The 127,017-nt window shown below is 45.2% G+C and overlaps 3 protein-coding genes across 11 annotated transcripts; all 3 read left to right on the plus strand.

Annotated features, from left to right (window-relative positions):
• The first annotated feature begins 12,658 nt into the window (after positions 1-12,658).
• Positions 12,659-83,315, plus strand: tncb (tenascin Cb). Of its 7 annotated transcripts, XM_040195584.2 has the most exons (24): positions 12,680-12,819; positions 42,449-42,643; positions 53,300-53,851; positions 54,718-55,938; positions 56,903-57,166; positions 57,251-57,366; positions 57,872-58,025; positions 61,172-61,441; positions 61,713-61,898; positions 63,811-63,900; positions 64,409-64,672; positions 68,920-69,195; positions 72,425-72,697; positions 73,717-73,839; positions 74,681-74,824; positions 75,359-75,478; positions 75,753-75,896; positions 77,385-77,515; positions 77,611-77,743; positions 78,984-79,135; positions 79,319-79,415; positions 80,082-80,243; positions 80,690-80,853; positions 81,920-83,315. In XM_040195584.2, the coding sequence occupies exons 3-24, from the start codon at positions 53,365-53,367 to the stop codon at positions 82,028-82,030; spliced, it is 5,082 nt and encodes a 1,693-aa protein (XP_040051518.2). In that variant the 5' UTR covers positions 12,680-12,819; positions 42,449-42,643; positions 53,300-53,364; the 3' UTR covers positions 82,031-83,315. The 7 variants fall into 7 exon arrangements, with proteins under 7 accessions (XP_077943196.1, XP_077943198.1, XP_040051518.2 ...); XM_078087070.1 differs by lacking the exon at positions 42,449-42,643 and having other exon boundaries at positions 12,659-12,819; XM_040195583.2 differs by lacking the exon at positions 12,680-12,819 and having other exon boundaries at positions 42,071-42,643.
• Positions 83,316-84,872: 1,557 nt separating this feature from the next.
• On the plus strand, positions 84,873-87,304 carry b3galt8 (beta-1,3-galactosyltransferase 8). The gene has a single exon (XM_040196553.2). The coding sequence runs from the start codon at positions 85,119-85,121 to the stop codon at positions 86,088-86,090; it is 972 nt and encodes a 323-aa protein (XP_040052487.2). The 5' UTR covers positions 84,873-85,118; the 3' UTR covers positions 86,091-87,304.
• Positions 87,305-89,006: 1,702 nt separating this feature from the next.
• Positions 89,007-107,060, plus strand: LOC120830890 (dual specificity testis-specific protein kinase 1). 3 transcript variants are annotated; one of them, XM_040195875.2, is made up of 10 exons: positions 89,479-89,622; positions 90,176-90,248; positions 96,930-97,123; positions 97,557-97,678; positions 99,084-99,132; positions 99,410-99,559; positions 103,736-103,909; positions 104,225-104,308; positions 105,064-105,150; positions 105,442-107,060. In XM_040195875.2, the coding sequence occupies exons 2-10, from the start codon at positions 90,218-90,220 to the stop codon at positions 105,544-105,546; spliced, it is 996 nt and encodes a 331-aa protein (XP_040051809.1). In that variant the 5' UTR covers positions 89,479-89,622; positions 90,176-90,217; the 3' UTR covers positions 105,547-107,060. The 3 variants fall into 3 exon arrangements, with proteins under 3 accessions (XP_040051811.1, XP_040051810.1, XP_040051809.1); XM_040195877.2 differs by lacking the exons at positions 89,479-89,622; positions 90,176-90,248 and adding an exon at positions 89,007-89,306; XM_040195876.2 differs by lacking the exon at positions 90,176-90,248 and having other exon boundaries at positions 89,283-89,622.
• The last annotated feature ends 19,957 nt before the right edge of the window (positions 107,061-127,017 follow it).

Genomic DNA, 127,017 nt, shown 5'->3' on the forward strand with positions numbered 1-127,017 from the left:
CGAGGATGGTTGTAGCTCGAAGATCAGGGAACACTTGGAGAGGAATGAACGACAGGTTCTCGGGTCTCCAGAATAGCGCTCAGGAGGTGGTAAGTTGGGTTCCCGAGGGGCCGTGTTGGTTACCGGCAAGGCCGCACTTGCTGCGAGGCCACCTTGGTCTGGGGCAGGTGTCAGCCCCGCTGTAGTTGACTGTCCCATAGACATCCCACGAAACTGCTCCATCAGGGATTGATATGTCCGATCGTGGTGGTCAGAGAGGCTTTGAAGTCCCTCCATGACCCGTTGTAGGATGTCTTCGTGCCTTCCTATAGCAACTCCCTGAAGAGCGACGGCATTCCGGAGGGAGTCAGGTTCTGCTGGGTCTGTCATGGCCAGTTCGTACTATCACAACTCAGACAGAGACCCAAACGCAGATATGGGGAATAAGGGTTTTAATGAAGAGGAATTCGGGCAGGCAGTGTCGTTGTCGGAGGCAGGCAGGAGTTCGGTGCACGGGAGATCAGGGGTTCAGAGGTGGCAGGCAGTGTCGTTGTCGGAGGCAGGCCGGAGTTCGGTACACAGGACGTCGGAGGTACAGAGGTGGCAGGCCGTGTCGTTGTCGGAGGCAGGCAGGGGTCAGTACACGGGGGATCTCAAGAATTGACTGGAAACTACTGGAAACTACTGGGATATAACGCTGGTAAGACCTGGTGAAACACACAAGACGAACTGGCAACAAGAACAGGGAGAAGACACAGGTTATATGCCCAAGGGATAATTGACAAACAGGGAACACCTGGTGTGGGAGGAGACAGGGGAAAAACAGGTGAAAACGGGTGAACACAATTAGGGCGTGACACTGTTTGTGCAATTATTAGAAAATGTTCAAGATGACGATGCATATCCCTCGGTGTGGGGCTCCATGCAAGATCTCACCTCGTGGGGCATCAATGATCCTGAGGAAGGTGAGGGATCAGCCCAGAACTACACGGCAGGACCTGGTCAAATGACAGCTGGGACCACAGTCTCAAAGAAAACCATCTGAACCCAATAGAAATAGACCTGAACCCAATAGAACATCTTTGGAGGGAGCTGGAAGTCCAGAAACCTGACGGTTGTGGAGAAGGAGCCCAAATCTCTGCTGCACTGTGTGCAAACCTGGTCAAGAACCACAGGAAACGTATGATGCCTGTAATTGCAAACAAAGGTTTCTGTACCATATATTAAGTTTGGCTTTTCTGATGTATCAAATACTTATGTCATGCAATAAACTGCAAAATATATATATTTTTAAATTTTAATGTGGTTTACTGGATTCTGTCACAGTTGAAGAGTACCTATGATAGAAATTACAGAATCCAACATGCTTTGTAAGTGGGAAAACCTGCAATATCGTCAGTGTATCAAATACTTGTTCTCCCCACTGTATGCTAATGTGTCGTGGGCACAGGAAGTAAAAGGCGATAATGAATAAATTACCCCTCAATGTTGCTTTAGTTTAGGAAACCTCATCAACATCTATCACGCTCTCTCGGCCGCTCCCCCTCCCCCACAACGCTTCCTCCCACAACGCCCCACCCACCCCAGTATGAAATCTATACTTCTTCATGTGTACACTGTCCTAAATTGCTCAAATTTACCCAATTTGAATTACTGGACAGCATATATTGAATACTGCATAAAATAAAAAATGAGAAATCTGTCTTGAATTTGTGGTATTAACATGTATCATATCATCCTCAAGACTCTTCTAGGCATGTGAATAATGTTTCACCCAACACGTTCATGCCTGTAAAGGGGTTTTACCCTGTGACACAATAAGTGCTTGGAACATTTCTAATAACAGGAAAGTCCTTTTTGTGCACTCTCCCCTAAATGAAAACTTACCCAGAGTGTCTGAAATGAAGTGTAGCCAGACTGTGTAGCCGATTAAAACTAACATGATTTGCAGCTACAACTTGACCCGCCGCCTCCAGGTCTCCCCCGGCTCCTTGTCCTGACGCCAGATGTTAAACACATTCACACTTTTCCACTGGTAACCCTGGTAGGACTGATGTAGGCGGCAGGCCTTCATGTTACAGCATGGTATTAATTAGTGCTGGAAGCTGAAGTACTCTGACTAAAGGACAGTTGATGCCACTTACTCCACTACACTCCAAGGAAAACATTTTTACTACAAACTTTTTACATTTATTTTGAATGAGTAAGAGAAAGCCAATAGATTGTTCTATATATAGTATATTCAAAATGAATAAATGAGCCTGATTGCAGCCAGCTACAACATCAACATGCATCTTCCATGTACTGTATATAGTAACAACTGTGATTGACAGCTCGCTGACACTATCATAGCTATACAAAGCGTCTCTATATGTCTCCACTGATTTCCAGATATGGTGCGTTACTATATATGCCATATATATGTATGCAAATAAAAACAACATAGCGACTCATGGCGAAGGGGGAAAAAAATGTAACTCGATGCTTCGTAACGGGAGACCAAAAAAGTCCACGTCTTCAATACAGTCACAACATGGACGGCGTGGACGTCATACGGGCGCATAGAGCGGCCAGAAAAAGCATCCGTATGTTTCTGCTCCACTTGCATAAAGCACCACAGCGGAAGCTCGACCCTGCCAACGCACTAGCATCGGCTCATAACTCGCTTGTCAAATTTCGCTTGTGACAATGAATAGACAGTGCCCGAAAGAACTCCCACTCCGTTTGCCTCACAACGGGGAAAGACTTGTCTCTACGAGGCTCGAGTTACTCCTCCACATCCTCTGTGAAATGAGTTACAGGCGCACATGTTAAGAGCAACAGCTACGGCAGGTGAGAGACGAGTGGTAAAAACGCGTCTCTAAGGATTTAGACTGAGTGATTGATACACAATCTGCGCCCTCCTGCCTCTTTCCCAGACTTGTTCTATCTGATTCCAACACCCCCCGGTCCAAACTGAGAGTTTTGGTCAGCTCGGTAACGTGAGGATGGAGACCTCTCCTGGGCCTCGGCCCTCCTTCCGCAGAGCTTTTCCCCCCTCTCAGGTTTGTTGGGTTGAGTCTTCTTCTCTGACAGGTGGGGCGCAGGAAAGGAGAAAACCATCTGACATGGAGACAGAGATTAGGTTTGGCAGGAAAGCGCCGACATGGGCTTTAAACGGAGTGGAGGAGAGTCTCAGGGCTTCTCTGGTAGTACATGACAAATCTGAGGTGAAAGCTCATGCTGTGACATCAAAGATTGAGCAATAAGTAATGGCAACCTTTATAAAAAATAGAATAAAGAGTTACGTTATTGGATGCGAGAAATGACATGACTGAAGCAGATGTTGCGTAAGTAGCCATCAACATGTTTAATTTGAGGTTCATATCTAAACTCTAGAAGAAGTCTCGTTTCCATTCCTGTTCAAAGCAATTTATCTCTTTGTTGGTAGACAGACTTTTGTTGACATTTAGTGTGTTAGAAATGTATTTAGACAGGAAGGAACCTTTAATTGTGCATTCTCATGGTTTGGTACTTACAAAGTAACACGTATGGAGCCCTCTTGGGTGGTGAACAAAGCTGCAGGAGCAAATGTTGTAGTAGTCAGCTGGTGGACAAGCAGCTGAAGAATAAGCCAGTTATTGTGGAGTGTGAACGAAGCAGCTGATGCTAATCCGCTAATGCAAGGCCACCTCACTGCGCCGCCCGACACTATTTGGTTCAAATGCTATTTTCCAAATAATTACACTTTCCAATATCCCTTATTTCGAACATAATCCAGTTATTGTCTTTCCTCTGTCCGTGCGAATGAGCCCAAGAAAAAAGGCTAGTGTCCGTCCCGGTACTGAAGAGCAACCCCCCCCTCCACCCCCCAACCCCCCCCCCCCCCCGAGGCCGGACCGAGACGCAGAACGGGGATGTAGATTTCAAAGGGAAAACTTTACTCACTGAAACGCTTTAACAGTATTCTGAAACAAGAACACAACACGTAGACAGAGCTCAGGCAAAGTGGGTTTACTGGGCAGTGAGGTGGGGTCAAAACCAGAGATCAGTCAGACAGGCAAACAAATCCAAAAGGGGGCAGGCAGAGAAACCAGGCAGGTCAGATACAGAGCACATGAATACGCTGGAGAGCCTGGCAGTGACACACAAGGTTTGAATACTCTGGGGAGGTGCGAGTGATTGGACACAGAAGGAAACAATCACAAGGGCGGAAAACACACCAGGGCAGGAAGTGAAGTAAACTAAGCAGCTTGTGAGGCAGGAAATACAAAATGAAACAGGAACACACAAACACCTTGACAAGTATCTATGGGTCTCATGATGCTGCTAGATGCTGTAAGAACCTGGTAGCTCTTAAGTTTTACTTTTTTATCAGCCACTGAGCAACTGTCGTGGAAGGGAACAACCGCCACCTATTTACTCCAGTGAAATGTACTGTTTCTTTATTTCTAGTGGGAACCATTGTTTCAAGAACCTACTTTCCAATTTAGCGTTGCGCCTTTTTTACAATGATTTGGATAACCATGTATCCTATCGAAAAGTGTTTTTGTTGGTTTATGAGACAGTAACATACTGTTAAAAAATATATTCACATGTAATGCTGGTAAAAGTTGGGACATATGTTGGGATCAGAGTTGTATCATTGTACTGGCTAATTTCATATCTGTCACACAGGTCATTTTCTGTAAGGCTTGGAGATGCCTCCTCCTCATTGGCTTCTCTGTTCTGTGGTGTTCCTCAGGGGTCTATATTGGTTCCTCTTCTATTTACCATATACATACTACCCTTAGGCCCCGTAATTCGACAACATAAAGCAGAGTTTCATTGGTATGCATATGATACACAACTTTACATCCCTATTAAGCCTGGTACCTCTACAACCTCCTGCATCATGTCCTGCCTTGCTGATATTAGGTGTCAAAGAATTATTTGGAGTCAAATTGCAATGTTGTTATTATTACACCTGCCTCCCCAAACACAAGCTGCGTTGCTGATCTGTGCTCAGGACTGGGCACGTTATCAACAAATGTTCAGCATGAAGCACGCAACCTGGGCATTCTTTTTGACTCTGCAGAATGGTGCTGCCAGGCTTTTAACCTTTACAAAGGGAAGCGACCACATCACACCAGTCCTGCTCTGCACTGTCCTGCTCTGCACTACCTGTGAGCTTTAGAATTGATTTTAAGATTTTACTGCTTGTTTTTAAGGCTTTGAACAATCTTGCTCCTGCCTACATCAGTGAACCTTTGCGCCCGCATGGGCCTGAGTGCTGCCTGAGATCTTCAGGCAGGGCCTTTTAACTGTCCCAAGCTCTTAATTGGTCACTAAAGGTGATCAGGGACCCTCAACTGTGGAACAGGGAAATTCAGTGTACTCTTTTAAATCCCTGCTAAAGACTCGCTTTTACCAGCTGGCTTATTTATATATTTGATGGATTTTATTATTATTATTATTAAAAAATTATTATAATTATTGTTATTATTTATTATAAATGCTTGATTGTATTTTGGAAAACTTGTGTACGTACTGTTAAGCACTTTGTTTTGAAAGGTGCTATATAAATAAAAGTTATTATTATTATCATATAAATTCCGTTGGTTGAACGTCAGGAAGAAACGTGCCACTCAAATTCCTAAAAGCCAATGGTGCATGTATCTCATGAGTTTCAATGTGCATGGTCTCTGTTGGAAAAAGAGCATTAATGATTTTAAACTGTAAGTTGGACTGTCAGACTGTGAAGTCATCCTACATCAACACCGTCTAACATCTGGATTACAGCAGAGCTGGTGTGTGTCTCGGCCGGTGGAGGAGTCCGGCGTCATGTTACCCCTTCAAAGATTTTATAGAGGAAACGAAGCCCACATGAATAATCATTTCAAAAGTTTGACCTAATTCCACTGCTTCTCACCGTCGCCATGACCATGCCCCTTGTTTTTTCTTTCTGCCGTTAGATATACTTTGCTGGAGGTCTGCCTGTGAGACCTATGATTGGGAGTTGTACTGTTCATAAAGAATCGCACATGCTATCTGATATCGATCCCTTTGTCGTGGTAGAATAAAACGTGTTAAACTGTACTTCTCTCTAGAGCGACATAAAACCCTTTTCTTCAGTTCAGAAGCACTAAACTCAGGGATACTGAAATGTATGTAGTTATAAATGTATTTGCTCCTGTGGGCATGCTAGAAAAAAACATGTATTACATATTATTTTGGGGGGGGAAATAATTTCATAGTCAAACTAGTAGTCAAATAGTCAAAGTCCGTCAATAATTTTAATTTTGCAGTCTACCCGAAGCTTTTTGAAGCAATCTCAGCTTCCTACACTATATACCAGGGGTGTCAAACATACGGCCAGGGGATCCAGTGTGGCCCGCCAGATGACCGTAAAAATGACAGAAAGACATAAATTGCCTTTCTATAAAAGTAGCTACTATTCCTAAAAAATCCACTGGGGTCGCACTCTGTGAGTGAGCGCATACGTTAGACCCCCTCCTGCCTCCCCTGTCTACCGTAGCATCGCCGATGATTTGACTGGTCCGGCCCGCGTGGCAGTATGGCCCCCTACCTAAAATGAGGTTTTGGCTGCTGTGATCATCACCCCTTTCCGCGCTGGCCCTGACATGTCTCCTTGTCAGGGCCAACATTATCACTAGCCTTAAAAAAGATAACACCCTAAAAGACAACATATCTAGAATTTGGGGGTTTACCTCCTCTGCCTTGAAGATGGTCGCCAATTCTGGGAATTAGGGGAATTAGTTGTGATAAATCAAAAAAAGGATTTCCAACATAACTTTAACCTATAAGGTAGAATCTAGCAAGAGTCCCTGCCTGATTATCCTTTAAAATAATATAGGCCTAAATAATAGTACATGACAAATTATATGCGATGTAAATCACATTTTGATGAATGGCACAAGATGCACCCCATGCTTCCAAACATGATGCCTAGACTTAAGCCATACAACAGCTACAGCCTGAAAGCAACCACCCACCAGAAGGTGTTTTGTTTCTTTGGTCCCACAGGAAGTGCACCATAAGTTACCCGCAAGGTCAGGAGGTTGCTTGCTAATGCTAAAGTCCAGTTTTGTTATTTTAGTTTTTTAATATTCAGTATTTCAGTAAAAGCTTAAATGTGCTTATGATACACAACGGTTTGCAACTCAGTTATAGGCTATAGCATTATATGAATGGTTATATCATAGAACAATCCCCCAGGACACTGCTGGAGTGGAGATACTTCAGTCAAATTTTGCTCCATTTTTTTCAGTCAAAGAGAGAGTGGGGGTAAATGAGAACGATGACAGTATTATAACAACCAAACATTCGGGGCTTTTGAGCAAGCTTTCTGGGCTGGAGCCCAAGAAGACCACCGCCCACACACTCACTCTCACCCCCTTCTCTAACCAATCCTTTAGCGCATCTTTTGGAATTATGTAGTGTTAACGTGACTAATGGCTACTTTCTAAATTTGTCTGCTGGATGGTAAACTTGACAAAGCAGAGTGTGTGTTTAGGAAAAGTGTGCGTATTCTTCTGTCGCTGCAGTGCTTTGATGCTCAGAATACAAACCCTGAGGGGCCGCAGCTAAAGACGAGACCGCTTTCTGTGTCCCAGTAACCTGAATTTGGAAGAAGAAAGATCGCACTATATTTAGACGATGTTCACATTAATTTACAATCTTAATGAGACAATCAACACCCCCACATCACAACCAGTCTTTTTAGGGCTGTTTTATTTGTTTGACTACGGTGCATGTTTGTATTCTAACTACGCAGCTTCATAGTAAATCTGAGAAGCAGAATTTAACATTATGCTCCATGTTCGTAAACCCCATCATTGAGTGTGATTAACAGCAGAGAATAAGGGATACGATTAGCTTTGATGTCTCTTGTTCAGGACTTAGTAGTCGTCATATTTGATAGAAGTGATTGTAAGCAGCTATACATCTTACGGGGCTGTGAGTTGTAGAAGCTGTGGTCTAACACGAGTCAACAATGACGCAAAAGGACGAACCCAACAGGGATGAACTGAGGGAAACAAACTATCCTGGTCCAAGTTTTATAAATTATCTCTATTGTCTTTTAGAACAACTTCTACAAATCCTTGTTTTTCGGTGGATTAAATTATCATTGACCTCTTACATTTAACTTAAAGGAAAATCAGCAAAGGGCTTACAATTTGATTGTGGAGTCAAATGAAATCAGCCAAGCGAGTAGTGAGGTGTCCATCAAAGACATAAATTTCAATAATTTTCATTTGAACCTAATTTGAACCCCTTCTTTGAGCATTTTCAATCCATTTCAAATTCCCATTGGTCACTGATAAAAAATACAGACCTCACCTACAGTTCCTCATTCATTTTAATGAGTTTGTGAAAGGATACTCTTCTGTGAGCATCTTTCACCTTGTTTGACGACAGGCTTTTTTTTCAATACAATTCCATTTCATGTGGAAGGCAGTAAGCAAAATAAATCACATTCATTGGGGTTTTGTTCTGCAGTATATTCATTTCAGTGTCTGATGGCTCCATTACTATGGGGAGCACCCCGCAACCTCTGACCTTGACTTTTACAGCATGCAGCTGTGTGTTGGGAGTCTGCAACCCAATGTTTTATGTTATGATGGCTATCAAGCATATTCACTTTGCAATAGATGGGTTCCTTTTTGAGAAGTCCCAGATGCTAATGTGTGTTTGAGAGATATTCTACCTGCTGACCACCAAACAACAGACCGATTAAATTACAAAATTTCTTACAAATTTATGCAAAGCTATGGTATCATTGGCTGTGTCTGTGTTTTAGGGCGGGATTTAGCAGATTTTACTAGAGGGGGACAATCCCAAATTTTGCCCCAAAGTGGAAAAAACAACGTTTTATTGCAGTTTTAAAAATCAAAACTACTTTGTGATAAGCCTTCGAGCATTGAATCAATGCTCTACTCAAGGCGTGCCCAATAGCTCGACCGTGATCAACCGGTCGGTCGCCAAGGGGGTGCCGGTAGATCGCCTGCCGTTGGGAAACGTCCCGTCACGCATGCGCGGTCGACCGCTGGAGCTAACGGAACGCTAATGCTAACTAGCGATCTTTGCTTGACAGACTTCATTTCATTCAAAAGCAACGCTGGCTGACTCCAAGCAGTGCAAGTCCCCCGAGTAATGACTAAGAATATGTGGAATGGTTACAGACGAAAGGCTTGTTGTTTTTTTAATATTGATTCGTTAAGCGCTTACGGTATGCAATGTGAGAGTATTCATACATGTTTCTGACAATCCAGTTCCCAATTATGGCAGCAGAGGTAAGGTTTACAACTAAGTAAGAATCACTTATTTCAGACAAAATCTGTCTTAATAGTAAATCATATTTTAAAATGATGGGGCTTATGTAAGGAATACTGTCGTAAACTGCTGCCACAAAATGTCAGTTATCCGCAGTCTGAATCCAGCCTGGTATGAGAGTCTTTAAAGTCCCTTATAGCCTGAACTGTAGGCTGCTGATAGTAAAAGGCTTTTATGGTGGTTTCATGTAGCTTCTTTGAAGTTTTATATTTGAGCCATAAGTGTTCACACACACACACGGTATTGGTATACAGTGGCTTTGTTCACGTTACATACACCCCAGTGCATATGGTGTGAATGCAGGTGCGAAGGCGCCCATTAAACCTTAAAACCCATTTGGATCCAATCATGCAGGTATTATTCACAGTATGCAATTAAATTGAAAGGCAAATGTGCTCTCGAGTCTAGAGTAACGTTTTTAAAAACAGATAAAGAAGTGCTTTCAAAAAGGAATACGGCATCCAAGCTCTGGTGTGAAATATTCAGACGTGTATACAGGAAACAAAATGATAGACCGAATGAACCTAACCTGACGCTAGCCTCTGTTAAGACAGACCCTAAAACAATCCATGCCTGCTTTTTATGCCAGATACATTTTCACTACAATAAAACCAATAAACTCACAGCTGGTTCAAAATGATGTGCGGTACTTAAAAACAGTGAACATTCATATGAATCACAACCTCTTAACACGAGCTGTGATATGTGTGAGTAGTGGGATTATTCCCTTTCATTCAGATTTTATTTTGAGGCAAACTGTCTCAGTGTTGCAAAATGCTAGACCACCGTCTAAGCTCACTTCATCCCCGCTCACATACTGAGTGAGTCACATACTGAGTAGCCAGCTTGCCAACTAATAAAAGCAAATAGAAAGCTGACGTGTCCTCTGATGATATCGACGCCTCTAATGTTGCAGTGTGACCCTTTGTGCTCCACAGCGACTGTTTACCTGAACTAGACTGGTCGACATGAGGGAACCAAAATGCTTGCGATTAGAAAGGGTCCTATTCATCCAGCTTGTGCTTTAATTAAAGATCACAATCAATGAATCACATTCTTTTTCCAATTTTCCCTACGGTTACATGCTGTATTCTGTAATCGGCAAATAGCTCAACAATTCAAGTGAATCTGCATTTTAATCAAGTCGCTTTGGAATTTAATCAGAATGTGAGATGGAAAATGAAATAAGTACAACGCACCCATATATGGGACCAGGTCTTGACATTTGTCTTTGATTGCTCTAAAACTGGTCTATGACTGGGGACTCTGGATTAGTGAAGGATTAGGTTTAAACAAATGGCACCTCTGCAGCTTATTTTCTGCCCTTGGTCTCCTGCAGTGGGTCGTGTGCAGAAAGAGTCTTGAAATACCAGTGACTTGTAGCCGGCAGTGTGTGTGTGTGTGTGTGTGTGTGTGGGTGTGGGTGAAATCTGACCTTGCCTTCATGGTGAAGAACAACAGCACAGGTGTGTAATGTGATAGATGGGATTCCCTTACCAGCACGCCCACAGATCAGCCGGGCCTTTTGCACAGCCAGATTTCACTTGTAATGAGTGTGAAGATGAATGAACATTTGTCACATCAAAGACAAAAAAAGAGCTGATCTTCGGCTGGAAGAAAAGGGGCAACAGAAGCTTAACCAAATCAAAGCCAAAGTCAGACATATTGTCTTACGACTTTGTGATTCTCTAACTTTGTTAGCAGCTCTACCTTTTCTCTTTGTAGTTTTAAAAGACGCTTTTAAAAGGTATACTTTTCTATTAAAGAAAAAACTCCCACTGCTCAAGGACACAGAAAATAAGTCATTTGTTAAGGGATTGAATAGACAATGTATCAGGTTTCTTAAGGGAAAATACAGTATTCTGGTTAAAGCAATTGATTGTTTTTTGTTAACTTGACTGCAACGCAATATGCAAGCATCGTACATACTGAAATAATAAAAGCCATAAGGGTCTATTTTTTTTAGTAAGTAGGTAACGTAAATATTGCTTATCATTTTAGTTGATAATGGGTTCCACTGATGCACGTATGGCTGCAAAGATTAATATATATATATATATATATATAAATAAAAAAGTTATAAAAAATTATACACCGGCCTCTAGGTTGTCATATTCACATGTTTGGCCTGCAAAGGTACTTTGTACAGAAAACAAACAAATCCACACTTTTGAAAAACTAACTGGAAGTAGGAATTTGTTTATTAAATTCGTTGCTATACATTTTTTTGATTGAACAACAAAATTCATTATTTACCATTATGTTTTGGGCTAATTTGGGAATAACATGGAAATTTGTCTACCTGGTTTCCCCAAATAATTAAAACGTTAATTTAAACAAACGACGAGACGACAAGATGCAGTTCAAAGCTTTGAAAAAAAGCCAGAAAAGGTTTCCAACCTCAGATAAGACATTTTTCCAAACCTGGACCCCATGGCCCCCAAAGGGGGTCCGTTGACCACCTGGTCCAGTTGGTGCTTTAGTGCTACAAAATAGATATGAGAGGCTGCAACCCTTCCTTGTGGTTAATGCTGTGGTGACAGGCTCATCGCTGCTTGTGTGCGGTGAGATCAACTGGGCCCACAGCAGCATCACATCGGATGTGTAATGACACAGATCACACAGCTCTTAACTGCTGCAGAAGCCGTGAACGCCTGAGCCGCGTGGCGTGCGCTAGTAATCACCAAAGAATGAGCACATACCACGACTCTGCAGCAAAGACACCGGGGACATCTGTCATTCAGATGAGGACGAATGTAGGTCACTGTTCCTTGCGTCTTCGCTGATTAAAGCAGCGACCCCGTGGCCTAAGATCTCTGCCCACAGTTACACAACATTTCGCTTTTTTCCTTTTTTTTTCAGTTTCGCAAAGTCTGCGTGATACGATATCTTCCTTTGTGGAGATTCCTCGCCCCCGACTCCCACTCAGAAGAGCAGAGATTGGATTATCCAACTGTCAATCAATCAAACGGCTGCTCATGCAAGCCCACCATGAAGCATCACAAACAGATGGCCAGCCGCCACCACACGCCTGCACCCCCACCCAACACTAGTCCCTTGGTAAGAGACTGTAAGCTCCTTAGAATTCATTTTACATGCTTACCACTAATTTAGGTATTCTCATCGAGGCCATCACGCTATCATATTCCTGCACCGATAACGTCGGCTTTGACGTCAGGCTAACAGCCATCAGTCCCTTCATGCACAACGTTGAACGCTCGTGCAACAGCTGAAGAATGTGCAGAAAATGCCCTAATGAGTCGATAAATCCGCCGCCGTGCTTAAGACAATAGCATGCAAGGGGGCTGAGCGATGGGTGTATTTTGGGGCAAGGGCAGGCGACCCCCCGACACCCGGGGCCGGCAGGCGGCGGAGGAGGAGGAGGAGGAGGAGGAGGCTGAGCCAGAGCAGGTGTCTCTGCTGACATCTGCTTCAGTTCACTGGGGGAACACAAGCACCCTGCAAGCACCCTGCAGCTCCAGCACTGACAATGCCACTGAGGTGCCCCGGCTCCGAGTAAACAAGGTAGACTGTTCTCTTCTTCTGGCTCTGGATCTATCAGGTTGAGAGGCTAAGCCTTTTTTACTTTGCAGGATGGGCGTTTCGGGTTCGCTTTTTCTTTTAAAAAACAAGGTTTTATAAGTAGAAATTGTGTGTGAAGTAATAGAACATTACTTTTGACTGGAAAACTTTACGGTGGTTATTTAGTTTTCTTCCTTTTTAGTATTTCTATGTTCATTTTGAATGTGGTAGATTAATCTGCACCCAAAAAAAATGTCAGGATGTTTTAAGAGGAATCGACCCAGATCTCTTACCGACATTAAAGAAAAATAGATCGTTGGATGTTTGGCTCTGCCTCATGCAGTATTGATGCTGTCATGTTTACTCATCAACCCACTTTGCCCCTGAGTCTATTTAGGGGGTGACAGGAAAACCATTTTTGAAGACTTTTTCATTAAAAAAGTTTGCCAATGAAGGCTATGTTACACATACTGTATATATATATATATATATATATATATATATATATATATATATATATATATAATGTTGTCCCCCTCGTATACAGCTCTGACAGCTTCCACATCACAGCGCCGCCTTCACTCCGTGCGTTTGTTATGATCGCACATCGATCGTCAAACAATGGATTATAATAGAACAACGACATTATGGAGGTGGCCGGCGGGAGGATGATGTGTTGAGACGTATTGATCTGAGGAACGTGGTCGGGGTGGAGGGTGGAGGGTAGGGGGGGGGGCTTCTGATGTGAGTACCTGATCCAAATTCTGAGCATGCACTGGGATGGCGTGACTCCCTTCCCATATATGTCCGCCAAATGAAAGAAGCAGTTGCATTATCACTGCTACCTGACCTATTTTAGTGTAGAAGGCCTGATTGTTGTGGGAGAATTAGATATCAGATATACTTTAGGAGCCTAGAGGTTTTAATGAGCCACGTGCACGATAACAACTGACCAGTTTGCCCTTTCTCATTCCAATGGCTCGTTGTTTTTTTGTTGCACTCGTGTTAAACACATCATTTTATTCTGCTCACACACTCTGTCTTCCTGACCAACAAAGGGCCTCTGCTTATCTCGTAGCGGCCAATAAGCTGCCTTGAAATCCAAATGTCAGGAGGTGAAATTGATCCCGGGGCTGCAGGGGTTCGTGTACTTGGAAGCATTCAGGCTTCTTACAGGTGTTCAAGTTCAGCGTGTTATCAGGAGCAAAGGGGCGGAGCCTGCAAATGAAGGAAGCAGGTTTAGTTTGTGGAAGGATTGGGTATTTGAAAGTGAATCAGCCTATTAATCCTTAAATAGGGGAAAAGGTGGTGTGTGAAAGTGGAGGAAGCATGGTGTAGGCGATGCTGTGAACTGGGTGACAATGCTGAGACCAGTTGAACCATCGTACTGACTGCTGCAGCTCGCTAATATGCTCGGTAAAAGCTTTGCAAGCTACACAGCTCATTGTAATTCTTCGGGACAGGATGGACTTTACGAAGGTCGCTAATAAATAGTTCTAGCTTCTCCATCCTATTGTTCCTTCAGTTGGAAGGCTAACGGTAAACCCTTCAATGTTGTGTGTCGCGGTTGACCAAAGTTGAACTGCGGACTTGGTCCGTGGAGATTCACTCCATCCTTGCCATTATGATGAATTGCTTTTTAAATGGGCAGAATGTTGCTGGAAAATAATTTTGATCCACTTACAAAGAGATTTATTATCACTCAATGCATTGACACACTATGTTATTATTCCATGGCTTCCTAGTTTGTTTTCCTGAACTGTCATTGCAGTTAAAGAGAAGATTCAACACAATAAAACCATACATCACTGTATGGTTGAAATCCTTGTTCAAAGGAATGGTTTAAAATGGTTATAAATACCTGACATTACAGGGTCAAATTGCATTTTTTGAAAGGATATCCTGCCTGGCACGTACGACTGAAAAAGAATAAGCTTGACGGTGCACAAAGCAGGTAATGTAGTTTGATGGCTTTCAGGCGTCTCGCCCACACCTTGACACATAAACATTAGAGGGATGACTAATGGAGGCTGATCCTCAGGCCCGTGGGCTTATTTGTGGAGACGGGGACCCTCCAGCCTGAAGTCACTGCTGATCTGGCATCAGCCTGTCTGGGGACAGGATTAGTGGGGGAGTGTGGAGGTGAGGACTCGCAGATAGATCAACGGCCGCAGACCAAAGCCACAAATACAAACAAGCGCATTACCAGCACGACTGATTTACCTCACATTGGCGGACACATGGATCGATCTGCTGCTTAATCCCCTGCGTGATATGATGTGTGAGAATATGAAATATGTGAGCTGTTGGTTGTGCTGAAGTAGGCCGATGAGCTCTGTCTTTGGAGTTGGTGTAATCCGCTTGATCTCTTTAACCAGATTTGGTTTATTCTGTAGGGAATACAATCCAATACAAGTTATTTTCTGTTTAACCAAACAGATGTTGTGATTTTATAGTATTATTATTGTTCCCGACAGCCACTTATTGCATTTTAGACTTTTTTTGTTAGAAAATCCATATAAGCCTTTATCCTGTTGATGAGGAACCAAAAAAAAAGAAAACTGGGATATAATGTAATTAGGCTGGATACTTAGCAAGTACACTCCTTATCCGATCTTTGTTAATTGAATTTCTGTGTTCATAGCCAGGAAATCTCTAAAGCTTGTTTTATAACTAATTAACTAAAATAAGTATAAGTAATGGGTTGCAGCCAGGATCACTCTGTGCAGGCTAAGCAAAGCATCAGTAACAGTATGTTATCAGGGCTGTAATGTTTCAACAACATGTAATGTCAATACACTCCAACATCTTTGTTCATTTTGTTACACAAACTCAGCTTCTTTTAGCATCTTCCTTAGTCAATTCCAGGGGGGGATACCTGTCTCTTCACATGCTATAATTTCCCGAATTCCCCCGAAGATGAATAAAGTATAGATCTATAGATCTATCTGAACTCTTCACTATGTCCAGCAGCTGGTCTCTGAGGAGCCAGTAAAGCACGCTGTGCTGATATGCGTTTCCATCACCAGCTACAGCGCTGCACCACTTACGCCTTGAGCCGCTACTCAGCGAGCCACAGTGTGCCCAACATCTCCCCAAGCAAGTCGTGATCATTTCTCTCCGTCCAACGCCGACCCATCACGACCTCCAGCCTCCCGCTCACATAAACACGTGTTGCGAGCCAGCGGCAGCCTCCTGGAGCTGCCAAAATCAGCTGTTCAAATCTTTTTTGTTAGAGTTAATCTCCACAGATCCCCATTTCACAAAACAGAAAAAAACCTGTTCACAGCTCGGTACAAAAACTATTTTTTATCTCTACAGCCAATATCCCTTTTCATCACGACTGTCCTGGGGGAATATTTGTATCCATTTAAATGATTCTAGCGTTTAAAGTTAGTCATAACTGAGGGCGTTGCTGCTTTCAGTGGCTCTCATTGTCGTGGTCGGGCTGTGTGCCAAGATGGCGAGGGACGGAGCTTCACATGTTTATGTTCATGTTCTGAAGGAGACTGTGTGTGTGTGTGTGTGTGTGTTCCAACTGAATCTACGTGGTTTGAAGTTCAGTTTCTCTCCTTCATTCTTGTTTGTCCGAGATCTGCTTTGTTTTACTGTTTGACTTTCAGCTGGATGAAAAGTACAAGCAGCAGAAGAACAGGGTGGACTTTTATTGTGAATAGTTATGGAGACTAAATGTGTCTATCCACCTTTTTAAAGCCACTTCTAGCCCTGTTGTAAGGAACAAATCCCTGACATGTCAAGCCATATCCCAGTTATATATTTCGCTGGTCCGATTGGGAGCTTTCCAGCTGATAACATCTTATCAGAGAGGAACAGCGGAGCTGAGGGGTAGTGCCTCGTTGTGTGATGACACACGCAACCCTCCCACCATCCGATCCATTGTAGAATAAAAATATTGATTATCGCAGCTTCAATTCAAGATTTTAGGTAGAGGTTGGTCCATTTGACCTTTCACCCCCTGGAGGATCAGTAATCTAACCCTCCGATAGTGCCGTGTCTTTGGGGAACACAAAGGAGCCTTGGTGAGAGCCTTGTCCTTGTGTGACACAACACACACACACACACATCTATCCATCTCTCGCTCTCCACACCGCTTTAGGTGTGTGCCAACAGCCACTTGGTTTTATCTCATCCACAAAGAATCCACAATGTAAAGTTTTGAGTCCAACTGATTCCCCAAGTCTTTATGCTTTAGTGGATGTGAACAAGGGGAAGGATGAAAGGGGAAGGTTAAATGAGAAGGGGGAATGCTGCTAGCAAAGCCTCTTTGAGGATGGAGGAGGAGGCTAACGCACACACACACACACACACACACACACACACGCGCACATATGCACGTGCCCCTCCAGCAAGCAGATATGCCAGGAGATTTAGTCCCCTTTTGAATATGTAATGAGTTTAACATGCACGATGAGCCGGTGGTTGATTCCCTGGCGAAGCAGCTGTGATCCACGCAAGCACATTCAGGATTATCTGCCGCCGAAGATAACGGGCGGAACAAAGCTGGGGAGGGCGCCGCCGGCAGAGGAAGCCCTCACCGCTCGCCAGCCCTAGCCCCTCACACCCGTGCACACACATTAGCTCTGCATGCCTGCGGGCCGCGCTCCTCTCACGGGGCTGGGCAGCCGTGGAGGGGGCGGGGGGCTCTGGAGGCGACAAAGCACGAGCAAACGATGTGTTCAGAGTCTCTCTGAGCGTTGGTTATAAGTTCCCTTAAAGCTGTGATGAACAGTATCACTATGGACACCATATGGTGAGAGACACTTGACATGTATGATCCGTGATAGAAGAGGGACTCTTCTGCATTGTAGCATTTTACTCCAGTAAATGCTCATTAGTTGTGACACCAGTCTGAGAACTAGATGTGATTCCTCAGTAAATCTCTCCATTTGTTAAAAGGGTTCAAAATCAAAAGTGACCAAAGAGATGAAGTTTGAATACAGTAAACAATAAAAGGATGAAAACAGAGTCGTTGTATTTAGTGCAAATAGGTTTATGATTCTAATATGAATGTATCATATTTTATGATGGAGTTTAAGACTAAATAACACATTCCTCCTACAAGTTCACGGTCCTTAATGTTTGCTAATGTAACCTTAACTAACCTCACCTAGATTACGGCCATTAACTGGTGGGGTTTTTGCAATCCAATTTCAATTTGATTTAAAAATATGCGTAAAAATGAAAGTACAATGAAAAACAAAACCCCATTTATGTATACGCACACACACACACACACACACACACACACACACACACACACACACACACACACACACATAGTTCCTTTACCTACATACATATACAAACAAGCACACTGACATATTCATGCCCCTCCCCCGTCCCCGTCCCCGTCCCCACCCCCGTCCACAGTTGGCGACACCCACCGCATCTCCTTTTAATATATTTGGAATCTATTTTAATTGAAACAATTACATAAATTCTTAAACTTGGATGAGATATTTCCTCCTTCTTTCCACTGAGGGTTCCATGATTATTAAATCCCATTACTGGGCCCATTACATTAAATCTAGATAGCGAGCTACCCACTGGGATTCTGTGCAGGGACTTTGGCACAATATAATGGGACCAGTATGGATAGAAGATTTAGATTGATCTGTTGTTTTCTTCCAATTATTATCACAGTGGATTCGGTCAATCAATGACAAGTGTTCAAGGTCTTCAGTCCAAACACGTTCAATGTACAGAGGTTTGAAAAGAGTAACTACAGTTTGGATACTGATATTATATGTCGTTTATATATATTTTGGCCTTGTATGTTGCTGGTTATTGATCTAATTAGTCTCTTTGAATACGAACAAAGATCAGGAGTTATGAAGTTAATAAACGGACCCAGTTACAAAGCATCAGCTAACGAGCAGAAGGTTGCTAACCGTAGCTCACATAAGCCTAGTGAAGGTAATGCGGAATTGTCTTAATTGCATTATCTTTAATGACCAGCAGGGGCCGACTCCTCTGGTTGCAAAAGGAAAGTCTGATTATATAGAGGAAAGGACTTTATTTCTGATTGCATTTATTACTCAGTAAACATTGTAAACATGAGTTTGTGGTCTCAATATATAGTTTCAAGTCTTCTTCAATGATTTTCATTTAGTAAATGATGGCGCGTTTTGAGTCAAATAGACCAGAAAGAGCATAATGCTTCAGGGCGGGCTTACTGTGATTGACAGGTCGCCTCCAGAGACATATACGGCGTCTCTACGCCACCCCTTTGTTCCAAACATGGCAGGTTCCGTTCATGACACGCAAGAAAACTGTAGAACAAACCCATCAAGCTGACGTGTTGTGTAAGCACATACATGTGGACTAAGTTTTCCAGCTTTATGAAAAAAAAGACAATCAAACAGAGTGTAAAGACAATAAAACATTCTATACCACACATGGCGAATCTCTTACACCGTTATGTACAAAAACATGACAAAGAAAGTGAAGTTTGACACGTATGGAACCATTTCCTCTGTAACCAGGCCATGCGTGTTAATATTTCATATGGACAATTGAACTTCTGAGTGAGGAAAACTGCAGACTCCATGTTGTTGAATGCACGGGCAGCAGTGAAGAGGAGAAGAAATGAAAGGTAGGTACATGAAGCCCTCACAGAGGTAACAAACAGCCTTTTCACCTCACCGCTCTTGTGCTTCTCACCAGAATCATTTATTTAAAGTTTAATGAGCCCCATCTTCATGTTCACCTCCAGCCGCCGTGGAGCAAGACGATCGCTGCATCGAGACTCCCGCAATCTAACTTAAGAGGCACCTTATTACGGGCTATTTGGCGCTTCCTTTCAGAGAACACCGGCTCCCTGAGCGCCAGCCGCAGGCTGAGGCTTTATAAGTCAAATCGGCTGTTTCATCAAGCTGCTCTGTGTCGGAGACGTTTCAAAAGAAAACCAGTCGAGGGCTCATGACCGCTAAGGGTGACGATTTGGCTTTTGCCTCCCGGCGCCACGTGAGACTCTCGGCGGCGGGGCATCCACTTCTTCCGTTAAATGATCCTCAGGTTGACGACGCGCGTCAAGAGAGCGCTAACCTTAAAAAAGCCTCCAAGAGCCGGAGCAGCAACAGTTCAAATAATTGTATAACGGTGAAATTGACGGTTGCTGTTGTCCCTGCTATCCATACTGGGCCCATTACAGAACACCAGCAGATGGATGCTCCGATTAAATGGGAAAAGTGCCAAATCAGCCAAGCTTTATTGTGCGTTACGCTCGCTTGTTCTAGAAATGAAATTAGATTCGCCCCGTTTTTCCTCTCTTCCTTTTCTCTGCCATCTCCAGATCTCCAGCGATGAGGGGGAGTTTAAAACTTCCAGTCTCCTGCTGGACTTGAATAACACAGTGACCTAGTTAAGGAGGAAGCTGATGATGCCTCCCTCTCCCCCCCACACACACACACCTTATCAATGGTGCCAACGAGACTGGCGGATGAAATAATTTCCTCCCGTACAAAAGGCAAAGAAAGAGTCGTGCCAGGCGGAGCCCCGGGGGGCTTCTGTGACTCGTAACGGCTCTCTAATCACGTCGAACGCGAACCACCCGGCTCCCCAGTGGCTTTGGCGCTTGGAGGGACACTCTGCAGGTTCTGCCCCCCCCCCCCCCCACCCCGGGTCACTCTGGGCCGAGCCTGCCGAGAGGGAGGCTTCAACTCGCTACAGTCAAGTGCTGTTGGCAAGCAATTAATGTTGTCAAAAAAAGGGGATGAGAAGGGTAAGAAAAAGCACCTTGCACAAGGCTTTTCTCAGGCTCCTGTTTCCATGGGCACAAGCTCGGTTGTGAGGGGGCCGGAGGGGAAGGGGGCGGGGCGGGGGGGGGCTGATGTCTATTCGTAACAGGTAGTTACGCTGCGCTGCACCCTTCCCAGAGCTCAATTACCTCTTTGTCGGATTTTTTTTTTTTTTTTTTTGAGCTGAGACATTTGCGACCGGAACACTTCTGGAATGTGTGATGAGGCGAAGGTGCACTGGGTTTGAGGACTCTATTTCTTTCCCCCATATCCTTAGAAAAGGAGTGGGGGGAACCCTGCCACCGGATCATGTGCCAGCAGAACCTTCCCCCGGCGCCAACTCCTTTTCATTCAAACAGAACAAGCGGCTGCATTATTCAGGCTGCCATCTTCCGCGGGACGGATCGCCTGTCGCTCTGCCAGGCCGCCGGGCTGCACACTTACCAGCAGAAATGTCCACTGGTCCAGTTGGGGGACGCGTCCTTTCACCAAGGGACGCGTCAGAGAGCATGCTGGGAGATTGCACTGCCTCGGGGAAAAAAGAAAACCTCAGCAGTGCTGGGTGTTTTTCTGCTGATGTAGTGGACGGCGGTGAGCCGGAGCGATATCCGAGCCGCGGCTGTGAGGCGTTGAGGCACTTTACCGCCGACAGCAGAGGAGAGTAAAGCAAACCCACACAGAACAAGTGTGTTTAAATACACACTCTCGCTAAGTGGCTGCACAGCCATTCCCCCCTTCCGCCTGCTTAATGGCGTAACGATGACGCTCGGGCGCCGCCGCCCCACCGGGCCCGGTGTTTCGGCGCGTGGAGGGACCTCTGTTGCACCGCTAGAAGCGCTAATGCTGATGGAGTGCCGCACTCCGGCATGTGACCAGATAATCCGGTAGTTGCTGGCAAACCGCGCCAATGAGGTCAACGCGCCCCCGAGCTGCTTCCAACTGTGGGGCCGGGACGGGTCCCGCGATAATTACCATCATAGACTACCAACTACTCGATTTAGACATGGTTCCTTTTAAAAGTGAGTATTCTATTAATCACACTTGGTGAGTGAGCTCAAAGCTGGCGAGGAAGAGGACAGCGCCGCGGTCTCGCCAGACTGCACGCAGACGTTTCTGGGTCTGCTGCTGCGTGACATCATCTCCTTGAGTCCAACTCTCAAGGCCGCTATTAAATTCTCTGATGTCGTCATTAAGTAAGGAGAGATTCTCCGCGGCGGACGGCGCGGCTGCCACATGTTTCTAAAGTTAGAGTCACGTAATGTAATAAATGTGACAAGTGGCAGGAAGTGGTTCCGCGTACGCTTAGTGTTGTTGTAACAGTGATTTACAGCCCCCCCCGGCACGCAGACCTCTTTAGAAGCAAAACCAGGAAGTTCAAAGACTGTCAGTGTGTCAAAATGCTTTAGCATACTTTTATTCCTTTAGAGATGTGGCTTCTTCTCGACAAGCGAACCAGACTTTTTCAAAAAGCCGAGCGTGGTTGAATCTGCTCACAGACTGAGCTTTGATTCTCTGCCGGATGCTGGGTTTCCTCCGGACTTGAATCGTGTTCCAACTGCCATTTCATTAATTGGGAGAAACATCCACGTCTTAATTTGTGCCGTCCGTTCACTGGGCCCGTTATTTTCAGTTGAGCAGTTTCATACTGCTATCAAACTTTGTATTCCGTGTCTGGGCGGTCTTATTTTTGTGGGGTGGTTTAGCACTCCACATATCCGATAAGAAGTGTGAGTTCATCATATGTGCCCTTTGGATGAAATACCAATCATTTTTAACCTTTTAACCAAAGTGCTGTTTTTTTTTCCATAACCTGCAGTAACCACAGGCAGAATCTGGATTTTGTCTGTACTTTTCACAGCCACCATCAAACCGGAGTGACTTTGCTTCACTCAATAAATGTAGCACACAAAGGGTCAAAGTGTCTGCTGGGGAAATGGAATCGAAATGCACTGAACGTGAGAGCATTACTCATTATTTTTCATAGCGTGAAAGAAAAAAAATCACACTGCAGTGGAAAAAAAATGTGCTACACACCTTTAGGAATAAGACGAAGAGGAGGACGTACGATCTTACAATGAGCATTCGTTCCCTCCTGACATCGCCCTCTGTTAATGTTCCCCCAGTTGCTGACACATTTGAACGAAGCTGTCGTAGAGCAAGACAAAGGAATCACAGCCATACATAATATGTGATGGATATCTGGTTTTCACCTCCTTTTCTACCCGGAGGTAGATATGTACACATATATGAGCATCAAACATATACAAAAGTAGTCGGTTCAGGTCTCAGCGAGGATGTAGTCAGGCACCGTGTTTGATTTGACTCAGAGAAGCTCTGATACAATAATAGCTTCAGGGATCCGACGGCTTCGTGGGGGCCCACAAATGCCCCAGACAGGCGGTATATTACCAGAGTCCAGAGGGACTTCCTTTGGCAGAAATATGTCTGAGAGTGAGGAAGTTCTTCCCTCACTTCTATTCTTCTCTGCATGACGAAGGAGAAGGCGAGTGGGTATGTAAAGACGTAGGAAACACGCAGCGCCATATTTCAGCCCCTGATGACCGATCGGATTGCCAACTCTTAGAAATGCATTCACTCCACTTGTTTGATGTCATGGGTTCAATTAGTTGATGGATGGCCTTTTCCTACATGTCATCACAGGGAAAAGGTCCTTCGCTCAGTGGGTGAAGAGCCCCTCGATCAGCCAATCTGCCTGGAGACCAGCTGCAGTGGAGTCCCGCTGGTAGAGACCTACCTGGGACTCTACCAGCGGGCAGGTTACATACCTAGGGACTAAAACCCAGATCACAATCTGTTCATGAACCCAACCAAGTTGTCCCCCAACTGATGCCAGAGAGGTGTTCAGAGCGCTGCGCTATCAGACGGGTTGGGGGTGGGTCACAGTCAGTGGGTCAGAGCTCCAACGCTACAGCCGCTGTGCTTCTTTCAGATCTGTAACCATAACCATGTGTTACAATTCAGGTCCCCTTCCTAATCCAGCTGATACCATCTATTTAGTTCAAACACGTTGGTTTGTCTCTCAAGTTGTCTCTCAAGTTGTCTTGCTGTCTCTATCTGCAGCGCAAACCGCTGGCAACCAACCGCTGGCAACCAACCGCTGGCAACCAACCACTGGCAACCAACCGCTGGCAACCAACCCAAACCCCGGTTTGTTTTGGGTTGGTTGAGGGTCAAGAGATTTGAAGGTTGCGAGGGTCAGAACGCAGATAGTTATGTAACCTTCAAGTTTAACTAATCATTTTCGAGCCTTTGCGTGTGTGTGCTCCCTCCAATCCTGCAACACGAGCAAAAAAATCTCGGTACCGGTCTCTCTGAAAAAAGAAAGAAAGAAAAATCCAGCGATTGGCTGGAGGGTGTGTAGGACTGCTACGTCTCTTCCCCTCCTGTTCAGGCATGTGTCCTCGTGTTCAGAGTGCCTCGATCAGAAATCATCCCCGTCTCTCTCTTTGCCACCGAGACAGTCACACACTTCACACACCGTCTTTGGACACGCCGTACTGGCCATTGAGCCCTGTGCTCTCCTAGCGCGTCAATGCGAAGGCCTTGTTCTGTTTGACTCCAGCGATCGCGCTAGCCGGCCGCGCAATGACATTACACAGGCGGCGAGGCTCGTCAATCACGCAGCAGGAGCCGCGGTGATACCCAACCCTCCTGGGCTCTCAGCGATGATGAGGCCAAAAAAAACGCAGACTGGCACATTGGTGTAGAACGGCGTGAATATGATTTGAGATTAAGGTCCATGCGTTGCGCTTCAGTCTTTACTGCTCTGAGGTTGAGGTAAAAGTCGAGTGCCTCTGTGCAGGGTTGATTATTTTTATTAAGGCTGAGATCACGCTGCAGGCCGCCAAAGCCCGACCAACGCCGCTTCACTGGATTGAACTCACGAAAAATGTTTGGATTGAACAAATCCCTGCTGGTTGCACGCTAGCTCCAATTTATGCTGCAATGTTCTGGTTTTCAAGCCGTGTCCATAGTCCCGCCGCTAGCGGTAGTCATAGCGATTGACGGATCGTTACAGAGGTTCAGCGAAGAGGAAGAAGCCAGATCTATCATAAAGAAACAGATCACTGTTGCCGCTTCTGATACAGGAAGTGGGTGAGTCAGGGAACGGCTCTGTAGTCGAGCTCGAGCACAGAACAAATAAAAATGCTGCTGAAAGCTGAGACAGAGCTTTACAATCACACCCCCGTAAATCCCTTAAACAAGCGCCGATGCCGATCTCTTTCATCCTCCTGCAGGCTTTAACCTGTGGATTCTAATGTACAAGCCGTTTGGTGCTGGGTTGGTTTATACACAGTAGATACCTTTAAGGGTAAACACTTTGGAATGGCATTCTATTAATTAATAAATCAATGGCTAAATATGATTATATTGATGATAAATCTATTAAGTAATACATATGTAAATATACTAAATATATGTCTATAAGGGTTGAAATTACTTTGCTTTACTTTAATTGTATTTTTATGTCACAATTGGTTTCAAAGTCATATTTATTCATATATTGATATAGGCTTATTTAGGTTTTAATATAATAATAATATCACATATGTACTGCCTCAATTTAATTTATTTTATAAGCATACTTATTTTTTTTTAATTTAACAAAATGGTATTCCATAGCATCCACCACTTTCCACATTTTGAAGTGTAGAGACGTTGAATTAACTCTCTCCCAATGGTCCTGCCAGCTCCTTGCATGGTAGCTTTCTGTGTGTGTGTGTGTGTGTGTGTGTGTGTGTGTGTGTGTGTGTGTGTGTGTGTGTGTGTGTGTGTGTGTGTGTGTGTGTGTGTGTGTGTGTGTGTGTGTGTGGGTAAATGAGAGGCACAATGTAAAGTGCTAAATGGATAAAAGGCTGTGTAAATGAAGTTCATTAATGGTGGCTGCCGAGTCCGAGGAAATAACCCTGATGATGTCATTGGTCCTGGAGGCGACAATGTTTTAACAAGAGGCCTGTGTTACAAACAGAGGGTTTGAAAGACGCGGCTGCTCACCAGGCAGGAAGACTGTGTGTGGGAGGAAGTATTCACATCTACTTCTTTTACCAATTCAACAGCACACAAGTATATTTGATCTGGGAACTATACCTGAAATGTAAAAGTGGTGCAACTTCCAGAAAACGTGCACCTGTGTCTGACGCGTATTATGCTAGCACATTATAACAATGTTCACACTGCAGAAGTAGGGTTTAACAGCAGCAACTGGAACTAGTCCTAAGCTTAGTTTCGGTCCAATGGTTCCTGTCCGACCTCAGCGTCGGCCCCTCCAAAGCACCAAAACCTGGAGATGATTGAAAAACACATTCATTTGGCCTCCTGGAAGAACATTTGTGTTTCCTCTGAATCTTGTGTGTTTGGATTCCCCAAACCATCTTTGTACAACTTGCTCTTTGAATATCAGCCAATGAAATCTAAAAAGAAAACTCAGGAACTGGTAAGCCATGACAGTGGTGATAATATGGCCCCACAATATGCATTTTGCATCTAGCTTGTTTTATATATGTATAACTTGTAGTTAATATCCTATACATATTTTCAGTTAAAACATGCACCGCCATGTTTACACATATTATGTTGTAAGACGACGGAATCTGTGAATGCGTTTTGTTCACATTTGTGGCACTAAATAGTATGTTTTCAATAACAGTCCCATATGTCTTGCAGAATTTGTCAAAACAGTACGGCATGCACAGATTAGCAATTTATTACCAATAAGACTCCAAGTCGTTTCAGCCAACAAGCTATTGCAACTGCGTTTTTCCCAGCCCACTTTTGAGAGGGAGATATAATAACTACTTTTGGGTCGGCCCTTTCTTTAGGTGTGTCTCTTTCCGCCTGTTACACAGTGTCTTTTAATAGAAAACTTTCAACGTTTATTTAATCATGTGCTTTACTTACAACCAAATCCACTTGAATAGAGCTGTTGTATAACTTGTGTTACTAAAGTACTGTGAGATCTCAAGTTGACGTGGCTTCACTGAGGCCAGTGACAGCTGTCTCCTGGGTGAAGGTCATTCGTTTGACCCAACAATCCCCTCAACCTCTTATTGTTTAGCTGTTTCTACCACGCCAGTTGATGCCGTTATGCTGGTTTCCGATTGCTAAAGGGTGACGAGTCGGGCGTGAAATATGGCCTATACGTATATTTCCAGCATATAGTACATGCGTTACTCATTTCCTAGTTATTCTATAAGAGTACTTTGAGTTGTACAGAAGTATTCCTGAGAGCAAAGATTCATATCAGAGGAAGCAACATGACCTATTTCAGCTGGATGCTCGATATCAGTTAGAGATTCCATCTTGCTTTATAAATAATACCCCAGCTAACAGAGTACAGATGGCCGTGTTTCTGCCTTACGACCAGCTCCGCTCTGATGGATCCTCAGCTGTCGGCCGTTTCAGCTCGTTGTACATTTGAGCAAGCAGACCGTGCTTGCAGTAAATTGTCAGGTCCCCGAGACAATGGACCCTTGGGGATGTGTCTTTTACCGGCTCGCCGTGGCACGCGCATGTACGTGTGTGTGTGTGTTTGTGTCTATACTCATTGGTCGCGTGCTGTAATTAGCTTTCCTGGAGGCTTCGAAGGGGGAGGCCACATCAGACGGATTTGAGACCACATCGGGGAGTCAAACAATAGTTTGACCACTTTTCATCCTTGTTTAAGTTCCATTTAAACCACTATTTTTTGCCATTAGTGTTTCCTGAGGCAAAGTGTCTGTTTCCTCCAGTTTTATGGATAAGCAGGTCTACTGGACTTAATATTATTATACATCTCACTTGAGCACCAAATATTGGATACATACCCTCATATGCCTGCACATCCAGCTGCAGTCTATTAAGTATTCATTGTGTTCGTATAGAGGAAACTGCTGCTGACTTTCTTCCACGCAATCAGCCTCCGATGTGTCATTTTTTATTTATTCTCTTTTCTCAGCCCTTGTCAATTTGCTCTGGCTCCGTTTGATCCATTCCAATAAGTGCTGGATGTAAAGGAGCCTTACTTCCCCCGGTGCTCTTAGTGGCAATTACCCAGCGGGCTTCTCTCAACTCACACTGGAGCTGCCGCTGTAATTACAGGCTGCCGGTACCGCGGCTGCAGCTTCAGCCCCTCGCAACAGACCAGATTTGTGCGAACAACATGGACGGGAGCGTATACATGCACACACACACACACACACACACACACAGCTGAGGAATGTGAAGGAAAAGTGTGAACATAAAGGAGGAGGAAAACATTGCTGAGGCTCAGGAGTGTTTAGTGTGTTCAGGCAGCATCAAAGGCGCAGGCACATGTTAAACACCATCGTGGAAGCCGTTACAGTCTCCGGCTACTGTTCCAAAGTCTGCACCTCAACAGTGAGCGAGCCACTAAAACCTTCAGCCGTTCACTCTGCTTGTCTCTGTGTTCCAGGCATACAGATGTGCAGCAGAGCTGCTGAGATGTGGGTCAGACAGGGGTGAGACGTGAGAGCACACGACCTATTGGAGAGTATTTTCTCGGAGCATCGACAAGTGAAACATGAGCTACACGAAGCACATGAGGTGGATTCAAACAGATAGAGGAATCTTTGATGAAGGGAATGCGAGCATGATGGTTGTATCTAAATTGGCAATTCAATTGGCCCCGTTATTGCTGGTGAAAACGTTTAGTCATAGGTCAAGTAGGCTGCCTAAGCTTTATTCACACGTTTTGCATACTGTTGATGCCAAATAATACATTTTCGGTTAAGACATTTTAAATTGGGCATTGTTTCTATCTATGTTTGCAAGCTTGCAGTTTTTTGGTGGGGGGGGCGTAATAATGCACTTCAATTTGTCAGGTGTCAGAACTAAAACTCCAGTTACATGGATGACAAAGCATTCTCCAAAACCTGTGATAGTAGTTGATAAACATGATAAAGATGTAATGTAATTGGTTGATGTAATTAGTAGAGAATCCGGTCTTTTTTCAAAATAAAATATTTTCCAGATAAAAAAGTCAAATGAAAGAAATGTTCTCTGGTGGATGCGGTGGTTGGGGACCACGGCTCTAAAAGGTCAGCGTCATTACTCAGCATCAGTTAGCTTCAGCCTCCTGCTGCTTCATTAGATGCATGTAATCAAGGGTCGATTCGTGCTTGGGATGCAATTAATAACCTGTTGGGACAGAAAATCAGAGCCGGGCTTCTGTGGATGATGCATTTAATCCACTGAGAACACCTGACTGTAGGTATTCACCTCACCAACAGGCTTCTTTCCCAGAGATATGGTTTATTTCTGCTACCTCACTATTATAACGGGGAGCCTGCATCTTCTTCCTCTCCCTTTCTCTGTGTTTCCAGGCATAATTGGAATCCATTAGAATTCAAACAGACCTGAAAACATTAAGGAATAGCTCTGGGGTAAATTTGGATGTAATTCATGTGTGCGAGACATTTGCAAGGCTCCGTAAGTGAGCGCAGTAGGGCTCCAGATATATTTTCCCTTTGTTTAAATAGAATGAATAGAGCAGCCTCTGCGCCTCAGGAGATCACCGAGCTCTCTGGAGTCTCAGGAGCTTGTTTATCATTAATAAACACTTAGTAGCTCCCATTTCCCTCCATCCTTCCCTCCCGCCTCTGTACCTCCGTCTCTCCATCCTGCACAGGAGAAGATAAATCATTAACAACATTTGTTTGTTTTTGCAGAGGCGTTAAAGCTGAGAGAAAAAACGAGAAGCTCTTCTACTTCTACAATGCAAGAAATCATTTGTTTGACGCATTGACTAGGAACCATAGTGATTGTGTCTTCAAAAAAGTATTTTTACACATTTCATATACAAATACAATTCAGTATTTAACATGATGTTATGAACAACTAAATTACAAAATTACAAATGGAAAGGAAATGACATGCAAACATGTGTGCCATATGTTCACAATGTCTCAATTCTTAGGTAAGATTTTTTCACGGGACTTCATTTACTTTGCCAAAGTATCATATATTTGTTTCTAACAAGACAAGAATTCCTCCTGAAAGCCTCAATTGCGAAACGATAAAACAATTACTTGGAACCCATTATTATCAAAAATAATAATTTGAAGTAAAAACAGAATACTAACAAACTAAAAATCACTTTAAATGTCTTGTTTGAGGTGACAAAAGTATAACAAATAGACATTAAACACTCAGTTCTTAACATTAGTTCTACTAGTGTGACTGGGATACCAACATGTTCAGATGAACAAAGATAAGGCAGAACTTGTCATTTAGAGGCTCATGAGAGGCAAATTACCGCCATGTTCCTCCTGAGGAGCACAATGGTGACGTGAGGAACGGCGCCCTAATGGCTCGCCCTCTAAGCTGATTGAGAACACGTATAATGGAAGCGGGGAGCCGAGCGCCACTCCAACCTCTCCACAGCTGCTCAGCGTGATACGTGGAGAGCTGCCTACAGTAACCCTGACCCAACCCCTCCTGCAGGCCGAGCTCTATTGTCGGCCGGACCTTCTGCTCTCGGCTGACCCGCCTGCCCTCCACGCGTCACAGCTGCTGCCCCGCCTTGACGGACGGGTGTTTTCCTCTCCGGAGGTGCGGGCTGCCTCGCCAATGCTCGCAGGTAATTCTTCTGAGCTCGATAGTGGTAAATGACGGGGCTTTGAAGAGCACAAAAGTCTGGCTTGTGGTGCGTTTCCGATAGCTTGACGAGAGAGAAAAGATTATAACAAGGTGATACGAACCTTGGAGATGAGCTATAAAAGCTAACATCCATGTGCCTCAGTTTGTAACTGAAACAACTCTGTCCTCGTGTTTGTAAAAGAATAGTTCTCATTAAAACTCATGGCGCCACACTCTGACAGACATCCCCGCAATAGATTTATAAAACATGGCATTTCTTTTTCTAATGGTTTGGCAAACGGCAGCAAATGAAGGTATAGCGGGCGGCGTGACACGGCTGAAACAAGAGATCCATTTTGTTCCCATTCGGGGACCACCAACAGCCAATGGGAGCGCGGTCCCGAGGTGGGTATCAATCACGGGAGTAGCTGCGCTGCCTCGTGCAAAGCAGAGTGAAAAAGGCTTTGACAAGGACCCATTATTCATCAGCTCATCTCCTGCCGCTTCACACGTCAGCTGTCAGCCCGTCGGCCGGCCTCGTACGCAGGGGTCGCCGCCGGTCATCAGTCACATCACCGATTCTGTGTTCATCCGCTTAACCAGGTGCTGGTAGATGTCAGTCAGGACAGTAAGAGAGAATCAATCAACACAAGGGACTTTTAAAGGGCTTAAAGACTCTTAAATGGAATAGCTCAATTCTCAGTTTTATCAAGATTTATGCTAAATGTTCAAAAGGCTCTGCACATTCAAAACATTCCTCACCTACTGTATCTGTGTCCTGTAGATGTTGAGAATAAAGTTGGAGGATTAAGATAATTTAGTGATGAAAAGATTTTTTGAGGAGAAGATACGTTTTAAATAATGAATCATTTATATGAATAGTAGTGTTGACAACGTTAGGTTGCAGGTTTTGCATCATACAAATCTATTGGTTCCAAATATTAAGAGGGTGGGGGGGCTGATGTGTGTGTTCACTGTTCAACAAATAGCCATTTTTTGTTGCCTAAAGTTAATTGAGGCAATTTAACCGATGGCCAATATCTCAACAGCCTGACTTCTCATTATCAAATTGTGTGTTGCACGAGAGCCTATTTAACATCTGCGTAGGTCAAAGGTCGCCTCTTGAGAAGGCTGTGTCATGTCGATCAATTCAGCCCCAGATGTGTGATCAATCAAACCACGCCGTCGCCACTTCATCATGGACCACATTAACGTCCCAATAGCTGAACGCAGCGACGTATCGGGGCTCCGGGTGTGCAGACGCAGTAAAGTAACCATGTCTCCTGAACACAAGCAACGTGCCTGCAGAGTAACCCGTCTGCAGGGTGAGTAAGCAACAGCGGCAGACCACAAGGGAGTTCATGGGGGGGGAAGCATCGCAGGCGAGTGGAATCCAAATGGCATTTGTGAGAAGGTGACATTTAGAGAAATCTCAACTCCATCTCTATTAAAAGCAAAGGTGTTATCTTGATCCCAGAATAAAAGGCCTGGCTGCTGCTCACAAGTCCCTAAAGGAATATACATTTCTATCATATCTATATGGATATAGATATATACTAATGGCAAAAGAAGTGATTTTATTAAAAAAAGAATTGTAGGGCTTTTATGCAGTTTTTTCATCACTGTTTTTTTGTTGACCAAACTCTTCTAATGCTGAATGGGGGAGTTCAATGTCATATAACATTGGAGTGTATAAAAGGCAGAAATACATAATAGATAGTGGGATGATCACCAGCCAGAGGTCATAGTTCACCCTCCTTTTTATTTGGACGACATCACCGATCGAAGCTCAGTTACCATGGAGAAACAGGCAATCAGCTGGTGACCCTCCCCCCTTTTCACCAGCCCTAGACGGCCCCGTTGTTGTTGTTGTTGTTGTCCGATAGTGACGGGGCATGTGCATTGTGGGAAGTAGGATCTCAGCTGTTGGCGGTGGAGAACTCATGTCCCCTCCCGTTCCGGTCCTAGGTGAGCCACAATACTTCCCCAGACCGCCCTTTCCTTTTGGCTGCCATTACCCAAACTAAGCTCATTTGTCCCCCCCATAGACCCATGATCTGGCTTTTGTTCGGGCCCCAAACTCCCATTCACGTCCCCCAGGAGAGCAGACAAAGGGGGTAAAAGACACAAGCCTGAACCCTTTGCCCAGACAGGCTGTGGTAAAGCGACCATAAAGAGATGCTGGGCTTGAATGGAGCTGCGCCGCTTTAACTATGGGCCCTGTCTGTGAGGATGTCCCGAGTCCATGTCTTCAGTTAGTGCAGCTTTATATTGCTTAACTTATAGGAACACAGAAATGTGACACAATTACACACAGCACAATTGTGACATTTTTTTTCCCAGAATCAAAATCCAATGTTTGTTAAGCAGTAAGGACGAGTTACGTTGGGAAAGTTGATGTAAATAACTCGTGCACGTGCGTGGAGTCGGTCAGGGGGCTCATTTCGACCGGGTGACCTGGACGAGGACTGTACTGCTCATGGTCCAACAACATTAATGCTGCATATCTGTACAATGAGCAACTTTGATAGGAGTAAAAGCAGCGCCATATTTTACTACGGTACCAACAACATCATGTTGTTTATATTTATCAGAATGTGAAAACTGGAATAACTGTGTTTTTAAACTTGAGCAGTTTCTGTTTTGTGTTAGTATTTGGTTGTGCGTTCTACACGTAGTTGCATCCTCTGTATTCGGTTGTTGTGCCTGTTCCAAATGATGTGTATTTGGTTGTAGTTCCTTAATTTGGTTGCATTTCATGTTTTGAGTTGAATTGTGTGTATTTAGTTGTGTTTGCTGTGTTTGGTTGTGTTTCCTTTTTGTAGTTTTTTATTTGGTTGAATTATCTGTATCTGAATGTCCATCCTTTATTTACATTTTATTTCCCATAATCCACTGTTTTGTCAGTATTTGGTTGTATCAACTGTCTCTGGTTGTGTTTCCTGTAATTTGTTGTATTATCCGTCTCTGGTTGTACTTTCTGTGTTTGGTTGTGTATCTTGTTGCCTTGTGTTATACTTCTGTTCTGTTCTTTTAATTACATATAATTTGTCTATTAACTACATTTAAACCCCCGAGCAGAAACGACTGAGGGAGCTCTGTGTTTTGTATGCTGAGGAAGCAGGACACAGTAGACGAATTTAAACTCTTCTTGACACAGCGCAGCGTTCCTCCGATAGTAAAATATCAGCTCTGGATCCTTCTTGTCAGATTGAATCCTGCAGCTTACGCTTCTGTTGTGGTTTGCGGCACAAATCGCATCATATTTAAACCATAAGCTATGTTCCTGCAGCTCAGGCTTTATGGGCTTGTAGGAATAGTCTGAGCTCCCCGACTTGCTAATCTGCAAAGCAATAAAGTCTGACATATGCTGTAGCTGCGTGTCTGTCTCCACCTGTGTGATGTTAAATATGAGGTTGGGTTCAGCCAGGAAACGGCGGGTGGGATGTGCCATACTGTTCTATAGGGGCTGCACAGCTTAAAATAGAAGAGATAAGTACCAAGTCTGCAGAGGCATCCGTTCTGTTACATGCTATCACAGAAAAAATGTGCTGTTTGCTGAAATGTGCCGCACGTAGAAATGAGGAGATTTAAGATTTATTTTATTATGTTGGCATTGAAAACCAACAACAGGTAAACAAGACCTCGCTGAGGCCCTTTCATGATACACAATGTCCGATTTTACAGCAAGATAATGTGAAAGAAGAAGTACCAATTAGCAGCGTGTGAAGTGTACTCCCAGTGGGGTCGGCCATGACGGGGGGGTGAACGCCTCGTGAGTGAGACAGAAAGCTGGTTCATAAACTGCAGTGAAGGAACACAAAACATTGGCTCATTTTTACTCATCGCCATTCTCACTTCATCTGCTTTTCTAAAGAGATCTCCTTACGTTGGTGCACTCGCTGCTTGTGGAACTGGAGGCATCCACAGCAAAAAATTCCTTACATGTTCCCTGCATGGAATGCCACGGGGAGTTTTTCAACCGGCCTACGGTGACGTGCGATGAATAAGTCATATACTACTTGCTCGTCTATTCAAAGTAACTGCGAGGAGCATTTCGCTGTTTACGGAACCGTCACATTGTTGCATCCATGTCTCTGTCTGCAGTCGGAGCTCTGAAGGTCGAAGCTCTGAAGGTTGGGACCTCCGTTGCAGACTGGCCTCCTTTCTAAGGCCAGCATACTCTTGAAAGGAATTAGTTTGACGAACTGTTGACAGTTGTCTGAAGGCAAAAGTGTTTATGGGCATTTTAAACAGCGACACTCAAAGTCATTGAAAGGCCAACCACTGCATAATGTGGGAACCGGTTGGGTCGTTTGCATTAGAATGGAAAAAAAATGGTCAACTCAGTCTTAGGGTCCTCCAGAGCGGTTTAAAATACATGCATGGTGTAGTGCAGGTACCTATCTATTCCTAGTCTACGGCTAAACTACTTTCCCTTCCAACTATTCCGCAGTCTTGCATACTTTTCAAGGGAAATATTTCCTTGCTTTAAAAAACGATGTTATTGACATAAAATAAAACATACCACAATTACTACCGTAAGTCCCAGACTATAGAGCGCACCTGAATATATGCCGCACCACCTACATTTAGAACGAAAAAAAGATGTGTACATATATAAGCCGCACCGGCTTATTGTGACCATGTGTCACCAGTGTAATGTTTGTACACAGTTTTATCACATGTCCTCACTCCCCATAGTCTGGCTCCTGTATTTCACGTATGTTAGTCTTGCTAATCTGACATAACGGCACAGTTAAAAAGCAGTAAGGAGGCAGCTGGACTGGAGCCTCCTTCCTGCTTGTCACTGGTGCGGAGGCGGAGTCAGTACCTCCGCCCGCCTGAAGGGGGCGTGCGTGAGCACGCGGGCTCGTTCCGCTGTTGTTTTTCTTCACGTAGTACAGACCGATAGCATAGTTAGCATGTGCTAGCTAAAACAGTCCAGTAGCGAACGTCAAGTGCACATTATCAGTCCTTGAAAACTGAAAACATACAGTCTGAATCGGACCAAAGACGACTTTCACCCCGAGCAATGATGTCTATTGAGACAGAGAGACTGTTGAAACTAAAAGAAGATAAAGAGGACGTTCACACCAAAGTCATAGAGATGTTTTTGCAGAAGGAGAGGCGAATGGACGTAACGATTTACGTAAAGTAAAGGTAAGAGCATGCACACACTGCTGTACACGGCAAAAATAAAAGACCAGCCTTATTTGTAATAATATTTTAAAAATGTAAAAGAACGTTTAAACAGAATAGTTAAGCAATAAGGTGCGAGGGGCTGTACCTTATCACCAATAATGTACTGTTTAAGGGTGTTGTCGGCCAACCGTATCGCTTTATGTTGTTCGCGACATTATTAGTAAGTAAATAGCCTTTCAGTACAAAACAAATTATAGCCACCAAACTTTGTGTATCGCATTTCAGCAGCCTATGGTACTGCTGGCAGACAAACAGCATTGGGACGTTTGTTAGCTTAGCACCAGAAGTTAGTTGATGATTAGCAAAATCTAACCGTTATTTTGATCACCGCACTGATATGAACGCTCGGGTCAATTTAAACAGGTAACGTTACATTACGGCTCAATTCAGTACACCCCGTGACTCACTCCCAACCAATCAGAACGCTTGATTTCATCTGCCCCGTATTATAAAAGAATAAAGGATACGGGACATGAAACATAACCAGTAGTCGAAGTGCGAGCAGCCAGTTGAATGGTGAATTTATGCTACTTTGTTGAATTCATATATTTGTGAATGTGACTTTGAAAGCGTCAGTGCCTCCCAGCCATGAACCTCACCGCACGTCACCGGTCCACGCGGCCGAAAAACGGCCGTGCCGGAGTTCTTCACATTGCGTCTCCACGTCTCACAATTAATTCATTAATGGTTTACGTGCAGCCGCTCTGTTTCCTTCTCCGACAGACAGACTGGTTGCCCGTAACTTGCACCTGTCTGTCTCGCTCTCGAGAGTTAACCCGTAAAAATGATTAGCCGCAGCGTTGTATCAACCGCAGGGTTTAACGCGCGGGGGAAAAAAGTAGCGGCTTATAGTCCGGAATTTACGGTATTGAATGTTTTTGGCAACAAAACCTCTTGGTTGTGTTCGGTAAAACTTGTAAACATTTAAATTAAAACAGTAGGTCCATGTTGTCTATTACCAGGACACAGGCAGCAAGTTTCACTGTGCATCAGGACGTCAGAGACGTATTCGTGATACGTCAAAACAAATATATTTTCAATAGAACCTGAGTCGACGATACATTTTGGTAGTTCTGGCGGCTTAAGAAGACCAGTCAGCGCCGACAGGAGGACGGAGGAGTTGAAAGATGATAGTCTTGTAACCTGGTCTCACTTGGGTGTCCCAGTGAGGCTTTGCTCTCTCGCTGGGTGAGGTCAGGTCTCAGAGGGTCAATTCACCCAGGAGGTCCCCGGGTCTCACTAATACATTCTGCTCCGTGCTGCCTGGGAATGAACAGGACACCAAATTCCACTTTCCAAACCGATCGTGGAGCTTCTCTCTTAAATCGGCTACTGAGTTGAAGTTGTAATTTCATTTTTTATTGCTGGTTGAACAGCTAACCGTTTGGATAATTTAACATCAGTGAAATCAGGTCGCTGGTAATTCTCATTTGAGCTGAAACTGGCTTGTCTCGACACAATCTGTCAGAGCTTTGTTTATAGAATGATGTTGTTGTTCAGTGGTTAAGGGATCCATTTTTCATAAAAAAAGACAAATATACATAATTGTGCGAGAGCGCAGGGTTGGCGTTTATTGGCTAACATGTGGCATTTCAATCAGACGCTTGCTTATATTCTCGCATTTCTTGTGAATCAAACAAACCCAGAGAGTAAACGTACGTGCGTGCTGTCGGCGTGGGGGACTCCAGCAGTTGTCACATGCAGGCGGCAGTCAGAGGGAAACAGGGCGCCAACTGTAGCAACACAAAAGCTGAATTGCTGTAAGGTCAAAGGTCAGGGACCACACCGCAGATACTCCTGACACCGTGTGGTGGACATTTATTGGCCATTTCTACAAACGGGTGCAGCAGTCGTGACTGTGTGTGGCCTATTGAGAACTCCTTTGCTTTGGCTTACGGTTTGGACAAAGAGCCGAGTGCGCAACAGCGTGCAGGGGATCTCACACCTACACGCTTTATCTCCAACACTGTTAAACCTTTAAGGAGGGGGGTTTAATACACCTAGTTCGATGTTTAACCAGTCAGTCCATCCACAGCATGTCTCTGCAGCATTTTAGGACGGAAAGTCCGAAGTGTTTCCATCCCGGCTCGGCAATACTGACGCTTGGTTGTGGTTCTTGGCGTCACTTTTGAACGCCCCGGGTCTCCCAGACCTCAAACTGTGACGCCCTACTACAGTTCCAGTAAGCACAGTTGGCCTTGGAGAATGCAAAGAAAAACCCATTGTAGGGTTGTGCAAAACCCAAAGTGGTTTTGTATAATGTAATATTAATATTACATTAAAAAAACCACTTGGTTATTATATGTATAAATGCTTTGATCTTTTCATTTCTTAAAGGACGGTACCCAATATAAAAGTAATTAAACCACAGCCATCTAGAAGTTGTATTCATCTTGTTCCTCCTGCCAGCAATCAAACTGGAAGCATTTGAACCTCAACTCACAGGTTCGCTTGTTTTAGAGTCCAGATGGTCACTGGCTGACACAGGGATTCCCCTCAGGGCAAACCATAGCTGTATGTTGCTCACTGCTCATTCAGTGTCGCACACCGCTACGCTGCACTCGATCGGGCTCCATTACTGCCGATAAGGCCTCTCGTACACTTTGCTACGACGCGGACAGCATGGCGTGCCGAGCGCTGGGCTTGGCGAGGTGTGGATGCTCACTGAAGGTATCGCTAACCTGACATGTTCAGGTCCTGTGGTTCATCCTGACATATAACCACTCAAGGTCAATGCCCTGCCTCAACCAATCGCCTCTGCCTCAGCATCCTAGGCAGGGCTGGTCCGGTTCCACTTCCTCCAGTTCTTTGCTAAACCTGACTCCAGCCATGTAAAGACACCTACTGATCTCAATTTGATTTGTGTCGAATGTGTGTGCCCATTTAGTGGTAGGATTCTGCAGTCAGAGATTCCAACCGGTGACCTTTGGTCTTTTTCTCTGATCTGTAAACTACATTCCCTCCTTATTTGAGAAGTCATTTTATTGACAAATACAATGGAAGTGGCCATGCAAACAGCCGCAGGAAAGCCCAAACACAAGCGTTTGGTTTCCCTGGTGTCTGCCTGTATCTTGAAAGCCATCCAATGGGCCCATCTTTCCTGCCGGTGTTATGAATTATGGATAACCACTAATAGGCTGTTTTTCCCTCGTTTAACTTATTGTAGCCACAGGCCGGCCGCCGATAGCAGGCTCCACTTGGACTCCCCACCTCGGTGCTCATCACCTACATTACGCCTCCCACCCCGTTATTGTCTCATTATTACTCAGGCAAGGGCCTCGGCCGCTCGGGGACGAGGAGGCGGGCCGGGTCCTGGTCCGAGTGACCCTCCCCGAGGACACCGTCCCACCTCGCTGCTGCATAATGGATGAAGGACAGACATTGGGCGGGCTGGGGAGGAGTGGGAGCGGGGGCCCTTATTACCTTCTGATTCATTTTTAATGAGGTATACAGGTCTTTCCAGGTCACCTGCGAGCTCACACACACCCATTGGCGGGTGGTGTGTCCTCCCGCCTTGAGATCCTCCAAGGCTCCGTAGCATAATTAGGTCTCACTGTCATTGACAGAACGTGTCTCACTTCCCACAGAATCCGTCTCCTTCCCTTCAAGTTTGATGCCACCAATTATACGACGGCTAGAAGACCTTATATAAGTGCTCCAGGCACCTTTTACCTCCCTTCTCTTATTGCTGCCACCCGATTAGGTTTCCAAGCAGTGAGATATATGGCGCCCTGATGAAGTTTAAATATATTCTGTTATAATTGATTCCATTGCACCCTGCAGCTCATAAATTGAATTTGAAATAGGTTGCGTAGGAAAATACCCTGTCCTTTTGTAGTCAACGGGCAATATCCACGCTGTAACCTGCTACCTCGCTTTCCTCGCCACATCATCGTAGTATTTCTGTGTGTGTGTGTCAAATGACAGCCGATGAAACAAACATCGTTGTGCTCTGATGGAGGTAAAACTGGCTCCTTTATGCAGACGCCCGGGCTTTCAGGAGCGGCAGGAATCGCATGACAGGCGAGGATGCACGTATACGAGGCGTCACCAAGGGAAATCAAACCCCTGCTCAGTTCACTTGCTCTGAAAGTCGGTGAACAGGTACGCCTTCGCAAACAGGGAGGCAGAGAACTCCCACAGCAATTCTCTGCGAAAAGCCTGGCGAGGCTGTGAAGGAGGAAGGAAGGGAGAGTGAGAGGGAGCAACAGGAAGGTGAGAACAGGAACAGATGGAGAGGCGCGGGGGATCTACATGAACTGTCATTTAAAACAGGTGCTATACATAGCCGAGCTTTCAGTCCACCATCTCATCTAAATGATGATCATTACAGCCAGAAGTCATTAAATGCCCCCAGACTTATAGATTTCCTCCCTCCCTCTTGGGAGCGGGAGATGAAAATGAATTTAGGGCCCCTGGAGTCATTGAATTTTCTTTTTATCACCCGATAGCCGGGGTACATATGTGCCATTGTGCTGTATATGGGATTAGAGAGGATCTTTTCTGCCTGACTGGCTACCGGCTCTCAGCAGCAAGACGAGGATCATTTCCCCTGCTAGGAAAAAAGCTCCACTCACCACCGCCATTCGGTATGAATCTCCTCCTCACAGAACCCAGATCTTCATCAACACGCGGGGCGTTTGATAAAGAATATTTCCCCAAAGGCCTTTTCAAAAGTTATGAAAACATACATTTATTTGGCCTCCAAATGACCTGTTTCCCTTGGATCCACATCATTAGCACTTAGAAAGTTTTCTCAGGAAGTGATACGTGAAGCAAAAAGACTTGTGAAGATTTGTGGAGGTCTTTATGATTCAACACCATCATCAGCGCCAGCAGCAAAGCCCGGTGCGATCATATTCTGACTTCACGAGAGTCACGCCGCCCTCCGCTGGCTCCAATGGAACATCTTTTGATGTGGATTTCTCCGCTCTTTGATGAGCACGTTTTCTTCGTTGGAACGAGCGGTCGATAGGACCTGTGTGGCGCAGGATCTGCCCGAGCTCTTTGTTCTGGTGTTTATTCAAGGCGGTTCTGACTGTTTACATCACGATCTCGAGGGCAGAACGGCTGGTAATTACAACCAGCCAACAGTCGGGACCCCGAGCGAAGTCCAATCAAGAGACGGTTGCTGACGCGGCTTTTTGGATCCCGTGTCTCAGGTTGGTGGTCGCCGCCTGAGCAGACGAATGGATGAGTCGGTGGCGAAGGCGCCACCAGTCGGGCCAGTGACAGCCAAACAAGAATGCAATTTCCACAGTACATCTCGACCTCCAATGCTAATCCACAAGCTTTCTATCATAGCAAATTCCATTTTTGAATTGCATTTATTGTCGACATTTTGTCAGCGACATGCTGTTGCTTTCTGTGATTGTTCTTCAGTGCACTCGTTGTCATAACTGGTATATTGCACCTTCTCTTACATTGCGCACGCATGCACAAGGGATTCTTGGCTGGTGCCGGATGTTAGACAAAGAGACAAGATGGGAGCCAACAACCATAACTAAAATTGCTTTTTTTTTATTGTGTCATATTGGTGGATTCACCCAATAAAAAAAGTCAAACACGTTTTGGCCTGTTGCATCTTGTCTCTTGGCCAAGTCAAGGCCAGATTTTGGAAATACACGATGAGCTTGACAGTCTTGGGATATTCGCCAACACTTGAAGATTTTTCTTCAGTTGTCTTTCCCACGTTTGGTAGTCGTACCATTAGGGACAAAATTGTCCTTGAGGTTTTCAGAGTGCATCCAGTTCACAGTAATGACGTACTGTAGGGGGAACCACATTTTTATATTTTTATATCTAATGCTATTCAAAACACCAAAGTTCAAAAAAGCAAATGTGTATCTATGAAAAGGTGCAGTCACTGAGCTGTTAGTGGGGTTGAAACATCAGCACAGTGTGGATCTTTTAGGGAACGGAAAGTTCTAAACATCTTTTGGTCCAGTGGGGTATTTAGCATCTCACTAGCTCGCCTGCCATAGCTCACCAAACAGGCTTCTTGAAAAACATTAAAGTGATAACTGTACCAATAAGCCTTTCACTCAATATCTTTCTTTCTTTTGATCCCCATTTGGTGAATGAACGTGAACCTCTGCAGCCATTATGCTACAGAGCCATCCTTCACGCAGCGGCCGGCGTGGAAGCTTCATGCCCAACGGGACTGTGTGTGGGGGTCCAGCCCGCCTTGTGGCACTCCCCTTAAGTTTAACACCGCTTGCTCTGTGAGCAGTGTCGACGTTGTTAACACTGTTCGAGCTGATAGCTCAGCCACCTCTGAGAGCCGCGAACGGGCAGGCAGCAGCTTCTGGATGTGTTGTTGTTGAGCAAAACCTCACAAATACAAATTCAGTAACACACAGCGTTTGGTAGCAGGTATTGTTTGACTGGAGACCTTTACCATTTACCCGGTGCTGCGTTTCTTCTGTTAATAACAATAATGGAGTACAAACACCCAGCCTGACCGCAGAGTAGTCAATATGTCTAAAGGCGTTAGGACCAAATATTTGCTGTAGACAGATTTGGTTGAACCGCCATACTTGGTGTGACCTCGCCTTCTATACAGAACAACAACAAATGGCAGCATTGATCATTTTCTTAAACATTCAGTGTCCGTCTGCATCCTCATCAGTCTCCCCCTCCACTCGCTGCTTTCAAGTTCTTAAACGCTGTGTTAATGCCGGCCCTGCTTTCAGTCATATCGGGCCTGCTATTGGCTTGCCTGCCTCAATTTGCTGCTAATGGTCTAACCAACCCCCCCCACCCGGCACCCTTCCCAACCCCCCTTTCCTTTACTAACTCTCTTTCTCTCAGTCACTCTCTCCCCTTCCAGCCTTGAGGCGTCCCGTTTCAGCTCCTTCGCTTTCAGTCACAATGCTGTGGAGAGGGTGAATGGGTGGGGGGCATTTAGGAGAGCAGTAGGTGGGAGTGGAGTCTGACCGCAGAGGGTCTCCTGTTTAAGAGAAAGGGAACTCACTCTCTCTCACTCTCACTCTCTCTCTCTCTCTCTCTCTCTCTTCCTCACTCTGCCGCTCTCCGTCTCTCTCTTCTCACTGGCTGCACAACATCAGCCGGCTCTCTAGGTAGACTCCAGTAAACACTGTGAGAGGACAGAGGGAAGATGACAGAGCTGTCAGCGCTCTGAGAGACACACACACACACCGGTGAGAGCGTCTGTCGGGGCTGGCTGATAAGGAACTCTTCAACGCCCGCTTCTGCCTGCATTTTCTAGTCAGCGGAGGAGCCGTGACCATTGTGCTCGTGAGGTAGGTCACCTTCTTTACCTGCACGGAGACGGTGTGCTTGAATGGGAGCAGAATGAATGGGATGAATGGGCTTTAGTTGAGGAAAAAAGAAATGCAAAGCTGAACATCTTCAGAACTTCAACCATGTTCACTGTGCATGTTTCCTCTTTTATTTAAGTTAATATCAAAACTTTCTGGAGATTTTTTTCAGTTTTCATGAATTTGATTGTAGGGATTTAAGGCAGGACAATAGTCACTTTCCTGTTGATTATAATTGTTCATAAAAAAAAAAAGCTATTCACAGCGAGTGACATGAAATCACGTATTCTCTCCAACAGCATCAAATATATGGTTTCTTTTATAAAAATTAATTTTGTGAATTACATTTCAGTTAACTTATAACGTAATTATTTGTGTCTATTATGGAGACCCACCTCTCGTGAAATCATCAGAGCAGATTCTGATTATCTACCTGATGTTTTACAAGGAAGGGCTTCAGAGACCGGCTGAATTTCTGCACTTCACTGAATTCCACCCTGAGGCAATTATGTTTTACTGTAAAAGTTTGTATTCTCTCTGGCTGGCTATTTCCCATTTATTACTAAAGCAGGTAACAAAAAAAGGGTAATCCCTTCAGGGACGGAAATCTGTGACGATCTACTGAATGGTTCTGCTTGCGGTGAAGCTGGTGCTGATCGGAAAGATGGGTATGGTCAGTGTGTGCGCGCGCGGGTGTGTGTGTGCGCGCGTGTGTGTCCGTATGCGCCTCTTGCCGGAATAGCTCCAGCTGTACACTTCATGGCTGCCAGCAGACAGTAGGCTTGTGTAACCCTGGAGACAGACAGCTGCTATGTATTAGATGCTGCTGGTTGGTTCCTCTCCCAGATCTCCAGCATTCACACTGCCGGCTGTAAACTGGCAGCCTTACTGAGACACACACACACACACACACACACACACACACACACACACACACACACACACAGACGTAGGCATGGCTGTCCCCCTCTATGTGCTCCCCAGTCTTCTATCTTGAGGTCAGCTACATTTGTTTGTCCCACACAGACACGGGAGAGAGAGAGAACGCTTGACGGCTCAGTAAATGAGATGGTGTTCGCTGATGTGGGGGTTTGACAGCAGAAATGTTCCTTCTATCCATCGGATTTGTCAAACAAATTGTAAAAAAATAAAAGTGAGGTGGTGTGACTCTCACTGGACGGCAGCCTCTGTCGTCACAAATGTAGATAACGGGGTAATGGTGAACTGCATATAATATATAGCAACAGTAGCAAAGGACATTTCTGCTACTGAGGCAGCAACCTGACACACGGCTCTGTATGAAGTTTCCTAACATCACCCTCCACGAGGTCCTGGTTGTGCCAAAACACGTAAGTATGTTGAATTGAGAAAGGGTGTGTTCAATAATGCATTGGATTAAATGCACTGCATTAAAAGTTCTCAATTAGGAGTTTGCAGCATCAGATATTTTCCTTGCCAGAGTGAGCAAGCCTCCAGCCTGAAGTTCCTTCGGTAGGTTAAAGGTTCTTTAAGGAAGGATTCATTGCAGAGCTCAACGATTCACACTGAATACCCCTGAAGTTGTATGCAGAAAAATCACACGCTCGCGGTGTAAGTCTTAGCGAGGGAGGGTTAGAGGGTCAGCGGGTGAGTCGGCGGAGAGCGAGAAGTGGGCGTGTGCTAAGATATAAGGTGGGCCGTGATGGAGGAGACCCACAGGATACCAGGGCAGCGTCTGCCGGATGGTAATTGTGTGCGATGAGGAAATGCGGACAAAATGAAGCAGCTGCGACTTAAGGTTTGCCTATTCAGCTCTGTCCGTCTTTCATACTTTGCCTTTTGGCTCCTTTCTACTTATTTCAGATATCACACACGGACCTTTTTCTCATCTACCGGCCGATTGTCGGCGGCAGCGAAGGCTCCATTGCATTAATGTTTCATGATGCTTTGGCTGGCCATACGACTGACAGTGACGGTCTGCATAACGATGAGTGTGAAACGGGCCTTTGTTTGGACAGCTGTTCCCCTCCGACGCTCCATTCCCCACAAAGGTCCGAGAGGGTGACTGTCTTTAACCCCACTTAGCTCCTTGGCTGGTGATTGAAAGCAAATAGTAATGGTGACTTTTTTCGGATGACCCACGCTGGGCGAGGCTCAGGAGAGATGCAGCGTAGTTTAGGGTTGGATTAAATTAACATCATCTTTAATTCAGGGAGATCCAGACTCTCAATGTCGCCTCTTCTCTTGCCCTTCCCTTTGTCTCTTTTTTTTCTTCTACTGTGTCCCTGGTTTCTGCTGAGACAACATGGTGTTTCATGAAATTGTTTTAACCTGCGCTAAACTGCCTGGTTTGTATGACCACCTGTGGTCCAGATGACTCTAAATACCTTGAATCTAGTAAAGAGACACATTGAGCACAATGAAACGGAAGGTATAATGTTAAGAGATGAGCGTCAGGCAGTAAAACAGAAATTTAGTTTGCAGCGATTCAGGCTTTGTGCGAACCTCAGGCTTGAACTCATCATCAGCATCACCAGCTTAAAAATTAGTTTCACAGACGAAGAATCCGTGAACGGAATAGGAATGCATGAAAAGGTAGTCTACCTTTTGTTGTACAATTAAATGTTTGTAAGGCACCAATGGTCCCCATAAAAGTCACCACAGTTTTCCTGCGCTCCACTCGGGCCCATTACGATTAGTCATCACCACAACACAAAGGAACCCCTCAAAGAATCTCAGTTTTTAAATCATTACAGATGGTTTTAGATGTTCCTCAGAGGCCAATATGCGACGGGAATAGAGTGAAAGTCTTCGAGCTGTGGAGTGCAGGATTTGTATCGGCCATACCCTTCATTGGAGGCATCCAATAGATAATCAAATGTGATTATCTTCGCACTGACACTTTGCCTTCACCAGTGACATCACACATTGGAATGCATGAGCCCATAATGTTCTTGGAACGAGATGGGGGTCCTTTAGAGAGGGGCAGACAATTTAAATTGGGGAAAATGGTTAAAAAGCGGGGAAGCCAATGAAGAGCCGACCCCGGGGGACAGGGGTCATTAGGCTCATGCAAGTGGCTGAATGGAAGGCACTCCCAATTTGGACACGCAACACGATTCAGGCTTTCATCACAGACAAGGACAAACAGATGTCCGGGTATCAGAGCCAACACGCTCGCTTCCATTTAGAGTAGAGAGAGAGAAACCTTTCCATCCTGTGTAAATGGAAGTAACCAATAAACACCCCGTGTAAAGTTCTTTGAAAAGCCTGTTTACTCAGCAATCTTTGGAGTTTATCAAAAAAAACGTTCAATGCCTGCACCATTTTAGTCACTGTCCGACTCAAACGTCAAAGATACAGGCATAGAAACGTGTGATTGTCTGCTTTCTAGAATGAAAATAGTTTTTCTTGCAAAAGAAGAAAGCAAACAACGTTGGTTGGTAGTATCCATTAGTTTGTACGTCTTGGGATTCACGCATCGTCAATTTCCGTACTTATCTACGATACCTGTCCTGCTGGGGCCCCTTGAGAATACCCAATTCCGAGTAGTCACAAGCCAAACGCTCCCTTGAGATCGCAGATTCAGGCTTTCGCCACGCAGCTGTTTACCTGAGAGGGAAGATATTAGTTACATGGTAAGTTTAGACGAGTCCCAGAAGTCGACATCAATACCTCTACACAGGCAGCAGCCGGACACAAGCCAGATTTTCATAGTGATTGCGGCGCAGTGTGAAAGCCGAGGGGTGAAGTAGGTAGAGCGGGTGGGCTACTCGATTGTCTGGAATAAACAGCAGGTGGACGTGCTGTAAAGGCTGCACATGGGGCTGCCAAGTCTGCACACCATAAGGGGGTTAGGCTAATAAACAGTAGGTCGCCAGCACCACGGCATGTTAAAAAGCTCATGAACAATGAACAAGCCTCCGACCTCTCCATCTGGACCCAACGAGACCAGCAGCGCAAGACGGAGGCGCCGCGGGGGGAAGGAGCCATAAAGGATATCGACGGGCCTGAGGGCGAGACGCGAGTAAAATCACAATGCAGTAAAAAGTAAATTGAGATTTGACTGTGTGCTGCGCAATTGACCCACTGAGCGCACCCTTTCGCTCAGTGTCCATTTTCTCAGTATCTCGGTGTCAAAGTCGGAAATTGGTTTTGGTTGAAGGAAATGGACTTTTTGGGGGGGTGGTATCAGTCAGGCTGATGAGCAGACATGTGTGCTCTGGCTCCAAAGCACTCTGGCTGTTCTGTGAGCACGATAGGGCTCAGCCTTGGCACAGCGCTCTCTTTGAGTACCCAGATAAGTGTTTTCTGCTTGTATCACAGACCCAGCCTCCCCGTCTGCCTTATCAGCCGTGAACACACTAACCCCCACCAGTGCCCCGCTATCTGTGTCATCAAACCCAATGGGGTCACAGCGCAGAGCCAATGAGCACAGCCTTTGGGTTGATGGAACCAACCTTCCTTACATCCATCAACAAAAAGTGTATTCCCCCATTACATATCTGTTTAGCAAGTCAAATCGTTATAAGTTGTTTACTGTCTGTAAATAGGGTTGTCGTGGAGATATTCAGATGCGTTATTGATTTTCGTGTCAGGCGTGAGAGGGGATAGAAATATGTTATACTTTTATGTGTTAAATTTGATGTTATACTGTTAAAGGCAAAGGACCTTTGTGAGAAGTTAAATATAATTATGTTAACTACATATACATTCACATTCAACCGTGCAACAACATTGAGCAGAACATTTGTGTCATCTAGACGTTAGTGAAAATAATCCTCTAAATCTATTTGGATCATAGATTGTAACGACACTAAAGAAACGCTAGTACATTTTAAAGTTGTCAAAGGAATTCACTCTTCATTTTTAAGAAAAGTTTTTTTAAACTTTGAACCTAGTTTTCATATAATTGCTAATGGGAACATTTATTTTTAATTTATTTTAGCCGCTTCAATGGTCAAATTTCAAATAGTCTGTGTTCTGTCATCTTAGATCAGCGGACCACAAACACTGAACCATAACAATGAGTTAAAGAGAGATGGGTTAGTTACTATTAATAACTGCTTTTATATTAGGGTTAGTAATTTGATCTATTACTATTATGACAGCAGCTTATATTTTTAATAACCGATCGTATTGGCACCTAACCTGCTTTTGAAATATGCATCCGTCCAAAAGACATAGCAGCAGACCGAGAGGAGGCTTGTCTTTACCCAATTAGCTGTGTGCTGATGTCCTGCCCCGACCACATCGCCGCCACATTGGGACCAAACCCTGCTGCATCTCTCCAGACTCTTCTCAGCAGTCTGCTTCCTTCCTTACTGCCTTGTGGGGTTGAGTTTAGTTCAGCTCAGCAGCGACAGACGCATTTGTCTTAGAGTGCAGGAGAAGAAACACAGTATGTGTCTCGCAGAGCACGAGGTGATCACAATATGAAAAACCTTTTCTGCCATGCAACAACGGCACCATCGATTGCGCGTCGGGCAGTCAGCTCAGGCCGTGCCTCTTCCTGGAAATACATTTCTGTGTCTGATGATTATAACTCACCATCATAGTGCTGTCCTCAGCAACCCCCTATCTCTCTGGCTCTGACCTTGGTAGAGACACAGGATCTAAATCACTATTCAACTGTAAGGCAAGTTGAGTGTGATAAACATGTTCATCAGCAGATGTGCTTCTTTGGCAGATGAGCTCTTTAAATGTGCAATGCAAAGAAGGTGAAGAGGTCACAGTGCTGAGATTATGTCAAAGACGCCTATGTATTTCTTTACAAGCATGCTAACCGGCCCATCTGGTCTTTTAACATCCCCCATACCCCGAGGTGAGTGAGTCATCGGAGGCTCCTGGCTATCCTCTTGTGGAAGGCACACGGTCTGTGTATGTTCATAGTCTGGGTGTTTGGCACCAGAGGGCCTCTTTACCAGGAGCAGTAGATCTGGAAGACCAACCTTCGTTTGGCAGTTAACAATTTGTACTTGCTGGGAGTGCAAACGCCAGGGGTCTGATTCCGATCCGTCCTGCCTTATCAGCAAACTTTCTGTTGGTCCCGTTTACACAGGTCAGACCCAGCGCACTGTACCTGCTGGGGTTGAGGTCTGCACTGGCTTCCACAGCTGGGAGGACAACAAGTAAACAAATGTTGTGCTTTTCTTATTTCTGCCACTTTGGATTTAGTCAAACAAAAAATCTTATGAAAACGTACACTGGCCAGCTAACGTATTCTTCAGCTGCTGGTAAATTGGGGTTCAGACTTCCTCTTTTTAACCTAATTATTATAAATCTAGATTGAGGGGAGAAGCTGCGCCGGCTTGGAGCGTGTGGCTTTCTGTCACAGGAAGTGTTACACATGGCAACTCTAAAGTGGGCTTCCGTGGTTCTTGACATGGCAGTAGGTGTCAGTGACAGAGGCCCATTTCCTGGTCACTTTTCCTCTACTGTGTCACGGTGTCTCAACGGAAAAACAGCTCCAGACAGTAATGCATTCAGTCTTTTTTATCGACCCAGATTTGGATACGGTACCAAAGCAGGCGAGCTGAGTTTCTGTCATGGGTGACCCACAAAACTAGGCAAGCCTGATAAATTGTTCAGAAATCAAAAGAAAGCGTGCGGATCCTATTAGACCTGGTTAGTATACAGTCCTGGGACTTGAGTTGTAGTTGAAGTCGATGAATATTTACAGCTTTGTACGCACCAACGGGGGCACGCTGCTTCATTATCTAGATTGTTTGTTTTCGAGCTGTGAGTCGACTGCTGCGTTGTCTGTTCACGTTCACGGCTGCCATTATCCAGTGATAGTTGGCAAATCTTTCTTTTCTTTTAATTGACGTGGTTTTTAGTTTAGAAATCCCCCCACATCCCATTGCGGTTGGAACACTCTTTCTTTTCTTTTCTTTTGTATTTTAAATAGCACTTTCATGTCTACAATGCCATTGACAAGCATAGTACTTCATTTGCTTAGAGCACTATGTTTATATCCACATCCATAACCCTTTACAACCATAATGACACACATCATACAGCATTTAAAATGACTTAAAAGGGTTTTTTGCAAGAAATATATTATTATAATTCCTATAGTTGTTTTATATTATAATGTTAGGACATAATATGTTTTTTTCCAGCACAGTAAAAGCGCAGATGATAGATGCTGCTGCCAGAGAAGCGATTGCCTTAAATAGTCTGAAAAGTCCGTAGCTATTAACATTCTGTCTTTACGTTGGCACACATCTCTAACGTGCATCCCTTGTGTATTTCTTTTTTTATTTGTATCCTATTTTTGAGGACGCCCTGCTGAATGAAGGCACTGACACCGAGAGGATTTAAAGATGTGATAAAGAACAAAAAGAAGGAGGTGTTTTACGTTGAGACACAGAAAACACAGTTATGTCGGTCGATCGGGAAAATGCTCGGCCCGCCAGATTGTTAGTCCATCCGTGCTTTCATTTCCGTTCATTAAAAGCATTGAGAGCCCGTATAGGTTTCCTTTTAAACGACAGGCCCCACATTGCTACGGATAACACTCGCCTTTCTTTACTGCCAAAACAAACTGCATTTTCTTTTCCGAACGGCTGAACGGATAAACACAGATTTCCCCGCAATGGGAAAGCTGCCAATTAGTAATCTCAGCAAAGGTGAACCGCGGTAACGACTGCGTTTAGCAGCATGGGGCCAAGGCTGAGTCGGAAAGATTTATGTATAAAAGCATCCCCAGGCACAAAGTCTGACCGTCAATCTCTCAACGAACTGAACGTAAAACCTCAGGATCTTAGGATGAAAAGAAAGGATCACGCTGCTAAAGTAATCATCCAACAGGGGCTGATTTATTTCCATTGAAATGGAGCTGGTCAATGTCAATGAGCAATGCTGAGTGACCATACAATATTTGCGATGCGACAGTAACTCATGGGGATTTGTGCTGACTGGACTGCGCTTATTTTACTTTGTCCGTTGATGCCCTGTCTGTCTTTGTGTGAAATGACTGTGTTCACTTGATATATCGCAAGGTTTAAGGTTCTTTACTTGCACAACATGCAGGATAACACAACAAGGCAGGAGTAAGTTACTGCTACTGTTTTCTACATTACATCAATTTAATATCCGCATGCATGAGAAGACTTGTGTACCGAGGCGACTCTCTGTGGATGTCGACCCGGAGCTCTTTGGAGGGGACTGTTTCCAACACACATTAAAGAATTTCAACTTATGTTGGTGCGGTTGATTCAGAGTAGTTTTACTAATACAAAGACGGTATTTCATTAATTAATTCTTGTGAATTTAGCATCAAAATAGTTTTTTAGGTTGGGAAGGGTTACATTTACATTTAGAGTCAGGTCACGGTTCCCGTTTGGCTGTTTGATTGACGGGTTTAATCCCAAGACAACAACAACACCATAAAATCAATTTAACATTCCTGACAGCATTGAGACCTAATCACTTTAGAAGTTAACACCAAGTGGATCTTTCCAGCTCTCCACTGTGTGAGGTGGAAAACTTAAGAGTGTTTTGCTGATTCACAACAGGGTCATTTAGATCGGTTGCACCGATTGTGTGTGTGCGTGCCAGCAGGGTTTTTTTTCGGGGGAAAAAACGCGCCAAACATTTTACCACAAGACGGGCAACAACTTTTGTTGCTTTTCGAGAAGCTAACTATACAGCAAAACCAAATGAGGCAATAACAAAGCAGCGACAGTCAGATTGTATCAAGTCTGTGTCTGCACTGCCAACAACCAGCAGCATTCGCACAGTGCCAGGGCCACATGGTGCTCATGAAGGAAGTCCAAACAGGGGGATCAGCTCTCTGTTTCAGATTCTCTTTTTGTCATTGTACTGATTCATATTAAAGAGCGGTAAAGTGCATCCAAGAGGAGAAAGAGTCAAATCAGATTTCATCTCGTAGTCCGTGGGGCTCTCTCGTCCCCATCCGTTTGTGGATAAAGCGGAGTTTTGCCAGCCACACATACTCAAACAAAGCGCGCTTTGGTCTCTCAGGGTTGCCTCGCTCAGACGTCCATGTGGAGAGCAGCCAGCCTTCAAAGTGAGAAAGCCAACCACCCGCCCAGAACTAAAACCTTCGCAGCAACTCAAAGCAATTTTCTGGCCATTTTGTTGATTTAATCCCTAGTTTGTGACGCTTGGGCACAGTGGTGTGGCTGCTTCGGTGTGCGCGTGGGTGTGTGTGTGTGACATGAGACACACGGGGTGGCGGAGGTGGGATGGACCCCTGAGGTCGCGGATCCTCAGCGCCCCCCATCAGCCAGCCACGTTAGCACTTTTACAGTCTACCCATCATGCAGGCGCTCATCCCTGCCTGTCTAATCAGGGGGCCGGGGGGATGCAGCATGCGTGTGTGTGTGTGTGTGTGTGTGTGTGCGTTGACGCGGTGGGACCCCTCCAAGCTGAGCTCCTCTGTCAGCTTGTCTAATCACACGTCAGGTCGCGATGAGGAGACCGAGCGCCACTTTCTGGAATATTACCTGCTGACTGTCAGCCTCCGTGGTCCCACACACAGGAAGATGGCCAGCAAAGACCATACGTGTTTTCCTTTACTGCATCCACATCAGCGCCACGAAGAAAGGTGTAGCAAAGGGAGAATGAAACCCATTCATACATATTCCACCGCAGAGTTTGGAACATGCAACGTGTGCTTATTCAGATATTTTCATGTTGGCTGCTAACCGCTGTTATTAAGCTTCAGAGCAGCCAAAGCCTACATTGCTTTTATTATAGGCAGGATATGATTGACGTCAGCACCTCTGACAAGGTGGGCTAAAAAGGGCATCGTATGAATTGAGGCGAAGCCAGAACCTTTGCATGTATACTTTTGTTTACTGAAAGGCAGAGAATTTAAACTTTATATATCTCATTGGACATTAAAGAACAAACTGGATTACTGAAGAGAACTAAACGCTTTGAGATTCAGTCGTCTTTTTCATAAATAACACCTTACGTAACAGCAACAAACCTGTAGCCAACCCGTATATTTGATTTATCAAAGAAAAAGAAAAACCACAAGGTCTTAAGGGTGGCTTTTATTCCACAACCTGCTTTTTCAAAGTGACCATTAAAGAAAAGCCCAGTGGCTGTTAGGAGAGTCTGGGAATGCTGACCTGGCTGTTTGCAGGTAGCAGGGAAGCTTGTGCAGACCTCTATGCTTCCCAGGAGGCCCACAGATGGTCTAACCATACACCGGGATTACTTTGTCAGCTTAGGTTTTGGCCTTGACTACAGATAAAAAAGAGGACTCCCCCCACCATGCGGGTCGTGACAACCTTTCTCAACGTGGCTGGAAAAAAGAAAGTCTTAGATTGTCACGGTCACACGCCACAAGGGGTGGCTACTGCTCCCCGGTCCTCGGAAGAATTGTGGGAACAATGTCAGCTGCTAAGTGTCTGTCTCCTCCTCTAAAGAAGAGAGGGGACTAAACGGGTCAGGGACAGCAACAGGGCTGGAAGTGTTCTTTTGTTGGGGGCAACAGTAGAAGGCTAATTGCTTTTCAGTGGGACACTTTAATGTTTCAAAGTAAATATTCACCAGAAATTCTCCTACGTGATTTACATGTAAAAGACATAAAGACAATGCATGTGAGATTTGGATACACGTGGAAAATAAATGCTTGTCTTCATGTTTCCCTTCTGTCTGTACTTTCTTTTACTCTAGGACAACAACACCTATTTGAACCCTGAACAGTCTGCACTGAGCTGCTACTCCGTCAGGCTCTTGTCATGGGGGTGAAAGGCTTGCTCTTTGGCTGCGTGACGGTGGCCCTGCTCCTCGAGCTTTCCACCGCCGGCCTCCTCAAGACGGTCATCCGCCACCGCAGGGATGCTCTGGCACCTACGAAAACCCAGGAGAACCTCACCCTGCCTCACCCGGACCAGCCGGTGGTGTTCAACCACGTCTACAACATCAACGTCCCCACCACCTCCCTCTGCTCCGTGGACCTCGACTCCCCCGGCGACGGCGACCTCAAACACAAGAGCGCGCCGCTGGAAATGCAGAACGCCGAGCACATGGAGCATACGGTGGACGGGGACAATCAGATTGTCTTCACCCACCGCATCAACATCCCCAAGCAGGCGTGCGGTTGCGACAACCAGCTGCCGGACATCAAGGATATCCTGAACAGGCTGGAGATGCTGGAGTCGGAGCTGTCCAGTCTGAGGGACCAGTGCAGCAGCGGGACGGTCTGCTGTGGAGCTCAGGTTACAGGTGCGTCTCTTACCTTTCACGCTACCTTCTGTTTTACCCCAATGAAAAGCAAGCGAAGGCAGGTTGTATCTAGTTTACAGTACATCAAGTCAACTTCAATGAACCTTTTATCGATGTATGAATATTGGTAATGTCTGCAGGCGGGCGGTTCAGTTTGGTCAAACAGACACTATACTTTCCCCCTGAGGGACACATGTCCCATGGGAGACCTATTATATTACTTTTGATACATTACATTAGTTTATTTCCAGGGACGGTTATTTTGAAAACAGAGCTGCAGAGATGACATATTTTTGTGTTACCTCTACAAGAAGCCAGTGTGATTTTTCCATTGGCTTTTTGAATATTGCAGAAATTCTGTGGCCAACAAGGTTTATGATACTTAAGCTTTACGCAGGAGGTTAATCTTCACAAATAAATGAAGCACTTTTTGAAGGTGGGATGCAATCAGCAGAAGTGAGAATCCATAAAAACAAACTACATCCTATTCGCTTGAGTACACACATGCAGGCGATAAGGGGTACTAGTTGCCGTGATAAAGTTTTACAGTATCATTAAGTCACTATTTAGCCTTTTTTTAAAGATACTTAAAGCTTCAAAATGCCCAAGAGGGTTATTTCCAGACGCATTTCATATTTTAAAGCACACAAATCTCCGATCTCTGATGCAAATCTTCTTTCAGGCGTTTAACCGAAAACCCATTAAAAAAAACATTCATTTTGAGAGTCATTTTGTTCTTTTTTTCAGTACTCCTGCAACACAGAAGTTGTCTTAGATATGCAGCTGTAACCGCGTCATGTTGTCATGATTTGTGATCACGTACACTTATAATACTTTGATACCTTTTTCCTCTTTCCCTCCCCCAGGTGAAGTGTCCACAAAGCCCTTCTGTAATGGCCATGGCAATTGGAGCACCGACACCTGCAGCTGCCTATGTGAACCCGGATGGAAGGGGTACAACTGCACTGAACCGGAATGCCCCAACGACTGCCAGGACCAGGGCCGCTGTGTGGACGGCAAGTGCGAGTGCTTCGAGGGCTTCGGTGGCGACGACTGCAGCATCGAGCTCTGCCTGCTGGACTGCGGCGACTACGGCCACTGCGTCGACGGCTCCTGCCTCTGCGAGGACGGCTTCATCGGCGAAGCCTGCGACCAGACCAACTGCCTCAACAACTGCCTGGGACGCGGGCGGTGCGTCGACGACGAGTGCGTTTGCGACGAGCCGTGGACCGGCTTCGACTGCTCGGAACTCATCTGTCCGAACGACTGTTATGACCGCGGGCGCTGCGTCAACGGCACCTGCTACTGTGACGAGGGTTACGCCGGAGAGGACTGCGGCGAGCTCACCTGCCCTGGCAACTGCAACAACCGTGGCATGTGTGTGAATGGCCAGTGCGAGTGCCAGACCGGCTACAGTGGGGAGGACTGCTCCAAGCTCACCTGTCCGAAGAACTGCAACGAGAGGGGCCATTGCTTCAACGGGAAGTGCATCTGCGATCCAGGGTTTGAGGGTGAAGATTGCTCCGTCCTTTCGTGCCCCGACAACTGCAGCAACAGGGGCCAGTGCATCGACGGAGAATGCGTATGTGACGTGGGATACCAAGGCGAGGACTGTGGCGAGCTCTCTTGCCCCAACAATTGCCAAGACCGCGGCCGCTGCGTGAACGGACAGTGCGCGTGCGACGCCGGCTTCGCCGGGGAGGACTGCAGCGTCAAGACCTGCCCAAAGGCCTGCATGGGTCACGGAGAGTGCGTGGACGGCAACTGCGTGTGCTTCGTGGGCTTCGCCGGCGAAGACTGCGGCGAGCTGACCTGCCCCAATGACTGCCTGGACCGCGGCGACTGCGTGAGCGGACAATGCGTCTGTCACAAGGGTTTCACCGGGGAGGACTGCGGTGAGAAGACGTGTCCCAAGAACTGTCTGGATAGAGGTTACTGCGTCGATGGCGACTGCGTGTGTTACGAAGGTTTCACCGGGCCGGACTGCTCAATAAAGACCTGCCCTAATGACTGCCAGGACCAAGGACGCTGCGAGAGCGGCGTATGTGTTTGCAACGAGGGCTTCATTGGAGAGGACTGCTCCGTAGGTAAGCGACACGATGCGAACGATGCTGTCCTGCTTTCAACAGTTGGACATTTAGAACAGAAATCCTCAGACCGACCTTTTCTCCCCGAGCATCTACGGATTGGGTCCGGAACCGAGCCAAAAACAAGGCAGAACCAACTTCCATGAGGAATTTCGTGTACTCGTATATGAATGCTTCACAGCGTTTGAAACATTAGAGTCTTGGCTACAATCTGCACTCATCGGTGCTATAACGCTACTCCGGCAAGTTAGTAAATATTTTATGAAAATTATTCCAGATAATTTGCACACGGCAGCGTTATGTGCATATTCCTCATCGAAGCTGGAAGCTAACAAAGAAAAGAAGATACCGAATCGCTAGCTGAGACGGTGCGGAAGACGTTAATATCCGTATCATTTAAGACAAACCTGCTGAAGTCAGAGAAAAATAACCACAATGCATCCAAGCATATGAACCATAAATGCAACTTTTTGGAACAAAATTAGGAAATTAATCAGTTTTTTTTGGAGATACGCGCCATTGTATCACAAGCAATCCGAAACATGGTTCCTATTGAATTTGTATAATAAATCTATTGAAATTGAAATTGAAATCTGAAAATGAACGGTTGATTGTCTGCTGTTCTTTCCTCTTTTACAAAAACACTTCAATCATGTATGAACAATTTAACTTGATGCTACAATCACGGCAAGTCTTTATTTCTCTAACAATGGCTCCTTTTTCCGTTTCAACTGACACGAGTGGTTTGGTTGTAAATGTTCTTTAGCAATGCAAAAGTTCTGGTTTTAAAAAGCTTCCCCTGGGAGTTAAAGCTGGAATAAAGTAGCTGGAACATCTGGGTCCACCTGTGGGGCATAAGCGTCCAACAATGCAGAGGCCTAATCACCACGTTGAGAAAACACCAATGACTTTTACTAAGATAACCATTTTTTTATAAACACTGATTTTGGGCGTCTCTCCGCAGTCTCGCCACCCAAGGATCTGACGGTGGCGGAGGTCACCCCAGAGGTGGTGGACCTGAGCTGGGAGAATGAGATGCGTGTGACCGAGTACCTGATAACCTACGTGCCAACGGCTCAGGGGGGTCTTGAGCTTGACGCCCGGGTGCCCGGGGACCAGAAGATGACCACCATTCGGGAGCTCGAGCCTGGGGTGGAGTACCTGATCAGCGTCTATGCTCTGCTCAACAACAAGAAGAGTCTTCCTGTCAGCGCTCGGGTGTCTACACGTATGTCAGTCTTCGTAATAGCACTCAGAACAGAGAGTAAAAAGAAATGTAGGTGAGGGAAATTTTTTGTTCCATGCGTCCCAGATCTACCTGAGCCTGAGGGGCTCAAGTTCAAGTCAGTGCGGGAGACGTCGGTGCAGGTGCAGTGGGACCCGTTGGACATTAAATTTGATGGATGGAACCTCATCTTCAGAAACACAGTGAGTCCTGCTTCCCAATGTGGATAATCTGTATTCCAGGAGGGGGTTGAACTCGAGAGCCTACCTCAGCCTCCACCATTATGCCAATTTCCCCTCCGATAGAAACCATACACGACACACGGCAGACCGCCTACTTCAAATTCAGTAATTGCCTAATGTGCATACATGAGTATGATGGCGGGTTTCCTGTGAAAAACAGTTCCGCCGGTCCAGCATGCCAATACGGAGCAGTTAGCATGTCTTGACAGCTCCGATTGCCACACATTTTCTCCGTGTACCTCTTTATTTTCCCATTGGAGTGCTCATGGAAACGTTTCCTAGTAGTGGTACTGGGATGTACTCAAAGCCACACTCTATTAAACTGAGTCCCCTGTCAATGCTTAAGCCCAAACGCCACCCAGAGCGCCATTATGTATGATTTAGCAGTTTTTACCGCCCTCCCACTCCACACATCATGCCAGTACTAGTCTTTGTGGTGGTTGATGGTTTTTCTCGGTACTGGCAGAAAGAGGAAGACGGTGAGATTCTTAACTCCCTCGGCCGTCCAGAGACCACCTTTGAGCAGTCGGGCCTGGGCCCCGGCCAGGAGTACGAGGTCAAGCTGGAGGTGGTGAAGAACAACAAGCGTGGACCGCCTGCCTCCCAGAATGTCGTCACAAGTGAGTGTACACATTCACACTGCTAACCGGCTTATCGGCCTTTTGTTTTAGACTCACTGGAAGGGTTTCACTTCAGCAGGATGCACATCTTTCTTGATGGTGTTCCACTGCTCGTCTGGGTTGGCTTGTTAGTGATGCAAGCTTTGTCCCTCATGACATGTACACAGAAGCCTATTCAGTCTACGAAGGGATGGATTCTAGAAAGGCAGATACAAATGTAATACCAATATTAAAGAATACATCTGTTATTAATCCCCTATTTAAGGTATGGGCCACTAAAATAAGATGCTAAAACACATAGTCACCTTCATACCTGTATACCATATGTCTGTGTTATCCATCTTGCAACCCCCGATGGGGAAACCAGGCCTACATGTCAACCCTGAGTGATTAGCTCATTAGGTTTCATTGCATTGTTATGATTTAGGCAAGGTAGTAAAAACAGATATGGATTTTCCGCCCTGTTGGCAAGCTGTGGGATGGTTCCATCGCTGCATTGGGGCCATAAAGCCCAATGGCGTGTAACACTCTAAGGAACTTGGCGCTGGGGATGAATATAAAGGGAGAAACCAGTGTTCGATTCCCACCAACAACACCAACAACCTGAATGTTTTTAGGCGTCTTTTAGGTATTGAATGAAGAGGTCAAAACACTTCTCCATTTCTGGATGGAGTTGTTAAATGTGTTTTCTGTATAAGTATAATCTTGGTGTCAGGAATCACCGGCACATTTCTGTTTCGATGGGGCACAGGGGTAGAGAGGGTGTGCCGGGAACCGCAAGGTTGGCAGTTCAAGCCCCGGCTGCTCCATGTCAAAGTCTCCCTGAGCAAGACAGGGGTATTGCTCCCCGGGGCAAAAATGTAAAGAAAGGCATGTGTTCAAAATGCAATGTAAGTTGCTTTGGATAAATGACCTGAAATGTAATGTACATTTCCATGTCTGGATCCCTTATTCGTATGAGAAGGACACACTGTTCTGCACACTAAATCCTCAGTATATTGTGTAATTCTTCCTTAGAAGAACAGTCAGATTGAAGGTACAACTGTACAGCTGCATATTGCTTCCACAACGATAGCAATGAAATAGTTTCAACTTAATCCCTTTCATGTTATCACGAAATAGCCTCAATACAAAGCCTCAGTAAAGAACAACATGTTGAAAGTAAAGCTATTTGTACTGCAGTACTGCAGATAAAGGTGGATACTGGGTTTGACTGCTAAAATGCTTCTACATTTAAATAGGTTGTCATTGTGGGAAAGAATCTCCCTGCACCACCAAATTAGTTGAGATGATGATGTGATCCAAATTTGTCCTTCGTCGTGTAAAAGTTTATTTTTGTGTCTACATACCAAATTGTTGATGTTTGTTTTATTGGTGGGAAGATTAAGGCAGGTGGTATAACAAGAAATGTGTACGTAATAACAACAACATCACTGTCTTTATGACATGAACGTGTAAAAGGGAATCTACTTTTTGCCACGATTGCAGCATGAACGGCCTAAACATGTCTTGGTGGAGGGGAAATGAGCTATTTAGAACCTCTACATTCATGGATAAATTGCCGAAGTTATCTTCGTTAGAAATATTAAAAAGGACGGCCTTTTGTCATGTCCATGCTTTACACGCACACGTATGCCCACGCGTGTGCACTGCTTGGATCATGAGGTTCAGAGTTCTCCGTGTCACTCAGGCTCTCTAAACGTCGCCCATTACACCGGCTTGTGAGCTCGTACTGTGGGTTTTGCATGCTGAGGGGCTAATTGTGTGCAGCGTGGATCTCGGCTCTTCCCTCTCTCCTCCCCCTCCACCCAACCCACCATGTGTGGGAGGCACCAGTCAGTCAAGCCGGCAGGCTCTGGGGGGGTTGCGGGGGGGGGGGGGGGGGCTGCGGCGGCCTCCCTGGAGAATGGTATCGTGACACCCGAACGACACCCTCGCAGCATCCTCGTAACACAAAGCCGTGTTAAGCTCAAATGCAGATTCTTTACTTTATCAGCCCCACGCAGAAGGTTGACTTTCCTAAAGTTGCTTACGTGTGACAAATCAATTTCAGCGGCGATGAAAAGGCGCCCTTCAATGCATGGGGATTTGAACTGTAAATGGGCTGAATAGCTTCATAAGTGCAATGGGCTTTCACATTTTCTGCACCTGCACTGCTGAAATATCTGTATTCATGCATATAACACTCCTCCCCACACCAACCCCCCGTGTTGTCCTCCATCATCCTTCAATCCATCATCAGTCATCAGTGGTAAAAATAACAACGTCAATTAGCAATGCAAAAATAACAATTTAGCATAACGTAAAGTAGATGCAACATAACAGCCCAATTTAACCCAACAACGTAATACAACAACGCAACATAACGTAAGGACAAAGTCCCCCCCTGCCGCCCGCTCTTGGGCTCTCTCGCCTGTTGTCATCTGGTACCAATGGTTTGCAGACACGTAAAATGACAACATTTCATTCCAAAAATGTCTACTTTGGCTGATGAATCCAGCTGGAAATGAATGCAGTTGAGACACCAGGCTGCGAGTCCTGCAGTAACGTCTGCTAGACTCTTTTTTTTTTAGCACCACAGTATGTACGTACCGATTGATCCTGCTGAAGGTTAGACACAGAACACTGACACCGGTGACCTGTGATGTGTGTTCAACACCGCGTGTTCATTGGGGGCAGTAAGCCAAAGCAGGAGAGAGAACTAAACAATGAAGAGGAAGAGCGAAGAGAGTGTCGTTAGACCAAAGCACCCACACAATGGTTAAGTTCCTCTGGGACTCATCCAGCCACACTTATAACTCTGAGATATGAAGAACAATGTTTGCTGCCATCTAGGAACACAACCTCGGTATGTATTTAGAAAAAGTATTCTCTCAGACTGAACAGATGCAAGAAGCCAGATATTCTTTTATACTAGTAATAGTATATAATAATAGTAATACTTTTTTATGCACTGTTCAATAATGAAATTTGGCGTTAATTTGATTCAATAAAAATATATTGTCATATATATATTTTATATATCATATAAAACATTGCTGTAATAAGACCTTGACCTTCACAGGAACACACGATGAGACGTGTATTAGAAGGCATTGGAATTAACAGGCGTCTCTGTGTCCGCCCCCCACCCCCTCCCCCTCCAGTGATCGATGCCCCCAGCCAGGTGGACGTGCGCGACGTGACGGACACCACGGCGCTGGCGACCTGGTCCCAGCCCGTGGCCGAGGTGGACGGGGTCAGCGTCTCCTACGGGCCCAGCTCCAACCCCGCTGACCGCACCGTGGTTAAGCTGTCCTCCACCGAGACCCAGTACCACCTGGGGGGGCTCACCCCCGACACCCAGTACGAGGTGTCCTTGTTGGCTCGGAGGGGCGAGCGGACCAGCATTCCTGTGTACGAGTCCTTCCTCACGGGTGAGACTCAAACTATTCAAATTTGTGAATAGATCTGTAGAAGCTCACCTGTGTACCTTCGAGATGAAACCGGCAGACGTTAACTGTTTAATTAGGTGTGTGTCAGGGACCTCGCTTACTTTACGTATGGCTGTAGGGTAATGAGGGAGGATATCCTGCTGGTTTGTGTCCCTCAAGGGACCAAATGTTGGCCCAATGACCCGAGTCTAGCGGGAAGAGGAAAATCCACCCCAGCGACAGTCTCACGGGTCGGCCTGTCTCTGTGTTGCAGACCTGGACGCCCCCAGGGACCTACAGACCGTGGAGCTGACCGACGAGACCATCACTCTGGAGTGGAAGAACAGCCGGGCGCCGGTGGAAAACTACCGTATCAAGTACGGCCCTCTGTCTGGAGGCGAGCACGGAGAGCTGCTCTTCCCCCCAGGACCCAAGGACACCACCCAGGCCAAGATCACCGGTACCGCATCCCACAGCCACACACGATAACCACTCGGTTAATATGACTGTTTTTAACCACGGTACACTTACCAGTTTTCCCACGTCTTGTTATTGTGGACGTTCATTCATCTATTTATATATCTATTCACAGCTACATACACATTCTGCTTTATGTGGCCCACTACAGGGGGGTGTGGCTGCAAATGTAAAGTAAGTCATCCATTAATCATAGAATAATCTTCAATGTGGGCCCCTAATTAAATAATCTATAGTGCAGGGGCATTTAGGGCGTCTCCAACTCCCCCGCTCGTTGTCCAAAGGCGTATAATCTGGGCGTCGGGAAAGGCGCAAGAGACCCTCAGGCTTTATTTAGTCCCTTGGTCAATAGGTGTGTTTTTAGACGCAGCACAAATCAAACCAATCAGAGAGTCATCTCATCCCCATCCCCTTTAGGAGCCAGGTGGGCCCTTCGTCTGCCTCCTTCGGTTCCTGTAACAACTCAATTCAAATGCACCGATGACCCATTTAACTGAAGAGGGACCGTTTTGAGCACAAGAGGACAACAGCGTGAAAACCACAAATGACATGTTGGTGGACTAATGGCGTTGTGCGGCCCGCCGCACGGCATTGACGCATTAATCAGAATAACTTGTGGGTTGCGACGATGCTGATAGCTAAGATGTAGACCAAGAAATCTGATCTCTATTCAGGCGACATTTGTGATCATCTAACCACATTTCATCAACAGACCAGAGGCCGTTTGTTTCAAGGTCGAAGGGATTTTGCCGAATTGAATTTAGTACCTTTTCATTGTTGTAATTATTTTGTCTGTTAGCCCTTGACCACTTGGTATCAAAATGACACAGCGGAAAAGCGTCTGTGGGAGAAAGAAAAATGAATACAGTGTTTATTCTCCTAATTGTTTCGGCCAAGTGTTTTGTGGTGCACCCCGTTAAACGGTCAGCGTTATATCCAGCCTGCGCGTTTCCAGAACGGGCCGCCTTTGTTTTGTGTCGTGAAATGTTTGCCCGTCTACAAAAGGCTCACTTTATGAGAAACCCCCCGCCGGGGGGTCTGGCATTCAGGCTCTAAATGGAATAACACTGCCGCTTGTTTCACTGTGAGATCTACTCCCAGACGTTTTCATCTAGCTGCACCGCTCACATTATAAAGGCGCGCTTTGAGGCGGATGTGTGCGTGTTTTTTTTCTTTCCCCTGTTTGTTTCTACGCGGTGTGCTGCAGCACGGCAGGATTAGACACCATGAGAAACAGAAAAAAAAAAAAAAAGCTTCCAAAAAACGGGCTAATGGTGTCTTTGTCTGGCCCAAGTCTTTGTCCTTGGGAGGCCCGTCCCGTGGAAATAAAAGCACTGTGTCCATTCAGCCGACGTCCCACACACTCACACATCAGCACTTCTTTCACACAGTTATTATCTGTAATTGCCTTCACGCTCGTGATTTTATTGATAATGAGTTTCCTGGGCATTAGGTGTAATTTCATGCTGCAAGTATGTGCGTGTGATGACCTCTGTGGGAGTTAATAAAGGAATTAGGGGCGATCGGGCCGAGGGAGGGCTTAATTGTAGAGACCAAAGGGCCTCCTGTATCATAGCAAGTAGTGTTCCTGCTCCGCCACAAGGGCCCTATAGATCCATCAATGCAAATACAGCGCTGATGTTCCGCAGCGAGCCCAGGCGTACCGTGAAACGCAATTAGTCTGCAATCCATTGTGCAGCCAAGCAACATGAGGGTGGTTTTCTTTTTTTTCTTTTTGGTGTGTCGGCACTGGAGGCACCGGAGCCAAAACAGCCGGTCACTTGACTGTAGAGCCTCCCCGTCGCCCACTAGGGGAACAAGCAAAGGAGCACATGACGTTGCTTTTTATTTCCGTAACAGTGTTATTTATTTTTCCTTTCGCCATTGGTGTGTAGGCCTGAGGCCTGGTACAGAGTACGGGATGGGTGTCACCGCGGTGACAGACGAGCGCGAGAGTCTGCCGGCGACCACCAACGCAGAGACCGGTGAGATACAATCCCGTTTTACTCTTGTCTTTTTCTTCATCCGCTCAGTGGCGTCTTTGCATTGACTGCTGCTTGGAGTAATGCCTGAAAAAAAGCAGTCGCGGTAACAAAACAATGAAACAGCAACTCAAAGTGTCACTAGGGCTTTAACCATCACATATCCCGATCCAGTCATTCCTTTGGTGCTTTACTTTGGACAGTTTTTTATTTCATCAGAATTTTCTGTCAACCAAAAAGGTTTTTCTAGTATTTTGCTGCCGTATCTGTAGTGAATCACTACGAAAAAGTACAGTAATGCCGTCTTCAACTGTGATAACGTTTGCTGCTCCAGCTGCAGAACTGCTCAGTTTTCTTAAAGTCTTTGATTTGTTTTAAAACACATCAAACAAACTACTGCGTCAGAAGACGCATGAGCGTTTTCCATTTTTATAATCAATATATTGATTCAAAAGATTTGTAGTATCAAATCTTAAACCCTCTAATCACAACCACCCCTCTCCCTAAAAAGCGCTGGACGCCCCCAAGGACCTGGCCGTTGCAGAAGTGACGGAGACCACCATGATGCTGGAGTGGAAACGCCCGCTGGCCAAACTGGACTTCTTTAAACTGGTTTATGTGTCTGCTGAGGGCCACAAGGCTGAGGACGTGGTCCCGAGCAGCTCCGAGTCATACGTCCTGAGGGGCCTCGCACCCGGCACGCTGTACACCGTCAGCATCACCGCCGAGAGGGGCCGCAGGACCAGCGCACCCACCACCATCTCAGCCCCCACAGGTCAGCATCCCAAAAAGTAAAAGGCCCCTGACTGAGAGCTAGTTAGGTGTAGTTAGTGTTTGACATTATTTACTGTCGGAAAAGTCTAGGAGGAAACAGTGGAAACCGTTTCTGGCACAAATGTCTGCAGGTTTATCCAATGAACACACTGACATTTCAGGTTGTGTTCCGTAAATTCCTAGTTTTCCGTCAGCGATTCGCCTAAAACCCAAAAGCCTTATTTTTTCTTTCCAGGATCACTGTCCTGGTTATTATGCCCTCGGACAATTAGAGGTTTAATCTGTGGATCATCCGGAGTAACCTCTCAGGCCGGACTAATGTCCCGTACCCCTCCGTACGCCGAGGGCACGGCCGTGAGGAGCAGGTGGGGTCAAGGGTCGTTGGGTTCACAAACGTAGACATTAAATGTATTCAGCTTTTTTCAGAACCGGACAATGCCAAGATTTATTTCTGCCACCTGGTTTGCTACAAAGTCTTTTTATAGCTTTCACCCAGAGTTGTTTCAGTTTTAAAGCCCACAACTCGTCTCGTTTCAACCGCAGCAGATTCAGCAAAAAATCTCAGACCGACTGAAATTCAAGCTACGGAGCAAACCAGCTGGGAAACAAAGTGGAGCATTTAGCAGCTGAGCCAGGTGGTTGACCAAAAAGGGCCACAAGGAAAATAAATAGTGACCGTTGTCATGTTTTCAGAAGTCATTGTAATGCTGCTTTGTGCTCATACGTTAGCGTATCAAATTCATACTGCAAAAAAACATCAAACGCATGTTATAATTCTATCTTAATGTGTAAAATTTAATTTAACTTAAACTCTGCACCAAATACTCCCCCCTGAGGTCCTGGACAGCTTCCATATCTCACTAAAAATTAAAAATTATAAGCAGATAAAAATAAATCTGATCCTCTTAATGTTAGCGTGATGGTTTGAGAATAAGTTCACTTTTTTGTCCATCGGCACGGCAGCCAAACCGAAGCAATAAATTAAATTCCCTGTGTCTCGACCCCCCCTCCTCCCACTTCCCCTCCCGCTAAGGCTCATTTATAGCATGTGGGGTTATTTTCTTTTTTCCCCTGTTTCTTAAAGACAAACGAGGTGATTGTGCTATATTTCTCATATTGCAGTCGGGTCGCCTCCAAGCCAAACTTTACTCAAGTCAATCTTCCAGTTATGCAACAAGAGCCCATTAAATTGCACGACACCGGGCAAAAATCGATCCTGCATGAGGGAGGAGTTGGTCATCTTCGGAATAACTGGCTTTTGTTGCATTTACTTTTTGGATTGCACGCCGCCAAGGAGAAGAGAGTACAGACTGCTGTGTGTGTGTGTGTGTGGGGGGGGTGGGGGGGGGGCGTATTGGGCACATGCATATGCCCACTATTTACATCCACTTGGCTGTGTGCTCATGTGTGGCTCATAAGATTGTGAGACTGAGTGGCTAAAACGACTGAGGTGGAGGCGAACTGTGTGTGTGTGTGTGTGTGTGTGTGTGTGTGCATGGACAGGGGTCGGGTGGGGGGGGGGGGGTGTTTGGACATATGCACTGCCAGCACAATGTTCATTCATGTGATAATTGTTGGCGTGAGCCCTGCTCCCCTCTGCTTTTTGTGCTATTTGACCGAGATGAACTGTGGGTCTGTCAGATAAAAGGCCACATGCTGAGACTCCTGTTAAAACATTGTCTCGGCAGCCCTCTAATCCGCATTTTAGATTCAGAAGAGGAGTTCGGATACCAATACCGGGCCGAAATGTGCTTCTCGAAAATGAAGATACCGAATGAAGGCACGGGGGCGAATGCGTGTGATTTAAACACGGCAAAACGGATTATCATAATTTATATTAATCAGCTGACTGGAAGAGTTCTGCTCGAGGAACAATGACAACAGACATGTGGAAATGATAACCGTTCATTGTCACAACATTCAGTGCCAATATTGGTTCTGATGAAGCTATTTAACAAACCTGCTGTTGTTTGTTAGATAAAAACATAAAGGTGGCTCACGGGTATCAGATGTGATTCTTTTCACAGCCAACGTCAACAAAAATATGCTCCTCCATGTTGGCAATGGAAGCAGTGTTTTTCCCCAGCCATCCACATGAGCTTTAAACATTAATCATTCTATTTCCTCACAATAGTACATGAATCTCTAAGGTAAATGACTTTATTTTAAACATGCAATTTCTGCTGATGAAGGTTCTTGTTTAGCTCAACAAGGTATTGCTCTAATTGTTGTCTACAAACTGTCAAAGGATCTATATATGTTGTATGTTTCAATTTTCCCATCTGATGCCATTATTTTGGACGTCATGTTGTGGTGTCTTACATGAAATGACAAAAGTGCATGAGCATCCGATTCTCTACGGAGCAAATCGAGAAAAGGAAGCATGAAAAGGCAAGATCATTGTCCTGCATGCACGGATGGATCGATTCTCATCTTAAAGGTGAACTGAAGGAGTGTGGATCAAATGGCTCATATCAGCACGAGAAATAGACCATTTGATTTTGTCATGACACACGACTTCAACTGCATGGGACAACCGAAACGGTATCTGGGCTTCAAAGGTTGTGAATAAAATGACAAAATCCTGTCTAGGGTGCGGCTAGCTTTCCAGCCACAAAGGAGGCGAATACATTTTGTTTGTGGTGCTTACATTGTTGAAAAGGGACATTTTGAAATAATAATAGTAGCATCTCTTTTCAAAAACAGAAAACAGCCAAATTACCCAAAGATTTTAGTTTTTTCAAAACTACTTTAAACACCAAACACAAGGTTTTTGGGAACAGGTCTGACAGCATCATTTTTTTGTTTTGTTTGATGTTTTAAATATAATTGTCATGTAAGTACCACAAAATAAATTTCATTCACTTCCATTGTACTGTGAGCACGTTTGAAAATACCTGGACACCTCAGAGGAATGTTAAAAAGAAAAGTAAGAATCTTGCGTGTAAAAGTAAGCCGGGTAGGTAAAATGTATTTTGTCTAATACTAAAGGGATTTGGGCATATTACATTTAGAAAGCCATGCAGCTAAAATTACATTTTTAAGAATTATTTCAGCAAGCTCCTTCACCAAAGAAATGTCCTTTTACTTAATCTAATTTGTGTTTTCTTAAAGATGAAAGATATAAGTCTTTAAAAATCATTTTTATTCGTGTCTGTCTCAACCATTAGATTTGATGACTTGGTCCTTGACTTGACTAAATTAAAAGACAGCATTGTGGCATGTAACAAGGCATTTGTTAAGTGTGCTTAGGATTGCTAAGAAGGGTACCTTAAAGTGAAACGTAGTAAATATCATTTCCTGCAACCTTGTTGCAACTTTTGGAGAAAGGTTTGCAGCAGTGAACACAGCGCTGACTCAGATCCTCTGCACACCACAGAAACTCATCGGAAACATCGTACAGCAAATGCATTCTCCTTGACCATCTGAGCTCAGCTGATTCTATCCGAGCCACCCATCCCCAATCGCACTCCCATTGTCTAGCACCCCATTTGCGCTCCATTCTGCCCCACAGTGAAAAGAGGATAATGGAAGCCTTGATGTTTACCTGCAGCATCTTTATACCTCTCTTTCTAATCTATTCCCCGAATGCTTGCACACTGAATAGACTCCAATTATTGGCTGCCGCGCGGGGCTCTGCATGGCCTCCCCACGGGCTTTGAAGTGGACGGCGTACTCTTGCCATAGCGGTTGGGCTACGCTGCACCTTCAAATGTTAATGGCTTATTCACAGCCATTAATGCGCACACGCTGCATCAGCATGTCTGTCTGCTGCTTTCTGTCTTTAGGTCTTCCCACTTGTATGGTAATATAGAGGAGATGGCTATAGGCGGCCGTTGATAATGAGGCTTTTTGTGGTGGAAATAAGGTAATATTTCCACCTCAGACATCGTGAAGACCGATTCTCTTTTTCCTCCCGACAGCCAGATGGATTGATTGAAATACAAATGAGACATCACCATCCTTCCTGCAGCTGATATTGCCACGGACGACTCTTCGAATGTTGAGCAGAAGCTCGATCTTGTTTGTTTCATCTTTCACAATGTTCATTGTTGTCAAGAACGGTTCAAATGTAACCCGTGTTCCACCCACATGCGTGTGCTTGTCTGTGGTCAGACCGATAATCGGAGGCAATCCTGGAACAAGATTCCAGGATTGACTCCAAAACCCCTTTATCGCTCTGACCTTTAGTCTCCATTCTGTGTGTCAGTCCTAACACTGCGCGTTGATGTGTTTGTCATCACCCAGAGGAGGAGAAGCCTGAGGTGACCAACGTCACCGTCAGCGACGTGTCGTGGGACAGCTTCCTCCTGTCCTGGTCTGCTGAGGACGGGGCGTTCGAGGCCTTTCTGATCGAGGTTACCGACGCAGAGACGGGGGCCGAGTGGCAAAACCACACGGCGCCCGCCGATGCTCGCAGCCTCCTCATCTCTGGCCTGTCCTCCACCACTTGGTACAGGGCCAACCTGTACGCGGTGTACAGGGGGGCCGTCCTAAACCCTGTCTTTGCAGACACCATCACAGGTATCGACGCTGTCAACGCCGGAGCTTCTCTCTCTTCTTTGCTTCCTTCTTCTTCTGCTGCGCACAGTAAATCTACCAATGTTTCTCCGACTGGACTTTCTGAGTAACTCGTACTTGAAGTTGTTAAATGGTGTTTGAGGATTCAGGCCTGTTTTGTTAAATGGACTCGGAAAAGTGTTCTTTTCTGCTTTTAACAAGTCAAATCTGGCACTTTGATCGGCTCAACAAGAAGTTTAATTACACGTCATGTAGCTGACGCTTTTAGAGCGACTTACAATAAGTGCATTTCAACCATCAGGATACAAACTCAAAAGAAGAAAAAACAAGTTTAATTTCATTAAATAAGCAGATTTACAATTTGCTATAGATAAGAGCCATTATAAGTACAATTTAAGTGCTACAACTAATTGTTTAAAAGACTGGTTGAGACCAATCCGGTGATGCTGTACTTGTATGGATGGAGGGTTGTTTTGTCCATTCACATCTGTGAACCTTCAGCATTGGAAGTGCATCACAAAGAGGTGTGCGAAGGCAATCCCATGAGCTGAAAGTTATTCTACACGGGGTAAATAAAATATCCCGTCCATTCAATCCTAATCCCCAAACAACAGCCCCTCATCAGCCATCTCTCGTGCACGTATGCCTGCCTTTGGTGCAGGGATTGTGAAATGGACTCTTTAACACCCCACAGCAACCACACAAAACCTATTCAATCCGTATTCGCCCAGGCGCTTGTATGCGTTTGATCCGTGTTTGAGCTGCCCGTCTGCCTGTTGGTACGAGTCCAGTCTGGAGCAGCACCTGGTCTGTTGTACGAACAGGCAGAAACACATAAAAGTGTGCTGTTTAACTGAGGCACAACAGGTGCGCTGGGTTCCCCGCCCACTGCCCCAAACACAGTCATTACGCGGGATTACAGTGCTGAGAGTTACAGTGTGTGCCAAATAAGTGGGCCATTAACAGCGAAACCGAAATCTGCTAATGGTTCCTTTTATTGTCACCTTCTCACATATTCCATAAAATACCTTCTGAGGATTAACACCCTCACGGTTGTCTATAAAAAAAAAAAAACAAGACCAGACTACAATGTCAAAAAAACACATGGATGACTTTTTTCTTTTTTTGCCAGAAAGTATTGCGACATCATCATTGAGCATTTCACTGATGAGGAGCAGTCAGCTGTAAGAAAGATTGAAGGACTGACGGAGAACAAAAAACAAACAAACCCTGAGGCGCTTTTGTCACTTTGTGTGAGGCCTCTCTTCTGTATGCATCCCCAGTTTCCCCAAGCCGGGACCGCTCTTCATTCTCATGCTGCCACTGCCCCTGGGCTCTGGTGCTCAGGGTGCCAGGGGGCTTCAGGGGCTTCTGGGGCCGCGCAGAATATGGCATGCACTCAACACGGCCCATTGTCTGCATGCTAATGGCGGGGGGAAACCATCTTAACAGTTTTTCATCAGCATCACTAAATCCATAAAACATTCCAACTTGTGAACACGTGTGCCGACTGATTTGATTATGCCGTGCACGTCGGCCGGTCGGCGGTCCACTGGAGGAAAACGCTGAGGGGGGAAATAAAGTCCCCCTCTGAAAGGGAACGTTTTAGTTTTCTTCACTCAAAGGAGTGACTGGACGGGAAGGAGACGTGGACAGCACCCAGGAACACGCTCGACTCAGTTGTGATTCATATTAGGTGCTTCTTTCCTAAAGTGACTCTCTGGGCTTCTGCCTTTTCCGCAGGTTCGCCGGCGCGCACCTCCTCCACTAACAGGCTCCCTTTTGTGAGCAGGGATTGTGTTCCCTCAGGTCTTGGGGGACGGGGGACGGGGGGAGTGGGGGCGGGAGGGTTGGTGGGAGGGTACGATCAGTAGCAAGCTAGCACATGTTAGCGGATGGATGTGGCCCTCCCTCTCTTCCACTGACCAGCTAAAGCCGCCCGGCGGCTAATAAAGAGTGACAGCTCCCGGGGATTTGCCTGCTCTGCTTCTCATTTCCACCGCTTCTCACAACAAGTGCCTCATGCGTTTTCACTCACAATATAGAAAGAAGGGGATTCAGGCTGTTTCAAGGGCCCCTGAGACATTCACGTTTGCCGCAGTGTTTTAATGAGCAGTGGCCGTGGGCTTAATTGAGGCTTTTCTGAGCCCACTTATATCTGCTTCTATCCTGGCCGCTTTAAAGGCTCCGTCCAGTCGGTGTGTCCATCTGTGCCGCTACCGGAAGTTTCTCCAGCTAATTAGCTTCAGCGGACTCTCTCCGTAGAAACTTGCTTTTTTCTCCAGCAGCCGGGAGACTCCGCTGTCTCCCGGTCTCTTTTCCTGTGACTTCTAATATCGGCTGCTGCTAATGACCGTCTACCAACCACCAGCTTTCACTGCACCACATGAGCACGCTCCTATCTGCAAAGACTTCTGCACTGTATTTGAGCACCGCCCTCAGAGCAGCTGTAGTTTGGCCTCTTTTAATTTTTAATCACAAGGAATTTTACAAGGAATCATCATTTAATTATTTGAAGTGCAATCCACGTTGCCTAATCAGAAATGTATTGCTGAAAGAGGACACACCAACAAATGCCAAAGTAAATTCATTCCAAGGTAATCGTTAAAATAAAGAAATAGTATAAATAGATAAATGGATTTGACCAAAAGGAATGGTTTGCAGACAGCTATGAGACAGGCGTCGAGTGATGTAATAGATATTTTATATGACTCATCGCCCTGTTAACTATAAAGCTTAAAACATTTAGATGGCAAACTTGTATTCCCAATGGTGACAAAAACCAAACTTAAATGAAATGTACAAAAAGCCCAGAAAGAGTAAACCACCCTGCAAGAGAAAAGAAAGTTATTTTCACTTAACAGCGCTAGCTTGTCTGGTTAGCAGTTAGCTCAGCTTGAAGCTTTATTCAATTCAGTTTATTTTGAATAGCCGAAAATAAAAAAATGATAGTTAATGTTAATTTTCCCACTTTCCGGTCTGACCAGGCATTTAAAGTTGTTACTATGACTCGTGGAGCATCCACTGCCTCCGAGTTCAAACGCTAGCGCTACGCTTTAGTAGCGCTTTCCGTACTTCATTTTTCTTCACTCCTGCCGAGCTCCCACACACATAACCAAACCTGGCATTTACACAAAGACCTAAACACACTCTTTCGCCGCCGTGTTCCTTCAAATGTCACAGCACTCTCAAGTTCAACGCAGCGGCGAAACTGACTTTCCCTGTCACTCAGAGGCCGAACCAGAGGTGCAGGCTCTCCTGGCCTCCGACGTCACCCCCGACAGCTTTAGGCTGGCCTGGACGGCTGAAGAGGACGCCTTCAACACCTTTGTCGTGATGGTCAGCGACGCCGGGGGCTCGGGCAGGCCGAGCGAGCTGGTGCTGGCCGGCGAGGAGCGCGGCGCGGCCATCACCGGCCTCACCGAGGACACCGAGTACAGGGTCCAAATCTTTGGGCTCGTTTTGGGGCGACGCTCCAAGTCTTTAGAGGAGGGGGTGAGAACAGGTACAAGGTGAACGGGCGAGGGGGGAATCAGGGAAGCCTGTCAGCGTGGTCAATGTGCGTCCACTTTGCCTCTCGACTCGTCTCTTTGTGGTAACAGCATGAAAACATGGTTATTAATACGTGTCTTTGTCTTTTTTTGTCTTCTACCAATATCACCAACCAATACCCTTCGGGCCTGGTGTGATTTGATGTAAAATCACACCATCGTAGTATTTTCAAGGTTCTAGTGGAGAATTCCAGATCCTGTGGTGTACTCAATACTTTGCATCCTTTAATGATTCTGGGTATTGAAGATTATCAGATTTAAAGCTGCCGAATCTCTGCAGGTATTAAAAGCGGCATCGAACCGGAATCATCAGAAAATGCCTTGGAAACCATTAAGTCAAACCCGCCCAAGACATTTACTGTGCTCTTTACTCTGCTGCTTTCATTGTGCTGTCTCCGTCCGGTCGTCCTCCCAAATGTTGTCTTTGACTGCCTGGTCCCTTGTGTCGGAGCCGCTCTTTGTAAAGCGAGTGTGTGTGTGTGTGTGTGTGTGCGTGCGTGCGTGCGTGTTGTGCAGTTGTCTGTGTCACATAGAGCGGGTGTCTCTGGCTGTGTCTCCGTCCTCCCTGAGGGTGAGGCTTTACTCTTGGGTTGCGTGGCACATGTTTCACTTTTGTGCTGCTATGAAATGGGGGCAAGTTAATCTCCTCGGGTCTGTCACGCGAGATACTGTGGCTCGCCGGTTAGCCAGGAAGGGTCTCTCTCTGCGAGCCCGGGCCTCCCCAGGCCGCCCTTTTGTCTCCCCCACCTTGCTCTCTCCTACGCACTCTCTCTCTTGCCTTATTCTTTATTTTTCCATCTGTGGTTGGATCTGCCTTGGCTACAATAACATGTAAATAATATGTGTCTTTTCTTGTCTCATGTTAACTGTGAAGCGGAAAATCGCACACAGTCCTCAATAGTCTAAGGATGTGCATGTGAACATATGAACTGAACCCGTGTTGTGTATCTGCTTTCGGTCCCGTTTGTGGCAGACCTGGGCTCGCCCAAGGGCATCCGCTTCTCCGATGTCACCGACACGTCGGCCACGGTCCACTGGGTGCCTCCGAAGGCGCGGTTGGACAGCAACAGGGTCACTTACGTGCCGGCTCACGGAGGTCAGTGGGCTTTACGTTTGAACCGCTGCTCATTCGGTACTGAGACAAGCCGGCTACTCACTGCAAGACATTCATGGAACGAGAGGTTGAAACCAAACTGTAAAGATGAGTGAAGGAAGATTTCCTTTGCCACATAAAGATGTAGCCTGGAGGGCTGAGAACAGAGAATTATATTCCAGGTCATGGGTGGCTTTGTGGCCTGTATGGACATTTTCACTCGTGACCTATCAATCAGTTTAATCCTCCATCATCTGCTTGGAGAACTCCTCTCTCCAATGCTAGACTGCCCCCTAGTGAGCAGTTATAGGTACTTCTACTGAAAGAGGGGGGAGGGCTCCCCGGCAAATTGAAGTAATCATCAGCAAAAAGAAATAAATTCAAGGCCAAATTATAGTTGATCAGAACATTATGATTTTACTCCTGCAGTAATCATGAAAGATAAAAGAAAGACCATATTTATTTAATTTCTTGATTTTTCACTTTCATAATATAAAGCATTTCTACCTTTGGGTCTACATGGGCTCTGCATTTGAGAGCCTCCTGATGAAGTCCCTTAACTTCTCAAATAATAGGATCAACATATCTGCGGGACAAAAATGCTTTAGAGCATTTTCAGTAATAGCAAAACAATATTTTCAAAAAATGCTTAAAACACAACCATCTATTATACAAACTATTATGATGTTCACATTGCATGTCTAATTTGACGGACTATTGCATTTTTTTGAAGTAGAAAAAACCCCTGGTAATATTGTTTGAAGTTATTCAATTTCTTTTTTTAAAACTCCTTAATTCCAGTTTCCACTCATTCACCCAGAACACCTTGTGTTTCCTTTTGCAGGTAATGCTAAGACGCTGACGGTGTCGGGCTCGGAGTCTCAGACTGTGCTGCCCAACCTGACCCCCGGGGTCACCTATGAGGTCACCGTCGTCGCTGTCAAAGGTCAAAGGGAGAGTAAGCCTGGATCAGACAGCGTCACCACAGGTAAAACACATGCACATTTGTTATTGTAAGGCTAGATATTTTAATTGTTGTGGCCTTGTTGGAAATTCGCTGGTATCAATGCTGTAAATGGGGAGAGACAATAGCGTAATTTTATCGGTATCATAGATATCACCATGAAACCTTCCCAACCCATCATGCTTTCACTGTCTTTGTAAATTTGAATTGCATCTAATGTATTAACATGAATCAGGCTGTGAATGAAAAATGTATACAATCCATTTGACAAACCTTCAGAATATAGAGCATAAAAACTAATTTAGACAAAACAACATTTAATGTTTTTAAAAAATTTTACGTTTAGAATAAACTACAGGTGAATAGGGTAAAAAACAAATAAAGAATTATAACCCCGACTACTCACATTAAGACAATTCTTCTTGCAAATGTTCCACACTTCTACAGACAGTCTAATAAATAAATATCTATTGTTGTTGTTTTTTATCCAGCACACTTACACAAGTAGCTCCGTCCATAGGGAGATATTTCAGTGTGTGTGTGTGTGTGTTTTTATAGCTCTGGATAAGCCCCGTGGTCTGAATGCAATCAACATCACAGACACTGAAGCTCTGCTGCTGTGGCAGCCCGCCATCGCTACCGTAGACGGCTACGTCATCACCTACAGTGCAGACTCAGGTACCCAGTGCACACATGTACAACACATGCAACACTTGCTTTTACTTACCACAGTTGAAGGATTGAGGTGCTGAGCTAGTGATCTCCAGGAAGGCCTTTTGATTATATCTGAGGAAACAACACTATCAATATCCCAAAATTCAGTTTGAAATAAAAGAGTCATATTAATCAGAGATGTCAGAAACTTGCTTCATCTTTTACATCCTGCCTCCTACTTTCCACGTTTTGAATGGTGATGTGCTGCTGTAAGGCCTCCCTGCTTGTGTCCTTCCAGTGGCTCCTGTGATGGAACGTGTGTCGGGAAACGTGGTGGACTTTGACATGAGCTCTCTGACGCCGGCGACCCACTACACGGTGAAGGTGTACGCCGTGAGGGACTTGGCCAAGAGTGCTGCCACTTCCACCGACTTCACCACTGGTGAGCGTTGCTGCCTCCTTGAAGTTGACTGAAGCGTTAATGATTCTAACTAAATAGCAAACGGACATTTTCCAAGTGCAGTCAAAAGAACAACTGTATTTCAAAGTGAAACAAATGTACATGACGAGGATGATGTGAGATAACAAAAGCAACAAATTAATTCATATCAATATTGATATTTTTGATATGTGAGTTCTGTACATTGTGTACATTGACCGTGTTTATTTGAGGGTTTATCTTTTCCCAAACCCAACAGAGAAGTTGTGTTGCCTAAACAAACCTAACTAAGTATGTCACAAACTATTTGTTAACCAAGTTTATAGTTTATAACTAATTAATTCATGAAATATTTCTAAACGTTATGCAGCATTTCCCAATTTATTCCCAAACCTAAGTAGTTTGGTTCATCCTAACTAAGCACGTCACAATCTACTTACTAATGGTATTCTTGCCTAAACCCAACCTAATTATTTTATGAACTTCTCCATGGATTTAACTACGTATTTTACAATCTATTCAGAAACCTGATTAAGTAGTTTTGGTTCCTAAATCGAAGATGTTTCCTGTGAAGTTTAATCGACACATGTCGCTGACTCACTAATACCAGGATACGTCACACTTTGACCCAATTGAAGCCGATTCGCCCAATAACTACTTGATGTTTCCAACCTGCCCTTCCTGTCCAAACAACCGGAGTCCAATCAGATTAAATCCCACTGGGACACCAATGACCTCCATTATACTTTTTTGTGTCTACACAAACAAACATACCGCTCAGTTCATCGTCACAAAATACCTTCTTTTATCCCCGGACTCTGGTTTCATCAACATCCTCGTCCTTCTCGACCTTCTTGTTTCCTTTAACACCATTAACCATCACAAGCTCTCCTTAACCAGGTCCCTCTCAGAGGGACATTGACTTATCTCGACCTCATGGTCCTGTGTAGGGATCAGTGCTGGGCCCTCTTCTCTTTGTCCTCCACACGCTACAACTTGGACGTATCTCACTGGCCTCCAGTTTCACTGTTATGAATAATTCATTCTTGAAGACCATCACAGCTGCCTTTTGCTGCACCCTCATCGCCCAATGGACATTTAAAGGGAAAGTTTGGGCCATTTCAAGTGCGGTTGACTGATCTGTAGTCAGTCTATCACCTGCAGTGGTCTCGGGCAGACACAGCAGGTATATTTATGATACGTTTTTTAAATCAACATCAGTTAAATATATGCTATATTTTGAATATTAGAGAGTTATCATCTGGGGCCGTTAATGACGTTATCGCAAAAGTAACCGGACAGTTTGGGGAATACAAACTAATCAAAGTCACACAATACCATATAAGCAGAGGTAGACAAGCTACCCCTTTGTGCTGTGAGGTAAAATAACTGTTCATTATTTTATTCATTCATCTATGGAGTTTAAATACTCCATATAAAGCGTAGATATGAAGATATTTAATAGCCTAAATGTGATTTTTGCGTTTTCAGATGTGGACGCCCCTCAGGATCTGGCAGCCAGCAACATCCAGACAGAGAACGCCATGCTGAGCTGGAAGCCGCCTCGCGCTGACATCACGGGGTACATCCTCAGCTTCGAGGCCGCAGACGGCACCATCCGTGTGAGTAAAGACTCCAGAGTTCCACTGAACCAGGAGGACAGTCGGTCTGTGAAATGCATTCAGGAATAGAACGACTCAACGTGCTTCTCTTTCAGGAGGTGGTGCTGAGTCCCACCGCTGTCTCCTATAACATGGCTCCGCTCAGCGCCTCAACAGAGTACACAGTAAAGCTGCAGGCCATTGCCGGTCCCAAGAGAAGCCGAGTCGTCACTACGGTCTTCACCACCAGTGAGTGGACTCATACACACGGAAAGATTTCAGCAATTCATCTCTTCTTTTTGGGTGATATCTCGTCTTACATTGCTATGTTCATCCTTTTTTATCAAGTGAAATCCCTCCAAAGACACCAACACATTAACGATTGACATCGGCTTTTACAATTTTCGGTAACTTCTCTTCTGGAAACTGTACTGAAACTTCCAAGAGTCTCTGTCTATGGTAAAAAAAAGACGGTAGACAACTGAGCCAGAACCAACTTCCAACCGGAACATCGTCTACTCATCGCAAATATATGAATGCTTCACATCCTTCAAAGTGTTAGAGGCTTGGCTACAATCCCCAGTAATCCGTTTAGAATAACAAGTTAAAGTTTGAAAATATCAAGCAAATTGGTCCAGAAATATTGCACTCGGCGGTGCAAAAGTTCATCAATCCTTAAGTTAACATGGAAACTATCACCGCAAATCTCTAGCGGGAAAGACGGTGATATCTGAGTCCGCTCTTTTTGTTCTGTAATACGTTTAATACTCACTCTTGAGCGTCATTTACGCGTTACCCGTTTGGGCTTCTTACTGGCTGTGGGAGCTGTCGATATTTTCTGGGTGGGTTTGGTTGGATCCAATGGGATCAGACAAAAACAACTGGTTGGCCAAACAATGCCAAATTTAGAAAAAAATACAGTCCTCCCGTGTTTTTATGTGTGCTATATGCATTATTTCTTCACCCAAAACATATAAACGTATTTATCAGAACCCTCACATGAGTTTCCCTTTATCCTACAGAAAAAAATGTCCAAATAGACAAAGTACTTATTTAGTTTACGAGTAATTTCCCTTTTTATCATGGGTGTGCCATTTTCAGAGCAGAGGTCAAAAAGCTCAGGGTACCAACGAGGCTGTGATCATCCTTGGAGTCACAATAGGACATTTTATAAAGTGAAGTTCATCATTTAAAAAAGGATATCACTGTGGGAAAGTACCTTATTACAAATTAGACGTATTGTATACGTCTATTATAACATGTCTGTTATGTTATAAAGTCTGCAGGTTTCCCTCTCTGGCTTTAAAACGGACCCCGCCTCTTAAAGACAGCAGAGAACTTCCATTTATCTGACTTTTGTTTCAAAGACCAGGCACACACACCAGCAGTATGCGCTCCCATCCACCACGCCGGTTGTTACTGGTTCTGTCTAGTCCGCGTTGTACATTTTACCGATCGTATCCTGTGTTTTGTGCGTTTGTGCTCCTAGCCGGCGTGCTGTACCGATTCCCAAAGGACTGCTCCCAGGCCCTGCTGAACGGCGACACCACATCAGACCTGTACACCATCTATCTGGGTGGAGATGAGAGCCAGCCGATCCAGGTCTACTGCGACATGAGCACCGATGGAGGCGGATGGATTGTAGGTCTCCGGTTATGAAGGACACACGCGCCCAATACGTGTAGATCTTTAAAGCCATGCTAATCAATATTGCTCAAACGCTCAACAAATTGTCATGTTTGTTTGGAAAACCCTGCACATGTTCACTGTCCGATAGTTCACGCACAACAGTGAGAATGTCTGGCGACCTTTTGTCTTTGTCAGGTTTTCCTCAGACGGCAAAGCGGCAGATTGGAGTTTTTCCGCAACTGGAAGAATTACACAGGAGGCTTCGGTGACATGAATGATGAATTCTGGCTGGGTAATTACAAAAATAAAGAAATAAATCACAGCACAGCACAGTATTGTTGCAAGTGTATTGTGATATAATCTGTTTTGCTCGAGATTAAGGTGATTTATCAAAAAGGAATTGTATCATTCAGTGGCATCCAAAGTGTGTGATTACATTAATGCATTCCATGGATCCTACATTGATTTAAACTTAATTATAATCATTATCTCCATCAGGTGAGACCATGTGTTCTGCCTTGTGTGTGTTCTAACGTGTGTGTGTGAGATTCTGTGTCTTTTCATGCCTCATTTTACATACTTCTGGACCCATAAACCGAACCTTTTTGCCTGTGATGATACAAACTTTTTAATACATTATTGGCTGCTGACTAAAAAACGGCCAGACAGCAATTCTGATAATCGTCTAAACTAAGCTTGACTCCATTCCTGATGGTTAATGATCAGCTAAAACAAGATGGAGAAATCCCTGTTTTGGTTGCATTGACTCTACATATATTATACATTGACTGACTGAAAGTGAGCCAGTGGGGAGAAACGATTGGGAAATGAAAGTCATCTTAGTTGGAGACAAGCCGGAGGGAGATCTGAACCCTACCGAGAGCACTTCTTACTATTGCTTTAATTAAACATATTGCAAGAAATAGATACACTTCACTGACTTATCCCTCTTCCTCAGGTCTTTCCAACATGCATAAGATCACAACCGGAGGTCAGTATGAGCTGAGAGTGGACCTGAGAGATAAGGGAGAAACAGCCTACGCTCAATACGACAAGTTCTCTGTTTCTGAACCTCGAACCCGCTACAAGGTCCACGTTGGAGGATACAGTGGAACAGCAGGTAGAGTTGACCGGTGTGGCCTGCAGCCAAACCTCTTACTTTTATTCTAATACACACGGCAAATGACTTTTGTTGTTTGAGTGCAAGCTAGGTTTGTTAGCTTAGTTTGTTGCTCATGGTTCATGAGTGACTGTTTCCAAGATGTACAATTACATGCAATGGTGCAAAAGACTGTTTGCAAAAATGTGCCTAAGTATTAGAAGATTATGCAGAAAAACTAAAGCCAAAGCGTGTACTTAATAGATCATTAAAATATAGTTTCTGTTTAATATCTGAAGCACTTCTGCCTTAAACCATTCCCGGCCTTATGATTTGACTGTAAATGGACGATTTACTCACATTACTCAAAAAACATCATGCACAACTTGAAACTAGAGATTCAGACCATAACATGTTCATTATTGCTATTCATTAAAAGCAAGCTTCCCCGTTGTGTGTCCTTGTAGGTGACTCTATGACCTACCACCACGGCCGTCCCTTCTCCACTTACGACCACGATAACGACATCGCTGTCACCAACTGTGCCCAGTCCTATAAGGGAGCCTTCTGGTACAAGAACTGCCACCGTGTCAACCTCATGGGACGATATGGAGATAACAGTCACAGCAAGGTACAGTGTTCCTCTGGTGCACTTACTGTACGGCCTCAATTGTAAGGGGATTCAACAAGTAGGGTCCTTAAGGGGCTTCCTGGGGTCACTGAGGGGCCCTGATGGAGTTACATAAGTCTTTGAAATGAGAGCATTCCAGAACTTCTGAGGATAGTCAGCTGAATTTAAGCTGGTTTCATTTCACTAACTCCGCCAGGCGCGATGTGGACAGATCATGCTTTTGGCCGTGCGTCTGTCCGTCCATGGTTTACCTCCCATTCTACCGGATCTATCGGCCTAATATTGTGTGCTCATTTATGACTGTTTGCTCAATGACCTTTTGTGTTAATTATTTTGCTAAAGGTATTTACAGCAAGCTGAAAAAAACAGCTTAACCTTCTACAAAATACAAGCTAATGATGCTCATATCATTTGAGGGAAACCTTTCCAATGTCTCCGATATTCCGACAACGTCAGTTGCTCCTTTTGCTTACCTATGAGGCGGTTTGGTTCGCAGCAGAGATACAGAACCAGTTAAACCAGTTTGTGTGGAGGAAAGGAAGCGCGAAAAAAAAAAACAAAGACGAGAGAAGTAAAGTGGTTTGTGAAGGTTAGGTGTTTGGTCAGAAAATAAAACGGGAAGTGACACTGGTTTTCCGTTCTTGGGGGTCGTCACACACAGATTGAAAAGACCAAGTTCAATTGAATGAGAAGGTGTGTCCAAACTTTTGCTTGGTACTGTAGTTGAAAGTGGGGAAGCTCTGATACAGACGCTCACTGCATCAGTATTAGAGGCTAAAGCCCAATGAACAGGCTCTGGATGTTTGAAGAGTGGGGAGGGAAAATGGGTTGATGTATTTGCTAGACCACATGTAAAATATATTTTACAGTTCATTTGCCACAAGAACATTTTGCCATACCAGAGTGGTTACATTCATTTATTGCAAAAAGCAAGACGTAAAAAGTGTTGCCATTGGACGTAGTCTGAGGTTTCCACTAGTGTTCAATATCGCTGGGGTTGCTTTGGCTGTAGTGTGGGACAAGTACTGACATGGACACAACTCTTTGTCCCTATCTTGCCCTTTAGGGTGTGAACTGGTTCCACTGGAAAGGCCATGAGCACTCAATCGAGTTTGCTGAGATGAAGATCAGGCCGTCCAACTTCAGGAACCTGGAGGGGAGGAGGAAACGGTCATAGACGATCCACCGACACCACCAACAACACTGCAACTACTTCGTCTGGACTCCCCATGAACCACCCCGGCTCCCTCACCCAACACACCCTGCAGCGACCAAAGCCACTGCCTCCAAGCAAAACAAAACCCAACAAAACATCCATCCCCCGGCCCCCCGATTGCCCACAGACCAGCCACAATCCCTCTCCCCCCCCCGTGATACGGTCGTGGAAGTGCGGCCGGTGCGAAAACAGATGGGTATGTTACGAACCGGACATAGATCAAGCCCACGCGGATCCTACACGTGCACCGAAGAGACCAAGACCAACTCCATCCTTCCGATCCCGTCTCTTGTGTTGCAGTATTTGCGGGGAGGCAACTGCGCAGCTTGGGCATTATGTTGTGTACAGATTAATACATACACATTTGGGATTTTACAGACTGTTTATAGTACAATGTGGTCTTGTTTAAGTTCAGGGCCGATAATACGGTGATAATTCAACTGGATTATCATATAAATTCTATTCCTTGTACAGCACTGTACACGTACGCGTCCGATTTAAACATTTGAAGAGGCATGCCCCGCAGACGGCATTGCTCAGATGTCCGATACCTCCGTCTAACTTGCCATTTTATTGTCTTTGCGCTCAACTTGTCTCAGTGTCACTTTATCCTCCCAATGTTCCCTTATCTCCCAACATCTGACGCATTAGAGATGGAAATGAAAAGAGAAAAAAAAAAAAGTGTTTTACCCGCCCCCTCCCATGTCCCCACGCGAATGGCGATGTTTCCATTCATCATGTAAGCCCCTAAAGTCATCATCTTACAGCCACAGTGTTGAAAAGAACAGCTGATGTTTTCCATTTGTTTTGTTTCTCTTGTGAACTGAGGCAGGACCTGTTATTTAGTATAAAACGAAACAAGGTGATAATTTTTGTTTTTTGTGTGCAAAATGTGAATACAGTACATAAATGTGGAACGAGAGACCGTTCTGTGTTGTTGACACTAAAGATGTCGATGCGCAAAACGTGGAAAAAAAATCCAGCCAATTGAAACTGATTTTATATTGGACATGATGAAAATAGTGTGTGAACAGGCCAAAACTAGAGAGCTACTTTCTGTTTCTGGCCTCCACTGCCGCCTCCCTCTCCCCAGCCCCGTCCACAGCGGCATACTAAACCACTGACCTTCTAAAGAATGCCTGCGTAAATTAAGTTTGTTTTTATTGTTTTCTTTGTTTATAACTGGGTGAACAACAGGTGTTTCTGTGTAAGCGGTATTACAATAAAACTGTTTGTTTAAAAGGAACATGTTGCAGCGTTTTAGTTCTTCAGGTCTCGACTCAATGTCCACCTTCTGGCTTAAAAAAAAAACTTTTTCACCGGAAAAAGATTGCTCAGTTGCTCACACAGATTCACCATTAGTTAACAGGTTTGTGCCCCTTAACGTAGTAGTAGTAGTAAGCTGTCAGTAGCTTTTGATTTCTGACTGAGGAATTCTACATTTACTTACGCATACGTGCAATTTACCTTTTTTTCTTTGCCCTCCATATACATTTTCTTTTTACAAATAAACAAGTAAAACAAAAAAGTAAAACAGAGGTATAAACATTAAACAACAATATAATATTTTAATATAATGTAATTATTATTAATTACAACAATTTTAATTATTATTATATAGATCAATAAAATCAATTAAAGAGATATAATGGAATTGTTGAAACAAACTGTTCTAAACCGAGCAGGAACCAGTGTAAGATTTGGCCATGGAGCTGTGTGGAAAGCAGGGCAGCTGGTCTATAGAGGGCAATAGGGCGTATCCCCACCTTGAGCCACAAAAATACCCAGTAATATATGTAAATTAAGATATCTGCGCAAAATATATGCTTTTCCTGCACATACTCATGTACGTCTTAGCTGGGATCGGGCCGTGTCCTAATGCGGCGGGTCTAAGAAGCATATATATTGGATATATATAATAGTTACAATATGGTACGTACATCATATTCTGAATATCGTTTTAAATATATATATTCATTAATATAGTGAATTTTTTGAATAAGATGTCCTTATTGTGTTAAACTGTTAATAAATGTTAAATATTATAACAATAACTGCAAAGTAACAATACGTGTTTGATACTCTTTTTTGCATTGAATCATACAGGGAGGTTTACTGAAACTGAAAGGCAAGATTACCCTCCAAAATGATCCATCTATCCATCCATCCATCCATCCATCGTCAAACCGCTTATCCTGCACACAGGGTCGCGGGGGGGCTGGAGTCCATCCCAGCCAACTTCGGGCGATAGACAGGGTACATCCTGGATTGGTCGCCAGCCAATCGCAGGACTACACAGAGACACACAACCATTCACACTCACATTCACACATCCCCTCCAAGATGATATCTGCCATAAATATTGATGGGATCCACCTGTAGTGGCCATTTCTCCTCAGGACCAACTAGCAACTTCAATCAAAGGGCACTGGTTCTTTCCTTTTTCACGCAGCAAGAGAGCCGATTGTCCAAGCAGGATTCCCGTTTTGTTTGATGTTTATTTGGCTCACGAGACAAGCAAACAAACACATAAACATAGAATAAATCGTATTCCTGATCTCTTACGCTAGTTAAAAAACTACGACTCACCCCGGTGCATGCTGGTCTTTCCCTGGTTACCCCTTGAAGTATCGGCACGGTATTGCCCCACTTTTTAACCAGCCAGCTATTTATACTTAAATAACAAAAAATAATAATTAAACTAAATTGACTAGAAAAAAACAACTTAATATATAATTCATATAATAATTAAATAATAATAACAATAATAACTCAAGCCAAATAGCATTACTACTTCGGGAGAAATAAGTGAACGCTAACTGTTAATGTAAAGATCCAACGCCGCCAATAGGAAGAGGCGCTCGGAGCAGCTGCCGCACCACGTGACCGGCCGCTCCGCCGCGTGGGTTCGGTTTCCTCCGCGCGGCGGCAGGTAGTTCCCGACGCCGACACAAACCCGGCGGGACTTCGTGGACTCTTTGGTTTTCTTTTTTTTCCGGTCTTGAGTCGTTGTAGCGCGAGCCCGGAGTCACCAGGAGACCTCGGGGCGATGAGGAGACATTCTCTGCGGAGGTTAGTGAAGCTATTCGCCGCCGCGGTCGGGCTCTTCCTGTCGGCGCACATCTTACTCAGTGGTCTGACTTCTGGTAAACATCCGCCGAAGCCGAGTCCCCTTCCCGCGGAGGAATACCGGCTCGTTTCCCCTGAAACATACGAGTATGTTCTCAACCGGCCGGCCGCGTGCGCGGACCGAACCAGACCCCCCTTCCTGGTCTTCATGGTCCCGGTCGCGCCTGCGGAGGCCGCGGCCAGGGAAGCCGTCAGGGAGACGTGGGGGGCTCCGAGTGAAGACACCCTCACCCTGTTCTACGTGGGGCTGCCGGAGGGGGGGCGGGGCTCGCGCGTCCAGGCCCTGCTGGAGGAGGAGAGCAGCGCGCGCGCCGACATCATCCAGGTGAACTTCCAGGACAGTTACCAGAACCTGACGGTCAAGACCATGATGATGATGAGCTGGCTGGCCACGCACTGCCCGAACGCCTCCTACGCCATGAAGGCGGACGCCGACGTCTTCGTGAACGTCTTCCATCTCCTCAGGAGACTGAGGAGCTCCCCCGGGCGGGACTTCATCACGGGGTCGGTGATCAGCGACGGCAGGCCGAGGAGGAGCCGCGACAGCAAGTGGCACTTGTCGAAGGAGGTGTACCCGGAGGACAGCTTCCCGCCGTACGTGTCCGGGGCGGGCTACGTCTTCTCGGCCGACCTGGCCCCCAGGATCTCCTGGGCGTCCCGGTTCGTGAGGCCGATCCCCCTGGAGGACGTGTACGTGGGGCTGTGTCTGCGCGTGCTGGCCGTGCGGCCCGTGTACTCACTCGGCCTGCCGACCTTCAGGAACCTGTTCGAAGTCCGGCAGCTGGAGTACGACAGGTGCGCCTTCGCGCGACTGGTGCTCGCCAACGGGTTTAAGCCGTCCCAGCTGCTGCACATGTGGCGGGACTTCTCCAAGGACCAAAGCGGCTGCTGACTGCAAAGTCCACACACACACACACACACACACACACACACACACACACACACACACACACACACACACACACACACACACACACACACACGGAAAGGAAAAGCCATGAGACGCAGAGATGTTTCGCTTAGACCAAAATGATTTATTATCAGGGAGTTTTGATGAATTAGTCCGTCAGCAAAGAAATGAATGAGTAGTTAATCCTTGAAGTGGGGCTGTCTCTGTCTCAGTCTCTCTTCAATTTGTCCTCCTCAGGTCAAAGAAGAGCAAAACTAGATAACTTTAAGTACACTTACTTCCCTGTTTATCTGACGGGTTCAATGGAGCCACAGAATGTAAAGAATGTACGCGTCTATGAGTCAGGGGACAGAGTCCTCATAAGCCACTTGACAGGAAAATCAGGAATAGAGATGTTAGCGATAATAATAATAATAATATACATAAAACTAAAGATGAATGAATTCAAATGAGAGCTGACTAAACTAATCCTATAACACTCTTTTTATAGAAAGTTGAAGTGACCATTACGGGGTGCCATCACATCTGTATTAGACCTCCAACTTCCTGCAGACAGACCCTGATTCTGAATTGTTAGTGTAATCACGATAATCCTTAAAAAAAGTTTTACCAATGTTTTGGCTTTAATGGATCGTGAAAGTGGCGCTGTTTCAGAAAGGCTTTCTCCGCGTTGCATTAAAATGTATTATCCAAAGTTAATCCAAGGAATTGCTGTTTACACCAAAGACTAAAAAATAAATAATCCACATTGCTGTACCGGTAGTTACCTTAAATTACTTGGAGCCATACAAGCATTAGAAGCCATTGGATGCATCACGCTGCTGCTGGGAGAGCTTGACAGAGCGGAGCCTCTATTTGCCTGGTCAGGTGACCGCTGTGCCTTTTTAAATACTGCGTCTTCCAACTCTGTGCCTTTTTATGTCGTCGTTGTTGTTGTTGTGGTTTCACATGACGACCAGCTGATGGCAGCATGCGCTGAGATTTAGTGCCTGATGCAGAAGTGTTATATGACCTTTTACTGCCTATTTATTCTTCTTCAAGCCAACACCTTCATATTTATCAGGGGTCACTTAGTGCTGCTATTGTTGTGTTCTTATCATTGCTGCTGCAGCTTTTGGTATCGCTCTTCGGTTGCCATGCTGGAATAAATGCTGTTTCCTTCCAGACAAAATAAAAGTCTTGGTTAAGTATTGAAAGCAATGTTTTCAATGTGTCCTTTTTTATCCCATGTTTAAATATAAAATATGTCTCAGTCACATCCACATACCAAAGGCTTTGCTGCCGTAGTTAAAACGCGGATGACCCATAAACTCTGATGCAAACCTACACTTTTGTAAAACATATATATTTTTTAAATTGTTCCACATTTCTGCCTCAGTATTGTTTTAAGTTGTTTTGCAATTTCTTTTGAAATATGTTTTGCACAAAAGATTTAGTTCTGCTCCAAAGAAGCATTTTTTTTTCGTGGACAAAACAGGAAGGTTCCAGGTTGTGTGTTATTGATACATCCATATGTTAAGTGTATTGTAGTTGGAAAACCCCGCTCACCTGTAGTTCTCAGGTGTTTGTCACTGATTCATACTGATGGACCGCATGTGCTTGATTAAGAGCTTTCTTTTGTTCTTGGGCAGATCAATATATCCATATTATTTGAGAATTGATGTTATCTGGTATTTTAACAATAGAATATTCAAATTAAATTACTGACCAGTTTTCTTAAAATATCACATTTGAAGGGGTCATATTGTGGTGTTTGATTTTCTCCACATTACCCAGCCTCCCTGTGTGGATAAACGCTTGCCTAAATGCTGGCGCGTGCGTCTGCGTCTTTACGCGCACTTGTGCGTCGCCTCGTCAGATCGAGGCGACGGAAGCCCCGAAGACCCAAATGTCAGCGCTTCACCACACAGACGAGGTGAATTATGAATGAAAGCTCTGTCACAACGCTGTTGTTACGTACCATCGCACTTTTGTTAGTGGGTATACGGCGTTTACCTGCGTATGACGTAGACTACACCACTGCTGGTGATTGAGTGTAACTTATATCTGTAAGTTACAGACACGTCTTGCACACACAATGTGGTGGTATAAAAACTCTTAACTGCAGGGCTTTTAAACTCTAACTATGTCGTCATATTTTAGAAGTGGACACTATAGTGTATACACAATACAAACCGACTACTAAATGCATTTGTCTGATTATTGAAGTGAACTAAAAGAGGAAAAAAAAGTTTGTTCGCATCAATAAGGAAAAGAAACACTGCACAGTAAGTGCAGAGTGACGCTGTCGTGATTCCTCCCGCTGCTGCAGCGTGTCCGCCCGCCGGCAGGTGGCAGCCTGCAACAATCCACCTGCAACAACACACAACAACGCGCCTACAACGAGTACGCAACACTCACGCGTATTAAAGAAAAAAGCAGCCCGGGGTGCCATCAACCTCTGGCTGTTTAAGGCCTTCGCCGTCATCCTTACTGCATATTCACAAAGGTTCACTTTCACATAACGTCAGGAAAAAAAATGATTCTTTTTTTTACCGATGTAAAATGATAATATCTATCTTTCTTTCTAATTGCAGCTTTTATACCAAATAGAAGCCACAAATGAAGATTATCAGTTCTCCTAAATTTCAAGTTAACGTGAACATTTGTCTGTTTGAAACCAACTATACTCAAAGATGTCAACTCTTCCAAATTGTATTTACTTTTCATAATAAGAAAAAAAAATAGAACAATATTATGACCCATTGCAATTATTAAGCATTTGAAATGTTTTTGACTCATGACCATACTGTGTGTTTATTTACTAGACAAAACGGATGAAGTCTCTGCCCATTTAGAGACAAATGAAAACAAGTACTTTATGAGGGGAATATAAGCAGAGTAAGATCGTGCTCAGCTACACATGAAGCCCAACTGAGCCTGCGCCTCCTCCACTGTGCGCCATCCGCACACCGGTGATCACTCCACCACTATTGTTTGTTTGTTGACCTGACGGCATAAACCATCTTCCATAAACCCGGGGATGAAACGCGCGCACATCACCACCCGCTCCCCCTGTGCGCGCGCGCGCCTGCTCCTCTCCCCGTGGGAGGAGTTAACATCCACCCACGGGGAGAGGAGTTAACATCCACCCACGGGGAGAGGAGTTAACATCCACCCACGGGGAGAGCCTCCGGTTCCTACGACAACCCGTCAAAGGTGCGTTTGCATTGACGGAGCTCGTTTGGTCACCGCACACCTCCAGCACCGCGGGGGAACGGGACGCGCCGCCCGCCGGGGACGCGCTCGCTGTGGGGACGGAGTGCAAAGCACCGGAGGGGGACGGGGGGGGCTGCGTGTCATGGGTTGGGGGGGGGGGGGGGGGGGGTAGGGGGGAGGACTTCTGCAGAGACAGCGCGCGAGGAAGAAGGGATGTATGATGCAGAGTAGTTGAGCGCCTCACCTGTGAAGACTACTTTGTTTGTTTGTTGTTGTTGGTGTTGTTATTTGGGCGACCTCCCAGGACTGAGTTCACGTGAGTACGCTGTTTGCTTCTGCTCTACTTTGTTGGTTAAAAGTTTTACAAATGACGACCAGTAAAAAACGACTAAAATGAGAAAATGATTAACTTCGATTAGAAATATCGTAGTGACGTCATGCGTGTTAAAGATGTTTCTTTCAATGACGGTCTCAAAGATAAATATTTGCCCCTCAACACGTTGTTTTGGTTCCCGACACTCTATTTTATTTATAAAATGACTTCTCATCCCTGTAAATAATGATCTAAGAAGGAACATCCCTCTGTTTAGGACCACTGCAGTCAGGTTCTTTTATTGGGGGGTTTGTCTTTTAAACAGCCAGTGTTTTTGTAGACCTTAGGTGTCACCTCCACAGGAAATACTCTCATCTGTCACTCATTTCAAATAGTTATTTGACTATAACTAATTGTGTATGCACATTTATGCACGTTTATGTCTATGTGGCCCACCTGAAAGCCAATTTAACTGTATGAGTTGATGTTTGTGTCAAAAAGTCCCGTGCCTGTGCTTCTGCTCATCTCCTATCGCATGTATGTGGTTCCTCCTCAGTTTCTGCACAGAGACTTCAGCGTTTGTCCCACCGTCCACAAGATGCATATGAATAGCTTAATAAATCAGTGGAGTAAGTATCGAGAGTCTTAAATATATCTTACTATCTTTCCACATTTGAATGCATACATTTCAAGGATTGTGAGGAGGGCATCTCGATGACTTATGACTATGCGTCGCATATGTGGGGTCTCACTCAGAAGGAAGTAGGTGACAAGTTATCTGTCACCTGAACTGAGAAACCACAACTTTGTCGTCCCACTCCCGGCCCCCCGTCTCAACCTGTGATCTGTTGCACGGCTGCATTCGCTTCCTGTCGGCGTCTCACATCCATGGCAGCGTTGAGCGTCACTCTTCCCCTCCTGTGTGTCGTCGTGTCTCTTTGTGTCGTTGTACTGAAATAGAAAACGCTCCCCTCAGCAGAAGGCTCCTGTTACCTGCCCACCATGTCTAACACATCCGGCACAGACCGAAGGTCTCTTTGCTTCTACCTCTCCCAAAGGTTCAGAGGTCAGCATTTAGCATCGGTTGGCACGTGGAACCCTGGAAATCAATCGAATATTAATGACTTAATGGTGCTTGAGACATAGTCGAAGGTTAATACTCAAGTGATACGTAGTCATACATTTTAAAATCAGTTTTATTGGACTTAATTTATATGTAAGTACAGACATTTATTTTAAATAAATTATTTTTAAAATTTTATTTCACATCATCAACACTTTCATATCAAGTTTAATTTTATAATAACACTATTGCATAGAGTTTCCATAGCGACGGAGCACAATTAAATCCCGCCCACTCAGGAGGGGAACGCGATTCATCGTTCTCTGCGGATTTTGTTTCGTGTGAAGGGGCCTCTTTGTCACTGCTAGCAAACAGCAATGCCTACAGAGCGGCTCTGTGGTGGGATGCACCACCAACAGGGTAAATATCCCTGAATTATGTTTTTATAAGCAGCCAAACTAAAACACACTGAGGATACAGGCAATGCGGCGTGAGGCCGCAGCAGGGAGAAGAACACAGACCTCCTGACATTAAACTGTAATTCCACATCGCACACTTTCACATTTTTACTTTTAGTGCAAACTGCACTGCACATCGTACAAAGCGTGCACTATTGCCTATGTAACATACCTTAAACGGTTCCTTCTTGCTTATACATCTGCCATGCAAAGGATTGTTGCTCAGGATAGCCAGACAAACATGCTCGTTTGCATTCTGCAGAACATCCTAGAATTATTTGGCACATTGCATTTGACGCACGACGTATTGCGAAATGCTTTTCGGGCTCACTAAATAGCACGGTGCTAAGTATGACTAACATAACGAGGCGCAGCTCGCACAAATGTTTGATGTAGACGCACAAAAAGGTGTGAGACTGTTCAGATCCCGGCCCAAAGCAAACACCTGCGTCTGACAAAATGATACGGAGAACCAGGCGTATATGAAATAAATCAAAACCCAGAGGAATGCATGTCTTTAACGTCTAGAAATAGTATATATGATACTAAATCATATCAAATGAATGTAATGACGTATGTTTGTGTGAATAGAATTGTATCTCTGGTTGTTTGCGTTGTAATGAGCTCAATCATTTACAGACTGTTATTTAAATGCCCCTGCATGGTAATGTTCCAGGCCTCGGAAGCCGCGCTAAGCGGCTAAGCGGCCGTGTCCATGTCGGTTGTGCAGCAGGCCTTTGTGTATTTGTGTATCTGCGTCGTCCACCTCCGCTGTTCGCTGAGCACGGGAGCTTGTTGTTGTGCGAGTCTGTGCAGCGAGGGGCAGAGAGGGAATCCTAACAAATGCCCTCCTGGGATTCGACAGGGAGGATCCCGACCAGAGCCTCTGGGCCTTCAGCCCCGGCCACGCCGAGAATAATCCCACCATACTGACCGATCCTCTGAGCTTCGCCTCTCGGCATCTTTGTGACGTCTCACCCGTTTTGCTTCTATTATTTTTTGCATGGGGAGTTTGGGAGTAACTCACTACCACACCGCTCTTTAATGGTGGGGGTGGCTGCCAGTTATCTTTGTGGGGCTGCGCCCTCTCATTTTCTCATCAAACACACTTATATGGGAGCTTTAAAGGAATCGGTCTGCATTTTGGTGAATTAGTACACACTTTATCACTGATGAAAAGATGAAAATCAACCCAGGTTTTACAGCATCGTTTGTAGATGAGTTTTTAACTTCTTGCATTTGTTTTCGTGGAAGGTACGGGGAGTCGGGGGTTGGCGGGCTGATACCTGGCTTCAGCCCCCAACCGGTATTACAGCTACTGCTGTTGTGCCATGTTGACTTTGACATGCTTGAGATGCCACATTCAGGAATGCATGCCGCTTGTCTTTTTGGTGCCCGGCTACATGTTTCCTGCATAGCACGAAGTTGAACAAACAGCGAGCCTCAAACACTGGCTGGGTTTATGGTTGCGGTCTTTGTGGTGCAGTAGGCTGTCGAAAAAGGGACAGTGATACATTGTGCTGCGTCATTATTTTGCACGACCTCAAGTAGTGTTTTGCAGCCCACTCGCACATCTCTACAAGCGGCACGTTGTTCTCAAACAGTGTTTCTCTTCACAGAAGAAACAGAGGGTACCAGAGGGAAGAATATCTGACATATTTTTGTACTGTCCAGCCTTTTGACTGACTTAATAATTCAATTAGTTGAAGGCTTTAGGTGTTCGGTGATCTAATATCGATCATAATGACGATAAAGGTTTATTTATAACCATCTAACCACCACAAGTGCCTTTTAAAAAAGCATCAATTTATCAAGCCATGGAAAAAAAGAACAGTTAATGATAGGAATAAGCTGATGCAATCATTGCAATTACTTTAAACCAAGAGCTGCTTAAAGGACGATTACTAAACGTAAATAAACAGTGAGCAAACAGTTGAAATACTCCTTGATTTATAGCACTGATTTCCCTACAACCAAGAGAAAAAATACGCCCCCCTCTTCCTCTACTACCCCTTAACCCCCACCACCCTCCCCCGTGTGAAGCCCCTCCGCACATCGCTGATGTGACGTCTTCTTCCTTGACGCTCGGGGGTGGAGGGGAGGCAGTAAACCACACTACCAATTCCCCGTGGTATTAGTCGGTGTTCCCCAGTGCTGAGCACATTAGAACCACGACCACATGCCGCCTTCTCCTTCCACCCGCATGACGCTCAGCATCCGACGTGTTAGGGCGTCTTCACACATTACTTCTTCTTTTTTTTACATGCAACCCTTTGGGTAAAAGATGGGGGAAGGACGCCTTCTGGAGATTTTGGGTGACGTCATGTGCCTTTGTGGCAGCTGACCAATCAGGACGAGGAGAGTAGGTTCGCGACCTGCTACCTTAGAGTCGTATGACATGAGTCACAAAAGATACAGAGAGTCCGTCTGGGAGCAGATCAGTGGATCTGTCATGCAGCCATAAACACAACACCCTCCTCCTCAAACGCCAAAGCTAAAGCAAGTAATCGGATTGAATTCGCCATAGTCGCTTGTAATAAGTAGCTAATAACCGTCGCTAGAATGTATGATACCCGTTGTAAAGGGGCGTTAAGTGATTGCTCCAAGGAAAGACCTCGGAGAGAGCCGAGCTGTTGAAGAGCGTCCGTGAATTGAACATTAAGTACCATTGAAATATATGTTTTTAGGTTGAACATATTTCAAATGGAACTGAGTTTCCGCTGCAAACGAGGTGACACACTGTAATCAAAACTATGAGCCAGCTAGCTTAGCTCAACAAAAAGACCTTCAAAGCTTTGTATTTCGAGCTTTAAAGGTCTTAAACACGTTGCTAATGTTCTGCAGCAATGGCGTAACTCATCCTCACGGATATGCAGTCGACCACTCCGCTGCGTTCTCCTCCTTCAGAAGACCAGCGCACGGTGCTGCGGGGCCCGATCACCTCGCTCTGGAAAATCCACCCAAGCGATACCGCAACTTGGCTCCGGCCACTTTGAGTGCTCAACCTCAGCGACGACTAACGGGCTGTTAAGGCGTATTAACGCTCAGCTGAGGCCCAGTCGCTCACATCGCACATACTTTACGCCTGAAGTCACTGCGGCTCAGAGGCCGACTCTTTATGAAAGACTTTGTCGGCGTTGGTTTCCTGTTTGCTGTTATGTCAGCATGTGTCCCATGGAATGTACAGTACATCAGAAAAGCAGACAGCCCAGCTCTTACCGGCATCACTTGGCGTGTGACACAGTCAAGGGAACGACACCACACACACACACACACACACACACACACACACACACACATTGGGATGTTTTGTGGACAGAAGTGGAACTCTGGGAGGTGAAATCCTGCTTCGGTGCGAAAAGGTTTTCACTGTGAGACCTTCACGAGCAGCATTCCTTATCAGCCGGGAGGACGTCAGCGCGCCGATGGCCTCCCCTGATATCCCGTTGCCGGTGCCTGTGGTCAGACGCGGGTCAAACTCACGGCGGGTTGTGATAACGACGCTTTGCCGCGGAACGGGCATATTTCCCGTGTGCTGCTTGTGTAACCTTCCCATGTGAGGGGAGGAAAAAAAAACATAAAGCTGTTGAAGAATCACGACTTGGCTCACGCGCCAGAAATCTGAGTCAGAGCTGTCAACGCGGCAGCCAAATGAATCACTGTTGACGGCACACGCCGATTTAAGTCCCGGCAGTATGGAGCTGCCGATATGTGCCGCCAGATTTGTATTATGTTGTCTAAAAGGAGACCATGACGAGCGGTAAAGCCAGTCAGAATGTTCCCGATGCACAGAGCGATGTGACAGATGGGAAACCCGTGTCTGTTACAGCCTGTGGTCATTATGGTCCCCGTGTGCTGGTTGGACGGAGCTAACTGGGAAGGCGGGAACGGCTGAATAGCAGAGGGGGGAAAAGGAAATTAAATTAGAGAAACGGAGGAAACAATGAAGGTGACAAAAACTGCAGAACGTGTGAAACAGAACCGTGAAAACGTTTTTGCAGGAAGCATAATTCCTTTAAAAGACGTGAAATACATTCATCTGACTTTAAATAGAGGTGGGAGGACTCCCAATTCCACGTATCCTTATACAACCGCTCAAAGGATGTTCTACCAAATTCTACAATCTGCTTTGTGCTTTTTTGTTTCTTTTGGTACTTTATAACATACACTTCCATTTTTCAGTTTCAGAAATTCAGTCAGAAAAAGTATTTTGCTGCCAGGGCGGATTCACGGCTTTCTGGTTCTGACTCTCGGGCATCGGTTTCATATGAAGATATTGCTCAGGAACGGGTGGAGCCCATAAACGGCGCTCAAGTGAGATCGTAGTTACATGAAGCGTTAGATGTGCACAACGACGTGATGTTTCAGCTCCCAAAGTGGTGACAAAAAACCCTCCGGGAGCTGCAGCTTTTGAAGTACTATTGATAAAGAGAAGGACAAAGGGTTGAGTCAACAGCAAGCAGACAGAGACAGAGACAGCTGGATGACAGAGCTGCACTCTAAGCGTTTCTCTCTGACATCGTTAGAGCCGAGAGCGCGACGACTGTTTTTTAGTCCGAAAGCCGAATGAACACAAGAGCTGAATGAATAGACGGGTCTGATTCCGCCCGGCTTGATTGACGAAAAACATGCCTTATTGTGTTGCCGTGTGGTTGTGTGCTTTCCGCCAAGCGTCGCGGCGAGAGAGGCCGTTGTTGTGGCAAAACAAACTCTGACCTTCAGGGTTGTTGCTCGTAAGAGAGAGCAGTGAAGCCGTCTCCCTGACGGAACGGACGTCTATGAGATGCTCTGGTGAAAACATCAACATGGACTTTGGGGATCGAACAGACGTGTCCCGTCTTTACGGCCTTGTCCTCGTTCAAAAGGATGTGTCGCTATTATTTGTTGGTATCGCCAGGGCTGCGGGATGAGACCAGTAATTGAATGCAACCTCCTCCAACCCATTGACTTGAATATCGATTTTCTCCGTTCTATCCACACAATGTGTGTTTTAAGTGAGCTCTCGTCAGGGATGAGACGGCCCCGTCTCTTGGGGACAGGCAGCTCTCTGGAGCGCTGTGGACAATGTCTGAGTTCAGTGTCCAGCCTTCGTTATCCGTCCGTTCTGCCTTTTGTTTTGAGCCGCTCATTATTCACCACCTTTGTTTCACTCTGCAAAGTGTAAAGCACTTTCCTTCATCCGTGCAGCTAGTAAGTGGGAGAGTGGAAATAGACTTTTTATGAGCCCCTCTTTCATCCATTCATGCTCATAAACGCATAAATTGCTCTTTCGGTTCACAGTCGTTTGTATTAAATAATGTCAGATATTAGTGAGTTCATATAAACCACATCATTGTTTTAAGAGTAAGAGCATGCTGTCATGATGAGCTTTTCCAAAGGGCTCATCATTTTTTCAATTCCATTTTCCTTTAAATGTTATTACTAATAACGACAGTTGAACATGTATTTCTTTTCCTACGTTGCAACTGTATGAATTACAAATATAAATTTGCAATGGCAACTTCTAGCCCCAAATCTCTGAGCATCTGGATTGAAAAGAAAAATCAACATTATATTCCAAATAAAGTGCATTGCCATAAACAGGTTTTTTCAGGGTGCTGCTTTGTTTTGGCTCAGCAGTTTTTCAACAATTCGGCCGGGTCTCAAACCCTCACATTCCACCAAAGAGGAACTAACAAAAATAAGAAGCCGTTGGTCCTTTGCCCTAACAAATGGAATAATTCCAGCTAAATGTGATCCTTTTCGCTTCTTCAGCCTAACCTGTGTCCATTTCTCTTCTACTGTCCCAGCGGACATCTCCAGGATGTGTGATGTCGACCTTTCCCCGGAGCCCACCAGTCCCACCCTCTACGGAGAGTCCTCAGACAAGTATTACCATGCGGACCGCTGGCAAAAGCTCCGCACCGCCGTACGCAAGCTGGAGTTCTGGGAGAACTTCACCGCCGAGCTGATCGGGAGCGGCTTCTTCTCCAAGGTCTACAAGGTATGTTGCCGGCCTACTTGTGAGCTGCCATCAAAGCTTGCTTTGCTCCAAATGCCTAGTTGGGGGATTCCATTCCGTTACGGGCCCGCCGGCTTTGGGGACTGTGGGGGCGCAATAATCATCCTCAGATGAGACCTTATATAACTCCTAATGTGACACCACCGGTGCTGGAGAGGAGCCCCAGGGGGGGAGCTGATTTTCATACATTAAGGCCTTGTCCCAGATGAAGTGAGCTAGAAAGAGGCCAGAGGATGGCCTAGAGATGGGAGCAAATGAGATTGATCAAGACCAATTTTTCCATGTTCCAATTGAATCTTTTTCCAATACACACTTTTAGAATCTTACTTCTGTCCCACTATTTCCGCCGTATATTGACCAACTGCTATTGGCTCTCCCAAGTCCACTGTTGCTGATGGACGCCAATGTCTTTCAGGTGATGCACAACACCAGTCGCAAGGTGACGGTGGTGAAGATTTACAAAAACGACGTGGACCAAGACAGCATCGTGCGTGAGATCAGCCTGCTGCAGAAACTCTCCCACCCCAACATCGTCAGGTAGCATTCCACCCATGTCCCTCTTCTTCCCGCGTTGCCTTTTGTCCATATTCTACTAAAGCCAAGTTGTCCGCTGTCTCTGTTCTCCCCTTCTACAGGCCCGACACTCTCCCACACACAACACAGTCTCTTTTTAGCTTCTTAGCAATACTTAATACCCTTTTAATGTGATTGGTTAACGTTAGCTTACCAACGTGATTAGTTGTCGCTGGGGCTGCCACCTCTACGAGCGCACTACATGATGAGGATACAGCCTCAAGCCCTGCGCACTATGACACCTCTTTCAACGAGGCTTTTAATGAGACCTTGGTGCTATTCCACGTTGGCCCCGTCAGCTACAGCAGTTACATAAGGTGTGAAACCAGGGGGACATCATGTTTGCTCGGGCAATCTGGTTTTGGGCATTTAGCAAGGTCGGGTTATCAGAGAGAACCTTATTTGCTCATAGTGCCCATAGTGTCTGCAAGCTCAAACACACACACACACCAACCACGTCTGGCTGCGTGGGCTGAAAGCAAACACTGCGTGTGTGTGCATTGTTCTTAGGGCCCTACGCCATATTGTTCTTCTGCATATGAGCTCATGATACTGTAAACTGCGATCAGGTGTTGACCCGTCTGAATGAAATGAATATGTTTGAAAATCGACAGTATGAAAAGGACGCAGTCACGCACACTCAAGGTTTTAAAACTGAGCTAAATGTTTATATATTGTTACATCTTCAAACATCGTAGATTGATGTAAGACATCTGTCCCAAACTGTGTGCTGAATCATATTTTTATTTTATTTTATTTTGTCGTTAATTAGATTTTCTTAAAGGATATGTCTGAAGATTTGCTTTATTTTTTTGATTCTCAGAAAATTCCAATACAAAATGAATCCAAATATTAACTTAGGTAAAATGTACATGAATCTCGCCGTCGCATTGTTCCTTCATTACCATGAACCAACCTGAAAACATTAGTACATCATTTCACCTTGTTTCATTAAACTACAACAACCAGCTGTCTTTAGGGCCCGTTTTTAGAGGTCCTCATTAGAATTGAACCGCCTCTTGGGTTCCAGCCAGAAGCAACGTAGGAAGGTGTAGGTATGAGAGCCCGACTGGTGGATGCTGTATCCAAGTTAACGTTTATTTAGCATATTGTACGGCTGCTAATAGGTAAGCGTGCTCGCAGTGCGGCTTCAGCTTCTGTGACACTGGTGTGCCGTGGTGCTTTGGGCTAAATGCTAACACGCAGCCTTTGACTAAGCCAAGATGCTAATGCTAAGCAAGGATGATATTTACCTTGCTGAACATTTTAGTTCAGCGCGTTAGCATGCAAACAATACATTCTACATCTTCTTGAGAAGCTCAACTCGGAAGTCGGGAAGAAGAAATAAACACATCTTCTCTCTTTCTAGATATCTGGGAATCTGTGTCAAAGAGGACAAACTATATCCGATCTTAGAGGTGAGTCCTGCACCTGCCTATATATATATATATACACATTTTTATAATGATAAAATTTACTTTTTACTTTACCTAGTGAGTCATAGTGTAGCCTATGTGCATGTTTCGCAGGCCGGCGAAAAACCCGACAGATTACACTGATAGGAGTTGATTGTGATACAAAAATAGAAAGCGTTTATTGGATCTCAACAAGTGCGACGTCATAATTTGCCTGCTCAGTTTGGATTTGTGTGTTTTGTGACGCTGTGTGTGACCTGGTATGTGTTGCCTTTGGCAGTATGTAAATGGTGGCTGTCTGGAGGAGCTTCTGGCTAAGAAAGATGTTCCCCTGTGCTGGAGAGAGAAGGTTGACCTGGCCTGTGATATAAGCAGAGGAATGATCTACCTGCACTACAAGAACATTTACCACAGAGACCTTAACTCCAAGGTAAGCACCTCGGTCCCCGTCCCGCTCTGTCCTGTCACTCAGGTCCAGTATCCCCACAGGGATCATTAAAGTCTCACCTCATCTCTCCACCACCTCCTCGTGGACCTCACAGCGGCATGCACTGTCGCTGATAAACGCCGTGGAGGACTTGAGAAGTGCTATAATTCCCCAAAAATGCCTCACTTAAACATTTTTGCTTGTGAAAAATGAACCCGTGGGGTTCGAGAAGATAAGGGGAGGACATTTTATTCTCCATCTCTTTCCCATTACCGATCTCATAAAGACACAACAAGTTGTGTTAAGTGTCTTCTGGCATTCATCTCTCCTGAATCCATCTTTTTTAGAACAAACTACTTTCAAATTGATTGATATTTTTATGTAAAGGCAAACAGGAAAACATTAATAGTACCCATTCACAGTACCTGTTTCTAAAAATACCATCTTGTTGTGCACGGACCCATTCAGTTTATAATCAAGCCCAGATCAACACGTCAGTTTTTCATATCGAAGTTTAAAGCATTCACAACTTCAGCTCGTATTATCGACAGCCTGGGAAGAGACTACAGTGGTAACATCGTGTCGAGACTTCTATGAAGAAACGCTGCTGCTAGCGTGCTAACTAGCCACCACTTTACCACCACTTTGCCTCCAGTGGCGATAGTGAGTCCCTGTGGCGTCTCGTCCGTCCTCCGTCACGGTAAATGTATATATGTACCAAACGCTGGCAGCGTTTGGGGCCGGTGTGCTTCAGTTAGTCGCAGTGGTCTGATCCCAAAAGACTGTCCCAACTGCATCAGACTTTCTTTTTTCCTGTTACGGAAGATTGCAAGCAGCGCTATCATATATCAATTTATTATTGCAGGGGTTTTTCAACCAACTCTCACAGTTTGGTCTGATATTGCGTATTGTTTCATTGCTGTTAGTTAGTAGTTTACTTTATTCTTTGTAATGGCTGCCTGTACATTTCTGAAAAAGATTGTATGGGCCGAGAATCAGAGGGGAACTGCTTCCGCTTATTTGTATTTTAGTGCCTTGAAATCCTGACATTTTTCAATCAAATGAGTGTCAGAGGGGACTTTTAGGGGGATGTAACTCCATAGTCTCCAGAGGAAGGTCTGGTCGATGTTCTAAAGTTATGTCACTTGACTCAGTTTTGGTTGGACTTCAAGACATAACACATCTGTGGCTAAGAGCTATTAGCACAACACTAAATGCTAAATGGACTGGACTTGCATACACCGATCGTGTGAGCTACCATGTAAGGTTCCACCTGCCATCGGCACCAATTAACATTCACACAACCTTTACGCAGTGAATTCATACAAAAAGCGCCGATCCTCTGCTGAAAAGACGACCCGCTCTGACTCTGAACCACAGTCGTCCCGACTCAGCCACTACTGAGTATCCGACCAAACTGCCGTCAATTTAGTTGCATTTTGGGCAATGTAGGAACCACATTTTGACAAAGGAGACCAACCTGTCAGTGGAGGACTTTTTTTTAGGAGGAAGCGATTTTAGAATGACCAATCAACCCGCCCCGCATGTCTTTGGACTGTGGGAGTGCAGTGAACTTTAGCGTTTGGTCCATTCTGTCCTGAGATTCTAACTTTGAAGGAGGCTACGCAAAAACCGTAGCCAAGCATCAAGAACTCTTGATGAGGGATGATTATGCTTTGAAAGACCGAAGCAAAGCTGAAAGAACATAGTTTTAGCGAACCCAGACCCTCCCGGGAAACATTTTCTTCACGACGAATGTTGTTTGTGGTTTGTTTGTGGTCTCTTTGACTACCAAATTCTTTGGATTTGTTCCAAAGGAAAACCAAATGAGACCCGGAGTTTATGCAAAAAAATAATAAAATAATAAAAGTAAGGAGCACCTTTCCTGACTGTCAACCATTGGAAGAAAGCAGCTTGCACAAAGATTTGCACAGATTTCTGTTCTCAATACAAGATAAAATAAACTGGGTGGTATAACATTTGAAAAAGTCATTTTTTTCTACTTTCTTCTCTTAAAATGACAGAAAAAATTATGCCATTATGAAACAACCATGAAGCGATTTCTGAATCTCATGCCTTCATACGCACGTGTGTGTGTGTGTTGGTGTGTGCGTGCGCACTGTGCGTAGGTGCTGTCTGTCTCTTCCGGTTGCCAGGTTTCACAGGAGAAACAGCCAGCAACGCACCGACCGGAGGCCTGGTGACAGCCGCTCTATTGTCATGTTGATAGATGGTTGCTAACTAAACCGCTGTGTTCACATGTTGTGATGTGAGAACTGTGGCGGCGGAGGTGAGGGTGAGGGTGAAAGGGGGGGGGGGGCGGGGGAGGGGGGGGGGTCGTCTCACCACGCTCGTCACTCCAAGGCAACTCCTCTGGCTTTGTCCCCGGTCACTTTGTTCACTCGGAGGCCCGAGTTGACTTACGTCACGGTCCAGCTCCAGATGATGTCGGCCCCTGGTGAATGGTGATAATTGAATCAATTATGCTGACGGAGTCACACAACTAAGGAAGGCAGTTACAAGGAGGTCTGGAAACACGAGTCCAGACAAATGCTGGTGTTGTTTTGTTTTTAAAAAATAAAATCAATTGATTAAGTTTTAAAAGTAAAGTCTGTTATTTTCAACCCGGTCCACCAGATGGTTGTTAGACAGACAGTTGTAAACTATTATGAGATGTTGTAAGGGCGGGCCCTCTTAGAAGCTACATGGAAGGTGATTGGGGGAACCATCTGTTGATCAAACTCTTGTTGATGTCAGTCGGGAGGAGAGTGTAAAACGTCTCGTCCATCCTTCGTTGCATTTCAAAAAGTCACACAAAACAATGGAAAATAAGGACTGAAAATACAGAAGTTGATCCTTGAACCACCTTGACTGCTAGCTGTTTCCAACCTTGAATATGAGCTATATTAGATTAGATAAAGCTGCAGTGGGAATGAAAGCTAGTAATGGAATTGACTCATTGCTCATGGTCCTTGCTTTAATTCCAACACGTGCATCAACCCATACAATCAAACAACGGGAACCTACATGAAAGGAATTTGTGTCAGATTCCTCCCAAACACTTTTTGGGTAGAAAAGGTTTAAGTCGTCCACTCTGGAGTAGCTGGACATGTAAAGCCTCTGGCAGATCAGACCAGAGTTTAAGCTCCTGGAAAACCAGGGGCCCCTTTTTTAATTAGCACCTATCCCTCCATATCTGCTAACACGTCCCATTTCTGTTCCCCCAAACTGTTGCTTTCCCTGCCAGGGGGGGGCGGGGGCTACATTTAGAGTGGAAGTGTGGGACTGGGACGTAATGCTTTCCCAGGAGAGCCTGGTAATGACAAGCTACTGGATGGAAAAAGGCTTGTGGGCCAATGGGAGCCAGATGGAGAGACCGCCGCTTCCACACACAGAACCTTTTCACAGATTTACAGATACTTGCCGACACACAAACATTCTCAGTCAAAGACATTCATTTTGTGGCCCTTTCGGTGGCAATGACACGCACGCATCAACAGCCCACACGTACATTATACACTCAGACACACATTGGGGTCCACCCACCTTTTGTTACGCAACCTGAGCGCTCCCACGCTGTCTCTCATCACACCTCCAGCTCTCGGCCCGTGGAGTCTGTGACCCACGCTTCTTCTTCACCCACAGACATTCAGAAGGTCTCATTAAAAATCGTTTCATTTTCTTCTGTTCTTTGAAGCACTGCGAGACACAAAGACCATAGAGGATATTATGCAAATGACAGGATTGTTTATGGGATTATTAATAATGATAAAAAATAACAAAATATTATGGGAACCATTGTGAGATATGATTATATAAATCTGATGACAGCCGGCCAGTCGGTGTGATGGAGGCTGCCCTTTGCAGGAGCACACAGTCAGCCACACTGACTCCTCCACATGGGGTCTGGGTGAATTATTTAGTGTCCTGGAAACGGACCCTATTGAACGGGCCGATAAGAGGGGAGACTGGAGGGCAGCTGGATGTTCATTCTCCGGGGAACACCCGCTAACACCGCAGTCGTTCAAATTCAAAGATCAGGACAATTGCAGACGATGAGCTGCTGATGCTGACTGCGTCGTCATATTTCAAACCCCGCAGCGCCCTCTGGTGGTAAGACATAACACTGCGGTTGTTTGACTTACCTTCTTTTCTTCTCTCCTGTCCGTTCTCGTCCAGAACTGTCTCATCCGGGTGACGTCTCGGGGTCGGGAGGCCCTGGTCACTGACTTCGGCCTGGCCAGGGAAGTGGTGGAGCTGCCAGTCAAGGACCCCGGCAGGAAGCTGTCACTGGTGGGCTCGGCCTTCTGGATGGCCCCTGAGATGCTCCGAGGAGAACTGTATGACCGCAAGGTAGCCGACACACACACACACACACGCACACAATCAGTCCAGCTGGATGCACAACATGTTGTGTCAACATTGTTTGTTGTTAGATGTACACCAGTGCAAGCTAAGATCACTCGCATTTGTCCTCATATAGTCATGTGAACAGGTATTGAGTCTAAAAACAGACGAGATGTCAAGACGAGATGTCCTTGGAGATTTCACTGAATTCAATGATAAATAAATGGTATTTTGCTTTTTAAATCAGTAACCAACGCATCAAAGTAACCAATTTGTTCAGGATTTCTTTGCAGTCGACCCCACTATTTTTACTCATTCCAGGTGGATGTTTTCTCCTTTGGGATCGTGCTGTGTGAGATCCTGGCCCGGATCTCTGCCGACCCCGAGATACTACCCAGAACACAGGTAGAGATGCATCAGAAACCCTTCATCACAGAAGAGACCTCACATCGTAATGAAACCTAAGCAAAAAAATGACCTGAACTTAAAGAAAAACTTTCTCATGGGTCACTACTGATTCACATGGTCACATGATGAAAGCAAGTGGCTCGATATGTGGAGCGCTTTTAAACATTCTCAAAAGTGTTGGAAAGCTCTGGAGAAAAGATCTTGTAAGTGAAGCTGGAGTTTTGAATTCTGTGTTTGCTTGTTGTTGTCATAACAACTGGAAAGCGGGATAAGCGGTTTATGGCTAACTCCAAAATGTAGGAATATGCTCGAAACATCTTAGGGTGCCAGTGTCTCTGGTTGTCATCTTTATTTCTGTTGCTGAAACGCTAAACCAGCAACATTTATTGTGTTAATAATTGAGCTTAAGAGACATTAGCTCCATTCTAAACACGTGATTGTGATCATCTTCTCATCTTCTCATCTCAGCAGGAGATGATTCAATTTCCTACAAAGTCCATTTAAAAAAAACATGGAAAAAATATAAAGTACGAAGATGTGACAGTCAGCAGTTTTTTTTTTTATAATGACCTCGCCAAACCCGCTTTATGTTTGGCGCACAACAGACGGCATGTGGTATGTTGTGTAAACGAGCTGTTATTACCTCACCCTTCGCTGTGACAAAGACAGCCTGCATCGGTGCAGGTGCAGCACCCGGGGGTGTTACGCTGACACGTCTTTGTGCGCTGACGCTCGGCCGTGTTGTCTCTCAGGACTACGGGCTGGATGTGGAGGAGTTCAGGCAGCTGGTGAACGACTGTCCGCAGCGTCTCCTGGAGTTAGCGGCCAGCTGCTGTTTGGTAGGTAGATGTAGAGGAAGAGCCAACACATGAAAATAATAATAATCATATGACAGTAAAGCTACAAAAAACTAGGTATTTAAAAAAAGGTACACGCCTGTTTGTATTTATATATATATATAATGATTTTATTATTTCAAATTAAAAAAATGTCTCATGATCAAATCAGTAAAACTGCAGGTGACCTTGACCACAGGTAAAAGACCACAGAAGTGATATCTTTCTCGTGCATCCTCCTGTGAATCTGAAGTTGACGCGGCCTCACAGAGCACCGTCCTCTCCTCCACCCAGGTGGAGTCCTTCCGGCGGCCGGCGTTCGCCGAGCTGCTGGACGACCTGGGGGAAGTCGGCGAGAGTCTCGAGCCGCCGACCAAATCCGAAGAGACCCCGAGCTGATTTCGTCCGCCTCGTCTGAAAAGCCGTTGCACCCATCCGCGGGCGGGCCGGCGAGTGTCCCGGGGAGTATTTGGTCTCTGACCGGGTCAAGAAGCCGGACTGAGACCTCTAAAGGCCTCTGTGGCATCAACCTCCCCTCCCTACTGCACCCCCGCTCCCACTCACACCGCGACCACGGCTGAACCCGTCTTCCTCCAGGCAGTGCGTCCTGCTAGGCGTGTTGTTTTCCGAGGCAGCAGAAGGTCTGACGGCCTCTCTCGGGTCCTTTGCTTTGACATTTGCTGTTCACATGATTCGTAATGTGAGTCGCAGGACTGTACGGCACGGTTTGTCTGTTTGTCCCACTCCACCTGAAGCGTCTTATCCTCTCGTCCGTCTGCTCCGTGTGAGAGAGGGTTCGTTTGTGACCAACAAACACGTAATCTTTTCCGCCTCTTCTATTTGCTCTTAAAGACGTTGTTTCATAAAAGGTGCGACACGCGAAATACACAAAGACATTTCAAGAGTTGATCAGAAACCAAAATTCAGTTTTTACAATCACAAGTGTAGTTCATGGTGTCACCAAACGTTATTTATTACATGTGATTAGAATATTATCATGTATAAGTACAGTTTTTCAGGAATATATTTACTCTGAGTAATTTTTGAGTTATTAAAGAACTATATACGTCTCGACAAAACATGAAAAAGTGGTTGCTTTCGACAGTGAAATGCAAACATTAATGTTCTCATCACTTCTTTTCGTTTTGTCATATTTTTCTAACATTAGTTTAAACTCCTTGTCTGCGAGTAAGTATTTTAATCTTATTTTTTTACTTCTAGCTTTATGAATATTGCTACCTAATCTAGGATTTACAGGGTCCATATTCGTTTGGTTTTACCAGTATTTACTATTCCATAGTTTCTGTGGTGTCTGGGATGTATTCAGGCAGTTGCAATGCAAACATCCCCAAAAGCCACATTTGGTTTCTAGGTTAAGTGATTCCACAATTTGACTTGGATCACAAAAATGTACAATACGGTTTTAATTTTTTTTTAATATAAACAAATTAATATTATAACATGGGAAATGCACCTGTGGCGACTGTGGGTGAGTGGGGAGCACGGTCGTCCTCCAATCAGAGGGTTGTGGGTTCGATCCCAGGCCCGGCTAACCCGCATGTCGTTGTGTCCTTGGGCAAGACCCAAACATTGCTCCTGTAGGGTTTATTGGGTGAATGATGTCGTGTAGTGTTAAAGTGCTTTGAGTGGTCAGAAAAGCGCTATACAAGTACAGGCCATTTACCATTTACCACCTGAAACACAGACGTACCAGCAGCCGTTTACATACAAAAGTATAACAAGAACAAATATCAATAAACTACAACATTGTTTAGGTATCTTCATTTTCTCAGTGTATAAATATTCATCTGCATTTAGAAGTACCTGTTTTACTTTTCACATATACTCACTGAACATTAATGGAACCGTTTTCAACTAATCTCTTTAAATATAATTAAAACTACCTGTGTGTATTTTGTTGTGAGACTTTCTTCATGCAAACACCCTTTTAGCATATTTCACAGTAAATTCTGTATTGTAAAAATAAGTAAGTAACTTTTTTTCCCTTTCAGAACTAGGAATGACAAGTTATACAAATATAAATCATCAGCACACAGTTTAAAGCAGCACCTCCTGAAGTAGGCGTCTCAAACTCAATTCAGGTGCGGGGCGCTGACGGTCCGACCGGCTCATGCATGCCGCATTCACTGGATAGACACACAGTAGAAAACCAGAACATCACAACATTGTCCCACCCAGCAGCCACAAAGCGTCGTTGCTACGATATAAAACTTGCGGGCCGCACTAACATTAAACTTTCATATTGAGGTATGGGGGCCACAAAATATCTCCCAGAGGGCTGCAAGTTTGAGACCCCTGTCCTAAAGGGACACAAAAGACGAGTATGTCCTGTTACGACAGCTCAGGCCTTTATTTTTGATATGTGTTTATATTTGATTATTCCTAGAACAGCTGTGTCTTTGATCCTGCGAGTGAAACCAGTAAATGTATAACCCCCCTCTGATTACAAAGGTAAAATCACTGATAACCACTGGAGGAATGGCGGAAGGAGCACAACATGACTCCGGTAATCAGCGGCAAACTACTGAGTGAGCGCTCGCGTACATGATGGTTTCACGCTTAACTGTTTTTTCCCCTTCTATTCGTCACCAATCACTTTATTTTTGTATCTTTATACAAATATGCAGATAAGTAAGCTGGAGGAGTCACAGTTGGTTGTAAAACACACAAAAAAGAAGAACTCTGAGGGCTTGGTGGAGGCCAATAAACAGAGCTTGACTACTATGACTCACTATACAATGACTCACTATGACTCACTATACCATGACTCACATGACTCACTATACAATGACTCACTATACCATGACTCACTATGACTCACTATGCAATGACTCACTATGACTCACTATACAATGACTCACTATACCATGACTCACTATGACTCACTATACAATGACTCACTATGACTCACTATACAATGACTCACATGACTCACTATACAATGACTCACTATACCATGACTCACTATGACTCACTATGCAATGACTCACTGTACCATGACTCACTATGACTCACTATGCAATGACTCACTGTACCATGACTCACTATGACTCACTATACAATGACTCACTATACAATGAATCACTATGACTCACTATACAATGACTCACTATGACTCACTATACAATGACTCACTATACCATGACTCACTATGACTCACTATACAATGACTCACTATGACTCACTATACAATGATTCACTATACCATGACTCACTATGACTCGCTATACAATGAATCACTATGACTCACTATACAATGACTCACTATGACTCACTATACAATGACTCACTATGACTCACTATACCATGATTCACTATACCATGACTCACTATACAATGACTCACTATGACTCACTATACAATGACTCACTATACCATGACTCACTATACAATGACTCACTATGACTCACTATATAATGACTCACTATACCATGACTCACTATGACTCACTATACAATGACTCACTATAACATGATTCACTATGACTCACTATACCATGACTCACTATGACTCACTATACCATTTGATGACTTAACTTTAACTTTCATATGCAGTACTATAATATATTTTATTTGTCATGCTAAAGACGTTTGGATTACACACTATTCATTTTGTTACATATTTTATTTTAATTTCACTTTTTTTAAAATACATAGTAAAAATACTTTACCCTGAATTTTTTAACATAGTATACTCTGACACTTGTTGAAATACAATACTATATTTTTTCAGCCATACTATATTATGCTGTTTTGTGACACACTATAGTATGAAATGTTTTACTATAGTATGAATCATATTCTGTACTGCATTTACATTTTCATGACATAGTGTACTGTGATTTCTTTGGCATACAGTAGAATGGATAATTTCAATGTGTTTCTATGCGTTATACATTACATTTTAGCCCATACATTATACATTTTTCATAATGTTTTATGGCATTTTATACTTTTACCCTTTTGTTTACCTATTTTACTTTAATAAGACAATTATCAAATACTTTCCGTGACATATTTATAACATTCTGTGCTTTTTTACATAGTGTACAAAGGAAGGTATGAGTGGTATAATTGGTACTGTATACGACTGCCTATGAACAAATAGCTTAGGTACCTAAACATAGTACTAAAAAAGAAATTCTCAACATTTACCTTTAAACAACCAAAATAGTGACTGTTCCAGGAAAAAATAAGATTCCCTTTTATAGAATGACACATGTGAGTTGGTGTATTGCATGCATCCTATAGAGACGACAGGTCTCTGTTGATATTACGTGTGTGAAGCGAGGCTTTTCCAGCATAACCAGCGTGCAAACATAAAGAAAACAGCAACGCAAGCGAGGCGTCCCTCTGAGACGCTTTGAAATACCTTGAGGTTTCCTCAGCGTTCACGTTCACATCAAAAGATCCTCAAAGATTCAATCCCAACACACTCCTTAATCTCTCCTCGTCTCCAACAACAGCAGAAGGCAAAGAACAGGCTCGGTGAGGACGAGTTACATGGACTGTTCCTTTTGCCTGGTCCGGTGAGCAGGATCACAGGTCAGCCAGTCAGAAGAATGGACCATTTCAAAGGAGCCGGTTGTGTTAAACATGTAAGGCTGTAGAACCTCCTACAGCCATCTCGCAACATCAATGCAGTGGAATAAAAATGTTTTTATCAACCGTTGAATCTACAAATAAAATTACTCTGAAAGCGAGTTCAACAGCATACTACCTGTTACACACGTTACCCTGAGTGTCCACAGAGTGGAAGTGTTTACTCAACCAACAATCTGTGCAGCTGTGGCTGCTGGGACAGAAACGTCAGCGCATTGATAGACCTCCCTGGTTTAATGGCTGCTGATGCAGATATAAATCACTGTCACGCTGCAGTGACAGATGAAGACATTGTAGGTAATGTTAAAAAGCGTTAATGTGGCCATAATTAAAACCCGACAGTGTCCTTCACTTCACATTGTTGATCATTACTAACCTTTTGAATAGTCGTTAACTGTCTATGTTTGGTGTGTGTACGTGTGTGTGTGCATGAGGACTTCACAGATTTAGCATTCATGTCGTCTGTCCCAGTTAGCAACAACAGGTCAAGTCCTTGTCCCAGTTGGGTGTTTTCATGGGTTTGCAAAGCAAATAATTCTGTATTTGTGTTTGCATGTGTGTCTGTGTGTTGATGTTGCACTGCCTCCTTGACATTTGGATTTACATGTGATGAGCTCGCTGGTGAGATAATGAGTTCCCGGACAAAAAAATCTCTCTTCTGAACCACGGCTGTGTGACATCTTCAGGCAGGTCTCATCCAGCATTCACGGCCATTCACGATTCATAAATATCCCAAGAAACTATTTGGTTTGTCATCCGAATGATCTACATCCAGGAAGTATATAGCCCGTAAAAGCGTAACTTGCATGAATGTTGTTGATGCACTTCAGTGGTTATTTTAACCCAAACAACCATATTTTCCTCGATCTAACCAAGCAGTCTCGTTGCCTAAACCGCAAAGAGAAGTTTCCTTCTTTTATTTTGAAAATAATGTAACCATGTATTGAGCAGGTATTGACTTGTGTGGCTCACTTTGGAAGGCAACCACATCAGCAATTACAATTACAATTTCTTAAAATATCATATGAATCAATGTATGTATGGATATTTAATCATTAAATAATGTGCATATTGATTGATTATTTGTTGTTTTGAAATTCCGGATGCATCTTCATTACCCTGGGAAATGTCCCTGTCTCAGGGTCGGGTATGTCGGGCCTGAGGGGAGGAGATGGAGCTGTGACTGTCGTCTCTCCTCCTCTGGCGGCCGGCTGTTTCTATGCCGACCCTCCTCTACGGTTCATACAGACGCTTTTATGGAGACGGAGCAGTTATCAAACAATCACAGCCAGCATGTATCCAGCTGGGTTTCTGAGTAACAACCGGACGCTTTCGAAGAAGCAATTTGCCTTCAATGTTTCAGAGCGCTGTGTTCTTAAACAAAGCTATGAAGTCTGTCATTAGAAAATGAAACGAGAAGAATACTTTTGATCAAACAATAGAAAGGTGATTTAAGATGAACCTTTGATGGACACACAGGTTGCTTGCATTCTGTATAAATCACTCCTCCTTTAAAGCAAATGAATGTACCGAGATGCATCGCTGTTGGCACAGACGCCTCATGTTCTCCACCATCAACCCACGGCCAAAAAACAAACCATCACCGCAAAAACCCGATAATGGTTGTTTTTAACACGGATTACACTTTAATCTCCCCGTACAGTGGCGTTTGCACCTCTGCCCGCATGCTCTTTTAACGCTGTGACTGATGAACATAAAGCAGGCCAGAGGGACGCGGCGTCTGATCGGTTCCCCACAGATTCACAACCAAAGGACTCATAGGCTGCGTGTGAAATAGAGCAGGGAGAGACCCCGTATTTGATCAATAGCCAGAGGTAAAGAAAACATATCTGGTTAACGATTTATTCCGTCAGTGTCTGCTGGGAAAGTGTTCTGATGTCAGATCGGATGGGTACTTTTGTGTTCATGTCGTTCTTCTGAACTTCATAAGTATGAGGGTGAAAAAAAAGGAGGTTCCGTGTGTTTGTGTGTGTGTATGAAGTGGGCCAGGTGGAGACTCTGTGGTCATCAGAGAGGATCTTCAAAGGTGACCTCGGATCAAAGAATGAAGCGCAAATTGATTTGGGAAGTGAAGGACCACCCCCCCCCCCCCCCCCACAGGTGCCTCATCTGCATTCTGGGAAAGCTGTCTCTCCGCACTCTGTAGGTGCAACCGGTGTCGTACATTACGATTGTTCTCTTTAACTGGAGTGCGCCCGCGAAATTGAGGATTTACCGGCACGCCAACAGCCGAGTGCTGAAGATGGATCAGAGACCGTTGCCGGGGCCTCGGGGACAGAGACGTTTGTTATCCGCTGACCACTCGCCGAGGATGGCACCATTCCAGCGCCGGGACCTCAGCAGCAGAAAAGTGAGCGAGCAGTGATGAAGTGCTCGCAGGGTGGGATGTTGAAGTGGCTCCAGCAGGAGGAGGACGGTGGGGGGGGCTGGAAGGGTGTTTGCTGTGGCCCTGTGGATGCGCTGCACATACTGCACATACGAGCACCCTAAAAGGTGCCGCCTTAGGGTCACATTCGAGTGTCATGAATGAAGGATGTCAAAGAGGGCGAGCGGAGGTTGATTGGTCAACGGTTTCTCTTTACTGCGGCTCCATCCGAACCTCTACCCAAACTTTGAAATGTAATTGTATTCAAGATAGATTGAGACTTGGGGAGTTCTCATCAGCAATACAAATATAACGTTAACTATTGCAGGAAAAAAGACTAATTGGATGAAGTGTTATATGTTCCGTGATAATTGGCACTTTGCAATCCCCATCGACCCAAGACGCAGTCCCATATTAACCCCGCGATAATGACCTCACAGAGCGCAGCAGACACTCCAAGATGATTCATGGTTTGTTTGGTAAAAGGTCAAATGCAGTCTTGAAATTGTGTGACCAGCTTTTGAAATATCAATTTGGTCGTTGACCGAGAAAACGCCTGATGAGTAAAATACACACGCTGAACAAGCTTTTACACTTGTCTCCGTTATAGAAAAACATTAAAACATATGTACATATCTGTACACACAATACATAACACAAATGCAGGGAGCCTATATATACTGTATATACATATATGAAGGGAGCCTATATACTGTATATACATATATGCAGGGAGCCTATATATACTATATATACATATATGCAGGGAGCCTATATATACATATATGCAGGGAGCCTATATATACAATATATACATATATGCAGGGAGCCTATATGTACTGTATATACATATATGCAGGGAGCCTATATGTACTGTATATACATATATGCAGGGAGCCTATATGTACATATATGCAGCGAGCCTATATATACATAAATGCATATATATACTATATATACATATATGCAGGGAGCCTATATGTACTGTATATACATATATGCAGGGAGCCTATATGTACTGTATATACATATATGCAGGGAACCTATATATACATATATGCAGGTGGCCGATATATACTCTCTATACATATATGCAGGGAGCCTATATGTACTGTATATGCATATATGCAGGGACCATATATACAATTTATACATATATGCAGGGAGCCTACATGTACTGTATATACATATATGCAGGGAGCCTATATGTACTATATATACATATATGCAGGGACCATATATACAATTTATACATATATGCAGGGAGCCTACATGTACTGTATATACATATATGCAGGGACCATATATACATATATGCAGGGAGCCTATATGTACTGTATATACATATATGCAGGGACCATATATACATATATGCAGGGAGCTCAGAAACTTACTATAAACCAGTAGTTTCTGCGGTTACCATGGTCACCAAAGCAGGTTACCCTGTCAGACAAAAAGCAACTTTACAGGTCACAAAATATAATAATGGAATGTTTAACAGTCCGTCTCCTGTTACATTACCTAGACGGAGTCCTGTGTCCTATTCATGTGGTGCTTTTGTCCGTGCAGCACTGAAACCATCTATTCATTCATTCATTCATTCATTTATAAAATGCATGCACAACAATGACATGCACATTGATATCATTCATGTGGATGGATTTAACAAATATTCAGCTTGCCTGGCTGACACTAAAAGCCTGTAAATCAAAAGAAGCGGGAGCTGCAACATGAAGCACCTGCGGCACCAGCTTGTGGAGTTCAGGTCAACTCTCTGCAGGAAATTATAAAAAACTGTCAAAAAAACCCACCTCAAAAGCCCCGTGAAACCTTCCTGTCAAACTGCTCAGATACAGGCGAGTCATTTCTTTGCCAGATCTGCTCACACCTGGTGGTGCAGCAGTGGGAGAAGTCAGGGCAGGTCGTAGCAGATTATGATACAGAAGTGAGATATTAAAAGATCCTACTGCGGACAGAAAATGACACCCTATTAATAATAAAATTGATCAAGACAACATGGTGTCTCGCGTCAGAGGGACATAACTGCCTTTCAAGGAAAGGAGGGGAAATTCTAAAGTTCATGCAGGCAGATAGATTATAGTTAATAACATATATAGATACGATTACATATATCATCAAAGAAATATATCCTTTTAAATCTTATGCATATATATAACTCAACCTACCCAGAGAACTAAGTGTATTACACGATGCTGAGGACCCGTTTTGTGATTCCACCTGAACAAGTTTGAGGACCATCTTTATGAAACTCAGGGCATAAAGAGTCATTATTCAGTAATATCCATTTCTGGCCACAGAAACACTTCTCTGACTGACAAATCCGTATTATTGAAGATAACTGCATCCAACGCTTCCAGGTTTTTAGTTGAGGTTAATTATGTTTCAAAGTGCCTGACTATAATAATAATATGATTTAAATTCCGTGTGACAGCCTTTGTGAAGAGCGGAGCAAAATCTGTCCTCCAAGTTCTGTTGGAACATGGTGTCGAAACGTCTTTTGTGGCCAAATTTGAACCAACCATCGAGTCGACCTCGGTGGACTCGCCACTTTCAAAAAACCTTCCCTTGATATGTCCTTTGCTCTGAGAGGTTGCAGAGACGTAGTTATGCAAAGTCTCCGTGGTTTGCAGAAATCGCACAATGCCGTCTCCTCCTGGCGACAGGCCTTCATTATGATGACTATATTTAGATGTGATCATGGAGCAGAAATAAAAACTTCACGCAGTTATTATGAACCGCCGACTTACTATAATGCTGAAACATGCAGGGATGTCACATGTGCATACAAGCTACCGACAACAATAACACTGATTTGGTTTCCATTCAATTCATCAGGGCTTTATTGGAGAAAAAGGACAATGTGGATAGAAAGAAATCGTTAAAATGTAACATTAGTGTTGACAACTTGAGTACATAATAATAAAGAATGTACATAACAACAGAATTACAGCTACATTTATAAAACCGTGTGTGTGTGTGTGTTTTGATCACCGCCCCTCAGGTCGGGGTTAAAACATATCGCAGTAACATCTGACTCGTGTCACCAAGGACTGCTTGTAGTTGTAAAACAACATGGGAAGTCTCACTCGTAATAAATCGCTGGTAAGCTGATGAACAATAAGAGACAGACTGGCAGGAGTAGTAGACACAGACTCAATACACAGGGGGAGGAGACGAGGGGAAACAATGAGGGCGGGGCTTGCAATCACAGGAAGGGAGGTGTCTGAAACCAGAGGCGGGGTGAGTGACAGGACAGCCTGATCTCCAAAACCTGTTCATAAAAATGTATACGAAAATCTTGAACATACAAATTCGTAGTGATACATACGAAATAAATACGGACTGCAACTGATGACGTGACCCTATTCAAAGGGGGGGACCTGCGCCCCGTAAACACACTTCGTGAAGTCTAACGATGTAAAATAAACGTGTTATGATTGCATTTTTAACGAGAAATCAATGTTCACTTGTAAGAATAGAATACTAACCCTAACCCCCTCAAAACATCCAACATGGTGGAGAGACGTTCACTCAAGAATCCGACATGGTCCGCCATGTTGTTCACTCAAGGGACGTGGTTAAGCACCGCCAGTTCGTGGTGAGTTTTTTTTCGTCAGTATGAGTATTCTATGAAGTATTACATGTTTTAAACAATATCCAGGTCAGCTGAGTCTGGTACTATACTGGGTACTATAATTGTTGGTTTTGACTTGCATACCTTGTTAATCAACTTATTCAAAAAGATCACGTACTGTAATTGTCCATCCATCCATCCATTGTCAAACCGCTTATCCTGCACACAGGGTCGCGGGGGGGCTGGAGTCCATCCCCCCCCCCCGCAAGAGTTCACTTGAAATGTCTACATGAAGCACAACATCTGAGCTATGCACACACACAGACACACACAAAGGTATGTGCTCTGTATAGAACCATGCAGATAAGATCCTTTGCAAATAGGTATTATAGATAAAAAGAACAGAGGGAGCGCTTGTTTGTGCATGCGAAAGATAAAATAATGTAAAGAAAGTTTGTGGAGTGTGTAGAGATGCCTTCACCGCGCCCTCTGAGGGCTCACACATACACACACACACACACACACACACACACAGCACTTTGGAATGACAGGGAGAACAGATCCCTTGACACCAACCCAATTAAGCCAAACCCACTCGTCCTCGCCACTATGACACACTCACACGTTTAACAACACACTTGACCCTGCCACAACAACGCCCCCCCCACCTGCCCCCCGCGAGCACAGACGCTGATGCGCTCTCACTTTATGTAGCCGCACTCCCATACAGGTAACCTGCCCACACACACTGAAATATTCATAGCGCCTCACGCAGCGTCTTCTGTAAGCACATTTACCGCTGCACTCGGCACGGCCAAAGGGTTGAGCTTCTTTTGTCAGCGGTACAAAAGCGCCCAAATTTAAAGATGCATAACTTAAGGCTGGCGCAGGCTTCTGCGTCGACGCACTCCTTTCAATTCATGGTTCTAAAAGTCTTGCGTGTGTTGCAGAGCAATTCACCGCCAGAACAACAGGTGGAGTAACGTGTTTTGTTGAAGACGACCTAGAGAGTCGCGTCTTTGTGTGTGGAAGTTGTTGGTTTGTTTATTTATTTATCATAGACTTTATTGCCCCGTGCATCGACACTGTTGCTTTTCATCAATATTTTTCAAAAAATATTAATGCACGCGTTTAAAAAAAAAAGATAAGTAAATTGTGTTCATAGCATAGCGGTCTGGGATATTTTTGTTGATTCCTGATATTCAAGTATAGTTTTTTGTGTGTGATACAGTGGAGAAAATAAAGCATTTATTTTGCAGGAATGTAACCATAGAAACAATTTGATGACATCCGACATAGTGTCATCACTCTTTGATCTTGCCACTGCATGAAAAGTGGGATTTTCGGCAGTATGCGGCACTGTAAATTGTCGTGGAATTTCAGGTTTGCGGCTGTTAAATTGTCATAAATTGACGTGGGCCTCCCTTGTGCCCCCATGACCCCCCTCCTCCTAATTCTAGGGGAGGCTTTGACATGTAAATGAAAATGCTGTGAGCTATACAAATGCAAATCAGGGTCGCAGAGGCAGTTTTAGCCCAGGTGACATTTTTTTTAAAGGTAAGAAAATGTCTGGTACAAATAGATCAGGCTCAGTAGCCTGATTATAGACTCTTACATTTGAGCTTGAATTGATTTATTTAATTCAAATATGCTAGATTACTGTGTACGCCATTAGCAAAGGCAAATGTTATGTAAAAAAGATACACAAAAACACTTCTTTAAAAAAGGAGTTTTAATCAAGGTAAAATGAGCATTCCATGCAAACAACATTTGAATCAGCATGAGGGGTCTGCAGAGATCACAGTCTGCTAGAGCTCAACTACAGTGCATAGTGGCAGGACTACAGTGACCTTTGCTTTGGTCTTACTTAAATGCACAGAGGATGTATTAACCACACATCTTCTAGCAATGCGCTCAACTGGCAGAAATGATGCTGTATGACGTGTCTGTTCCCTGCAAGCCCCAAACTTCTATTGGCTTTCCATAAAAATGTCTGTCCGGGTGGAGATGAAGCCAGGAAACTTGTGCAAGAACATGTTTAAATGCCGTACCCTTTGACACAACATTAACAACTATAAACTGCTTTATAATGGCTGGTCGTAGTTCTGCTAGAAGGACGGGTTCCTCAAAACTGTTGTGTTTCCACACCACTTAGCGTGAACACATGCTGACCTTTATGCTCTGCATCTATCGACTGAGTAAGTTACATTCATATATGTTACCCGTTTACAAGTCACGGCAAAACATTCCACCTCAGTGACACAAGGGTACATGTGATGATACATTGTCAACATTGCATGTCTGTCAGACTCAGGAGTGTCTGGTGGAATGGAGAAGAGGCACCACTGTACAGTTTCTAGGGAAAGTCGTTCTGCTGACACCAAAACACTGCTTTACATGAAGCATATCAGCTGTTTCAAAGTCCCAACCATTTGTCTTCCTAAAATACTGGTCCTTCCGTATAACAATAACCTCGTATGTGATTGGAGGACCCTTAGACTCCTCGTCCAATCACGTGTGAGGTCATAGGCACGACTCAGACAGCAGTACTTGCAAGACGAGCGTGTTACTACATTCAGAAGAACTGCATCTCCAGTTCCTTTGTTTGGTTTTTACTGCTTCGTGAATAATGGCGGGACGACGTCTCGCGTTCAACTCGCCTTCAACTCCTCTCCGCGGTCACCAACTTTCGGCCGGTCCGCAGACAGACAGAAGAAGCAGCTGAAAGCTCTCAGTGGATCGTCTCGTCAACTCCAACAACAAACCGCCGATATCAACGAGCGGTTCGCTCCACTGGAGCGTTCGGGACTCTGCGGGTTTGTGTCCATGGAGGAGAGGAACCGACTCAAAGGAGAGGAGACGGGCGCACGATCCCACGATAGCGGTAAGAATACGCTCGATGACTGCAAGCTAAGCTAAGAGTAGCGTAGCCTCAAGCTAAGCTAAGAGTAGCCTAGTAGCCTTACAAGTGAGCAGAACCCGCTTTATTAAAGTGCGTTTTCTTTGTGTGTAAGTGACACTGTTTCTCCTTCCTTGTTAAATGTTACTGCGACTTGCGTTTGGTTTTTTTTGTATTCATACCACACATTTAATTGTTTTCCAGCCGCCTGTGAGACGTATTGTGAGACGGGACGCAGGAGCTTCAGGTTCAGGCGGAAAACACTCATTGCGAAGGAAGCTGCGAAGGATTCAGCGCGGAGTCGAGCGAGAAGAAAGCGGGTCAGAGTTTATTTGCTGACTTGTTTCAGGTGCATTGATCGATGTGTTGTGTCCGTACGCATCGCACAGTACTGATTCATTGTTGTTTTTACAGCTACTGGAATCGAGACAAAGTGAGCTGGCTGATGACGAGGTGGAAATCCGCCACCGTGGAGCTCGCGTCGGGCGGAGGGGACGGCGTTGTTGGCGGCGTCTCGGGTGGATCGTACGGTCGCCACACGCACACGAGCCGCCTGCACAACAGACCTGCCTCGGAAAACACGGCGCCAGTGACGGTCAACGACCCCGAGGAGGCAAACGGACAGTTTACTGAGCTGTAGTTTTTAAACCGCCGTTACCCAAGTGTGGGCAGATCCTCACTTTGTATGTAGTTGTTGTTTGTGTGTTGTTAATAAAGCTCTCTTTGCATAAACATGTGTCAAATGTTCATTTTCTCTATAAATTCATTGATGTCCTGGTTGGTATCCTAATAATAGTGTAGTAGCCTACATAGGATAACAATGAAATGAATATACAGCATAATATGATATAATATATATATAAATAAAATAAGGCGGGTGACCAACAGCGACAGATCTGCCAACCAATCACGAGTGATTGAAAGTTGTGGTTTCATCCAATCATGAACAAGGAAACTCAAGCCTGGTCTGCCCAGGTGTGGTTTTGCTGCCAATCACGAGTGATTTTATTTGTTAGTGGGTTGTGGTTTCATCCAATAAGGAGTAAGGATATTCAAGCCCGCTCGGCTCGGCCACCCGCGGTTTCGCTGCATTCATATGCTAATTCGGGCCATTCGCACCTCCGCCAGCTCTCCGCCTACGTCATGGTTCATTTCCGACAATTTGTGGCACAGACAAACGCAAGACACTGGAGAAAATGATGACGTATTTTACAGGAATGTAACCATAGAAACCATTTGATGACGTAAATTGGTTGCTATGGTTACATGCCTGTCATGTGATCTCATCTGTCTTCTTTAGAAATAGGAGGCATTCCATAACTCAGAGCATAACAGAAGGGGCCACTGCAGAGCTCCTGAGAGCTGAAGTTGTGAGCATCTGTCTAATTTTGAAAAAACGTTTTACCCCCAGTACAATGACTCATCTGCACAAAGTCAGGTGAGGTTTTCACAAATATGGACAACTCCAGCAGTGAGGAATCATACTGCATGGAATCTGACTATGAAACTCCAACCTCACCGGAACCATTGCAGGAAGACGAGCTTTTTATACTCCACAACAAGTCTGTACAATACAAAGTATTGGAGTTTATTGGAGAAGGATGTTTTGGCAAAGTAGCGAAGTGTGTCAATATGAATACAAATGAGAATACGGCCATAAAGATCCTCAAATACGTAGATAATTATGCCAAGGAAGTAAAAATGCTGCAAAAGCTCAGGAACCTTGACCCAGAGAGAAACAACTTGGTGAGATTCATGGACAGTTTCATAGACGATGACATGTCTTGCATCGCTTTTGAGTGTTTAGACAGGAGTCTTTGGGATTTAATGTTACAGAGAGAGGAACGATTGACTCTTAATGAAATCCGTCCTATAACTCGTCAGCTACTTGTAGCACTCAACGCCCTGAAGGGTATCGGCCTCCTTTACACAGACCTGAAACTTGACAACGTTATGCTCGTCAACCACCAAGATCAGCCCTTCAGAGTGAAATTAATTGACTTTGGTTTGGCCATGACAGCCTCCGAAGTATGGGAAGGAATGATTGTACAACCTTGTGCATACCGAGCACCAGAAGTGTCCTTGGGCCTCCCCATATCTGAAGCCATTGACATGTGGTCACTGGGATGTCTCTTGGCACGTCTGTTTTTATGCCAGAACATCTTCAATGGAGATTCATCGTACGACGTAATGAAAACTATTTGCTGTCTGCTCGGTCAGCCACAAGACCACCTGCTAGATGCTGGACAATACACTCACCAGTATTTCAAGAGGAAACGCTGCACTCGCAATTCACGATGGAGACTGAAGACACCAGAAGAGTATGATGACCAGCTGCTATTGTTAGAGGGGGAATTCGACCAAATCGGAAATTTGGCTGACGCAGTAAACGTATATTCAAATGCAATTGAGGAGGTTGAAGTTGAAGACACATGGGCATTTTTAAATCTCCTTCAAATGTTGCTCAATCCAGATGCTGAGATGCGAATAACACCTCAGCAAGCCTTGGAACATTCTTTTGTCACCATGAGTCACCTGGCTGACTACGCTCACAGAAGCTCTTATACACAAGCTGCCATTGAGCTGATGGTCGTCTGCCCTGCGTGTGATTCAGACGAATGTCATGAATATCTCAGCGATTTTGAAAGCTACACAGAATCATCTGACTCAGGAGAGGTTCTCTCAAACATGGACAACTCCAGCAGTGAGGAATCATCCTGCATGGAATCTGACTATGAAACTCCAACCTCACCGAAACCATTGCAGAAAAAAGAGCTTTTCATACTCTGCAACAAGTCTGTACGATACAAAGTATTGGAGTTTATTGGAGAAGGATGTTTTGGCAAAGTAGCGAAGTGTGTCAATATGAATACAAATGAGAATACGGCCATAAAGATCCTCAAATACGTAGATAATTATGCCAAGGAAGTAAAAATGCTGCAAAAGCTCAGGAACCTTGACCCAGAGAGAAACAACTTGGTGAGATTCATGGACAGTTTCATAGACGATGACATGTCTTGCATCGCTTTTGAGTGTTTAGACAGGAGTCTTTGGGATTTAATGTTACAGAGAGAGGAACGATTGACTCTTAATGAAATCCGTCCTATAACTCGTCAGCTACTTGTAGCACTCAACGCCCTGAAGGGTATCGGCCTCCTTTACACAGACCTGAAACTTGACAACGTTATGCTCGTCAACCACCAAGATCAGCCCTTCAGAGTGAAATTAATTGACTTTGGTTTGGCCATGACAGCCTCCGAAGTATGGGAAGGAATGATTGTACAACCTTGTGCATACCGAGCACCAGAAGTGTCCTTGGGCCTCCCCATATCTGAAGCCATTGACATGTGGTCACTGGGATGTCTCTTGGCATCTTTGTTTTTTTGCAAGAACATCTTCAAAGGACAATCATCGTACGACGTAATGAAAACTATTTGCTGTCTGCTCGGTCAGCCACAAGACCACCTGCTAGATGCTGGAAAATACACTCACCAGTATTTCAAGAGGAAACGCTGCAATCGCAATTCACAATGGAGACTGAAGACACCAGAAGAGTATGATGACCAGCTGCTATTGTTAGAGGGGGAATTCGACCAAATCGGAAATTTGGCTGACGCAGTAAACGTATATTCAAATGCAATTGACGAGGTTGAAGTTGAAGACACAAGGGCATTTTTAAATCTCTTTCAAATGTTGCTCAATCCAGAGGCTGAGATGCGAATAACACCTCAGCAAGCCTTGGAACATTCTTTTGTCACCATGAGTCACCTGGCTGACTACGCTCACAGAAGCTCTTATACACAAGCTGCCATTGAGCTGATGGTCGTCTGCCCTGCGTGTGATTCAGACGAATGTCATTAATATCTCAGCGATTTTGAAAGCAATATGGAATCATCTGACTCAGGAGAGGTTTCTTCTAACATGGACAACTCCAACACTTAGGAGGCACACTAAATGGAATCCAACTGTGATACTTCAACCTCACCGGAACAGCCACGTTTTGGGTTCACGACTTTTATTTTGTAGTTTCAGGCCTCTGGTGCTCCTGGGTTAACTTCACTTCTTCTAACCCTATTCACCATATAACGTAAACCCCCCTAACCCTAACCCTAACCCTGTTTATACTTTCTCCCCTTTCCTCTCGATGGTTAGTCGTTTTTTAAAATCTATTAGTAGATTTTACTTTAATTTAATTCTATTTGTCCCTCAGACGAGATTCTATTTGTCCCTCAGGGGAGCACGGTCGTCCTCCAATCAGAGGCTTGCCTTGAACCCGACTGAACAATGCCAAGAAGCATCCCCCCCCCCCCCCCCCCCCTTAAACACACACTGTGAAAAGGCCTGAATGATCCTTGTGTTTGTCTCCACAGGCGCCGTGTTCGGCAGCATGAACCAGTTCACCGGACTCGGCGTATTCGTGGACGCGTACCCCAACGTCGAAAAGAACCTCGACGTGAGTGACGGCCGGTTGCTTCCTGAGTGACAGCGAGATCCTCTTTGTGGCAGTGGCAAGTGGGTGGCATCAAACTTGAGAGCCCCACCCCCTACACGGAACCCGCCGGTCCAAACATAAAATTAGCCTCTGTAATAAGAAGACGGGGGCTCACGTGTCTCCAATAAAATTAAATAAAATAAAATATTTACAGCAGCTGACCTGTCGTACAAATAACAGTTGTTTCTGGGAAAAATTGGCTCCTCCCACCCAGCGTGCCGTTGTGACGCCGACTGATTTACTGGCGATTGCCGCTGCCTGCCACAAAGTTGCCACCCACTTGCCACTGCCACAAGGAGGATCTCGGCCCTACTGTGCTTCCTCCGCACGACCAGCTTGTCGCTGGTGCTTTTTTATACAAAAATTATATCAAAAGCGTGTTTTTCTCTTTGCAACCACCCCCCCACGCCCCCTCGAAATGTGTAGAAGACCCAGCCTGGAACTTCGTTACGAAACGTTCCTCTCATTACCTCTATCTCTTCCCCGTCTCACCACGTGACGCCTCATCGCGTGCATGCGCTTCGTGTTCTTGTGGCGCGTCTGTACTGTTGCTGCTGCCGCGCCCCCCCTCACCTCCCCCCGTCTCCCGTCACAGAGAACGTTCCCGTACGTGTCGGTGATGCTGGGGAATGGGACTCTGTCTTACGACCACGACTACGACGGGCGGCCCACCGAGCTCAGGGGATGCACGGCCACGGCACGCAACGCCCTCCACGACACCTTTCTCCTCCTCAGATACTCCAAAAGCCGACTCACGGTAAGTTTTGAAACGGTTGTAATATTGCCAGATAAGAGGCTTCTACACAGATCCATTCCAGTGAAAGAACCACATCAAAATGCCGATGAAATTTAATACATCAACAGTTCTTCTGTTTGATTCTGATGGCTAAGTCGGGGGAATGAGATGTAGCATTAAGGCAGAGAACTATGAAGCTGTACGGGCAAAGAGAGAGAGAGAGAGAGAGAGAGAGAGAGATTGATTTTGATAAACCTTTATTTTCTTATAAAAAACAAACACAAACAAGAATATTGCCTGATGACATTAAGGTCCAATCAATACACAGAAGAACGCCACGATCTCCTATCAGCCAGTCCACACCAGGCTCCTCTGCAGCATCAACGCACACCGCCCACTCCGCCGATGAACTGGTAGTCCATCTGGTCACTGGCTCCTCACCTCCGCCGGTACTCCACTCAGTCCCCAGCAGCCCTCTCGTTGCCATTCTTGATCTTCTGGACAATCTTTCGCAGCCGGAAGACCTCCTGCTGCGTGTATCGGGAACTGCCTCGTTTGCTCGCACCCTCCCGAGCAGTACGACCGAATTTCTCCATATCCGGAAAGTAGTCCTCCAGCTTAATCCCCTTCATGTTCTTTGTGGTCTTCAGGAAGAGTTTCACCCTGCCCACGCTGTAGCAATTGGTGGCCGTCCCGCCAGAGGAGACGCTGTCCACAGAAGACTCCGCTCCTGCTGCCCCCCCTCCCTCTGCCTCTCTGTTCCCTGACCCCTTCTTGGCCTGAGAGCCCCCTCTGCTCTCCGTCTTTCTCTTCAGGCGGGAGACTTTTAACGCCTCTTCTTCTCCCTCCATGTCCATGTCGCTGTCCGTGGACAGGGTCCCTTCAATGTAGGTCCCCAAACCCGTTCCCGGCTCCTCTTGCCTCCCTTCACCCCCTTGACCCACCTGCTGGACCCCACTCGCCCCTTCTTCCATCCCTACGCCCCCTTGACCCGCAAGCTGGACCTCGTCTGCTTTCTCATTCACTCCGTCACTCGCCTGCCCCACCTGCTGGGCCCCACTCACCCCTTCATTCGCTCCGTCACTCGCCTGCCCCACCTGCTGGGCCCCACTCACCCCTTCATTCACTCCGTCACTCGCCTGCCCCACCTGCTGGGCCCCACTCACCCCTTCATTCGCTCCGTCACCCGCCTGCCCCACCTGCTGGGCCCCACTCACCCCTTCATTCGCTCCGTCACCCGCCTGCCCCACCTGCTGGGCCCCACTCACCCCTTCATTCGCTCCGTCACCCGCCTGCCCCACCTGCTGGGCCCCACTCACCCCTGTTCGCCGGTCGGACCGTCAGTGTCATCCCCCCGTCGGCCGGAATGGTCTGGCCCGCGTTCGGTCGAGGTGGGCTGCATCTGGCCCGTACCTGACTTGAGTTTGAGACCCCTGATGTAGAGCGTTCAAGGGATTTGAGACCCGAGGACACCTTATTAATGGGAGACACGACCATCCCGTGTCTCGACAATTCTCTGGTCAACATCTCGTCCCTGATGAACGGGGGAACGTTAGAGACCGTGACTCGGGTCGCTGGTGTGGCGAGAGGCAGGACGGGCACGAACGTCTCGTTCACCACGATCCCCTTCTCCACCACCATGTTGGCTTTGTCCACGCTGTCCATGAACATCACCACCGCGTTGTTCATGCGGGCGGCGGACTTTACGCTGCCGTGACCGACCATCTCCCCCACGGCCAGGCTGCAGTCCTCCACCGAGCACGGGAAACCGGAATTTTAACGCCGTGCTTCCGCGTCAGTCGGGTCAGATCCATGGCGGCGTTTAGCACGCCGACCAGCGCGAGCCGATCAGCCGCAAAAAACGCGCACTGCACAAACACAGACCTCTAAAAACCAAGTCCACACAAACTACCTACGTTCCCACATTAACTAGTGGAAATACCCACACGGAAAAACGGTATCGCTCTCAGCTCCACGCTCCGTCACTCAGAGAGAGAGAGAGAGAGAGAGAGAGAGAGAGAGAGAGAGAGAGAGAGAGAGAGAGAGAGAGAGAGAGAGAGAGAGAGAGAGAGAGAGAGAGGAGAGAGAGAGGCCGCTTCTACGTACATTGTTTTTATTTTAGTCTTTTACGATGTTTTTCTTAATCAGCATCCATCACAGCAATTGCAAAGACTGCCGTAGCATCACTGAGCCCAACAATCCAACGCACGACCTCGCGGGTCGGAAGCCCGAAGCCACGAGAACACAACCAGTTGTGTGTGTGTGCCTGTGTGTGTGCCTGTGTGTGTGTGTGTGTGCCTGTGTGTGTGTGTGTGTGCCTGTGTGTGTGCCTGTGTGTGTGTGTGTGCCTGTGTGTCTTTGCATGTGTCTGCAAGAGGTAGATGAGACAAAGCTGCTCTAATGTGATTTATTTTGTTCGCGCTCATCGTCTGAAAGCACAAAGATCCGCCCTAACGGACCGAGACAGAACCAGAGTGGACTCCCAGGTCCGAGCTCCTCCTCCGCGTCCGGTCGCGCCACAAAGAGGAAGTGGTTTGGTTTGTTTACTCTCTGGAGTCTCCGCTGTGATAAGTTAAAGCAGCATTTTTTGTTTTTGTTGTACTGAACTTGATGGGGAAACACCTCGCTCCTTTGTGGTCATGTGACCTTTTAGCTCTGTCGACCATCAGCGGCATGTAGCCGTGCAGAAGAACGGGACGTCACGTCAACGCAACACTGATGCAACCGGCACCAGCAGGCAGCGCCGGATGCATCCATTGTTAGACGGACTCGGGTCATCGGCTAGGTGGGCGTCGCCCAAACGGCGCTCCACTGACCTCCATAAAGGCCGTGCACACAGGTGGAATATCCATGTGAGTGTAAACTACTGGTGTGTTATGTCCAGCCCTGAGTATTAAGTTAAGTTGGCGGGCTATTTATAATTCTTCGGTTATGTGTTATTGTTTACTCACCTCTCGTTTCAGATTCCTCACTCCCTCCCTCAGGTGTGTGGGTTCCACCTGGGTGATTGTCAGCCCCTCCCTGATTGTTTGCACCTGGCCCTCATCACCCGGTGTATTTAGTCTGTGGGTTCCTGTCCTCTGTTGCCAGTTCGTCTTTGATACAATGTTCCTAGCGTTCCAGCATTTACTCCTGATAGC

Source organism: Gasterosteus aculeatus, chromosome 13, assembly GCF_964276395.1.
Source record: "Gasterosteus aculeatus chromosome 13, fGasAcu3.hap1.1, whole genome shotgun sequence".
In the NCBI taxonomy this organism is placed as follows: Eukaryota; Metazoa; Chordata; class Actinopteri; order Perciformes; family Gasterosteidae; genus Gasterosteus; species Gasterosteus aculeatus.

Coding starts and splice junctions, on each gene's coding strand:
- b3galt8 (XM_040196553.2), top strand. CDS start 85,119: ATGAGGAGACATTCTCTGCGGAGGTTAGTGAAGCTATTCGCCGCCGCG.
- LOC120830890 (XM_040195875.2), top strand. CDS start 90,218: ATGCATATGAATAGCTTAATAAATCAGTGGA. Junction 90,249..96,929: donor TAGCTTAATAAATCAGTGGA/GTAAGTATCGAG, acceptor CTACTGTCCCAG/CGGACATCTCCAGGATGTGT. Junction 99,133..99,409: donor AACTATATCCGATCTTAGAG/GTGAGTCCTGCA, acceptor TGCCTTTGGCAG/TATGTAAATGGTGGCTGTCT.
- tncb (XM_078087070.1), top strand. CDS start 53,365: ATGGGGGTGAAAGGCTTGCTCTTTGGCTGCGTGACGGTGGCCCTGCTC. Junction 57,367..57,871: donor ACCTCATCTTCAGAAACACA/GTGAGTCCTGCT, acceptor CGGTACTGGCAG/AAAGAGGAAGACGGTGAGAT. Junction 63,901..64,408: donor GACCACCAACGCAGAGACCG/GTGAGATACAAT, acceptor CTCCCTAAAAAG/CGCTGGACGCCCCCAAGGAC.